This window comes from Pan troglodytes, chromosome 6 (assembly GCF_028858775.2).
Source record: "Pan troglodytes isolate AG18354 chromosome 6, NHGRI_mPanTro3-v2.0_pri, whole genome shotgun sequence".
Taxonomy (NCBI): domain Eukaryota; kingdom Metazoa; phylum Chordata; class Mammalia; order Primates; family Hominidae; genus Pan; species Pan troglodytes.
This window is the reverse complement of record NC_072404.2, coordinates 136201110-136324802: the sequence shown is the minus strand read 5'-3', so window position 1 is coordinate 136324802 and position 123693 is coordinate 136201110. Positions and strand designations below refer to the sequence as shown.

Sequence of the window (123693 nt, the reverse complement as noted above, 5' to 3'; positions counted from 1 at the left end):
GAAGTACCCTAAGCACCCTCCTTACACAAAAAATAGGGTAAAGTAAATTTATAGTTAGAGTAATGAATGTCTTCTCTTTCCTTTTCTCTTATGAGAGGAATGAGAACATGAGGCACTAGAGATAATTTTTCATAACACTTTTAATTAACTTGAATGTCGAATGAAATTGAAGCATTCTACCAGGAAAACTGAAGCAGCATTATTTCCTTTCCCATCACATCAGGTGACCATAGCTCCACAACAACAATCAAGTCTGGCATACATTTCAACCATTTGTCTTCTGAAGCTGGGTTTGGCAAGGCAAAGATCAGATCTTTGCGTTTCATAAAATTCCTGGTATGGTGTCTGTCTTCTATACAGCCATATTCAATACTTCAATAAATATGTTTCAGAAATACCTCCATGTAAATATTTTCTGTAAATAACCCAAGAAGATAGTAAACAAATAATTGCTACTTGAGACCCAGCTGACAAAGAGAAAATAAAGGTATTCCCTTTTATATCTTTTGATTTTCAGGTAATCCCTCTTCTTTCCTGTAAATTTACAGGTACAAATATTCTTTTTCCTGTATGTAAATGTGGGCTTTCCATTTATAGGGAGAAATGTGGTCACCTTAATCAGCGGGAATTGAAGAATGCAGCTTAGTATATAAGAAATCAATTTAGAATGATCTGCTTATATAAATCAGTAACCCATATAACTTGATAATTTATAGGATGGTTTGATGAGAGACTGTAATCCTGTGGTACAGGTACTGGGAATTGGTTAAGAGTATGGGCATTGCAGTTGAACTCCTTGGACAGTCATCTCTGCTTACTTCATTATGAGCTAGGGATGTTGAGTTTGTTTCTCAAACTCAACTTCATCATTCTTAGATGCAGTACGTATTTCATAGAATTGTGAAGAAGATTACATAAAGGGTGCTTGGAAAGTGCTTAGCACAGTGCCTGGCACACAGTCAGCGATCTATATATGTTAGCTCTTAATGCTATTATGTATGTTCAGGACCATTTCTTGCATTCACTGAACTGGAAAATTTGTACTATTTCTATATGCTTTCATTTTCTTTTTTTTTCATTTAAATGTTATTGCTAAAATATGCTCAGGTTTTGCACTGCACATGGGTAGCTCTACATGGTGCGAATGTAGTATGCTATATCAGAAGTCAGACAACTTAAATTCTAGTTGTAGTTCTGCTGCCAACACTGGGATCTGGCACAATCTTTTTCCTTTCCTGAGTCTTAATTTTTCAGCTTCTTTTTTATTTTTTTAAATTATACTTTAAGTTCTAGGGTGCATGTGCACAACGTGCAGGTTTGTTACATAGCTATAGATGTGCCATGTTGGTTTGCTGCACCTGTCAACTCGTCACTTAACATTAGATATTTCTCCTGATGCTATCCCTCCTCCAGCCACCCACCCCAAGACAGGCCCCAGTGTATGATGTTCCCTGACCTGTGTCCAGGTGTTCTCATTGTTTAGTTCCCACCTATGAGTGAGAACATGCAGTGTTTGGTTTTCTGTCCTTGTGATATTTGCTCAGAATGATGGTTCCAGCTTCATCCATGTCCCTGCAAAGAACATTAACTCATCCTTTTTATGGCTTCATAGTATTCCATGGTGTATGTGTGCCACATTTTCTTAATCCAGTCTATAATTGATAGACATTTGGATTGGTTCCAAGACTTTGCTATTGTGAGTAGTGCCGAAATAAACATACGTGTGCATGTGTCTTTATAGTAGCATGATTTATAATCCTTGGGGTATATATCCAGTAATGGGATTGCTGGGTCAAATGGTATTTCTAGTTCTAGATCCTTGAGGAATCGCAACAGTGTCTTCCACAATGGTTGAACTAGTTTACACTCCCACCAACTGTATAAAAGTGTTCCTATTTCTCCACCTCCTCTCCAGCATCTGTTGTTTCCTGACTTTTTAATGATCACCATTCTAACTGGTGTGAGATGGTATCTCATTGTGGTTTTGATTTGCATTTCTCTGATGACCAGTGCTGATGAGCATTTTTTCATGTGTCTGAGGCTGCATAAATGTCTTCTTTTGAGAAGTGTGTCTGTTCATATCCTTCGCCCACTTTTTGATGGGGTTGTTTGTTTTTTTCTTGTAAATTTTTAAAGTTCTTTGTAGATTCTGGATATTAGCCCTTTGTCAGATGAGTAGATTGCAAAACTTTTCTCCCATTCTGTAGGTTGCCTGTTCACTCTGATGGTAGTTTCTTTTGCTGTGCAGAGCTCTTTAGTTTAATTAGATCCCGTTTGTCAATTCTGGCTTTTGTTGCCATTGCTTTTGGTGTTTTAGTCTTGAAGCCCTTGCCCATGCCTATGTCCTGAATGGTATTGCCTAGGTTTTCTTCTAGGGTTTTTATGGTTTTAGGTCTAACATTTAAGTCTTTAATCCATCTTGAATTAATTTTTGTATAAGGTGTAAGGAAGGGATCCAGTTTCAGCTTTCTATATATGGATAGCCAGTTTTCCCAGCACCATTTATTAAATAGGGAATCCTTTCCCCATTTCTTCTTTTTGTCAGGATTGTCAAAGATCAGATGGTTGTAGATGTGTGTTGTTATTTCTGAGGCCTCTATTCTGTTCCATTGGTCTATATCTCTGTTGTGGTACCAGTACCATGCTGTTTTGGTTACTGTAGCCTTGTAGTATAGTTTGAACTCAGGTGGCATGATGCCTCCAGCTTTGTTCTTTTTGCTTAGGTATTGACTTGGCAATACAAGCTCTTTTTTGGTTCCATATGAAATTTAAAGTAGTTTTTTCCAATTCTGTTAAGAAATTCACTGGTAGCTTGATGGGGATGGCATTGAATCTATAAATTACCTTGGGAAGTATGGCCATTTTCATATTGATTCTCCCTATCCATGACCATGGAATATTCTTCCATTTGTTTGTGTCCTCCTTTATATCTTCGAGCAGTGGTTTGCAGTCTCCTTAAAGAGGTCATTCACATCCCTTGTAAGTTGGATTCCTAGGTATTTTATTCTCTTTGTAGCAATTCTGAATGGGGGTTTACTCATGATTTGGTTGTTTGTCTGTTATTGGTGTATAGGAATGCTTGTGATTTTTGCACATTGATTTCATATCCTGAGACTTTGCTGAAGTTGCTTATCAGCTTAAGGAGATTTTTGGGCTGAGATGATGGGGTTTTCTAAATATACAATCATGTCATCTGCAAACAGGGACAATTTGACTTCCTCTTTTCTTAATTGAATACCCTTTATTTCTTTCTCCTGCCTGATTGCCCTGGCCAGAACTTCCAACACTATGTTGAATAGGAGTGGTGACAGAGGGCATCCCTGTCTTGTGCCAGTTTTCAAAGGGAATTATTCCAGTTTTTGCCCATTCAGTATGATATTGGCTGTGGGTTTGTCATAAATAGCTCTTATTATTTTGAGATACGTTCCATCAGTACTTAGTTTATTGAAAGTTTTTAGCATGAAGGCTGTTGAATTTTGTCAAAGGCCTTTTCTGCATCTATTGAGATAATCATGTCGTTTCTGTCATTGATTCTGTTTATGTGATGGATTACGTTTATTGATTTGCATATGTTGAACCAGCCTTGCATCCCAGGGATGAAGCCTACTTGATCGTGGTGGATAAGCTTTTTGATGTGCTGCTGGATTCAGTTTGCTGGTATTTTATTGAGGATTTTTGCATCGATGTTCATGAGGGATATTGGTCTAAAATTCTCTTTCTTTGTTGTGTCTCTGCCAGGCTTTGGTATCAGGATGATGCTGGCCTCATAAAATGAGTTAGGGAGGATTCCCTCTTTTTCTATTGATTGGAATAGTTTCAGAAGGAATGGTACCAGTTCCTCCTTGTACCTCTGGTAGAATTCGGCTGTGAAGCCATCTGGTCCTGGACTTTTTTTGGTTGGTAAGCTATTGATTATTGCCTCAATTTCAGAACCTGTTTTTGGTCTATTCAGAGATTCAACTTCTTCCTGGTTTAGTCTTGGGATGGTGTATGTGTCCAGGAATTTATCCATTTCTTCTAGATTTTCTAGTTTATTTGCATAGAGGTGTTTATAGTATTCTCTAGTAGTAGTTTGTATTTTTGTGGGATCAGTGGTGATAGCCCCTTTATCATTTTTTAATTGCATCTATTTGATTCTTCTCTCTTTTCTTCTTTATTAGTCTTGCTAGCGGTCTATCAGTTTTGTTGATCTTTTCAAAAAAACAGCTCCTGGATTCATTGATTTTTTAAAAGGATTTGTCTCTATCTCCTTCAGTTCTTCTCTGATTTTAGTTATTTCTTGCCTTCTGCTGGCTTTTGAATTTATTTGCTCTTGCCTCTCTAGTTCTTTTAATTATGATGTTAGGGTGTCGATTTCAAATGTTTCCTGCTTTCTCTTGTGGGCATTTAGTGCTATAAATTTCCCTCTACACACTGCTTTAAATGTGTCCCAGAGATTGTGGGACACATTTGTGTCTTTGTTCTCATTGGTTTCGAAGAACATCTTTATTTCTGCCTTCATTTTGTTATTTACCCAGTAGTCATTCAGGAGCAGGTTGTTCAGTTTCCATGTAGTTGTGCAGTTTTGAGTGAGTTTCTTAATCCTAAGTTCTAATTTGATTGCCCTGTGGTCTGAGAGGCAGTTTGTTGTGATTTCTGTTCTTTTACATTTGCGAGGAGTGCTTTACTTCCAAATATGTGGTCAATTTTGGAATAAGTGTGATGTGGTGCTGAGAAGAATGTATATGCTGTTGACTTGGGGTGGAGAGTTCTCTAGATGTCTATTAGGTCCTCTTGGTGCAGAGCTGAGTTCAAGTCCTGGATATCCTTGTTAACCTTCTCTCTCATTGATCTGTCTAATATTGACATTGGGGTGTTAAAGTCTCCCATTATTATTGTGTGGGAGTCTGAGTCTCTTTGTAGGTCTCTAAGGACTTGCTTTATGAATCTGGGTGCTCCTGTTTTGAGTGCATATATATTTAGGATAGTTAGCTCTTCTTGTTGAATTGATCCCTTTACCATTATATAATGGCCTTCTTTGTCTCTTTTGATCTTTGTTGGTTTAAAGTCTATTTTATCAGAGACTAGGATTGCAACCCCTGCTTTTTTTTTTTTTTGCTTTCCATTTGCTTGATAGATCTTCCTCCATCCCTTTATTTTGAGCCTATGTGTGTTTCTGCACGTGAGGTGGGTCTCCTGAATACAGCACACTGATGGGTCTTGACTCTATCCAATTTGCCAGTCTGTGTCTTGTAATTGGGGCATTTAGCCCATTTACATTTAAGGTTAATATTTTTATGTGTGAATTTGATCCTGACATTATGATGTTAGCTGGTTATTTTGCCCATTAGTTGATGCAGTTTCTTCCTAGCATTGATGGTCTTTACAATTTGGCATGTTTTTGCAGTGACTGGTACCGGTTTTTCCTTTCCATGTTTAGTGCTTCCTTCAGGAGCTCTTGTAAGGCAGGCCTATTGGTGGTGAGAAAATCTCTCAGCATTTGCTTGTCTGTAAAGGATTTCATTTCTCCTTCACTTAGGAAGATTAGTTTGGTTGGATATGAAATTCTGGGTTGAAAATTCTTTTCTTTAAGAATGTTGAATATTGGCCCCCACTCTCTTCTGGCTTGTAGAGTTTCTGCAAAAGATCTGCTGTTAGTCTGATGGGCTTCCCTTTGTGGGTAACTTGACCTTTTCTCTGGCTGCCCTTAACATTTTTTCCTTCATTTCAACCTTGTTGAATCTGACAATTATGTCTTGGGGTTGCTCTTCTCGAGGAGTATCTTTGTGGTGTTCTCTGTATTTCCTGAATTTGAATGTTGGACTGCCTTGCTAGGTTGGGGAAGTTCTCCTGGGTAATATCCTGAAGAGTGTTTTCCAACTTGGTTCCATTCTCCGTCACTTTCAGATACACCAATCAAAAGTAGATTTGGTCTTTTCGCATAGTCCCATATTTCTTGGAGGCTTTGTTTGTTTCTTTTTACTCTTTTTTCTCTAAACTTTTCTTCTCAATTTATTTCATTCATTTGATCTTCAATCACTGATACCCTTTCTTCCGCTTGAACGAATCGGCTGCTGAAGTTTGTGCATGCGTCACGTAGTTCCCGTGCCATTCTCCATCAGGTCATTTAAGGTCTTCTCTACACTGTTTATTCTAGTTGGCCATTTATATAATCTTTTTTCAAGGTTTTTAGCTTCCTTGTGATGGGTTTGAACATCCTCCTATAGCTCAGAGAAGTTTGTTATTATCGACCTTCTGAAGGCTCCTTCTGTCAACTCGTCAAAGTCATTCTCCATCCAGCTTTGTTTCATTGCTGACGAAGAGCTGCAGTCCTTTGGAAGATAAGAGGCACTCTGGTTTTTAGAATTTTCAGCTTTTCTGCTCTGGTTTCTCCTTGTCTTTGTGGTTTTATCTACCTTTGGTCTTTGATGTCGGTGACCTACAGATGGGGTTTTGGTGTTGATGTCCTTTTTGTTGATGTTGATGGTATTCCTTTCAGGTCCCTCAGCTGCAGGTCTATTGGAGTTTGCTGGAGGTCCACTCCAGACCCTGTTTGCCTGGGTATCACCAGCGGAGGCTGCAGAACAGCAAATATTGCTGCCTGATCCTTCCTCTGGAAGCTTCGTTTCAGAGGGATACCTGCCTGTATGAGGTGTCAGTCAGCCCCTACTGGGAGGGGTCTCCCAGTTAGGCTACACGGGGTCAGGAGGAGGCAGTCTGCCCATTCTCAGAGCTCAAATGCCATGCTGGGAGAACCACTGCTCTCTTCAGAGCTGTCAGACAGGGACGTTTAATTCTGCAAAAGTTTCTGCTGCCTTTTGTTCAGCTATGCCCTGCCCTCAGAGGTGGAATCAACAGAGGTAGCAAGCCTTGCTGAGCTGTGGTGTCCTCCACCCAGTTTGGGCTTCCCTGGCTGCTTTGTTTACCTACTCAAGCCTCAGCAATGGCGGACACCCCTCCCCCTGCCAGGCTGCTGCCTCACAGGTTGATCTCAGACTGCTGTGCTAGCAGTGAGCAAGGCTCCGCGGGCATAGGACCCTCCGACTCAGACATGGGATATAATCTCCTGGTATGCCATTTGCTTAAACCATTGGAAAAGCAGTATTTAGGTGGGAATGTCCCGTTTTTCCAGGTACAGTATGTCACAGCTTCCCTTGGCTAGGAAAGGGAAATCCCCCGACCCCTTGCGCTTCCCAGGTGAGGTGATGCCCCCCCGCTTCAGCTTGCCCTCCATGGGCTGCACCCACTGTCCAACCGGTCCCAATGAGATGAACCATGTACCTCAGCTGGAAATGCAGAAATCACCTGTCTTCTGTGTCAATCATGCTGGGAGCTGGAGACCGGAGCTGTTCCTATCTGGCCATCTTGGAACGGACCACCTATGCTTTCATTTCCTGTGTCCTGCAAATAAATTTAAGAAAACTTATTTAAGACCAAAATAAGTTTAACAGATATATAGCTAATTCTCAGACTAATTAGACCAAGGGAAATTGTGACCCTGAAGTAAACATAATGGAAAACACTCTTCAGAAAATACTCTTCAGAACTGCTCTGGTTCTTGGGAAGTGGCCTATTTCTATGAAATAGGCACTGCATCTAAGAATGGTGAAGCTGAGTTTAGAGAAACTAACTTATCAACATCCCTAGCTCATAATGAAGTAAACAGAGACGAGTGTCCAAGGAGTTCAACTGCAATGCCCATACTCTTAACCAATTCCCAGTACCTGTACCACAGGATTACAGTCCCTCAACAAGTCATGGCATTGAAGGAAGATAATCCAGAGAGGGCTACCCTTGCAGCTTTGGGGGCCAAAAATGCAATTCCAGGTGATTTTAACCATCTGTAAGTTCTTGAGACTGCCACTAAGAGGAGTGAGGAAATGTTTATACAGTTTTATTTTATTTTATTTTATATTTACCTCTGGCTATAATAGCTGGTTTTTGTGAGCCAGGGGAAAAGGTAGGAGAGGTACCAAGGTCATAGGAAAGAATGGAGTGAGTGAGGGGAAAATTTTATGAAGTTTGTATTATTGTAAGCAGATTCACTTTTTTCTTTTAATGCACAAGATCTTAAAGAAGAAAACCAGCACCTATTAATCAGCATTACCAAGCAGTCAGCTATGTGCTTTATGTACCTTATTTCACTTAAAACTTGCATTAATCCTACAGCAATGTTCAGTCAGGATAAGGTAGGTTATCCTGTAGAAGCCAATCTCAGTAGCTTAAAATAGAAGATTTACAGATCCAGGTGATTCTCATAGGCACTTGTCCTTCACTGGTGGCACAGCCTTGCAAGTCTATATCATATCAACACATGCTTCCAAAATTGTTCGAGAAAAGAGACATTTCTGTAAAGTTTCACAATGCCAATTAATGCCTCTTTCCAGAAATGACATATTACTTCCACTTATACCTCATTGCCCAAAACAAGTTATGGCATCATGCATAAACTCAATGGGGAAGAGAATAACATTCCTTCGTTTTGGCTCAAGGCATGAGAGCCAGAAATACTGGTGAGCAGCACGATGTCTATCACAAAATGTGGCTTCCTACTTTGAAGGTGAAGAATATCAGATTGAGAGAAACATTTAACAATTTGGGCAAAATCACACTGCTCATTAATGCTATATTGGAATGCAAAGACCCCAAATTTATGTTCTTTCCATTGCATCATGTCACTTCACATATATTTTCTTTCATATTTGTATTAATGTAACACACAAAGCAGGTACATTCCCTGCTTCAATCAATGCAGAAGTGAGCATAATAGCTTATTTCATAGCCAGATAAACAGAAGTGTACCAGTTATTGTAAGAACCACTAATATTATAATTATCTACTTTGAAATGAGTCATTCTTATTCACTATTGATAGTGAGATAAGATACTTTCAATTTTGTTGTATTGGTTGTATTTTTTATTTTTTGTTTTCTAAAGGACTTTGCAGTCATGCCTCCTGAACCAACCTCTGTTGAGCACTTACAGCATAGTAAAACTCACGGCAGGCAGTTCAAAGGAAGTACCCCAATTAGGCTAAGAACATTTTCCAGAGTCAAGGAAGCCTGCACATTTAGAGCATGGTCTATGGATCAGTGAAGACAGTAGTTCAAAGGGACTAGTCAGTTTAGTAAAATAAGTACCCTGGTTACGCATTAAATTTGCCTCTGTAAATAAAGTACAGTGAGTTTCCCTTTGATCTTATGAAGATAGTTCAGTATGCTATACATAGCACAGAGATGAAAGTAGATGAGGCTGCTTAGAATGAAATACGCCACCAAGTGATACGAAGCTTTCAAACGCTTCTGAGCAGAAGCAGAAAATAATCTTACAAGTAATGTCCTTGCTTTGCAATATTTTCATTAGGCATTTGGCATTAATTTCAGTTTATTTTTTATCATGAGTAAACAATGTTTGCTGCAGGAAATGTTATAAAAATGAGGTGTAAATATGATCAATGATTTATGATAGGCTGCCTGTATCTGTTTTCATTTCTTTAAAATTCTATCTAGCTTTCATATTATTTCATCAAGAATCCCTTGTCAATCTCCTCTCTGGCCAAGACATTAATTTTTTTTAATTTAATAAAAATACCTCTATATCCATATATTTTCTCTTTCACTAGCCGGCTGGCATGACTTGTCTTACTATTGGTAGAGGGTGGTGCATTAAAAAATGGAAAATAAGGGGAAGTATGATTACTATATTTTCTATTTCAGTGGCCCACTGCTAGCTTCTGGTAGCTTTCTTCTGATGCATATCCTTCCTCAAATGTCAAGTGTTATCCTAGTTTTGAATAAATCCAGGCCAAGGTTTTTGCTAATAGTTAGCTTTTATTCTGGGGACTAGCATTTTAATAGAGGATTTGAATCCAAAGGAATGGATTCCTGTTGGAGGAACTTTTAACACAGATAATACGTGGAGGGTCAGAAGTAGGTGGGATAGTGTGCACCAACTGCCTCCCACTGCCATTCATTTCACCTGTTTGGAAAGCTGACCCTGGTTTAGGGATACAGATAGTATGTAAAATAATTCTTACTCCTCCTTTGTAGCAGTATAATTTTATAGTCTGTGTTAAAAGTTTATTGAAGAAAACCCCATTTTTTAAAAACCCCAAATTATTTACTTTTAGTATTTACATGATTGCATTTTTCTTTGACAAATCTTGAAAAGTACCTATTTTTTTTAATTGGATCATTATCATAGCAATGTTTTCCACTTTTTGTTTAGAACTTATTTTTAATAAATTATGTTCATACTTGACAATATGCTTCCTGAGGTTTAAAATACATTTATATGTTTTTAAAATCAGGAGAAAATTATACATGGATAAATGCAGAACTATATTTCTGTATCTGCAAGCCAGATATGGTAGGCAGAATGATGGCCACCCAAGTATCCCTGTTCTAATTCCTGGCATCTGTTACCATACATGAATAAAGGGACTTTGAAGATGGGAGTTAATCTTGAGGACCTTGAGATCCAGAGATTATTCTAGATTATCCAGGTAGGCCCAATCTAATTTCATGAATCCTTAAAAGAACCTTCTGGATAAAGAGAGAATCAAGGGAAGAATGGTCACAGAGATGGAAGAAGGCGCCACAATACAACACATAGAGACTGCCTCTACCAACTGAAAAAGACAAAACAATGGATCATCCCTAGAGTAGTCCTGCCGACATCTTTATTTTAAACCAGTGAGACCTGTTAGCTTTCTGACCTCCAGATTTTTAAGATGATGCATTTGTATTGTTTTAAGCCACTGAATTTGTGGTAGTTTGTTACAGCTACAACAGAAAAATAGTACATGGGCCTACCACCCCAAATGTACCTGATCTTGAAAGCTAAGCTGGGTCAGGCCTGGTTAGTATTTGGATGGAAGTCCAAAAAAGGCTCTTGAGACTCAGAAAAATAATACAGATTTTGATTACGAATGGGGTTTGAACTCATGCAGCACACAATATACTGGGTATTAACTTTAACTGGAAAAAAATAAATGTGTAGGAATACAATTTAATAACAATTTGGAAAAATAAAGCTACCTACATAATTTCATTTAATGACTTTTTGTGTATAGGAGTTTTTATTCAAAATGAAAAGAGCTTTATTGATTTTTCTAATTATATGCATATCATCTGAACACTGATTCACACAGAAAGAAACAGAGTTTGTTTTTGACTTTCTGTGTCAAAATCTTATTAAGCCATTTGAAACATTAGTATCTTGAGAGATCTGCCATTAACATTTTGATGACTTGATGGAAACTGAAAACATTCTGTTCTCATTCCCAGTTGATATTTCAGTGAGTTTAGACCACTAGATTGGTAATAATTTTCTGTCAGGATTTTGATATTATTGTTTCATTTTTCTTTTGGTTATACTGTCTCCCTTCCATGTTATAGTATTTTCTTGGATAATCTCTATGTAATGTTTCCAGATAAAATGGATACATTTTATATGGAAATAAAATGCCTGTTTGAATTTAAGTTTCAGATAAATATATACTTCTTTTTTAGAGTAAATAGGTCTCAAATAAGTATGACATCTACTTATACAAAAAAAATCATTGTTTATTCAAAATTCAAATTTGATCATCCTGTATTTTTATTTGCTAAATCTGGCAATGTTACCAGTATGATTTGGTTACCTTAAGACTGGGAGACTAAAAGTATAGTTGGAAACTCTGAGCACATACAGGTTTGCTGATATTGACCTCTACAGTAGAGTGTGCTGCACAAATTTTTCAGAAATCCTTCACAATACAATCTTCACAACAGAATCTTTAGTCTTCTCTCTTAAGCTGGACAGATTCTTCAGAGAAGAATCTCCTAGTGGCCTATGTGGGATTCTAGAGTCAGCATTCTGAGAGCCCAGTGAGGAAAGGATGCTGGAAGACTGGGGTGGGAGCCTCTATATTTGACACTTAGTTCCATCATAGGCTTTTAATCTTCCTGTTTTTGGTAGAGGACTTGCTTTTTCAACTGTGCCTCTCCAAAACAACTGTTCAGCTAGGATGTCAGAGTGGCAGCATCCCAGTGCTTGGGAATTGAGAAGGGAGTATGGATTGAACTAAGGACTAGGGCAGCTCTAATAGCTACTGTCCATTTATTCTTATTTTAGACACTTGAGCTTATTTTACTCCCAGTTCCAGAGGTACTTATTGTTGGAAGATCCTGTATTTTTAAGTACCCTGAAATGTAAATTGGGGTTTCGTAGCTTTTCTCATTGTCTGAGATTTGTAATTTCTTCAGTTTACTAACTCAGCCTCTACTCATCAATTTGCTTTTCTAATTGTTATTTTATTTCCAGGTGTGTATTTTTCTGTTCTTTCCCTTCCTGTGGATTTAATTTTTAAAAAATTTCTTTCCTTTAATTTTAGCAAAGTGTAAGGAGGGTAACAAAATTAAATACCTGTGTTATCTCATTTTAAATTGGAACCCAATAGTTTTTTAAATATTGACACTGAAATATTTTAAAAATAGGCTATAGATTATCATTAGCTTCCTTCCATAAACCTTCAGGCATGTATTAGAGATTCCAAACCATTTTTCTATATAAAAAGTTAGGAATCAATTTTTAACACTTATTTGATATATTTAAGGTATGTCCAGACACACTTTGGGTTGGTTGGCGGGAGGTAGCAGAGAAAGACTGGAGAGAAATACACCAAATCTTAATAGGAATTGTTTCTAGGTTTAGACTATGGGTGATTTTTCCTTCTACTTTTTCTGTACTTTGCAAATTTTTTATCATTGTTCTATTTATAGATGAAAGTACATTAGAGAAAGGCTTTTGTAAACTGCAAAACCCTCTACCAATATTTCTTGTAGTATCTTCTATGAAACATAACTCCATGCAAAAGTATTCAATGGTTAAATATACTTGGGAAATGCCTTAAATTCTATGAAGGTAAGGACTTTGGTTTGCTCATTATTGTGCTCCCCTATCATGCAGGACAATGCCTGGTAAAGAGTAGGTACTTAGTACACATCATATTTTATCAATTCTAGGACACATATTTTTTCATTTTTAGTGCCATTAAATTTTAATCGGTGGCATCATCTGATGTTGGCTGAGTGGCAGTAGGGTCTTATTTTTCATTACCTACACATACTTGAACCTGCTTCTTATTCCTGCTGGTGTTAGTGACAACTCAAACCCATGAGTGTGTCAGTCAACAAACGACTCAAAGACCATTTGGGAGAAGGAATATGACTCCTGATTGCTGTATGAAAACATGTCTTTGACATATTTGGTAAAATTAAAAATAGGCTGTATTAGTCTGTTTTCATGCTGCTGATAAGGACATACGTGAGACTGGACAATTTACAAAAGAAAGAAATTTAGTGGACTTACAGTTCCACAGGGCTGGGGAGGCCTCACAATCATGGCAGAAGGTGAAAGGCACATCTCACATGGCAGCAGACAAGAGAAGAGAGCTTATGCAGGGAAACCCCCCTTTTTAAAACCATCAGACCTCATGAGACATTCACTGTCACAAGAATGGCATGGGAGAGAACTGCCCCCATGATTCAATTACCTCCCACCAGGTCCCTCCCACAACACATGGGAATTCAAGGTGAGATTTGGGTGGGGACACAACCAAACCATATCATTTGTCCCTGGCCCTTCCCAAGTCTCATATCATCACATTTCAAAACCAATCCTGCCTTCCAAACAATCCCCCAAAGTCTTAATTCATTTGGCATTAACTCAAAAGTCCACAGTCCAAAGTCTTATCTGAGACAAGGCAAGTCCCTTCTGCCTATGAGCCTGTAAAATTAAAAGCAAGTTAGTTACTTCCTAGATACAACTAGGGTATAGGCATTGGGTAAATATAGCCATTAAAAATGGGAGAAATTGGCCAAAATGAAGGTGCTACAGGCCCCATACAAATCTGAAATCCAGTGAAGCAGTCAAATCTTAAAGCTCCAAAATGATCTCCTTTGACCTCATGTCTCACACCCAGGTCATGCTGATGCAAGAGGTGGGTTCCCATGGTCTTGAACAGCTACCCCTTGTGGCTTTGCAGGGTACAGCCACTTTCCCAGCTGCTTTCATGGGCTGGTGTTGAGTGTCTGCAGCTTTTCCAGGCACAAGGTACAAGCTTTCAGTGGGTCTACCATTCTGGGGTCTGGAGGACAGTGGCCCTCTTCTCACAGCTCCACTAAGAAGTGCCCCAATAGGGACTCTGTGTGGGGGCTCTGACCCCACATTTCCCTTCTGCATTGCCCTTGCAGAGGTTCTCCATGAGGGCCCCGCCTCTGCAGCAAACTTCTGCCTGCGAATCTAGGCATTTCCATACATCTTCTGAAATCTAGGCAGGGGTTCCCGAACCCCAGTTCTTGACTTCTGTGCACTGGCAGATACAGCACCATATAGAAGCTTCCAAGGCTTGGGGCTTGCACCCTCTGAAGCCACAGCCTGAACTCTATGTTGGCCTCGTTCACCCATGGCTGGAGCTGCTGGGACACAGGGCACCAAGTCACTAGGCTGTACACAGCATAGGAATGCTGGGCCTGGCCCACGAAACCATTTTGTCCTCCTAGGCCTCTGGACCGGTGATTGGAGGGGCTGCTGTGAAGACCTCTGACATGCCCTGGAGACATTTTCTCCATTGTCTTGGGGATTAACATTCGGCTCCTCATTACTTATGCAAATTTCTGCAGCTGGCTTGAATTTCTCCTCAGCAAATAGAATTCTTTTCTATTACATTTTCAGGCTGCAAATTTCCAAATTTTGTGCTCTGTTTCCCTTATAAAACTGAATGTCTTTAACAGCACCCAAGTCACATCTTGCATGCTTTGCTGCTTAGAAATTTTTTTCCGCCAGACACCCTAAATCATCTCTCTCAAATTCAAAGTTCCACAAATCTCTAGGGCAGGGACAAAATGCCAACAGTCTCTTCACAAAAATACAACAAGAGTCACCTTTGCTGTAGTTCCCAACAAGTTCCCCATTTCCATCCAAGACCACCTCAGCCTGGACTTTATTGTCCATATTGCTATCAGCATTTTGGGCAAAGCCATTCGACAAGTCCCTAGGAAGTTCCAAAATTTCCCACATTTTCCTTTCTTATTTTGAGCCCTCCAAACTGTTCCAGCCTCTGCTTGTTACTTAGTTCCAAAGTTGCTTCCACATTTTTGGGTATCTTTTCAACAGCACCCCATTCTCGGTACCAATTTACTGTATTAGTTCATTTTCATGCCGCTGATAAAGACATATCTGAGACTGGGCAATTTACAAAAGAAAGAGGTTTAATGGATTTAAAGTTCCACGTGGCTGAAGAGGCCTCACAACCATGGCGGAAGATGAAAGGCATGTCTCACATGGTGGCAGACAAGAGAAGAGAGCTTGTGCAGGGAAACTCTCCTTTTTAAAACCATCAGGTCATGTGAGACATTCACTATCATAAGAACAGCATGAGAAAGGCCTATCCATGATTCAATTATGTCCCATCGGGTATCTCCCACAACACGTGGGATTTCAAGATGAGATTTTGGTGGAGACACAGTGAAACCATATCATATGACATCATCAAAAGTAAGACAGAAATGTCATTGGCTTGGAAGAAAATCTTAGATCCTTCCTTAGAAACGTTTCAGCCTTGATGCTGTTGATGGAACAGAGGACATTATATGCAGAACAACATGAGTATCAATGACACTGGGCCAAAAAGTGACCTAGTATAGTTAAACTTTGAGTGTAAAATATTATAGTTGACCCTTGAACAACATTAATTTGAACTACATGGGTCTACTTATTTGTGTATTTTTTAAATAAACACATTGGAAAATTTTTGGAGATTTGTAACAATTTGTAAAAAAAAAAAAAAGCAAACTGTTTAGTCTAGAAATCTAGAAAATATTCAGAAAAAGTTATGTATGTCATAAATGCATCAAATACATGTAGACACAGGTCTATTTTTATCACTTACTCCCATAAAATATGCACAGCTCTATCATAAATAGTTAAAATTTATCAAAACTTACACACATGCCTTACAGATCATACATACATGGTACCATTTGCAGTCAAGAGAAATGAAAAAAAAAGTCAAGATGCAGTATTAAATCGTAACTTCATAAAATTAACTGTAGGCATACTGTAATGTTATAATAATTTCATAGCCATCTCCTGTTGCTATGGCAGTGATCTCCAGTTTTGGTAGTATCTGCTTAAAATGCCATGTGATGCTAATCATCTCCATGTGAGCCATTCATCTCTCCAGCAAACTGCACATCACATTAAAAAATTGTCCCTCACAGTTCTTGTGCATTTTTCATCATGTTTTGTGCAATATTATAAATCTTTAATGACACCATGGGACCCATATTAAGTGCTGCTAGTGATGCTGGAAGTGCTCCCAAGAAAAAGAGAAAAGGATGACATTACAAAAAACGTTGAATTGCTTGATATGTACTTTAGATTGAGGTCTGCAGATGCCATTTCTTGCTATTTCAAGATAAACAAATCCATTGTAAGGAATATTGTAAAAAAAAGAAACAGAAATTCATAAAGTGGTCACTGCAGCTATGTCAGCAGGCACAAAAATCATGCATTTTTTGCAAAATACCTTTTTATCTTGCATTGAAAATGCAGCTCTTATGTGGGTCCAGGATTTCTATAGGAAAGGCATACCTATAGACTCTAATATGATTCGAGAAAAAGCAAAGTCATTATATGACCACTTGAAGCAAAAAGAAGGTGAAAGATCTAAAGCTGGAGAATTTAGTGCCAGCAAAGGATGGTTTGATGCTCTTAATAAAAATGTCAAGATAACAGAAGCAGCTTCTGCTGACCAAGAGGCAATACATGAGTTTCCAGACACTATTAAGAAATGATTAAGGGGAAAATATATCTGCCTGAAGAGTTTTTAATGAAGATGAAAGTGTGCCCTATTCTAGAAAAAAACATGTCACTAAGGACGTTTATTAGTAAGCAAGTGAAGTGAGCACCAAGATTTAAGGCAGGAACAGGCTAATTCTACTGTTTTGCACAAAGGCAGTCAAGTTTATAATCCAGACTACTTTTATATATAAAGCTGCTAAGCCCTGAGCCTGGAAGGGAAAAGATAAACACCAGCTGCTAGTCTTTTGGTTGTACAACAAGAAGGCTTGGACAACGAGAACCTTTTTTTCTGGATTGGTTCCACCAATGCTTTGTCTCTGAAATCAGGAAGTACCTTGCCAGTGAGGGAGTGCCTTTTAAAGTTCTTATGATATTGGACAATAACCCTGGTGACCGAGAAATCCATGAGTTAAACACTGAAGGCATCAACGTGATATGCTTGTCCCCAAACACATATAATTTAGCCTTAGTCCAGATTAGAGAGTCATAAGGACCTTTAAGGGCCATTACAAGGACTATTCTATGGAAAGGATTGTCAGTGCTATGGAAGAGACCCCAATAAAGAGAACGTCTTGAACATCTGGAAGGATTACATCACTGAGGATGCCATCATCATTACAGAAAAAGCTGTGAAAGCCGTCAAGCCCCAAACCATAATTTCTTGCCAGAGGAAACTGTGTCTAGATGTTCTGCATGACTTCATAAGATTTATGACAGATCGAATTAAGGAAATCATGAAAGAGATTGTGGATATGGCCAAAAAAAAAAAAAAAGGTGAGAAGTGCAAGATTTTAAGATACAGATCCTGGAAAAATTCAAAAGCTAATAGACACCACACCATAGGAGTTAACAGAAGATGAATTGATGGAGATAAGTGTTTCTAAACCAGTGCCAGATGACGAGGAAGAAATTGTAGAAGAAACCATGCTAGAAAACAAGACAATCTGGGAGAAGTTCAGTGATTCAAGACAGCCTTGACTTCTTTCTAAGACATGGGCCCTTCTATGATATGGGCACTGAAACTAAAGCAAATGGTGGAGGAAGGATTGGTACCATATAGAAATATTTTTAAAGAAATGAAAAAGCAAAAAAGTCAAACAAGAATGAAAATGTATTTCCAAAAGTTATACTAACTTTGCCTGCCTCTCCTGTCTCTTTTCCACCTCCTCCATCTCTTCTGCCTCTGCCACTCCTGTCTGTGCAAGACCAAGTCTTCCTCTTCCTTCTCACCCTACTCAATGTGAAGATGATAAGGATGGAGACCTCTTGATGATCCACTTCCACTCAATGAATAAAAATATATGTTTTCTTCCTTATGATTTTCTTAACATTTTTTCTCTAGCTTACTGTATTGTAAGTACACATTATATAATACATATAACATACAAAATATGTGTTAATTTACTGTTCGTGTTATCAGTAAGGTCTCCAGTCAACAGTAGGCTATTAGAACTTAAGTTTTTGAGGAGTCAAAAGTTATATACAGATTTTTTGACTTTGCAAGATGTTGTTCAAAGGTCAATTGTATTGGGAATGTCTTATATGCTTTATTTTCCTTTTAATGTAAATACAAGAAAGACACGTATTCGAAATCTTTGCCTAAATAAGTCTAAGGAGGCGCTTTTAGTAAGCATAAAATAGAAATACTGAGACTTAAGAGACCTTCATCTTTAAGAAGGTCATTGCATAACAGTGTCAGTTTTATTTTAACAGATGGCACTGTCAGGCCTCTGAGCCTAAGCTAAGCCATCATACCCCTGTGACCTGCACGTACACATCCAGATGGCCAGTTTCTGCCATAACTGATGACATTCCACCACAAAAGAAGTGAAAATGGCCTGTTCCTGCCTTAACTGATGACATTGTCTTGTGAAATTCCTTCTCCTGGCTCATCCTGGCTCAAAAGCTCCCCTACTGAGCACCTTGTGACCCCGACTCTACCCGCCAGAGAAAAACCCCCCTTTGACAGTAATTTTCCTTTATCTACCCAAATCCTATAAAACAGCCCCACCCTTATCTCTGTTCACTGACTCTCTTTTCGGACTCATCCCGCCTGCACCCAGGTGATTAAAAGCTTTATTGCTCACACAAAGCCTGTTTGGTGGTCTCTTCACACGGACGCGCATGAAATTTGGTGGCGTGACTCGGATTAGGGGACCTCCCTTGGGAGATAATCCCCTGTCCTCCTGCTCTTTGCTCCGTGAGAAAGGTCCACCTACGACCTCAAGTCCTCAGACCGACCAGCCCAAGAAACATCTCACCAATTTCAAATCCAGTAAGCAGCCTCTTTTTACTCTCTTCTCCAGCCTCCCTCACTATCCCTCAGCCTCTTTCTCCTTTCAATCTTGGCACCACACTTCAATCTCTCCCTTCTCTTAATTTCAATTCCTTTCATTTTCTGGTAGAGACAAAGGAGACACATTTTATCTGTGGACCTAAAACTCCAGCACTGGTCACGGACTAGGGAAGGCAGCCTTCCCTTGGTGTTTAATCATTGCAGGGATGCCCCTCTGATTATTCGCCCAGGTTTCAGAGGTGTCAGACCACGCAGGGATGCCTGCCTTGGTCTTTCACCCTTAGCAGCAAGTCCCGCTTTTCTGGGGGAGGGGCAAGTACCCCAACCCCTTCTCTCCATGTCTCTACCCCTTCTCCACCTTTCTAGGGGGCAAGAAACCCCCAACCCCTTCTCCTTCACCCTTAGTGGCAAGTCCCGCTTTTCTGGGGGAGGGGCAAGTACCCAAACCTCGTATCTCTGCATCCCGATCCCTTATTTCCACACTCTGACCTCTTATATCTCTGCGCCCCGATCCCTTATTTCCGTGTCCCAACCTCTTATATCTCTTCACCCTGATCCCTTATTTCTGTGCCCTGACTTCTTATCTCTGCACTCTGACCCCTTTCCCGCTTTTCTGAAAAGTAAGAACCCCCGAACTGCTTCCCTCTGTGTCTCTACTCTCCCTTTTCTTTAAACTTCCCTCCTTCACTATAGGCAACCTTCCATCCTCCATTCCTCCTTCTTCTCCCTTAGCCTGTGTTCTTAAGAACATAAAACCTCTTCAACTCTCACCTGACCTAAAACCTAAATGACTTATTTTCTTCTACAATGCTGCTTGACCCCAATACAAACCCAACAGTAGTTCTAAATGGCCAGAAAATGGCACTTTTGATTTCTCCATCCTACAAGACCTACATAATTTCTGTCAAAAAATAGGCAAATGGTCTGAGGTGCCTGACATCCAGGCATTCTTTCACACATCGGTCCCTCCCTAGTCTCTGTGCCCAGTGCAACTCATCCCAAATCTTCCTTCTTTCCCTCCTGCCTGTCCCCTCAGACCCAATCCCAAGCGTCACTGAGTCTTTCCAATCTTCCTTTTCTACAGACCCATCTGACCTCTCCCCTCCTCCCCAGACTGCTCCTCGCCAAGCAGAGCTAGGTCCCAATTCTTCCTCAGCCTCCGCTCCTCCACCCTATAATCTTTTTATCACCTTCCCTCCTCACACCTGGTCCAGTTTACAGTTTCATTCTGTGAGTAGCCCTCCCCCACCTGCCCAGCAATTTCCTCCTAAAAAGGTGGCTGAAGCTAAAGGCATAGTCAATGTTAATGCTCCTTTTTCTTTATGAGACCTCTCCCAAATCAGTAAGCGTTTAGGCTCTTTCATCAAATATGAAAAACCCAGCCCAGTTCGTGGCTCGTTCGGCAGCAACCCTGAGACGCTTTACAGCCCTAGACCCTAAAAGGTCAAAAGGCCGTCTTATTCTCAATATACATTTTATTACCCAATCCGCTCCTGACATTAAATAAAACTCCAAAAATTAAATTCCAGCCCTCAAACCCCACAACAGGACTTAATTAACCTTGCCTTCAAGGTGTACAATAATAGAGTAGAGGCAGCCAAGTAGCAACGTATTTCTGAGTTGCAATTCTTTGCCTCCACTGTGAGACAAACCCCAGCCACATCTCCAGCACACAAGAACTCCAAACACCTGAACCGCAGCTGCCGAAGTTTCCTCCAGAGCCTCCTCCCCCAGGAGCTTGCTACAGGTGCTGGAAATCTGGCCACTAGGCCAAGGAATGCCCACAGCCCAGGATTCCTCCTAAGCCGTGTCCCATCTGTGCAGGACCCCACTGAAAACTGGACTGTTCAACTCACCTGGCAGCCACTTCCAGAGCCCCTAGAACTCTGACCCAAGGCTCTCCGACTGACTCCTTCCCAGATCTTCTCTGCTTAGCAACTGAAGACTGACACTGCCTGATCACCTCAGAAGCCTACAGGACCATCACAGACACTCTAAGTAACTCTCACAGTAGAAAGTAAGTCCATCCCCTTCTTAATATGGAGGCTACTCACTCCACATTACCTTATTTTCAAGGGCCTGTCTCCCTTGCTTCCATAACTGTTGTGCGTATTGACGGCCAGGCTTCTAAACCTCTTAAAACTCCCCAACTCTGGTGCCAACTTAGACAATACTCTTTTAAGCACTCCTTTTTAGTTATCCCCACCTGCCCAGTTCCCTTATTAGGCCGAGACACTTTAACTAAATTATCTGCTTCCCTGACTGTTCCTAGGCTACAGCCACACCTTGTTGCCGCCTTTTCCCCCAGTTCAAAGCTTCCTTCACATCCTCCCCTTGTATCTCCCCACCTCAACCCACAAGTATAAGACACCTCTACTCCCTCCTTAGCAACCGATCATGCACCCCTTACCATCCCATTAAAACCTAATCACTCTTAGCCCACTCAATGCCAATATCCCATCCCACAGCATGCTTTGAAAGGATTAAAGCCTGTTATCACTCGCCTGTTACAGCATGACCTTTTAAAGCCTATAAACTCTTCCTACCATTCCCCCATTTTACCTGTCCTAAAACCAGACAAGGCTTACAGGTTAGTTCAGAATCTGCGCTTTATCAACCAAATTGTTTTGCCTATCCACCCCGTAGTGCCAAATCCGTATACTCTCCTATCCTCAATACCTCCCTCTACAACCCATTATTCTGTTCTAGATCTCAAACATGCTTTCTTTATTGCACCCTTCATCCCAGCCTCTCTTCGCTTTCACTTAGACTAACCCTGACACCCATTAGGCTCAGCAAATTACCTAGGCTGTACTGCCACAAGGCTTCGCAGATAGCCCCCATTACTTCAGTCAAGCCCAAATTTCAGCCTCATCTGTTACGTATCTTGGCATAATTCTCATAAAAACACATGTGCTCTCCCTGCTGATCATGTCTGATTAATCTCCCAAACCTCAATCCCTTACAAAACAACAACTCCTTTCCTTCCTAAGCATAGTTAGTGTGGTCAGAATTGTTACACAAGAGCCAGGACAGCACCCTGTAGCCTTTCTCTCCAAACAACTTGACCTTACTGTTTTAGCCTAGCCCTCATGTCTGCGTGCAGCAGCTGCCGCTGCTTTAATATTTTAGAGGCCCTAAAAATCACAAACCATGCTCAACTCACTCGCTACATTTCTCATAACTTCCAAAATCTATTTTCTTCCTCATACCTGACGCATATACTTTCTGCTCCCCGGCTCCTTCAGCTGTACTCACTCTTTGTTAAGTCCCACAATTGCCATTGTTCCTGGTCCGGACTTCAATCTGGCCTCCCACATTATTCTAGATACCACACCTGACCCTTATGACTGTATCTGATCCACCTGACATTCACCCCATTTCCCCATATTTCTTTCTTTCCGGTTCTTGACCCTGATCACGCTTGATTTATTGATGGCAGTTCCACCAGGCCTAATTGCCACACAGCAGCAAAGGCAGGCTATGCTATAGTACAAGACACTAGCCTGCCTCTTAGAACCTCTCATTTCCTTTCCATCATGGAAATCTATCCTCAAGGAAATAACTTCTCAGTGTTCCATCTGCTATTCTACTACCCCTCAGGGATTATTCAGGCCCCCTCCCTTCCCTACACATCAAGCTCAAGGATTTGCCCCCACCCAGGACTGGCAAATTAGCTTTACTCAACATGCCCCGAGTCAGATAACTAAAATACCTCTTAGTCTAGGTAGACACTTTCACTGGATAGGTAGAGGCCTTTCCTACAGGGTCTGAGAAGGCCACCACAGTCTTTTCTTCCCTTCTGTCAGACATAATTCCTCAGTTTAGCCTTCCCACCTCTATACAATCTGATAACAGACCAGCCTTTATGAGTCAAATCAGCCAAGCAGTTTTTCAGGCTCTTAGTATTCAGTGAAACCTTTATATCCCTTATGGTCCTCCGTCTTCAAGAAAAGTCGAACGGACTAAAGGTCTTTTAAAAACACACCTCATCAAGCTCAGCCACCAATTTAAAAAGGACTGGACAATACTTTTACCACTTTCCCTTCTCAGAAGTCAGACCTGTCCTCAGAATGCTACAAGGTACAGCCCATTTGAGCTCCTGTATAGATGCTCCTTTTTATTAGGCCCCAGTCTCATTCCAGACACCAGACCAACTTAGACTGTGCCCCAAAAAACTTGTCATCCCTACTATCTTCTGTCTAGTCATACTCCTATTCACCGTTCTCAACTACTCATACATGCCCTGCTCTTGTTTACACTGCAAGTTTACACTGTTTCTCCAAGCCATCACAGCTGATATCTCCTGGTTCTATCCCCAAACTGCCACTCTAAACTCTTGAAGTAAAGAAATAATCTTTGCTGGCAGGACTATGCTGAATCTCCTTAGGCACTCTCTAATCAGATGTCCTAGGTCATCCCAATTCTTAGACCTTTTATACCTGTTTTTCTCCTTCTCTTATTCCATTTAGTTTTTCAATTTATACAGAACCGTATCCAGGCCATCACCAATAATTCTACACGACAAATGTTTCTTCTAACAACCCCACAACATCACCCCTTACCACAAAATCTTCCTTCAGCTTAATCTCTCCCACTCTAGGTTCCCACGCCGCCCCTAATCCCGCTCGAAGTAGTCCTGAGAAACATCGCCCATTATCTCTCCATACCACCCCCAAAAATTTTCACCGTCCCAACACTTTACCACTATTTTGTTTTATTTTTCTTATTAATATAAGAAGACAGGAATGTCAGGCCTCTGAGCCCAAGCTAAGCCATCATATCCCCTGTGACCTGCAAGTACACATCCAGATGGCTGGTTCCTGCCTTAACTGATGACATTCCACCACAAAAGAAGTGAAAATGGCCTGTTCCTGCCTTAACTGATGACATTGTCTTGTGAAATTCCTTCTCCTGGCTCATCCTGGCTCAAAAGCTCCCCTACTGAGCACCTTGTGACCCCCACTCTGCCCGCCAGAGGACAACCCCCCTTTGACTGTAATTTTCCTTTACTACCCAAATCCTATAAAACGGCCCCACCCTTATCTCTGTTCGCTGACTCTGTTTTTGGACTCAGCCCGCCTGCACCCAGGTGATTAAAAGCTTTATTGCTCACACAAAGCCTGTTTAGTGGTCTCTTCACATGGACGCGCATGAAAGGCACCTTGCTATGTTGCCCAGGTTGGCCTCAAACTACTGGGCTCATGTGATCCTCCTGCCTTTTCCTCCCAAGTGGCTGGGGCTACAGGTGCATGCCAAGGTACCTGACTCCAGTGCCATGTTTTAGTTAGCAGTATTTTTCATTTATTAATGGAACATAATTAATTCTTCATCATACAATTAAAAGGAAGTCAGGGTAAATGAAATACAGTATTGTTAATGGAACATTAAAGTTGCTGTTAAGTCTTGTAAAAATATAGTGTGTCTAATTACCCCTTCCTCAAACCTATTTGATCAAGAAATTGTTTTTATGTAACATAGTTTAATCCTTAGAACTAGTGTTCAGTGGAACTTCATTTGGGAGACACAATATTATATAAAACATTCATTTTTGTTATTATAACATTAGGATCTCATAGTGGGTTCAAATGTCATAAGTAAATTGTTGTTGAATGGAGATGAGAACACAGATCTCATCTCTTATTATCATCCAATTTTTAAATCTATTTTCCTTGTTTCCTTTTTCAAAGAATTGCTAGTAAAGCAACAGGTAGGAACCATTCAGGAATTAAACCCATGCTGTGGAATTCTATGTATCAACAGGAGTTCAATAAATACAACATTTGGAGTTTCTGCTATCAGGAACAGAAATAATATAGATAAATTATATGAAAGATACCTTTTAAAAGCCATTCTAGTAAGAAACATGTGAAATATTTCATGAATTCTCCTTCATGGTAGAAACACAGTCTAAAAATAACTGATTAAAATGTGCACAGAAGGAGGAGGTAGGAAAGAACTAAGATGCATGCTTAGAGTGCAAATGAGATAATTAGTTCTTAGATGATCAGTAGTTGATAATATTTTCACTCTATTCAGACATATTCCCTATATTATAACTTTCAATATTTATAATAGAAGTACTAAGTATGAGTTTTTTGGCGGAGTTATGGGGAGCGTCCTTCATGAATTTGGAATTGAAGGAATTTAGATTGATATATATATAATGGATCAAAGCAGAGACATGCAAAGACTGTTTAGAGAGGCCAGATAGCTTCCAGGCTCACAAAACTTGACACCAATCTGGATTAATGTATTAACAGAACTTAAAAAAACTGCAAATGAGGAAAGGGATTGGACTGCAATAGAAGCATGGAAAGTTGAGAATCACAGAGACGTAAAACAGCAGTCTCATCCTGACTCCATTGTGGGTAGAAGCACTTCTGATCCAGATGCACAACTCTTTTCTGACCCTTTGGCATATATATCCTTTATGTAAAGATGAATGTTGCTAGGACTTAGGAGGCATTTATCCTTCATTCCTTCTGTGAAAGGATTCCGTAAGAGAAATAGTCCTAACTCTTAATCCTTCCCACAAGAGAGTAAATGTCTTATCTAATAAGTGAAATTTGTGAAAGAAAAATGACATTCTTTGCTCTCTCTCTCTCATATTATGTTTCTCTCTTCTCTCCCTCTCTCTCTGTCTCACCACCCCCTTCCGGAAAGCAGTCTCTTAGCACAGGTGGGATGCTACATGCATTTTGGTCCTCTACTGCCCTGTGGTCAGAGGCATGGCTAGGGACATAACTGGGTTTGAAGAGTTGTATCATAACAAGGTTAGTAATCTAACCTATTGAAGAAATATTTTCAAGTTCATTTAGTTGCATTGTTAAAGCTGTGTCTCTAACCTAGCCTTAATCAGTAATAAAGCTGACACCTTCAGCGCCATCTGTTTAACTCCATATTTGCCTTTTAGTTGGTACCAAACTTGGCAGGGAAGGAAGGGCTGCTGTCTATTAGTGTCCTCCAAATTCTGGCAGATATATCAGATTATTTCATGCTGAGGTCATTAATTATCAAATAATATACATAACTCCTCTTATTCTGATTCCATACTCACCAGGCAGCTTTCAGATAATAACTTGCCACTTTTTGAGGCTTGTTTGTAGGAAAATTTTGTGTACATCAAAATATTTTTAAGTGCCTGTCCTCCTTAGCAGTTATATTTTTCCTTATAAATGAATACATTGGCATTTTGTTTTGATACTTTTCTTTTGTGAGTCTGGTTAATATGCATCTGCCCTTTAGAGATAGATCTATCACTTGAATGACCTTGAAATTTATGATCAAAATAGACAAAACTCCAAAAGAGTTCAGATTACAATCCAAAATGCATTTAATATTAGGAAGAGTTGTATGATTTGATTAAAGTGAGAAAAGGTAGGATTGCCTTACACTCAAATGTCTTTACCCCTAGGTGTGAATACATCTTCTTAAGAACTAAGGAAAACAAAATCCAATTAAGAGATATGGCCACCTAGGTGGAAGTTATAGATTCTAACCTGACTTGAAAATTAGATAATAATGTAACTCATTTTTAATGGATATGAGCCACATGAAATGTTTCTCTTTCATTTTTGAAGTCCTATTAACAGTGTGTTATAATTTATAGGAGCTGATATGTTCCATCCATATCAGAGACAGGATCCAGTCTTGTTGCTCAACTATCCTCTGATCATTGAAAAGCTGAGAAGGCAGCTCCAAAAATTATGTAGGGATATAACCCCCAAAATGTTGTGAGATGGTATGTTTCCTTTGTGGAAAAGCATTTTTTATATCTGGGGAGATTTAGAATTAATAGTAGATATGTTTAAGGCAACCACAATGTAATATTACTATTTTTACTTAATTAACATGCATGTATTTGCTATAATAAGCATCCATAATGATTAAAGACTTTGTTAGAATAACAGATCAAGCTTGTAACACCATTTTAAAATGTCTAATTGAGAGTTGATTGAGAAATGTGTGTGTAGACTGAATACAATTAAGTATAAATGTGATATTTGATTATTTAAGGAAAATTAAAAGAAACCATTTAAAAGTTTTATTTATTAATTTTATAAGTATTACTTAATACTTGAGAAAGTTTATTAGATAAATGTAAGTATGTGTAGAAAGAAATTGAGTATATAAAGGTATTAATGTAGTTTAAAATGTTAAAATGAGTTTAATTAACAAGGTTTATAACTGGTTCTAGATAGTTACTAAGGGCTTCCTTTAAAGAGATTGAAAATTTGCTAGCTTTGTAAATGGAGTAATAAGGCTTTTAAAATGAACTGAAACCCATAAAAAGAAGTAATCATTTTAAATTATGACATGAATAAATTGAATAAAGAAACTAACATAATCTGTTAATAATTTTTTATGACATAAAAATTAGTCTGGTAGAAACAAAACTCTCATTTAATAGGAATCACTTTTAGCATACAGACAAATCAAGTTTCTGATGTTAAAAAATTGAGGTAGGTTTCTATATCAGACCAATCAAGTTTCTGATGTTAAAAAATTGAGGTAGGTTTCTATATCAGACCATGGGAATTCATCAAGATAAAGCTAACCCAGGATGACTGGGGAGGCAGACAACTGACCTTTAACATACCACATTCTAATAGCATTATTAGCAATTCCTTCCATTTTAGAATTAATATAATTTGTGGCCGGGTGCGGTGGCTCACACCTATAACCCCAGCACTTTGGGAGGCTGAGGCTGGTGGATCCTCTGAAGTTGGGAGTTCAAGACAAGCCTGACCAACATGGAGAAACCCTGTCTCTACTAAAAATGCAAAATTAGCCGGGCGTGGTGGCACATGCCTGTAATCCCAGCTATTTGGGAGATAGAGAAAGGAGAATCGCTTGAATCCCGGAGGCGGAGGTTGCGGTGAGTGAGATCGCGCCACTGCACTCTAGCCTGGGCAACAAGAGCGAAACTCTGTCTCAAAAACAAAAAAATTAATATAACTTGTTTATTGCCTCATTAAAATACATTATCTTTTAAATAACTGAATATTTAAAAATACAACATATCATCAAGATTAAAGCACACAAATCCCAGCACTTCGGGAGGCCGAGGCGGGTGGATCACGAGGTCAGGAGATCAAGACCACAGTGAAACCCCGTCTCTACTAAAAATACAAAAAATCAGCCGGGCGCAGTGGCAGGCGCCTGTAGTCCCAGCTACTTGGGAGGCTGAGGCAGGAGAATGGCGTGAACCCAGAGAGCGGAGCTTGCAGTGAGCCGAGATCGCCCCACTGCACTCCAGCCTCGGCTACAGAGGGAGACTCCGTCTCAAAAAAAAAAAAAAAAAAAAGATTAAAGCACACACTTTAAGTGATAATCATAGGTTCTTATGATAAGCAAGTCAGTTCTACTAATAATGAAGACAGGATTGTAACTTTAATAATGTAATTTACTTAATGATTTTTTCATGAGTTTGCACTTCAAAATGGCTTTTGTCCGTTCTCCAGAATTTATTGTGATGACTGAATAGATCACTAGTTATCAGTGACAAGGGGGTTGGGGAACCAGACAGACTTTGGTTTGAATCCCAATTCAACCTTGTACTAGATTTTGAGAACTTGGGCAAGATATGTAACCTCTTACTTTTCTAATTGGGGATGATAATACTTATACTATAGGGTTGTGGTGAAGCTTAGAAGTATTATATGAAAAGAATTGTTACATAACGACCTATAAATAATAGATGTGATTCTTAATGGTAGTGTGAAAATAAGGTTGTTTGTGTTGTTAGGTGAGAAAGGGTTAGTTTCTGCAGAAGGGTCAGCATGGGTGTGTGGATGAAAGACTAGCTGCCTTGACAACATGCTGCTGCAGTGAATCATGGCTGGCAGCCAAATGGAGGCTCCAAAGACCCTTCTGCAAAGTTAGCCAATGGTCTACATAATGTAAATAATACCCTGCCAGAACTCTAAGTCATAGAGTTGGAGTTCTGGCCTCATGCAATCTCCCAGAGATTGCATACCCTACACCCCTAAGTGACACAATTGTCTATGTAGATTTTGGGCTGTCTGTTTAATTCCTTAGGATCTCCTTCTTTCACCAGCCATATTTTCAAGTGTTTCCTTTTTTCATATAGCCAGTGGATGCTTGTGCCCCCCAGTCCTTATGACTATTTGAGGCAAAGCATCAGACTTTGAATCTCCTCTCTGGAAACTCTAAAAACATTATCTTCTACTTACTGTCCTGGTTGATGAAATTCTGAAAGTGACATTTTATATCAGACCCCAACTCTAAACAACATTCAAAGAATCAAATAGGATGACCTGGAAGAGAGAGAGAGAGCAAAGATCAAAGATGCTGACAAGATCTGGATGCAAAAAGGGTGAGGTTTTTTTTTTTTTTTGAACTATATAAATGCGGAAAGATATCTCCTGCACTTACAGCCTTACTGAAATTCACTATTTTTGAATGAAGTCTTTGTACATCTAAACACACCTTTTAAATGGAATAACAGAGATAGAATCTAATGAATAAGAGAAGAAAACTGACACCAATTCCATACAGTAAAAGAACACTGAAATCAAATACTTGACCATCATCCCAAATACACTTTGTAGATATCTTCTGTTTGGTGTACCAGAAGTCAAAAATTTCCAGCTGATCAACTGTTCCATCGAACTTTTCCCAATCTGGCCTACAGTTAACTGAATCTTTTAGGGATAAAACATATGTTGATTGACTAACTTTATACTTCTTATGATGTAGATTTTGATTGAGGAAAGACTACTGGTTTTCATTATATTATTTTAAAGAAGTCAATTTTTTAAGTCCAACAATATGTTGAGAGAGTGCCTATAGGACATTGCTAGATACTAAGGAGATGAACAACAGGACTGCCTTTAAGCAGGTTATCATCTAGTGAGGACTATACAAATAAATAACTGTGATATACAATGTACATGCTGAAAGAAGTTCACATAGGATGTTATGGGAGCATCACTGAGGGGCACTTAATTTAGCTTGGGGCTGTAAAGAGTTTTCTTTTAGGCCTATTGTTGTAGAAATGCCAGTGAGTTGTCAGTAGGAAGCTGGATTTGTGGTGCAGCAATTTTAGACTGAGTAAAGGTTATTAATGGAACTCTAGGGAATAGTCACAACTACGGAAAAAATCAAATATCTCTGAGAAGCATTTGTCACTTGTGTAAATAATGTACCATTCCTTATAATTAATGTCAGGTATATATGAATATACAATTTAAATGTAAATATTACTTAGGGTGGCTTTAGAATTAATAAAAAAAAATGTTGATGATGAATTGGCTCAGGAAAATACACAGAGGAAGCAAAGTCTTAGAAGATTATAGTTTCTAATCTCAGTTGTATAGAGCCTTTGACTAATACAATCTATAAAATTAGTAAAAAAAATCCAATAAATTAATAAATCATATGAAAGCAATGAAAAACTAGTCATAAAATTAACATAAAAGGATCAGATGTTTCCACTTAACTTACTTTTTAAATTATGTTTTTTATATAATCAGACCTATTTAACATTTTATTGTGGTTTTCTAATTATGACAGGATATGTTTTTAGTAGTAAATTTTGAAAAGTGCAGAAAATTATGGATGAAACAATAAAATTACTTACCATATTACCTCTCTCCTGCTCTCCCCCTCCCATAGTCTCTTACCATTTTGATAGTGTCTACAATATATAGAAAACGTGTGTGTGTATGTGTGTGTGTGTGTGTGCGTGTCTGTGTGGGTGTGTTTTCTGGTCTGTTTTAAGTTGGGGGACATGAAAAGTATTTATCTAGCCACTATTCCTTTAGATATAGGGCAGCAGCATAGTTCAGTAAAAAGAACTCAAAACTCTTAACTAGAACTAGCCAGATCCATTTTCTAGTTATCTGAAATGAGGTAGATTTTTTAACTTCTGAGCTGGTTCAACTGGTTTAAATTTCCAGCTCTATTGTTTATTGGCATGCAACCTTGGGCAAATTTGTTTGCCATCAGGAACCTCAGTTTTCTTACCTGTCGAATGAGCTCAATAATATCTATTGCACATGGTACTTAGGAGAATTAAATGAGATAGTACATGTGAAATAAGTAAAAGTTGTTTACCGGAAAAAAATATAACAGCTAAGGTAAACAATAGCTGTGGAATGGGGCCTACTTTAGGTAAGGTCAGTGTGCATGATATCTTGAAGGAAGCTTTGAAAATTAGAAGGAAATAGTCATGAGAAGGTCAGCAGCTAGAGTATTTCAGGCAAAAAGCACAGCATATCAAAAACCCAGGGCAGAAAAGAGATTGATACAGTTGAGAAATCAAGAATAAACTAGTGAGGTTCTAGTACAGTGATTGAGGGGAAGATGTTAGAGGTATATATAGGGACAATTTCATGCAGGGTGAACCATAGTGAGCAGTTTGCAATTTATTCTAAATACAGTGAAAAGATGCTTCACTGTTTAAGTACATACATTATCTGATTTTATTTGTATTTTATAAATATTGCTATACTTTTTTTTATGGAGAATGAACTAATCAGAGGAGATATGGATGCAGCAAAGGCTGTGGAAGTAGTCCAGTGGTGGGGTGGCAGTTTTCTTGACTAGGCTGGTGGCAATGGAGACAGAGAATGAAATGGATTTGAAGCATGTTTTGTAGCAGAATTGATAGAATTTTCCATTAGCGTGAACACAGTATAGAAATAAGTAAAGAAGAATCAGGGATAAAATCTAGGTTTCTGGTTGAAAGAATGGTTTGAATGAAAGGAGATGCTGTTCCTGACTTACTGAAAAGTTGTGTGATATTCTAGCCAGGAAACCTTCATTTTGTGCACATTCAGCTTGAGATCTCCTATAGTTGGTTGGATACAGAGTCTCAAGTTCGCAGTAGAGGGATTCCAGGCTAGAGACGTGTGTTCAGGAATCATCAGGATATACAGTAAATGTATTTTAAAGCTTGGGAACTAATTGAGATTGTACAAGCGAAGGGAGAGACTGTGGAAAGTAAAGGAAGGGAAATAGCTAGAAGGGATAAAACGGCTCAGAAAATGCAGCTGCTCCCCATTCCATCATCTCCCAGTGCCCTACAGGGAGAAAGAGCTCTTGAAATTAATCCTGAGTTAATTTGGGGGAGTAGGGAGGGAACAGCAAAGACATATATGAAAGCCTTAAATAGAAGCAGCTGCTGACTCTTCTGGGTAGTAATTCGATAACTATTTAGCTTCAATTGCATAATTTTGTTGAGTACATGAAATAGTTTATAATATTCTTATGCTCAACTGTGTATACTTCTACGTCTTACCAATTTTTTAAAAAACTTCAAGGGTGGATTTACAGAAGGGTATTTTCAGGTAGAATTGAAATGTTTTTTGAGTATAAAAACTTGGATTTGCCATACGCTTCAGTTTGAGTTAGCGTAACGAGCAAATACTACTATTAAAATTTAAAAGCACTGTATATCTGTTAATGATGAATGATCATTTCTATTTGTTCTTTACACATTGCTGTTAAATAAAGTGAAATTATATTGGCAGTTTACATATATTATGTCTGTGATAGTGATTTTTGGTTGGTATTTATTGGAAAGCAATAATTTAATAAGCCAATGATAGTTTTAAATGGTCATTTTGTAAACTAACAATCTTTTCTTCATTCCACTTATTTAGCCTGTAAGCTTGGGAACTTTTTGTTCTTTCTTTTTTCCTAGGCATGAAAGAGATGAAAATCTAAAACATCCCTGTTTTGGTTCACACTGAAGTTAGTAAGTTAAAAAACAAGTTCAGCAAGTTTTAAAGAAACGACCTGTTCGTTAAGTAGAAGACAAATATTTTCCTCAGTGCTGAGTGGAAAAGGAAAAGTTTCATATGACACATCAATGTTCCATCACTTCTCACCTGAAGCCCTTTTAACTCAGAGAAGAGACAACAAAGTAACTAATATGAAATGAGGAGAATTTATGTCAGCAAAATATTTTTTCTTTTCACAAAATGCGGAAAGAAGAGACAGTGCTATTTTATTCAGCACCTGTGTATTTTTTAATGTAAAATATAAACTCATGCAATTATTTTGAATATGTTTTTGACTAGGATGAAACAGTTATGGATGATAACTAAACTGAAGATGCTAGATTTAATAAGAAAACCAGGAAAGGAGGTACGTGCTTGTAGCCAGCTCCATCGTGTGTCTGTGGTGGAGATGGAGTTGGTTTTTCATCTCCTGGGCATCATTTCAGGCCTAGGTGGTGGTTGGTGCACCCAAAGGTTTTATTTACCTCCTAGAAGATGTATGATGTCTGAGCACATTAAACTGAAATGAGGCTTTGGGATGAGGCTCTAGAGCAGTGTGATTTTTCTCAACAGTGGTCTTTGTTTCAGGGGATTCAATGTGAAAGGGGAGAGTAAAGCTATTCAATGTTAGAGCTGTGAAAGGAATTATTAGTGAGAAAGGTTGATCTCTGCTAGTTGCAGTACCTTCAACCAAGATCCAAAGGAAGTTTGCCCCAGGAAACTAAATGAATAATTTACATCCAAAATTTGTACAGGAAAATTCTGGGATCCTCAGCCTCTCTGCTCATTAACCTATTTAAAGAACTGCTGTGCTGGTTAGAGGAGGACAAGCTTACACATTATACATCCTTCTTCTTTTACTGAGGGAGGTGGAAAAGACCATGGAAGAAAGAAGACAAAATGCCCTGATTTGCCTACATCACCAGAGAAAAGGAGGCCAATGGAGGGAATGGAAGTTGAGTCACTATTTTTGCACCTGTGTCTGTAAAACAAACTTTAATGATGCCTAGAGACTGAATGAGATAGGCTGGGCCTTGCCAAAGAAAAGAAAGGTCTGAAAAAACTTGCATTTTAAAAACAACCAACAAATAATCAAAAACCCATAGTTATTCAATAACCCCATTCATCCCTGAAAACATATTCTCTCATGTTGGTGAAACTGAAATACATATTCTATTCAAGGGTTATATTAAAACATATTTGATACCATTATGGTCCAGGCACCAACAATTTTAGGTTGGATGTTCCAAGTTATTGGAACAGATACTGGAAGACACAGGGTGTCCCAACATTAATGCTTTATTTTCTAGATAGCACAAAGATTTTGAAAGAGTAGACAGAGTAACCAGGGAGTCAGTGGACCCAGAGCAGCAGCTATTTACCAAGAATTCAGAATTCAATATTTCAAAGACTTTTATGGCCAGATCAATCCTTCCCAGATGAATATAAGCTCTAGTAAAATTAGATAGCAGTTCCCAAATGTTTTCTCCTTCTTGAAAACTTGAATCAATGGTGTGCATGGTATTTTTTATGTTTTAGTTCAATCAATGTATCTCAGCATGCATCCTGGGTAATTTATCAGGTATTTATTTTACTAAACATTAATTTTGATAGTAGAAGAGATTTTAGAGCCACTATTTTCTTTACATCTCAGATCTATAATCAAAATTGACTTACTATCAAATGGATTTTAGAGGTACAAATCAAAATTCCATTTATGTATTGAAACAACATTTTAATGTAGATATGAATTTAAAATATCTCAGGATCCTTCTACATAAATATTTGGGAAGAACTCATTTAGCATAGCCTTTCCAAGCAGTTTTAAAAAAGACAATCAAAATAGCATATAAACTTAGCTGATAATAAATTTTTAAAAATTATTAATGAGGAAGATTGACCTTTTTTTCCATGTTGCAAACAAGTTGGAAGGAAATCCAGTTGGATGCTGATATGGTTTGGCTCTGTGTCCTCACCCAAATCTCATATCCAATTGTAATTCTCAATTTTCATCGAGGGATTTGGTGGGAGGTTCTTGGATAATGGAGGCAGATTTCCCCCTTGTTGTTCTCATGATAGTGAGTGAGTTCTTCCAAGATCTAATGGTTTAAAAGTATGTGGCACCTCCCCCTTTGCTCTTTCTCTCTCCTGCCACCATGTAAAAAAGGTGCTTGCCTCCCCTTTGCCCTTCTGCCATGATTGTAAGTTTCCTGAGGACTCCCAGTCATACTTCCTGTTAAGCCTGTGGGACTATGAGTCAATTAAACCTCTTTTCTTCATAAATTACCCAGTCTTAGGTAGTTCTTTATAGAAGTGTGAGAACAGACTAATACAGATGCATTGTTTCCTGAATTTATCTCATTTATCATTCTCTCCAGCATGTCCAGATGGAGCAGATGTCCCAACCATCCCAAATCAAGCGTACACATATGTTGCTTTTCAGCACCAAAGTGAAGTTTGTTTCTTCCCTCGTGCAACCCTCTTGGGGATCAAAGGCCACATTTTCCAGGGGGCAGCAAGAACTTCTGATCCTGGGATATAAGACTGAATCAGTCCAACTGGATAGCCCAAAGTTTTCTTGGTTACAGAAGGAAGAGAAAAAATTGTTAGGGAACTTGAAGAATTTTCTCTTTTGGAGAATTACAGGCAGAATTTAGTCCTCTCTCATGTGTTTTTTTCTCAGAGATAGGAAGATGATTTAACAAAACAACTTCCAATGCCAGATAGGTAGGTAGGTAAGTAAGTCAAGTAGCAAGATAGCTAGAGAGATAATTTTTTAAAATCAGGCTTGGACACCAATGAGTGATATGAATGCAAAATAATCTTTGTGTTCCTGATTCTCTTCCTTCCAGTCATCTCATTAACTCTTCTTTTTCTCATGCCTCCTTTCTTTATTTAAATCTCCTCTCCTTTCCTCCCTTCTCCTCCCTTACCTTCGCCTTTCCTCCACTCTCCTTTTCTTCTTTCTTTCCTTCTCAGTATCTGTTCTTCTCCCCACTCCTCTCTTCCTCCTTTCTCCTTTTCTTCTCCTTTCTTCCCCCCCCCCCTTTTATTCTCTAAATCCAGTCACACAATGTTTCCTTAATCCCCTCTCTCCTTGATAATGTTTCAATATATATAACCATGCACAGTGTTTGAATTTGTTTGGGATAGGAGGTAAGGGTGTGTAGGAAAGATTTTATGATGTGGGTATTGTGAAAGACTTAAACCATTAAAATATTCAGCTTTTCTATAGTTAAGATCCTTAGAAAAAAGTACATAAAAGGGTACAGATTAAACTAAATTTGTCTTAGTGTTGCTAACTAATTAAACTGAGTGAATACCCATGATTTGTTTTATCATTTTTACTTGAAGAAAATTTATCAAATGGAAGATAATTACAGCAGAAGCCTAATTAGACGCTAACAGACCATACTCTTCTGTTCTGATGCATTAATGATCTCTTTTGTGTTATAATTGTTATATTCATCAGGGCGTGTTAAGTGTTTCTTTTGCAGTATTCATGTGGAGAATGCAAAGTGCAAAGTGAGGAATGTGACTCTTAAGAATGAGCCAGCTATTTGAAATGAGTTTGGTATTTCTAGTTGAATTCATCGCAGTTTCATTATCTGCATTACAAAAATTTCTAAAACATTTGACACTACTGTTAGTTTTAGCAGAAAACATGTCTTTTGAAAAATCACACCTTTCACTCAGTCTTTTCAATTGAGAATTGCAATACTTGTATGGAGTTATTATTGATTTACTGACACAGTCATTGTTTTGTGATGACTATCAAGTCATATAAGTCATGAAATATTGTTATTTTTATTCTGCGAATGAGAGAATATAGGTTAAATGCATTGAGATTTATGGGCTTGAATCCACGCTAACAAAGGAAATTAGTAGCTACCAATTAGCACCTGCAATGAAGGTTCAATGTACAAAATAATTATATGACTACGTATGAATGTGGATTCATAATACAATTGTATGTTTTAATCACAACTGTCTTCAAACTTGAAAAACCAAAAAAATAAAAATAAAGAAAGCAAATCTAACACTTATTAATCTAGATACACCCAGAGGAAACTTGAGTATTTGATTTTTATAACACACGGACTATTTCCAAAGCTCTCTTAGAAACAGGAGTTTGATTTTATTATTATTTTTTGACCAAACAACATATATAAACTAATATTATAAACCTAACTTTGACCCCTAAAAATTGCGATGTACTTTGTCATTTTCAAAACACTGAACTACTGTTATCAATAAGATTAAAGGACATTCCCCATATTAGCACTTAGTGTTTAGATTTAAGAAAAGGCTATAAGGTCATGGATATTTTACCTCTGAAAAAATTACTATGATACTGTAAAATTACACAAAAAATTATCTTTCCCACCTAGAAGGGATAGAATTTTAAATATGTGATCTAATTTCTCAAAATTGAAACTATAATAATAAAATTAAATAAGTTAATAGAATGTTTGAAATGAAAAGCTCTTTATCCCTGTGGATGGAGAGCTATTAAACACTCTAGGTTTCCTGGCTCAGAAAAAACCCGATTAGAACCTTAGTTTTCTTCCCAGTTTACTGGTCATTTCGCTGACTATAGACTTGAAATAGCTCAGATACAAAATTAGACTTGGAAATAAAATGATCTGCTAAAAGTAAAACTTTCTTGAAATATTTTCTCAGTCTTTTTTCAAAAAGTTAGCTCAATAATTCTTTAATGACCGGAAGCCACTTATCTTAGAACCTTAAGTACACAAAACATAGATGACTAAACACACACCCACACAATATTTTTACTTTAAATCCTTATGCAAAAACAGACATCACAGAATCCTTACACTAAAGCTCATTAATTTTTCAAGACTCTCATTAGAGTGTATTTCTTCTGACTTTGAGTTCTATTCTATCATCTTGGTTCTCCTGATTTTCTGTCTAAGGTAGATTATAAAATCTGTTCCTTTGCTTTTGGCAAGAAAGAGAGCAGGGGATAGGGAAGGGGAGAGCTATGTAGCTTGCAGCAAGCACACCTATGATCAGCAAAAATAATAAATCAGCAAAATCTTGAGAGTGAGGATACAGAAAATTATATTATAAATTTACTTACTAGAGAAGCTGATAAGCCACTCACGTTCATCAGCTCTGAGATTAATGCTGAGAAAACAGTTTAATGTATTCACTGTTAAAATTCAGGCACATTTAGGCAAAACAAAAACAAAGTCACAAAACCATGCTAATCTCCACAGGTTCATGTAGGCAGGAGCTGGGAAAATACCCCAGCTCTAGGGCTTGAGGGACATGTCAGAAAGGTCAAAGCAGACCCTGGCTTGCTTCTTGCAGGTTTTAGCATCCAAAGTATCCAAGGAAATTCAACACTGAGTATGTGTGTGTGTGTGTGTGTGTGTGTGTGTGTTTGTGTGTGTGTGTGTTGAAGGGTGGTCATAGTTGTGGGGGCAGATGGTAGACAACATTCAAAAATTGTCACTAAGCAAGTGGTAACACTATAGCGGTTTAAAGCTCCCTTCTCAACAAGTCCCTGCAAAGTAAGAAGACAACTAAATTATAGGGAGCAAGGTCTACCCTCTAGAGGGACATATTAAGAATAGTAATGAGGCTTAGCCAAGCAGATGGAATTTGGGAAAGATTTTTGATTCCAAATAGGATTCTAAACTGCAGTGTTAGGCAGGGAAAGTAGAGGCAGGAACCCATAATTAGTGTTTGGCCGATAGTGTAGGGCAAATAGGGCAAGCCATAACTGGGAGACAAAGAGATTCTAGGAAGGCCTGGCAGCAAGTGGGCTTGTCCTTCCCTTTATACTGTCCACAGCATCAGGATTGTTTCAGGGGTTCAGCATGCAGAAGAGGGGCATCAGGAACTTAGCAAGTGTCTGCTAAGAAAGATAAGGGCTGGCATTATTAACTTAGATGAAGCAGGCATGGGCAATGTTTTTCCTTTATTTCTTCCCTTCCCTTCCCATCTCTTCCATTTCCCTTTCCCTCCCTCCCTCCCTTCCTTCCCTCTTCCTTCTTTTCTTTCTCTCTCTTTTTCTTTCTAGTTATTACTTTATCCTCTGTAGTCATTTCTTAGACCATTACAACTTTGCTCCCATTCACTTCTTTTGTACTGTTATTGGCAAATATATTTTACATGTATTATGTTTTTATACGTTATAAGCCTAACAATTTTCTCTCTTGCTCTCTCTTAGTATATAGATATAATTTTATGCAGTTGCTTTTAAATCAACTGAGAGAAGAAAAGAGAAAAATATGTATTGAAATTATCATTTATAATCACGCAATATTATGTTTATTGGTGCTCTTTGTGTGAATTTGAATTACTTTCTGTTATCATCTTCAGCCTGAAGAATTCCTTTTGTATTTCTTATAAGGAGGGACTGCTAGCAACAAATTCTTTCAATTTTTTGTTTGTCTGGGAAACTCTACTTTGCCTTCATTTTTGAAAGATAGCATTACTGGATATATAATTTTTGGTTCACTATTTTTTACTTTGAGCCCTTTGAATATATTATCCCACTGTCTTCTGGCCTCTCTTGTTTCTTCAGAGAAGTCAGTTGTTAAGCCTATTGGGGTTTCCTTGTAAAGAACATGCCATTTTCCTCTTTTGACTTTCAAGATTTCCTTCATGTTTAGACTTTTAGGATTTTTCTATGCTGTGTCTGTTTGTGAGTATCTTTGCACTTATCCTATGTGCTTTCTGGAAATGCACTAGGACATTCTGGACATGTATTTTATTATTTTCTAATAAATATAGGAAGTTTGCAGTCATCATGATTTCTAATATTTTTTCATCTTCTTTCTCTCTCTCCTGTCCTCCTGGTACTTTCGTTATGTGTATGATAGTGCACTTAATGGTGTTCCAATATTTTTCTGAGGTGCTGTTAGTTTTTCTTCATTCTTTTCTCCCCTCTGTTCTTCAGCTATATAATCTCAACTGATCTACCTTAAAGTTTGCTAATTCTTTTGCCAATTCAAATCTGCTGTTGAGTCTGTCCAGTGATTTTTTAATTTAATTTCTTGTACTTTTTTATTCCAGAATTTTGTTCTGTTTTGCAATGTTTAAATCTCTGTATAGAGATTTTCTATTTGATATGACATTGCCATCACACATTCCTTGACTTCTTTACTCATGCTTTCTTTTGACCTGTGAACATATTGATGAGGGCTACTTTGAAATGTTTTTCTGTTCGATCTAACAGCAGGTCACTGTCACAGGCAGTTTCTGTTGTCTGTTTTAGGTCTTTTATGAGTCATACTTTCTTATTTTTTGTCAGGCCTGGAAATTTTTTATTGGAAACTGCACATTTTAGATAATATATTTTTAGCAACTCTAGATATTGGTCCTCTTTTCCCCTTTGGGGCTAATTATTATTTGTTTATTTTTTATTTTTTTAGTAACTGGCCATATTATTTTTGTGAAATCTATTTTCTCCTATACTGTGAAGCCTCTGAGGTTGCTCTGTAGGGAAGCACAGCACTGTTTTTTTTCACAGTCACCCTGGGATGACAATGGTCCTAATAGGAGGCTCTTCTATTCTTTTCCTGACTACAGTCAGCTGTTAAACTCTACTAACTAACTTGGTGCTGTGGCATGCACCTGTAGTTTCAGCTACTAAGGAGGCCAGGATTTCAAGGCCTATGAAGTGCACTATGATTGTGCCTGTGAATAAATAAAAAATAAATGAAAGTTTCCTGCTGATTGTTGTATCATTTTCAACAATGCCTCTGACATATATTCCTCTACAAATTAATCCAATCAAAATGTAGCTTCTTCAAAGGAATAGTTTCTGAGGTCAGTGTTTGATATTTGTTCTGACTGCAGAATGACTCTGCCCAGCTGTCTAAAACCCCGATTCTGTCTTCATTCATGGATCTAATGAAGATACAGCCTAGACCATATGGTTTAGGCTGTACCTTCATTAGATTTAGGAGTGCCTTTTATCACAACCATCACTGTTTTTGAGAGCAGCCTTAGGCTCTAACTTCCTGTTTCCTGGTAAGCAGGTATATGCAAACCTACCCAGAAACGCCAAGGAAGTTGGAAAGCTGAAGAAAGGCTGACAAATCCAGTTTCTCAGCAAGAAATATTTAATAGGGACTTATGAACCAAAGAAATGTCTCGGGCAGCTTCAAGAAGATTGATCCTGTGTCCAGCCCTCTACAAAGTTGTTTTCTTTTTTTGTTTTTTGTTTTTTTTTTTTTTTGACATGGAGTTTCACTCTGTCACCCAAGCTGGAGTACAGTGGCATGATCTCGGCCCACTGCAACCTCCACCTCCTGGGTTCAAGCGATTCTCCTGCCTCAGCCTCCTGAGTAGCTGGGATTACAGGCACCCGCCATCACGCCTGGCTAATTTTTGTATTTTTAGTAGAGACGGGGTTTCACCATGTTGACCAGGCTGTTCTCGAACTCCCAACCTCAAAATGATCCTCTGGCCTTGGCCTCCCCAAGTGCTGGGATTACAGGAGTGAGCCACCGCGCCCTGCCTAGAAAGTATCCTGTATATAGCAAGCTTTTAGGGAAAAGGCATGTGCAGGGGTCACACTTCAGACTTTCTTGCTGAAACTTGTGACCACTGGGGAAATTAGAAAGCATCTCTATGAGGGGCTATCTATGCTACAAACATCGTTTAAACATTTTGCTGTAGAACACGTTGGTATACAGGAGTCAAATATCTGTCATCATTGTTGTTTAATTCAAGATGGTGTCACTCTTTCCATGCAACTGGCTGTTTTCCTATACTTGTCCATGCTTTGTTGCAAATAAAATCAGTTCCTCTGGAAAGAGATTAGAAGCTATCTGTTTTATGTCTTACTTCTACCCCCAGGCAAAATCTCTGAGACAGAGCTCTGGAGATGGGGATGAGGACAGTGGTAAACTTCTCTTAATGATACTCATACTCTAGTTGCTGAGATGAGTCAGGGAGGCAATAGCCTGAGGTCCTCTTGGCTTGCCTCTCTTAGCATGAATCCCTTGGTCAATCTCATGCACTGGGCAAGGGTGACTGGGGCAAAGGTGACTGGGCAAGGGTGACTAGGACCCAGTATTCACCCTGTACCACACTCAGGGACTGGATGAGTCTGAAAGAGGAAGAGAAAGGTGATAAGATGTCATTGGCATGACGTAAGAGAATATGGTACTGAGAAGAAAAAAAAAGTATGCTTTGTTTTGTTTTTTAATTACTTCTAGTTTGTGGTAGGTATCTAAGCCACTGGATATGTATCAAAGGAGGTTGCTTTTTAAAGAATAAATATTTTGGGGAAATGCAGCAGTTTAAGCACAGACAGTCTCAGGAATTCTCCTGCCCTCCCAAATCTTGTCTTTACACCTTCTGACATTTGTGAAACTACTTTTAAGCCCAGTGATGACAAGGCTTCTTATGAGCTTCTTATGAGATCTTTAGCCTTGCCAAAGTAGATGTAGTGTTTGCTATGTATATTTCTCTCTCAGTTAAATCTCTTTCTATAACCTATTATACTCTTAAAAATATAGTATAATTTCCTGAGTATGCAGTTTTGCTCTATGACTGTGTCACATGAGCTTCTAGGATGAGTCTGGAAGGACACTACTACTAGTGCTGGGAACTGCTGGGCTTGGAGGGTTCAGTTCTGGGGCTGGCCCAGACTAGGAAAGATGGTCACTTATGATGGCTTGGGGGAGTCAATAAATACTGTGACTAAAGACAGGAATAAAGCTTGTTGTTAAGGAAATGGCCTAGTGTCAAATCCAAAGATCAAATGAAGGTGAAAAAGAAGCAAATAACAATGATAGAGGCAGGGAAACAAGGATTTGAAAAATATTCAAGCATGAAGAACTGGTTGCAAAAGTGCTTCGGTGTTGTGGAGTGTCTGTTTTCTTCAAGTTTGTAATGGAGTGTGGAAGTGAGGACAGTGGCTTAAAATAGATGTATATTATACGGGCTTTGATAGTGATCTTTGGATCCTCCAAGTGAATGAACTGGACCTTGGGGTAGGGCACGGTAAACATGAGGAGGTACTTTAATGCTTGTGGTCAAATTTAAGTTCCTTATTGTATTAAGCCATTCTTGCCTTGCTATAAATAAATATCTGAGACTGCGTAATTTTTAAGAAAAGAGGTTTAATTTGCTCTCAGTTCTGCAGGCTATACAGGAAGCAAAACACCAGCATCTGTTTCTGGAGAGGCCTCAGGAAGCTTACAATCATGACAGAAGCCGAAGGAGTAGTAGGCATCTCACACGGTGAAAGCAGGAGCAAGGAGGTGGGGTGGCACCACATACTTTAAAATGACCAGATCTTGTGTGAACTCAGAGCAAGAGCTCCCTTATCACCAAGGGGATGGCCCAAGCCATTCTTGAGGGATCCGTCCCCATGATCCAAACACCTCCTACCAGAGCCCACCTCCAACACTGGGGATTACGGTTCAACATGAGACTTAACAGAAACATACATTCAAACTATATATCACTTATATTTCCCCTGTATTTCTATATCTTTGTGCCTCACATCTATTTAGCTGCTAGGTCCTTTGAAATAGCTCTGTATTTCTTTGTAGAAATTGATATTTCTCAAAATATGTGCAATTGAGTATTAGGTCTATTCACTATTAATAAGAACTCTCTTTTTTTCTGTCTCTCTGTCACACACAGGCACAAACACACACAGAGATACACAGAGATTACTTGATCGAATGTATTTAGGAAGTGCTGGGTTATACGAAGTGAAAGAAATTCCTTTCTTATAGGAGTTCTCAGAATCTCTACTACGCTAGAGTTTGCAAAAGTTCTAGGGGGCAAATATAATAGTTAGCATTTCCTAAATGCATTTGCCTATAGAATGCTCAAAAGTTTAGTGCTCCACAGAATCTTCTTTGTTAAATACTGCCAAATAATTGTCTCACTACTGTTATCCCTGTCTCAAGTTTACCCTACATATAGTTATCAGAATAATCTTCCTAATAATTGCACAACCATTTATTTCTAGGCACTTGTTTGGTGCTATCAGCTATCACAAGACTCTGGAGCCACAACACCCCGCACTGAATTTTGGCTTGACCTTTACTAACTGCATGATCTGTTTTGTTTTTCTCATATACAATGTGGGCTTTTTCGAGGATTAAATTATTAATATATGTATAGCTCTTAGAATACTTTCTGGCATATAGTAAGCACTGTAACAGTGGCTTTTTTCTTTCTTTCTTTCTTTTGTTGTTGTTTTAAGTAAAAAGCACCAGAATTTCTTGCAGGGAGAGAAGTATGTGAAAGATGAGATCTCTGAGGCCTAGACTGAAAGAAGACAGTAAAACAAAAAAGATAGCTATGTTGTCTGCCTGAGAAGTTACCAGGAATTTAGAATTGGGGTGTAAACAATGAGTGAGATCAGAGAAGAGGCAGCCAATCAACATGGGAACTGCAGGGAAAGACTACAAGGAAGAAATAAGTAGGACTAGAGAATTTCTGATATTTGGTTTTGAGTTGTATACAGTGCTGCTACAGCAATACTTTCAGATTCTTTGTGACTTCACTCAAAGGCAGCTATGAACATAGGCTTTTGGACAGGGAAGAAATCTTTTCTTGAAGACTGTTCACCCTTTAGAGAAAAGAACAGCATGTATGAGTTGGAAAGATGATCCATAAATGGATTCAGAACTGGAGAAAAAGTGTTTCCTCCTTCTTTCCCCATCTCTAGAATCCCCAGAGGGATTGCAAGGGGAAAACATTTTCACCCACTCCTTGTGGGAAAGAGGCTGGCCTATTCTATTTAAACCTTAAAGGGCAGTGTGACCCCAGCTAAATTTAGGCTCATAATTACATATTACTCATGACCACTTTCGGTGGTAGGTATACAGATAAGGAAACTGAGGCTTGTGGACATGAGATCATTTGCTCATAATCCCATTACTAACATTTGGTAAAGCCAGCATTTAAATCCAGGTCTGACTTCAAACTCCTGCTGTTGTTTGTTTATGTCATTTTTCTGCTCATATCAACATGTTTCAGGATTGTCATTGCCTCTGAATAAACTGCAAACTCCTCAGGACAGCCTTTAAGATCTTCCTTAATCTGGAAACCTCTAACTTTTAAAATCTTAACATTACCACTTTTAAAAGTAGGGTCTAGAGAAGTTTCTCTGGGATGGTGTTTTCTGCTTTTGAATCTTGCTTTTCTAGGGACCTAAGTTCATCTCCCTGGATCAACTTCACCGAGTGTTGGCAGAGACTGGCTAATTCGTCTTGACATGGACTGGGGTCTTTCCTTACTTGCGTGACACTTTTCATGTTTTTTGCTGACCGATTCCTGTGCCACTGAGTTTTCTTACCATTTGCTGGGATTCTGTGACATTGCCATCTGTCTTCCTGCCATAATTTCCACCTAGTGCTTGCCAACACATTCCCTTCATACTTGGTTCTGCTTGACTGCCTGAATTTACATTGCCTTTTGATGGGTCTTCACTCAAATTCCAGTCACACCCTAATTGATTGGTCTAGTTTTTAGGTTCTGGCCATCCATGCCTGTTCCCATAACTGAATAAGGCACGTTTGTAAAAACTTGGATGTCTAGCAAATGTGATAAATTCATGGGATAGTTGGGAACACTGGTCTGAATAGAAGGAAAGTTGTGGAGAAAAGGAAAAAGGGGAAATGATTTATGATGTCATTTGCATATGTGCAAGCTAGTGACAATAAAAGGAAGAAAAGATCAAGAAAGAGAGCCGACTTGAGCAACATGATTTTGGTAGCTATATTCTCAGTTTTTATGTCTCACCTGAGGAAGAGCTGTTGAGACCTAGTTAATTAAGTCAACATATGGTCAGCCTTGCAGCCCAAGCTGGCTGCTGCCATTTTTTAAGCCAAAGTGAGAACCAGCTCATCTCCATTTCGGCAGAATTGGTAAGATTCTTCTCTATGAACCAGTGACTCATAAAACACCACCAATATAAAACTCACAACAAAATGTATAATTTAATTTCTAGCAGTCATTTTGGAAAAATATGTATGTTTCTTAAATCAAACATACTATATCCCAAGTATTTTCTCTAGTCAGTTATAGGGAATAATATTGCTGATAAAGCCAAGAAATAGATGAAAATTAAAGAAATATGTATAGTCAATAAACTAACTGTATGAGTTATTTATGGGTGTCTTATGTTGCTGACATGATATATCTTCCTTTATTGCTGTGAGTAGTAATCAATCAGTTAACATTGCTTTCTACAAAAGAAAACTGACCATACAAAGATAATAGAACATAATGGCAATTGCTAGAAATAATAATTCTTTGCAGCGAAAACAAATGCACTGAGAAGAAATGCATTCTTCTAGAAGAAACCAAGGACACTAACTTTTTTTCTTTTTCATCAGTCAATCATTTCTACATTCAAACCATGAAATTTGAAATGAGAATTTACAACATCTCCAGTTTTCCATACATGGTTATTGCTAGTATACATACACACAAATAATAATAAAATGGTTGTTTTACACATGGTAGGATGAGGACACTTGTGAGTTCGGATTAGCCAGCTGGAAATAATTTTAAAAACAAAAGATTTTATCTAGTGTCACAAACAAGTGTTTTATTTAGTACAGCATTGGAGTAAGCTGGAAGTTTTAAAACACACCAAGAAAATGAAAACAGCAGCAGGCGAAGACAAATATCTAATATTCTTGGTAACTATTTGATTATCTTTCCCCAGTTGTATTGTGGGTGTGACAAAAAGCTGATGTAGTGGAATAACAGTATAATTCCTGAGGGATCTTTCTGAGAAAAGTAGAAATTGGCAGCTGTTTGTAAATAGACGTGTATTCCTTCCTTTTCCTTACATTTTGTTTCAAATAACTGAAAATTAAGAGAAGAGTTCTTTGTTATTGTTGATGTTGCTGTTTGAGAGAGAGAGAGAGAGAGAGAGAGAGAGGGTCTTGCTCTGTTGCTAAGGCTGGAGTGCAGCAATGCAATAATGACTCACTGCAGCCTCGACTTGCTGGGCTGAAGAGCTCCTCCCATCTCAGACTCTTGAGTAGCTGGGACTACAGGTGAGCACACAGCATCTGGATAATTGTTTTTATGTTTTGCAGAGACGGGATTTGCTATGTTTCCCAGGCTGGTCTCCAACTCCTGGCCCAGCCTCCCAAAGAGCTGGGGTTTCAGACATGAGCCACCAAGTCTGGACAAAAGATCTCTTATATTCTATAAATTTTGCTTTCTGAAGAGGAAGCATGCTAATGAAGTTATAAATTTTTGAGAGCCAAAATTATGGTAGAACTCTTGGTATCTCCTAGCACAGTTCTGAGTTTGTAGTAACAATTCAATAAATATTTATTAAATCTGTGGGTGAAGTGAGTCCAAATTTCTAAACTTTGCATGAAGGTCAGCTTTCAATAAAGTTTAAGAGAAAAGTTTTCTAGGATTTCATAGGAGGGTACTGATTTGGGCACTTCTTTAAAGAATTACCTGGTGTGTAAATGCAAATGACGATGCTGAAAGTAAGCTTACGGCATGGGATGGAAATGATGTGATACGAGTTTTCTCAGGGTCCTTTGCTATTGCCATGAGGTTCCTGCTTCAGTGGTTCTTTCAATAACTAAGAAACTTTGCTAAGTAGTGCCCCAAAATGGTTGGCTGAGAGCTGGGTTGTCCTAGCAGTGAACAGGAGAGAGGATGGTACTATGCCTTCCTTTCTCTATCCCTCAGTTCAAATAAAAATCTGACTGTGTTCAGTTATCTACCTTCCTCTCTTTGGCCCTGTGCTTTAAGAGAAGGGCTGTCCCAGGCACAGGTAATACATCTTGATTGGTTTAAAACCTGGCCAGTCATGGTGGCTCACACCTGTAATCCCAGCACTTTGGGAGGCTGAGGTGGGTGGATCACCTTAGGACAGGAGTTTGAGACCAGCCTGGGCAACATGGTGAAACTCCGTCTCTACAAAGACAAAATTAGCACGACGTGGTGGTGCATACCTGTAGTCCCAGCTTCTCGAGAGGCTAAGGCATGAGAATCACTTGAACTCGGGAGGCAGAGGTTAAGTGAGCAGAGATGGAGCCACTACACTCAAGCCTGGGTGACAGAGTGAGACTCTGTCTCAAACAAAACAAAACAAACCAGTTATGGTAGAACCATAGTTCTTGTGAATAATTGGTAGATATATGAGTATGTGACCAGGTTCTAGCCAATCAATCAAAGGGATAATCTGCTGCAGAACTCCTGGGAGAGGTTTGCTAGATCCTAAGAGAAACTCATAGGAGGAAATACCTTCTTCCTTTGGAAGTAATGGTAACTGAAAATGATGCTTGAATTTGCACAGCCATCTTGTGACCATAAGAGGAGGTGGCTGAGTATAGTATGATTACTCATTGTGTGTGTCAGGAGAGTAAGGAGGAAAAAGAACTGATTCCTTGATATCACTACTGGGCAGATGAATCGCTATTCCTGGACTCATTGTTATGTGAAACATATTTGTTTTTGTGGCTCTTTGAGTGCATTTGCTAGTTTGCATAGGGAGGCCAGATTCAACTAATACAAATGTAGGGTTTGCAATTAAATTTGAATTTCAGGTAGACATTGAATAATTTTTTAGTATATGTATGTCCAATGCAATATTTGTCCCATGCAACATTTGGGATATGCCTATACCAAAAAACAAAAAATTGTTGTTTATCTGAAATTTAAATCTAATGAGGTGTCTTGTATTTTATCTGGCAACCCTAAGCTTACAGTAGAAAGCAGTCTACTTAATTCAGTAATGAAAGGATTTTCTCAGGTCTTATTAGGTCTGTATACTCTTTTAGAAGTGAGGTGAAAGTAGATTTACCAGTCATAGTTTAAGTACACATATTTGAAATTCAGCTTCATATTCTCAAAAACTAACTTTAAAAAGCTCGAAAATTTTCCTCTTAAGTCTTGTCCAACCAGATTTGAAATTTTATTGTAATGCAGATAAACAGTGGAAAGAATCAGACAGATCTTAGAATCTCAGCTTCTTTATTTACTACCTGTGTGGGTCTGGCAAAAATCAGCTATCTGAATTGATTTCAAGTATCTCAACATATGGTTATGAGGAATTAATAAGATAAATTGTGAGAAGCACCTATTATGTCAGACACATATAATTTGTTCAAAACACATTAGGTGTCTATCCCATATTAATTGTAAAGTACTGGCTTAGGAGTACTTGTGAGGGTCTTGTACTAAGAAGGAATAGCAACTCATACATCCAAACTCCTGTGTTATCCTTTTTCTCTCCACAACTTGAGCAGAATGAATAGAATAAGATATGAACAAACAAGCTGCCGTATGGAGTGAGGAACTTGTATTCTCTTACATATAGCTGAGTTTTACTCCTGACACTGGGACTGTCATGTATGTGATTCCTTGTAAATGCTTATTTTATTACTTTTTGATGTCATTATTATTGTTATTATTATTATATAATAAGAAAGGATAGTTTTGCCTTTTCTTGGAGGGTAAGAACTTGTCTTAGTATCTTCAGCATGAGGCACAGTAGGTACCACCACTGAAATGATACTTATTGGAGAACACCTGGCCACAGAATTGGGTTCCTGACTAATGGGTAGTAAACAGACCATACAATTTTCCTAATATGTTATTACATATTCAAATTTTTATGTGCATATTATGATATTTCTATCCTCCTTTTGTTCACACACACAAAAAAACAGATCTCACAGAGAAAAATATAGAACCCTCAGAATGACAGCTGCGATGTCAAGTCTTACTGTGCTTCCACAGTTCTGGGGAAGAGAAGAATTGGAGAGGGAGGGAAGAACAGCTGCCTTCAAGTAGTTGAAGGGCTGTCATATGGGAGGAAGGCTTGCTCATGCCATGGACTCCAAGGGCGGAACTAAGGTTGAAGGGTAGAAGTTAAAAGGTGGTATGGTCAAGTTTAAGCAATAAAAACTGCCCATTACTGCAATGTCTCAAATGTGGTGAGGTCTCCTCTACTGAAATGTTGATTCACTGTCTCTGATGACCATTTATCAGGAATATTAGAGCAGTAACTACAGCTCTGTTTTCTTCTTAACTTGTAAAATGGGGATAATAATCCCAATTTATCGACTCACAGGAGAGGGATTTGATCCAACGAAATCTAAAGAGACCCTTTTGCTAGTTTTTAGGTAGCTGTAAAGCCCTCGTTGCAGGGTTTTCAAATTTTGCTGCAAACTAGAATTACCTTGGGAGCTTGGAAAAACCTGTGTGTCTAGGCCTCACCTGCAGAGACTCCGATTTAAGTGGTATCGGGCATGCCAGAGAATTAGGGTTGTTTCAAAGCTCTCCAAGTGATTCTTGTGTACAACAATTTCGAGAACCATTAGAGTACTAAGAGCCATTATTCTGGATTTTACTTTGGAATCTAGGTTGGACTACAGATGTGACGTTGAGCAACTACTTTCTCTTGGATCTGTATTTCTTGTTTACCAGGAAGAAGAGGACATGCATACTTCTAAAGTAACTTCCTCTAGTATTTTATTACTTTAAGGCAGTTGACCCTTAAAGGTATATGAATTAAGGAAAGGGCACTTAACTACCTTCTAGGAGTAGAAGAGGATCTCTGCTTTGACACATGGGAATTGTTGGCACTCTTTTTCTCAGTTTTAATAGCAGTCATGGACTCCTTTCAATGCGGGGATGTTTATACCTCTCCGGGGAATGTGTGGCACCAACAGCATTTGGATGGCTGGTTGTTTCAGCAGTCCTTTGCTTAAAATAGGCATGCACCCTAATTTGAGAAGAAACTGGCAGAGGATAAAAGTGGGTTTCTTTGCTCTTCCCCAATATTCTAGAAGCTGCTTCATTATCAGAGTTGGAGTCATCTGATGGATAACTGGACATTTTTCTTGGTGTTTTTTTTTTGTGTATGGCTATACTTCTTTATACTCTTTTGGGTTGCTGTCTTACATACTGCTTAGTGACTTGCTTACCAATAATTTTCCTAGCCTAACCCAGGACAACCATGTTGTCTTTTGGTCTTGACTTTTCCATATGAGACTGCATGTCTTATTGTCACTCCAGTCATGCAGCAATTGACTCTAGACAGGCAGTCATGGACATAGGATTCCATTTTTTTTTTTTTTTTTTTTTTCTGCAAGGAAATCCAAGGACTCCAGTTATTAGGTCAAAGATGTTGCTCGTATTCCAGGTAATTCATATTTGTTGGTGAAGTTTTATTTGCCATGCAATGCCCACAAAAGTAATCCTAGAAATGAGCAGTACTGTGAGGCATAGCACAACACATCCACATTTTATGTGGAGGATATGATCCAGTGGCATTTTATTTAGTGTGAAACTTCTGTCTTCTAAAAGGGAAGATTCTTTTGGAAGGATGGTCTCCTGCTGTGTAATACTTCATGAATTTCTAGTTTAAAAAAATTAGATTTTCCAAAGATCCACTACTATGTACACATTTCAAAATAAATCACCCAGTTAACTCAAAACAATCTTATCGTGAGAAATTTTGGAAAGCTTGAGTTACTTCTAAGAGTTAAAAATGTTCTTTCCTCCTCTTCTGCATGTCAGACTGGACATGATTACTCTGATGTTTCCGTAAATGCTATTAGTGCACTATGAAAGTGGGAAAGAACTTAAAAAAAATAAAATCCGGGAGGGCAACAAAGCAATAAGAAGGATCATAGGGCACCATGTTAATAACAAATCACAGGAGGTGGCTCCATAAAGGTTGTGAAAACTAGTTTCTCATTGCAGGAATTGGGTTGGGCCACCCCTTCACCCCCCTTCTCAAACACAAATATTATCATATAATAAAAGCCTGCTTCTCTATGCTTATAACCCAGCCTCCATTCCTTCGACACCACCATTTTAAAGGGATTTACTGCACGGACTTCTCCCAAGTTCCTAGGCATTATCTTCTGGACCCTATCCTGCAGAGGTGAAGCGTCCCTTTGGGGACTCTCGCTGGGTGAGAGGGACAAGAAACACCCACTAGGACCCAACCCCGGCAGCCAGCGGCTCGAGCATGCGCTGAGAGTTTGTGCAGCTGGCCCTGGCTGCCGCCGCTGCCTCGTCCGGACTCGGAGAGGACTTGGGAGGGACAGCGGCGCTGGGAGGTGGCTTAGCAGAGACTTTCCAGCAACTGCTGCCCAGGACTTTTTTTTTTTTTCTTTTTCCCAGGAGGCGGCGACGGCGGCGGCGGGGGGAGAGGAAGAGAAAGAAGCGTCTCCAGCTGAAGCCAATGCAGCCCTCCGGCTCTCCGCGAAGAAGTTCCCTGCCCCGATGAGCCCCCGCCGTGCGTCCCCGACTATCCCCAGGCGGGCGTGGGGCACCGGGCCCAGCGCCGACGGTAAGTGGCCGCGCGTCTGTCGCCTTTCCTGCCCGGTGTCCCGCCAGCCCGCCGGGGGCTGCCCTCCGCGCTGTGTGCTAAACTACTTAAGGGCTGGCTCCGGGGCTCCCTGCCGCCGGCGCTTCCCCTCGCGCCCTGCCGGGGGCGCGCGGACGCGATGGCTGGGTCGGTGGCCGCGCTCGCTTTGTGCTCCGCGGGCGGCTTTGAGCGAAGGGTCGCGGGAGCGGCCGGGGCGGGGGAAGCGGGGTTTGAATGACTAACCCGGCGTCTGCACAGCTGCATCGGCCCTAATTCCCCGGCGCCCCCCGCCCCCCGCCCACTGTCCCAGGCTAATCCATCATTCTGGGGCCGAAAACATCATTTCTCACATTCTCCCAGAGAAACCCTAGTAGCCGGGCGGAATCTCAACTCCGCGCTGCCCCCCCGCCCCCGCCCCCGCCCCCGCCCCCGCCCCGCCGCCCCAGTCCCTTGCATTCACACCCGAGCTGCGGGACAGGGTAGAGGGGTGCGTTGGAGTGCCCAGAAACTGTCCTAACTAGAAGGGCGCTCATTCTCTCGGGCTTGCCGGTGGCGCCTCTGACGTGTCCGGGGTAGGGGGCAGTGTGGTTTCTCACCTTCAGGACAGTGCCGAGCACAGCTGTCCTCGAGGAGGGGCGTGGAGTGAGGGAGGTTTTCAAGAGCGTCTCATCAGAATGCACAGGGCTCCGCCGCGTGTCCCCTGAGAACGCGAGTTTACTGTGCGACTTCATTCATCCGGATAGTTGCTCTTTTCTTTTCCCAGCAGGTGTTGTCTGAAACCGGTTTGGAACTTTTGGGAGTTTAGTTACCATTATGATTTTAACAAATGATTTTTGATGAGGCGATGTCTCGAATGCACTGGGCTTCGGGACCCTCTGGACCCTGCTGAGGGCGGGTAGAGGAGGGACGGGCAGGCTGTGGGAAGCGTGATGGTGAGATGTCCCGTGTTCTCTCTCCCCCGCCCCCTGCAGATCGCTGCCGTTTTGCCCTTGGGAGTAGGATGTGGTGAAAGGATGGGGCTTCTCCCTTACAGGGCTCACAATGGCCAGAGAAGATTCCGTGAAGTGTCTGCGCTGCCTGCTCTACGCCCTCAATCTGCTCTTTTGGGTAAGTAAGTTTCACTGCACCAACAGGTGGGGACGGCTGGCTCTGGTTTTCTGCAGCCACCGGATAATGCGCCAAAGGGCATGGCTAAGCATTAATTAGTTACATGGGATAACACCCTTTATTTTTCAGAGAAGTAAAATTTGACCTTCTTAAAATGCCTTTGATCTAGCTCAAGTTCCATTTGTAATTAGAACAAAGAAATCCACCCCTGGATACTACTGGCAGTAAAATTAGACTTGAAGTTAATCTAGGGATATAAATAAATGCACGTGCTTCTACTCATAGATAAGAAAATTATGACATACTACTTAGGGAACCGCTTGTTTGCGGGAATTTTAGATAATTGTGCAAGCCATAAATTGTTTCTTTACATCTCTGTCGCCTGTAAAATCTGGTTGGGCCAAGTCTTAATATATTTTTTGTGGGCGGGGGCGGGGGGGGGGTGGAATTCACACCCAGATAACCTATCATAGAAAGGCTGAGTAGATTTGTCTAGGGGATTCCATACGGTCTGAAGGGTGATTTTTATGTAACTAATTCTAAGTTGGCAAAGTTTAAGGAATTGTGTGTATGCTTTTGGAAAATCCCATAACCATTTAAGGAAATAAAATACATAAAATGTAACAAGCTCACGGAAATCTTTATGCCCTATGAGTTAATGACTTTTTATGCTTTAAATCTTAATAAAGTATGATTAATAATCGTATTATTACTTATAAAACTTAGGAAAATGTAACAATTTAAACAGTAAATGTTGCTTCAGGAGGCTGCCATTCTTAAGCAAATTGTTCTTTCCATTTTTTTGTGTTCTATTAATAATTTTATTCAAAATTTTCTGTTACAAATTTTATTGTGCAATTTATTTATGTGGCTGACTGGCTGGCGTGCTGACTGGCTGGCATTGCCCAGCCTTTTTTTCATAGGGCTATTACATGTGGTCTCTAGAAGATGACATTTAGGTTGAACTGCACCTTATAGATGGTTCCATTTTAAAGGATAAATTAAGTCTTACTTCAGTGAGTAATCTGAAAATATCTAAAATGGCAGCATTCCTTTTCTCAACATTAAAGCATTAATTTCTCAAAATTAAAGCATTGGGTAGTTAAATTCACCATTTGGAAATGTAAAATCACAAGTTGATCTTATTGTAGTTTATACTTCTTAAAAGTTTGATTTTTAAGTGAATCATTAAATTACCTGGATCATTGAAAGTTATTAAGAGTTTAAACTCCATTTCTTTAAAATGTATGATAATTATCACTCCTGTTTACTAGTTTTTCACTTTTCTACATTGTGCTTTTTAATTATAGAATCATCACATTCCACTTCTAAAAGGAGCTTTAAAGATGGCCTGGTTGAACTTCCTTCCTTTGTGAGTGAGGAAATTAAGTGCAGATTAAGTGACTTGCCAAAGATCAAATAGTCCAATGATGGCAGTGCCAGGAACAGAATTCAGCTTTCTTGCCCCTAGACAGTGTCTTTCACTTGACCCTTACTGAGTTTTGAACCTTAGAATTACTAAGATTGTTGTTGTTGTTGTTTGGTAAAGAATAAAGCTTTGAAAAATTTGTTAATACTTTACATTGTGTGGGAAAAAAGAACCAAATCATTCAACAAAAATATCACTCCTCTTGGAAATGAAATTTGCATAAAAGCACCTATTCCTGAAACTCTTCCAGGGCTCTTTGTGTCCCCAGAGAATGTAAACGTTATTTCTTTGTTGTTACCCTGTACTTAAACCTTCTAACTTTCTATGTTTGTGTGTGGTGTGTGTGTGTGAGTGTGTTCTGATTTATTGACTTATTTAGATTGCTTCCCTATTTCTCCAGCCCTCCTCTTCTCCCAATATCACCTACGCTTCAACAAAATAATCCAGGTTAAGCATCTTGTATACATTTTTCTGTATTTTGTTTCATACAAAGATAGATTTACTCATACCTGTCCACAACAGATACACAATGCTATACATGTAAATTCTTGATTTTTTTGCTGTTAAATTAGTTTCTCATTTGGGTTAGAGTCATAGGAGTGGAATTGCTATGTAAAAAAGTATGTGATAACAACAACAAAAACAAAAGTAGCCAACCTATCTAACTAACATACAGAATAGCTAACGCTTCTTACTGTGTTTGCCAGGCACATTTAGTGTCTGTTTCCTAGCCTGTAAAATAGGAATCATAGTTCCCTATCTTTTAGAGTTGTTGTGAGGAGGATTAGAGTTAACATATATACAGCGCTGAGAACAGTGGCACATAATAAGTGCTATCTCTGCAATAGCAGTATTGCAGTTATTACTATAACTACTACAATGATGATGATGTTCTAGCAGATTACCAGGAGGTGGATTGCTACTATCATTATGGTACTAATCATAGTAATTGTTATTGTTATGATTAATACTGCTACTATTGCTACCACTACTGCAATTCCTTTGACCCAGCAATCTTGTTCTGGGTATCTGTTCCCTAGAAATAAAAGCAGTAATTACCCCATTATATGTACAAAAATATTTGTTGCCATCTTGTTGGTAATATGGCACTTCTAAATCTTTGCCATCTGAAACATTTAAAGTATTATCTCATTGTTACTTTATTTTGTACCTACCCTACTACCAGTGAGCAGGAGCATCATTTTATGTATATTTTTCATATACATTATTTCATTTCATATTCATTAACTATTTCATATTTATCATTTAGGTTTGCCCTATATTTTAAGTGTTAATTTCATTTATGTTATCTGTTTCTATACAATAGTTAAACAAACTTTTCTATATTCTGTGTAATATAACTTTCTTTTCTTTTCTTTTCTTTTTTTTTTTTTGGGACGGAGTCTCACTCTGTCCCCAGGCTGCAGTCCAGTGGCGCAATCTCAGCTCACTGCAACCTCCACCTCCCGGGTTCAGGCGATTCTCCTGCCTCAGCCTCCTGAGTAGCTGGGACTACAGGTGTGCACCACCATGCCCAGCTAATTTTTGTATTTTTTAGTAGAGATGGGGTTTCATCATATTGGCCAGGCTAGTCTCGAACTCCTGACCTCATGATCCACCCACCTTGGCCTCTCAAAGTGCTGGGATTACAGGTGTGAGCCACTGTGCCCGGCCTGTAATATAGTTTTCTACAGGATTTTATATGTATAAATATGAATATATTATGTATAAAAATAAATATAAATATATGTCTAAATATAAATATGTGTGTGTATATATATATATATATATATATATATCTGCATTTCTTGACTTGGTTAAGGTTTGTTTTTAAAAATGTTCTTTAAGATTATTTTATCCAATTAAAAATATCTGTTGGGGCTGGGTGCAGTGGCTCACACCTGTAATCCAAGCACTTTGGGAGGCCAAGGCAGGCAGTTAACGAGGTCAAGAGATTGAGACCATCCTGGCCAACATGGTGAAACCCTGTCTCTACTAAAAATACAAAAATTAGCCGGGTGTCGTGGCGTGCACCTGTAATTCCAGCTGCTCAGGAGGTTGAGGTAGGTGAATCACTTGAACCTGGGAGGCAGAGGTTGCAGTTAGCCGAGATTGCCCCACTGCACTACAGGCTGGTGACAGAGTGAGACTCTGTCTCAAATTAAAAAAAAAAAAAAAAATCTACTGGGATTTTTGTTAGAATAGTATGAAATGTATAATAGGCTAATTTTAGGGAAACTGATTTTACTTCTTCAGTGTTAAGGCAGTGTTTGCAGATCCTATCATTACCAAGTCAGAAGTTGTTTTCAGCCTGTGCTGGAGACATTCCTGGCCATTGTTAACATTACTCTCATCTAGTTCTCATAATAGACCCATAAAATAGTTTTCTTTCTTAGTCTCTCTCTCTCTTTTTTTTAGGTAAAGAAACTGGTACTCAGTAGTTCAATAACTTGCTAGTAAGTAGCAGAACAGGAATTGAAAGTCCAGTTTTGTTTTTTATCCAAGTGTAGTAGAAGTTAAATTGCTGGAAACAGTGGTGGATTTATTTGCATGAGAGAAGTCAAGTAAACATCCTCAGAAGGAAGGGATTAGCTGTCCACCTGCTCATTCCAAGTTCTCTAGAACAGTGCTTCTAAAACCTCAGAGTGCATGCACACCTGGAGATCTTGTTAAAATGCAGATTTGGATTTAGTATGTTGTGAGTTCTATCTGAGAGTGCATTTCTAACAAGCTCCTCTGTGATGCCAATGTTGCTGGTCTGAGCGTCACACCCTGAGGAGCAAGGCTTTAATACTAGCTTTTAGTTCTCATGGGAATTACAAGTAGAACAAACCAGTGTGGCATATGAACCCCACTTCTTAAACCAGACTTTACATCCTGACTATGGAGAGGGAGATTGTTCCTCCCTCTGGGTCTGCAAGATTGACAACCTTGTCCCCATTACCCATGAGGTGAAAAGCTATAGGCTTTTACTCTCCACTGGCATTTTAAGTAGTCTTAGTTTTTTTAAATCTATTTTTACTATATTGGTACCTTCTTACCTTTTCTACCCCACTAGGATTTTAGGGAAAAAAAAAATAAATCTTAATCACAAAAACATTGGGAACCCATTCAATTTTGTTTTCCTGTTCTGAGAGTCAAAAATCAAACTGAGAGTTTTTTTTTTAAGTTAAAAAGTATATCTTGAGTACTTTTTTAAAAATGTAAGGCATAGATGTGTTTTTAAGTGTAAGCTATAAATGTGTCTAAGAAGAAACAATCCATAGCACATTCAAGATCACACATGCTCTGCATTCTCTTTATTGTATGGATCCAGTCGCCTTGATTTGCCATCTGTCGAGTGTCTTTTCCACATCATGAAGAAGCCAGATTCTAGTACTATTGTACTGGGGTCGGCACAAAAGTATTGGGCCTTCTAGGTTTGTCATGAGTATTGTGGGTCTGTGATGGGAAGGAGCACATAGGAGATGGTGTGGGTAGGTGAACTGCCTGAGGGTTCTTTTGAGACCATGATTCACCTTCTCTCCATGGTGGAGTAAGGACGTGGGTTACCTTTCCTTCAAATTTATACGCTTTTATTACTAGTAAAATTTAAATGGCATATTATTTAAAGAAATGAGAGCTTTCTACCATTTTAAAGACAGTTTCTGTAGCTTTTTGGTCATTTGTATTTCTTAGATGGTAATTTTCTATTATTGCAAATATAGATAAATATGGTTCCCCTTGAAAATTTCTGACATTGGTGAACATTTAAAATTCATCAAATATGTGTTTGTTTCTAATTTTCTAAATGTATAATATAAACTCCCATATCTCACCATTATATAAGAACCATTGTTTTTTACTTACCGTTACTAAAGATAATAGCAATAGAGAAGAACTACCCTGATTAAATATGAAAAGTAACTTATAAAAGAAAGTCTAAAAAAGTAGACAGGAAATTTAGTTTATGCTTTTGAGATATATGCGTGGCAGATGAAATGACAGGAGGCTCAATGCTCTCTTTCTTTTTCTCTGGCCATCCGTAGTGAACCTTAGGTGTTTGATCCACACAGAATCTGAAGAGTTAGATCCTTGGCAAGTAGAAGTTTGAATTCACAGGAAGGACATTTATGAATCATATTAAAATACTACATTTTAAATTGGTGTCCCCAACTTTACGCTATGAATGGTATTCAAGTATTTTTGAACTCTTCCTAAGGAATAGTGGAAAGCCCTCCAACAAATATTTGTGGTCTTTTAAAATAAATTTTCACCATAAAAAATTCCTTTAGTCAGCCGGACGCGGTGTCTCATGCCTGTAATCCCAGCACTTTGGGAGGCCCAGGCAGGTGGATCACCTGAGGTCAGGAGTTCGAGACCAGCCTGACCAAAATGGCGAAACCCTGTCTCTACTAAAAATACAAAAATAAGCTGGGTGTGGTGGCATGCATCTGTAATCCTAGCTACTAGGGGGACTGAGGCAGGAGAACTGCTTGAACCTGGGAGGGGGAGATTGCAGTGAGCCAAGATCGTGTCACTGCACTCCAGTCTGGGCAACAAAGTGAGACTCTATTTCAAAAAAAAAAAAAATCTTTTAGTCTCAGAGCAAAGCTGATCGACCTTTTTATATATACATTGTGGCTCAGCTGAGCAAAGACTTGAGCCACTGCATGCTTCTTAAGGAATGTTTTTTGAGAAGTACATGGAAGATTCTTCATAGCACATTCTGCTGCATACTGAACAATAGGCTCCTCCCTCATTGACTCCACTCGGAATAATCCTGAGCTGGGACGTTGGGGAAGTGGAGTTTACTGCAGTTAGACTGCACAGAAACTATCATGTAGAATGAGGCATTTTACTCTTCTTCTACTTATGGTGACTTTAGGGTGATCATATACTTTATCATGGCAACTAGGACAATGTGGAGACTGAAGAAAAGGGGATGTTTCTGCTAAGAATTATGCCCAAACAACAGAGGCTTATAGTGGGTCTCTTCTGGTCAGATCAGGATGCATGGTCACCCTATCTATAGGAAAACATGGTGGTCTAGAAAAACTATCAGTCAGAACAGCTCCAGGGTGATACTGATTTATTCAGCTCTAATTAATTGATGTTCATTCTGAAATGATACCCACCAGTAATCTCCAGACTGTATTTCAGCCATCATTTACATTGCCTATTCTTTCACAGCTTTAGCAAATAGTGTTACCTGTTTGCTCTCTTTCCTTCGGCCCATCCCCTGGTAGAGGGAAGCTGAGAAGGCACAGACTCACAAAAAGGCAAAAGGGAGCAGGCCTGGCAACATGAAACACACGTGTGACTCACCTCATGTGACCAGCCTCCAAATAATCAAGGCTTGATCTTACTTTTACATTTTAACAAATAGCAATTTAAAGGCTAAGTATGGTGGCTCATGCCTGTAACCTCAGCACTTGGGAGGCCAAGGCAGGAGGATCAGTTGAGCCCAGGAGTTCCAGGTGCAATGAGCTATGATCATGCCTAGGAGACAGAAGAAAACACCAGGAAAATTTAAATTCTTTTTTAAAAGAAGGAAAGCTTCTGGTCCAATTTTTCCATTTTCAAGATTAGCCAATAAAAATTATGAAAGTTTGAATTATTTGTCGAAGTCCTTTTCTATACAGACAAAGCTGTAACTAAGATTCAGGTCTCTCTTTTATGTTCCTCTCTTTGCTAGCAGGTTTGACATGAAAAGTTTAGGTATGTGGTTTTAGACAGCTGTCATCCTTGAACAGAAATTATTTGTGTCACTGTCATCTTATGTGGGACTATATGTTACAGATGGCAGACAGTTTAAAGATAGAAAGGACTGTTTCTTGACTGTGACCTTACTATTTTATGGAAATTATAGGTACACATTTCATAATACACTTAGGAAATGCGCATACACATACAATTCTGATTCAGAAAACAATTTGATTCAAGACTTGTTTTTATATAATTAGATGCAAGCAAAAGCAGACCATGTCCTCAACACTGCAAATTTTATGTTTCTAAATATTTGTTGAAAGCTAGCATTTTCTAAGTATTTTGCAAGAGACATTGTGACAAATGTCCTGCCAAATAATATATTAAATGTATTTCTATCAAGTAACACTTTGTTTAGTTTTAAAATATCTCCTTGAGCTTCAGGTAACATGTTGCAATACTGGAGAAAGCAAAAGGAGCTATAAAACCTAGCTGCCTGTGATAACTATAATGTTCCTAATAATTTAGCCAATGTGAGTGGCATTTGAAGGATTATTTTCATAGTTACTTTGGAAAATTAGCAGAAAATAACATGTTTAGCAAGGAGTCCTGAATTCCTCACATAAGTTGTGCTTCTAGGTTTAATATCAGGTTTAGTTATTGAGTTGACCTAGTCTCATTTTAGTTCAGTTTCTTGCTATAGGCATGCACTATATTTGTTTTTATTGTTATCATTTTCTCAAGCCCAGTGAGTAAAGCCTCACTTGTTGAGGATGAAACTGTTCTCAGACATTTAATGTTGCTGGAATCAATTCCTTGAGAAAAAGCCATTTTATTCCCAGGGTTGCTTGTTTACTATAGAGTAAGGCTTGGTGTTATTATTTATTTTGACTAATGTTCTGTGCACAGCTGCAATGTTTGGGTATACTCCTGTGAAAAAAAACATTGGGACAGAGTATAGTGCAAAGTTTTAGTTTAAAGTACTTTTGAGAACACTTTAGCCAGCTTCTAATCTGATATATAAATCTTTGACTTTGTTTTTCAGAAACCATCTTTCTGCTGGAAAACTTCCAGTGATAGAAAGCTCAGTTCTTATTAAAACATCTTCTAATTTGTTTAAAAATCTCTAACAGCTTATCTAGCAGGATGAAACCATCTCCCTTTAATGTAATTATTTTCTCATTCACTCACCTAACCTATATTAGGCACCACTACTGAGCCTGGTACTTTTCTGTGTGATGGGGAGATAGGCCATGTTCTGTGCCCTCTACTGGGATGAGATGGAGGGACAGAAACAAGAACAATAGGATAACTGCTTTATGAGGTATTTGCAAAGAGCATTAAGAGGGAAAAGATCTGTAGGTAAGGCGGGAGTTGGGAGAGAATCTTTACACTGGACTTGATGTTCAAGCTGGGCTTGAAGGAGAAGTAGATGTTGCTCAGCACATGAGAACAGGAAAGCTGGGGCAGGATGGTATTCCAGGCAGAAGGCACTGCAGGAGTGAAGATGTATAAACACTGGGAGGTGTGCATGGTGCATTTTGGAGATGTGCAAGCAGTTTTGTTGTTTTCCATGTATAGAATGTGTCTAGGAAAGAGCTGGCAGGAAGCACGGTTTAAGAAAAAGTTTAAGGGGTAGCTGAAGAGGGCCTGTTGTGCCCTGCTCAAGAGTTTAAACTTTGTTCTCTCAGAGGCAGTTGAGGGAAGATGAAATAAATGGTAGTTGAAGAAGAACCATAAAGGGTAGCTATAAGCAGAAGAACTTGATCTATGTTCTATAAAAGTAACCGAAGGGTGAATTGGAGGTGAAATCTGTGAGCTGAAGAGTTCTATTATAAAGTAATTATAATTGGATAGCAAAAGAGGATGAAGGCCTGAACTAGCCAGTGGTGGCAGAAAAGGGGGAGGATTTCACCCGACGCCTTGCCAGAACAATTTGAAGGACTTGAGACTAATTAGATATAGAGCTGAGGAAAAGGGAGAGGTTCAGCTTCCCTGCCAAGTCTCTAGTTTACATGATTGAAGGATTGATTATACCATTTACAGGAAAAACAGTGGGAGGGACATGCAGATTTTGGAGGAATGGAGGTAAGTTTAGTGTTAGAGATGTTGAAATTAACCGTGATAGTATAATAGATAGTTATATCCCAGAGTTTCCTCTCTTGTCCATCTGGTAGACCTTCAAACAGCTGAAGATTCCATTTCTGAATTGATTTAGGAATAGTCTAATCTTTCAGACTGACTGAGAAAGATTAAGAGAAAACCCTTAAGTCTAAAGTGACTTGTAGTAATTATAGGTTATGTATATGAGAGTCTCACTCTGTTGTTGTTGTTTTTTTTTTTTTGTCATATAGCTCTTCTATGAAGTAGGACTTATTTTTATATCATTTTACAGGTGAGAAAACTGAGGCATAGGAAAGTTCAAGCTGAATGTCATATAGCTAAAAGGCAGTAGAGCTGTAATTCCTAGCTGAAATTCAAAATTCAGTGGCTTCTCATTGTCATGATGGCGAAGCTGATATACCTTGAAATGGCTTCCAAGACTCCATGCAGTCTCACCCCTGCCTGCTTTTTCCTTCTCACCATGTGCCAATTTTGCTTACCATGTCATGTTGCCTTCCCTCGTGGGGCCTTTGTTCTTTCTGACCAGAAGGTTATTTTCAACCCTCCTTTTCCTGAGTAACTTGATAATTATCCTTTAGATCTTAGCTCTCTTAGAGAAGTTCCTTTGACCCCGTGGAATGGGTCAGGCCCTCCAAAAGGAATTTGTACAGAAACTTGTACTATGTCTTCTCAGAGCTTGTTACAGTTCTGTTACATATTTATATCTCTGATGAGTTGATTAACCTGTGTCCTCTTCACTTAGTTAATTGCACCACAGAGGCAGTGTCTGTTACTGTTCCTCAGTGTATCCCTAACACATAGCACAGTGCCTGGCAAAGAGTGGGTGACCAATATATGATTTTTGAATGGAAGAGTGACTTCAAAGCCCAGGCTTTTAATCATCCTGCCATATAAGAAATGTCTTGGAATACACCATTTAAAAGATATACACTTTTTTTTTTGTTAAAAATGGAAGACCTATATGTAGTAACTACACTGATAATGAATTGTACACTACGAAGAATGAAATAATGTGTTGACACGACTAAAAGCTGTGTTCCTGAAAACTGGCTAAACAGCCTATAAAGCCAGTATAGAACAGAGAAACCAACAGCAGTCATTACTTTGAAGAGTGATAAAGAGAGGAGTTTTTTATAACTGTAAAATAATTTTAGATAATGAAATAAAATACCACATGATATGGTTTGGATTTGTGTGCCTGCCAAATCTCATGTTGAATGTTGGCTGAGAGGCCTTGTGTGAGGTGACTGGATCATGGGGACGGATTTCCCCCTTGCTGTTCTCATGGTAGAGAGTGAGTTCTCAAGAGATCTGGTTATTTAAAAGTGTGTAGCACCTCCCCCTTCTCTCTCTTACTCCTCCGCTGGCCAGGTAAGATGTGCCTGCTTCCCCTTCCACCATGTTTGAAAGTTTCCTGAGGCCTCCCCAGCCATGCTTCCTGTACATCCTGTGGAACCATAAGCCAATTAAACCTCTGCTCTTTATAAATTACCCAGTTTCAGGTATTACTTTATGGCAGTGCTAGAATGGGCTAATACAGAAAATTGGTATCAGGAATGGAGCATTGCTATAAACATACCTGAATATGTGAAAGTGGCTTTGTAACTCAGTAACAGGCAGAAATTTGAACAGTTTGAAAGGCTCAGAAGACAGAAAGATGAGGGAAAGTTTGGAACTTTCTAGAGACTAGTTAAATTGTTGTGATAAAAATGCTGATAGTAATATCGACAAATGAAGTCCAGACTGATGTGGTCTGAGATGAAGATGAGGAACTTACTGAGAACTGGAATAAAGGTCACTCTTGCTATGCTTTAGCAAAGAGACTTGTGGCATTGTTCCCCTGCTTTAGGTATCTGTGGAACTTTGAACTTGAGAGTGATGATTTAGGGTAATCTGGCAGAACAAATTTCTAAGCAGGAAAGTGTTTAAGATTTGGCCTGGTTGATTCTAAAATGTATGGTCATATATGTAAGTAAAGAGATGTTCTAAAACTGGAACTTATATTTAGAAGGAAAGCAGATCATAAAAGTTTAGAAAATTTGCAGCTTGACCATGTGGTAGAAAAGATAAACTAATTTTCGGGAAAGGAATTCAAACTGGCTGCAGAAATTTGCATAAGCAAAGGGGAGCTGAATATTAATATTCAAGACAATGAGGAAAATGCCTCAAAGGCATTTCAGAGACCTTCATAGCAGACCCTCCCATCACAGGCCCGAAGGCCTAGGAGGAAAGAATGGTTTCATGGACTGGGCCCAGGGCCCTGCTGCCCTGCAGAACCTTGGGACACTACTCCCTATGATCCAGCTGCTTCAGCTCCAGCTGTGGCTTAAAGGGGCCCAGGTACATCTCAGGCCACTTTTCCAGAAGATGCAAGCCATTAGCCTAGGCAGCTTCCATGTGGTGTTAAGCCTGTGGGTGCACAGAGGGCAACAGTTAAGACTTGGGAGCCTCTGACTCAATTTCAGAGGATGTATGCAAATGCCTGGATATCCAGGCAAAAGTCTGCTGCAGGGACAGAGCCCTCATGGAGAATCTCTACTAGAGCAGTGCCGAAGGGAAATGTGGGGATTGAGCCCCCACAAAGAGTCCCCACTAAGGCACTGCCTAGTGGAGCAGTGTGAAGAGGGCCACTCTCCTCCAGACCACAGAATGATAGACCCACTGACGACTTGCATCATGTGCCTGGAGAAGCTGCAGGCACTCAATGGCAGCTTGTGAAAGAAAGCAACCACAGGGACTGTACCCTGCGGAACCACAGGGATAGAGCTGCCCAAAGCCCTGGGGGCCCACCCCTTGCATCAGTTTTGCCTGGATGTGAGACATGGCGTTAAAGGAGATTATTTTGGAGCTTTAAGATTTAATGACTGCCCTGCTGGGTTTGGGACTTGCATGGGGCCTGTAGCCCCTTTGTTTTGGCCAGTTTCTTCCTTTTGGAATGGTACTGTTTAGTGAATGCCTGTACCTCCATTGTATATTGGAAGTAACTAACTGGTTTTGATTTTACAGTCTCATAGGCAGAAGGGACTTGACTTGTCTCAAGTGGGACTTTGGACTGTGGACTTTTGAGTTAATGCTGGAATCAAGTAAGACTTTGGGGGACTGTTGGAAAGGCATGATTGTATTTTGGAATGTGAAAAGGACATGAGATTTGGGAGGGGCCAGGGGTTGAATGATATGGTTTGGATTAGTGTCCCCACCGAAATCTCATGTCGAATTGTGATCCTCAGTGTTGTGGAAGTGACCTGGTGGGAGGTGATTGGATCATGGAGATGGACTTTCCCCTTGCTGTTCTTCTGGTAGTGAGTGAGTTCTCAAGAGGTCTGGTTGTTTGAAAATGTGTAGCACCTTCCTCTGCTCTCTCTTTCTCCTGCTCTGGCCATGTAAGATGTGCCTGCTTCCCCTCCCACCATGATTGAAAGTTTCCTGAGGCCTCCCCAGCCATATTTCCTGTACAGCCTGAGGAACCATGAGCCAACTAAACCTCTTTTCTTCATAAATTACCCAGTTTCAGGTATTTATAACAGTGTGAGAATGGACTAATACACCACATTAATAGACTTTTCTGTCCCGGAGATACTTACAAGGTTTTAAGGACCCACATATAGCCAAGTAGAGGGAGAACATGTGCCCACAGATTTCATCAAAGAGCCAACAGTCTTCTGCTAGCTCTGTGTGTTTTAATATGTTCTGCTGTCAATTAGGTATGCCAAGGCCAACAGACCAGGAGATGGCTGCCATTGAGAAGACAGTTTGTTATATTCGTAAATCCCAAGACATGGAGTACACATCTCATTGTGGGGGGCCAAGAGGGGAAACACTAGGGTCAGTCACAAGGCACAAAGAGAGATGGGAACTGTGGGCAAGTGCTTATACCATGGTTCCTATGGGAAGGTATAGGTGAGGCAGGTAAGTGGGTTTAGGATTGGCCAGTTTGAACAATTGGCCTTGGGGTGATTAGGGCAGGTGTGTAGTGGCCCCTAAGTGGGAGAGCCCCATAAGGGAGGTACTTAGGAGTGTGGATTCTGGATTGCATGGTTTGTATTTGAAAAGTGCACCCCTGGGAGAACATCTCCTCTTGAGGATGGAACAAGCAACGAGGGAGGCAGCAGGCCAAGGCAAGGTGACTCAGGCACATTTTTAGGTTCTCCAGAGCAGGATGTGTCTGGCATATGTATGCAGAACAGATGTTAATGCATCAAAAGAAGCTAGAAACATGGCTAATTCACTGCGACTGACTCACTTATAACTTTTATGAGGTTTACAATCTGTTCACTTCTAACAGACATGAGAATAATAATAACTGGCCTAATTCTACTCTTGAATGTGGTCCCAGGGTTCTTAACCTAACTTATAGGCCATTGACTCCTTTGACAGTCTTATAATTTTCAGAATATTAAACTGTATTCTAATTTGTGGATTAAAATACAGATTAATAGTAATATTAATTAACAGTGATTAATTACTAATAGTAATTAATTACTATAATCTGAATTTTATTTCAGATCCATTATTTCAGAAAGGGTTTTTAAATGGTGATGCTCTAGAATGTGTCCTACAAATATTAGCAGAAATTCTTCTATAAAAGATTAATATAATTAATATAATATTACTATTAATCTGTATTTTAATCCACAAAACAAAATGTATTGGCTTACAAAAGAAATTAATTATATCGAAATACATTTGTATTTACAGGTCAAGAACCACTGAGCTCCCATTCACCAAAGAAAATAGTTCAGACATTTAAACTGAACCTGACTTCTGCAGGAGACCCACTGCCCATCTTTCTAAAAAGGAATTCTACATGCTGTGTAGGGTAGTGTTTTTACCCTCTGTGAAACATACCATGCCTGTTTCTCAACTTGGGAGACAGTGACTAACCCTGGCACGTCGAAGCCCAACAGCTTGAATTTGAATCCCAGCTCTTACCTCTCAGGATCTGAGAGACCTTCAGCAGGGTATTTCCCTTTTCTGTGCTTCAGGGCACTTTTTTTTTTTTTTTTTTTTTTTAACAGTTTGTAATTGTCTTCTTTGTGTAATTATTGCCTGTGTTCCCCAAGAGGTTCCAAGAAGGCCTGGATCTTATTTCTCTTATTTATTGTCAGTCTCTGAATCTTGCCCAGTCCAAGGCACATAGTAATTGTTGGGTAAATATTTGTAATGAATGATGGAAGTGTGAATTCACTAGCTGATTTTCCAAGCAGATAGCCATAATTTACTGTTCAAAGCTGTAGAGCTCTACACAGTCTGTTTACCTTGGAGCTTTCATGCAGAAAGCACGTTTCATGGCCACCAGCTGAGTTAGCGCAGACTCATTTCTACCTTCTGTATATTCGTTGTATCAGCATTTAAAGCTAAAGCTGTAGCAAGTAATGGTAAGTGATGTTCATTACAATGCCAGAAATTATTAAAAATCAGGGTAAGTCGAATTTCCCTACATTGTACTTAAGAAGATAAATACACATTTCAAAAAGATTTCCATCAAAATAGGAAAGACATTCAGAACTTAGGGGTTAATAATATGCAGCTTTTAGGAAAGCTTCCCAGGAAGACTTCTTCTTAATAATGAAAAAATTTAAAACATGTACCAAAGTAGAAAAACACAGTGTAATTAATCCCCAATTATTCATTACCCAGTTTCAACAATTATCAACATGCCCTTCTCTACTTCCCACCTAACTTCTACCGGTCATGATTAATTATTAAACCATATCCCAGTCATCATTATGTTTCTTTTTTTTCTTACAAATATAGATATCAATATATTTCATTTAAAATTACTTCAGTATATAAGTCTAGAAAATAAAGAGCTTTTAAAAAATAAACTTAATATATTCTCATACCTAAAATAAAGTAGTTTCTTAATATTTCCAAACATTCATTCAGGGTTAAACTTTCCTCAGTTGTATCATAAATGTTTCTATGTAGTTGATTTGTTTGAATCGGGATCCAAACCAGGTCAATGTATTGCACTGGGTCATCTCTTAAATCTATTTTAACCTATAAGAGTTTCTCCTTCTCTCCTTTTTGTTTTAACTTTCCAGTTTTTTTTTTCAATTCAAGAAAGCAGGTCATTTGTCCTGTAAAATTTCTCATATGCTTGATTTTGCTAATTGCTTCCCGTGGTGGCATTTAACATGTTTAAATCTATTTCATGTATTTTTGTATTGACTGATAGTGCAGGATTGATTTGATTCAAGTTTGACCTTCTGGTAAAAATACTTCATAGGAATTTCTGTGTGCTTCTGACCGTACCATGTTGGGAGACACATTATGTGTAATTGTCCCTTTTTGTGACACTAGGAGTGACCAGTGTGGTCTGGATCATCTGCCTACTCTCTCCATTCTGACTTCCCACCAGCCTTTCATTTAATGCAGTGGTTCTCAGCCCTGTCTACCTGTTAGAATCTGTGAAGTTGCTACACATTTCTGATGCCCAAGCCCTACTCCCTAGAATTAGTCCAGGATAAACCTGTGTTCAGTAATTTTTTTGAGCCTTAAATGATTCAACTGTACAGACAGGATTGAGAACCAATGACCTGATAAAATTGCAGCCATTGAGGATCTTTTTTCTAGAGATCCATTATTTGAGAAAAGGTTGTTAAATGGTGATGCTCTAGAATGCTTCCTGCAAATATTACAGAAATTCTTCCATAAAAAGTTTAATCAAGTCCTTTGTTCTTCCTTTAGTTTGTACAGGAAAAGTAGGATAAATAGAAATGATAGATTCTTGTCAGTTTTCTGAATAATGAGTTGAGTATTCAACTTTCTACAAAGACCAGAGAATTTTGTTCATTATGAGTTTATATACTTTAGCACATATATGTGTGAGTATGAGTTTGTATACTTTAGCGCTTTATGAATCAAAGGATTACATTTAATGTTATTACTATTACTATCATTTTAATGCTTAAATTATTTGAATTTTAGCCAATAGAAGTCGTTTTAAATTAACTCTGTGACTTTTTTTGACAATATTTAATTGTTCAGTAATAGTATTTAATTGCTTCCTTGCCTTTAAGAATGACAATGTGTTTTAGACACATCTTATATGTTTGATAATTTCTTTGTTCTGTGGCCTCCTTATCTTGTGCAGTTTCTGTCCTGAACCTGGGATCAGCCACTTAATAGTTTTGTTTTCTGTATCCCATTTGGGTGGTATTCCATTTGGTGCCTAGGACATGATTACAAAATGGAATGGCAGTTATTTATAGTAATAGTAAATTTCAAGATGCAGCAAATGGTAATTGGGAAAGATATTATGTAACAAAATCCTTGATTTTCCTATTATTAATCCTGCAGTGAATGTTACGTAAATCTTTGGTAACCGGTTTGTACTTTTTTCTCCCCAGTTAATGTCCATCAGTGTGTTGGCAGTTTCTGCTTGGATGAGGGACTACCTAAATAATGTCCTCACTTTAACTGCAGAAACGAGGTATACTTTATAATTATTGATTGAATTCTTTCTTGCTGATTTTAAGTAACTTTGCCCTCAGCTATTTATATGGTAGTGCTCTTCCTTGATCTTTTGGAAAAGTTTTTCCTGCCCATAGCAACCTTTGTCACAGACACTTGCATCCTCCAGAATTCTCCTTAAGGTGCGCCTCTGGTCCTAGCAGGGGATCAGGTGGCAGCATGTTTATACAGACATTTCTGGGTATGGTAATAGCAGTTGCCTGCCCTCCTGATTGTGCGTCAGCCATGTCATAAGTGCGTGTAAAGAACCAGCATAGTTACTTTTCCCTAAGAAAATTACCGTCAGCTTCCTCTTACCTTCATATTCTTGGGTTAATGAAAACCATACACCACAATGATTTTTTTTTCTCAAATTTCAAGGGTTAATCTACTAACATCACAGAGGACAAATTACTTTTTACTCCATCATCTCTGAATGGAGATTGTATTATATGACATCTGAATTGTGGTAAGGATTAAATGAAAACCATTTTTTTCAAGTCCTTAACACAGGGAAACTTAGCTTAATAATGGTTAATTTTTATCATTAATACTGGTTTCGGTTAATGAATTTTTCATCGTGTTCTAGCAAAAATCATTTCTACCTATTCCTTTCTTTAAATGTAGATTGATTTTCCTTTGCATAGCAGTCTTTTACATTTTGGGGGAGGATCAATTGTCAGGGAGAAGAAACGTAGTGCACATGGGGTCAAAAATTAGAGAAGAGGAAGGAGATTCCTCCCAGCTGGGAAATAGCAAAGGCTCCCATGTGATTTACTTAGGCTAAGGCTTCGGAGATAATAATAGATGGACCTTTTATCAAGGTCCTGTATATTATATATTAAATGAGTTGGGGTAGGAAAGCTACCACTTGTATTAAAAAAAACAAACACTGCAAAACCAAAAATAAAGCAACCGAGCAAATAAACATAAAAACAATAGCACAGTGATTTTGAAAATAACAATGCAGTCACTAGTTTTGAGGCATCATGATTGAAAGAATTATTAACACAAATCACAGTTGTGTCTTCTGCTATGTCTTGGGTGCATTTTGATTATATTTTCTTTCTAATACATTATTTTTCTTCTTTCAGGGTAGAGGAAGCAGTCATTTTGACTTACTTTCCTGTGGTTCATCCGGTCATGATTGCTGTTTGCTGTTTCCTTATCATTGTGGGGATGTTAGGATATTGTGGAACGGTGAAAAGAAATCTGTTGCTTCTTGCATGGGTATGATGTTATATTTTCTCTTTATTATAGTTAAAAAGATTAACCAGTAATGTATTATTTTTTAATCAGTTCACAAGATTAGGGAGCAGTGATAGCAGTAACAACATCCTGTAAGAAGGGAAGCTTTCGTTTCACAAGAGATTATTTGAATACACATATTTGCTGTACCGGATGAGGTATGGAAATATATATAAGCAATTTAATTATTTCACTCCAGCTACGTGTTGACATTTTCATTTGAAAGTATGAGTTCTTTCTAGTGTCCTCGTAGTTATTAGCACTCAAAAAGTCCCCTTGGGACTGGAACTGAGAAGCCATAAAGGAACTGTTTCTTTCTCTTCTATTTTTAAACAAATCCACCCTGTAAGCTCCTGTGGAAATTCAGGTTGTGAGGTAGCAGACGTAGGTAATAGTCCTGTTCACTGCCTTTATATAGTTTAGAGAACATAAGCGAGTCTCAGTTTCTATAATCTTAGTTGTTGTTTTTTTAACTCTGAGAGTTGCACTAGGTACTTTTTAAATTAGTTTCACCATTCAAATTCTGTGACTAGTCTTTTAATTCAAAAGTAGGCAAACATTTTTAACATTAAAAAATTGAGTTGATTAAAATACTGTTTATATAGATATTTTTAGAAGAGCACTTAATGTGCAAAATATATACTAGTGGCACCAGGTAATGAGATTACTAACATATAGTTGCAGACATATAAGGCTGAAAAACTAATTCATTGAGTATACGCTTTTTTTATAGTAGGTCTCAGCCCTGGCTGTGCATTAATTTCATATAAAGAACTTAAACAATTTGAGTGGTGTGCTGGTAAGTTGGATCACTGGGCAGAAAAAAAAAGCTCAGATTTGTAGCATTTGGGGATTTCCGTGGGGTAAATTCTCCCAGCATGGTCAATTTTAAGTTACCAACATGAAATCACTGAATGTGGAACTGGGGACAGATGAGTACAAATTGGCTCCAGGAGGCAGCTCCCACAGACTCGTGCTTGACTGGCTCCCATGCCAAGTCAATTAAAACAGAATCTTAGTGTGAAGTTGAACTAAAGCTTTAAATTTCACAGTATAACCTGTGTTAATGTATTACTTAGCTTCTTGGAGGGTAACTGTTCAGGTCGAATATTGAAAAACACAAAATGCTATAGAAAATAAAGCACACTCAGGCCGGGCACGGTGGCTCATGCCTGTAATCCCAGCACTTTGGGAGGCCGAGGCGGGCAGATCACGAGGTCAAGAGATCAAGACCATCCTGGCTAACACGGTGAAACCCTGTCTCTACTAAAAATACAAAAAAATTAGCCGGACATGTTGGCGGGCACCTGTAGTCCCAGCTACTCGGGAGGCTGAGGCAGGAGAATGGTGTGAACCCGGGAGGCGGAGGTTGCAGTGAGCCAAGATCACGCCACTGCACTCCAGCCTGGGTGACAGAGCAAGACTCCATCTCAAAAAATAAATAAATAAATGAATGAATAAAATAAACGACACTCAGAGATGGGGAAACATGCCTACTGCTTTATTTCTCTTCATATAGGTATATAGTGAAAGGGAGAATGGTGGAAATTTGAGATCTTATTTTGCAATTTTAGATATTTGGGCAATAATTTAAACATAAACAAAAGGACTTACTTTACATGAACCTTCTATAATTTGAGTAGAGTATAACATATTTCAAGTTTTAGATAAAGAGTCTCAGAATTCTTTTTTAAAACGCAGTCTTACAATGATGTCTCTCTTGCATAACCAATTAAGTTCTGACTGCCATTTCCTCCCTCCTCCCAACTTTTACTCTGCACAGTCCCTATGCAGTGGGATGCTGGAGGGAGGCAGGGCAAGTAGGGTCAGGTATTTCATGGAACCACAAAGGCTTTGGAAACACATTTTGAAAACTCTTTATGCATTCCCTTAGGCTGCTTAGATGCTAGTAGTGCAAATTGACAAACAACAAAGTAATGTGGCCTGCTACTTGAAGTAGAGCAAATCTTAAACTTGTGAATGAGAGTCTAGTTGGTAATACTGGCAAGAGCATTATAATGCAAAAGTGGCAGGGATGACTGAGGTTCTAAAGGCCACTAATTTACTCATTCATTCATTCTCCAAATACTTACTGATCATGTATACCACCAATTTTTGCTATCAGACCTGTCTTTATGAGATAAGACCTCTAATAGGGTTTGCACTGGGTGCTATTGAGGCCAGAGAGGAAGAACTCTGAGCTCAGCCCGAAGGGTTCAGTGCCACCCTCTGGGAATATGATGAGCATAGATTGATTTTGCCTTTTTCCATCTCTACTTTGCTTTTTGGATGTACTCTTTTTTACAAAGCATCTTTTTATGCATTGCTGTTCCATGTGTCCCTAGGTGACATCTACATCTTGGTTCCTCCTTCCTGTTGATTGCCTTTGGCTGTTCGTTCTCCATTCCCTTTGGGGTGCCTCTCCTCTCATGGCAGGCTTCTAGTCCTTACTCTGTCTAGGCCTAACACAGCTTCCTTCTTGCTAAAGAATGATCTGTGGTCTCAACTCCCATGTATCTATCACTCGCAACCAATTTGCATCTGGTCTGTTTCTCAGGCTTTCCTCTCTGGCTTCCTCCCCACATCCCCCTCCTCTAAATAGCTGCCTATTCCTCTCAGTTCAGATTCTACAGTCATGGGAAGTTGTCCTCTCTTTTCTATCCTCCTCTGGGATGCCCAAGTTCAGGCTTTCCTAACTTCCTGCTCAGACAGGTGCAGAGACTCCCTATTGGGTAATGAAGTATGTACCAACACCTCAAATGTGCACCAAGCCCTTCTACAATGGAGACTTTATCTGCCATTTTTTGCTTTTTTATCTACTTCATTATTCTCTGGTTCTGTATTTTCTGACCCCTGAACAAACTTTCTTGCTCCGTTCTTCTCTACATTTATTCTTGCTGTCTTCTTAGCCAGAAATTTCTTCTCAGTACTTTCATTTAAATATTACTAGCCCATGAAGACTTATCTGAAATGCTACCTCTTTAAATGATAATTATGACACTGATGATAATTGAAGTAGTTAACATTTCTTGAGTACTTACAGTGCCAGACACTGTAGAGTTTTACCTGAATTTTTTTTTAAATGAAGAGTTCTTGTACATGAGTTAATCAATTTTATCCTCTCTGCTGAGTATAAAATTGGACTAAAACTTTGAATTACCCTTATTATTCACTTAATATAGATGAGGAAATGAGGCATAGAGAGATTAAGTGAGTTGCCTAAGTCTACACAGCTAGTAAAGAGAGGATCTAATATTCAGGCCATGGCAGTCTAGTTCCAATATTTGTAACAATTTTGCCATTTCACTCTATAATAGCTGATTTTTTTCCTAAGTGTTTACAAATGTGTCCTGTAATGTATAAAACATTTTCATTTTAAACCTGATGACAATTATCTGAGATAGGTAATTATTAAATGAGGTTCAGAGAGGTCAGTAATATGCCACAAGTCATTCGGCAATAAGGCTGGGAGCTTGGATTCAGACCTCGGCGTTCCTGATTGCAAAGCCCATTCTCACTGGGCCTTTACTGATGTCTCTAATAGACTTTTCCCAACTTTTGAAGCCTAGTGTATTTCCCTTATTATAAACTTCCTTTTCTTTTTAATAATCAGCCCAGACTACCAGACTACAAACAACTTCAGTAATATGAACCATTCACCTTGCTCATTGCTTTAATAAGTGTTTATTAAATCATTGAATAACAGACAGTGAATTAGAATAGTGAAAGTAGGAATGACCAGCACATCAGATTAAAGATGTTGCCTGGAAGGCAGTGATGAGAGTGAGATTTTTAACAGAGGAATGTGGCTGTTAGAAAAGGTTAGATTACAAGGGGAATGGCTCATTGTGGGGTGGGCGGTAAAATAGTGCAGAATGCGACATGATGTAAGGTCTTTGGCAAATATTTGCAAAGTAACTTACAGTATTTTTTGTGTGCCCTTTAACCTTTTATCCTAATTAAAAACAATTTTTTAAGGAAGTTTCTTACTTTTATTTTGGAAGTAAATATTTAAACAAGCAGAATACATTCATCCAACTTGTCCATTTCCCTGTATTCAAAGTCTTGTTTTACTTTTAAGAGCTGTAAAACAGGTTAGTGTGAGAAAGCTATTTTTCAAAAGACAATTGGTATCTCAGAGAGCTGCCATATCTCTTGAATGATTATATATATAAAGAAAAGAGCTGGCAACTGGGCTGTTGTGCTGTTCAAGCAAAAGTAAAAATGCCATTATTCAACAGACTGATCAAGAAAAAGTAAATGAGCCTTCCTCAAAACAGGTCTTTATAACCAGCCTCCCTGCAGCCCTCATCAAAAAGCAACAGAAAACCTCTACAAGCTAAGAGGCCACCTATTGGAAAACATTTCTGAGAAACCTTGGTCGTGAATTTCATCCTTCTTTTGAATGATAGATTTATAGATGTAAGTTGTTAAAGCACCCTAATTTAAGGTTCCCAAATAAATTAGAAGATGCCCAATTAAATTTGATTTCAGATAAACAATGAATAATGTTTTAGTATGAGTATATCCCATGCAATGTTTAGAATATACATATACTAAAACATTATTCATTGAAATTTAAATTTAAATGGACATAGGTATTTTTATTTGCTTTATCTGGCAAACGTACTCATTAGATTTGTTCTTAGTAAGTGTGAAACTGTCATAGAACAGAAATTTTTATGTATTTATATGAGGGGTTTAAGAATAATTAAATTCTAATTATAATGGGAAAACAAGCCAAAAATGACTAAGAAAAGAAACTGGAATATGCCATGCCTTTCACGGTAATTTCAGTAGTAGAAATTCCTTCTCCCGTTAACAGAGAAATTGAAGCTAAATTGAAATTGGTTTTAAGCCTTAGATGGTTACTTCCCAAGGCTTTAGCTGTAGACGAAATGAAATTCATTTGTTATTGCAGTTCTACCTTGCTATTAACATAGGCATTAGGAAAGCAGTGCCAGCTCAGGGGGAATGTAAACAGATTGAACAGACATGTTTATGATGTTGACAACAGCTGAATGTCACCATCAGGAGATCATCATTTGTCAGGATGTGATGCAAATATATGCTCAACTGCCAGCAAACCACAAGCAGTCAAGTGCTTGTCAGAAATTAAGTTGGATGTACCTTACGTATTTAATACAAATGAATCATTTTTAAAGGAGAAGTGCTTTTTTTTCCATTTTATTTTTCCAGAGACTTTGAATATAACTATTGATTGTGTGCTTGCACTTTTAAAACTTTCTTTAAATATAGAGTGATTGAACCAGATCTGAATGCTTTCCTTAGTGGAAATCAAATGAAATTTTAATGGCCTTGGAGAAATTTCCCCTTGTTTTTTTTTGTTTGTTTGTTTGTTTGTTGTTTAAAATCATAATGCAAATCAGAATATATTTAAGTAGTAATTGATTTTCTAAAGAGTCTCTGTTTAAGGCCTTCTCTTACATAGTCATGAATTTTATAATTATATAGCTAGTCATAAGTCCTTAAGTTAAAATTAACCTATTAAGTTGTATGTCTTTATTATTTTGTTTATATTTTTGGTTGATAGCCTAAACTTTATTTCTAAATGAAGATTCATCATATTATTTACCGTATGTTCAGTATCTGCCCAATATTTTACCTTTGTTTTCTCAAAATATACTCACAGCAACTCTATTAGACTAATTTTACAAATAAGGAAAAGTAGAATCCCCAAAGATACACAGCTGGTAGTTGTTAGCATTCAAATGCAGCCTGTGCTCAAAGACCATGCAGGTTTCACTACACCACAGTACTGTTATAAGGCATTTAACTAATTACTGGCATTTGTTTCTAGAAGACTTTAACTATGCTTCATTTATTACTCCAAGGCATTCGGTAGTCATTTAATTTCTAAAAATATGGTCTTTTGGTATGCTTATTATAAAATGAACTTTAAAATTTCTACTGTAGTTATCATTTTTGCTTATCTTGTCAAAGAATCAAGCAGTTTCTCCTTTCCTATTTACCTTCCTCACCTCTCATTCCTCTTTCCTTTCCTTTTGCCCTCCTTAATTGTGTATTGAGTACCCATCCATGATAGTTACTTGAGAGAACAAAGATGAAAGGGGTGAATAGAAAGAAAATTACAAAGCAAAATATAACATTAAATTTATAAATAATTGCTGTGGGAACCCAGAATCAGGAGCAAATGGAGATTTCCAGAATGTTTCACAGGAGAGTCTTTATTTGAACTGGATGTTGAAAAATACATAAGGGTTTGCCGGTGGAGATGAGGAAGGAAGAAGATTTACAGCAACATGAAGAGTGTGTATAAACACTGAGGAGTGAAGGGACAGGGTAAGCTTAGGCAAAACTTAGAAAGTCAGAGTGGCTGTGGTGTTGGTGCACAGTGAGAAGAAAATGAAGTTAAGTCCAGTTGTGAAGGTCTTTATCAAAAAGTTAGATGTTATTCTTTGGGCTGTAAAGAACCAATGCGTGTTTCCAGCTTGTGATGAAATGATAATTCACATTTAAGCGGGAAACAATAGAAAGCCCTGTTAGTGATTACATTATCATCCCCAGAAGCCATGGATAAGGGTATGAACTAAGTAAGACTTAGGGACTGGAGGAAGGTGGCTGAAATCAGTAAACCTTGCTGAGGTAGAATTATGGATAAAGCATTACATGATAGTAATGTTTGTATTGCTTGACATCAGGAAATGAAAAATTATTCAGCATTTATACTTTTTTATATAATAGAAACATATCTACTCAATACATGTACTTTATTTGACTTGTTAGCTAGAATTCTTTAGAAGTTATAATTTAATTTTTTTATTTGTAATTATCAATAATAATTGTATATATGTATGGGGTACAATTTGATGTTTCAATAATGTATGTATACACGGTGGGATTCTTAGATGAAGCTAATTAACATATCCACTGCATCCACTTATTTTTTGTGGTGGGAACATTTGAAGTTTACTATTTTAGCAATTTTGAAATATACAACTTATCATTATTAAATATACACTTATACATCACTCTGTAGTCACCATGCTATGCAATAGGTCACTAAAAGTTATTTCTACTATCTAACTGAAACTTTGTACCCATTAATCATCCTTTCACCCTCCTCCTCTTCACCCTACCAGCCTCTAGTAACCACCATTCTACTCTCTATTCCTCTGAGATCAACACTTTTTAGGTTCCACATATAACTGAGATCATGTGGTATCTGTCTTTCTGTGCTGGCTTATTTCACTTAACATAATGTCCTCCAGGTTCAACCATGTTACCACAAGTAACAGAATTTCCTTGTTTTTTTAGGTCTGTATAGTATTCTGTTGTATATATGGACTACATTTTCTTTATCCATTCATCTATTGATGGACACTTAGGTTGCTTTTATGTCTTGACTATTGTGAATAATGCTGGAATGAACATGAGAATACAGATATCTCTGTGGCATTCCTATTCATTTCGTTTGGATGTACACTCAGAAGTGAGATTGCTGGATCATATGGTAATTCAATTTATGATTTTTTGAAAACCTCCATACTGCTCTCCATAATGGCTGTACTAATTTATATTTACTCAAACAGTGTACCAGGATTTTTTTACCCCACAGCCTTGCCAACATTTGTTATCTTTTGTCTTTTTGATAGTAAACATTCTAAGAGCTACGAGTTGATATTTCATTGTGGTTTGAATTTGTGTTTTCCTAACAGTGATGTTGAGCATTTTTTTTTCATCTCTTTGTCTTCTGTTGGGTATTTGCATGTCATCTTTTAAGAAATGTCTGTTCAGGTCCTTTGCTTATTTTTTAATTGGGTTATTTACTTTCTTGCTATTGAGTTGTTTGAGTCCATTTTATGTTTTGGATATTAGTCCCTTAACAGATACATGGTTTGCAAATATTTTCTCCTAATCAATGGGTTTCACTCTTCTAATTGTTTCTTTTGCTATGCAGAAGCTTGGTAGTTTAATATTTTCTCATGTGTCTATTTCTGCTTTTTTTCTGTCTGTGACTTTGGGGTCATATTAAAAAATCGTTGCTCAGATCAGTGTCCTGGAGTTCTTCTCATGCATTGTCTTCTACTAATTTTACAGTTTCAGGTCTTACATTTAAATCTTTAAAACATTTTTGTTGTTTTTTTGCTTATGCTGTGAAATAAGAGTAATTTTATTCTTCTGCATATGGATATCCAGTTGTTCCCCTTTATTGAAGATACTTTCCATTTCCCATTGTGTGTTATTGGCATCTTTGTCAAAAAATCAATTGGCTGTAAATGTGTCAGTTTACTTCTTTCTGGGCTTTTTGTCCTTTTCCATTGGTTGATGTCTGTTTTTAGGCTAATACCATGCTGTTTTGATTACTATAACTTTATAATATATTTTGAAATCAGGTAGTGTGATACCTGCAGCTTTGTTGTTTTTGCTCAGGGTTACTTTCGCTATTTGGGGAATTTGTAGTACCATAGGAATTTTAGGATTTTTTTTCCTGTTTCTGTAAAAAAATGACATTGGAGTTTTGATTGGGATTGCATTGAATTTGTAGGTCACTTTGGATAGTATGGACATTTTAACAATATTAATTCTTCTAATCCATGAACATGGGATATCTTTCTATTTGTTTGTGTCATCTTCAATTTCTTTCATCAGTATTTTATAATTTTCAGCATATCGATCTTTTAACTCCTCAGTTAAATTTACTTGTAAGTATTTTATGGCTTCTGATGCCCCATGAAAGTATGTCAGCAGATGTCTTCAAAAGTAAATGTTGTGTCAGAGACAGGGGCCAGGACAACTGTGTGATATTCATGGCCTTAGTGTTGGGTCTTTATGAGAGGATTTTGGCTGTTCATTGGAACTTTGTCTTTCTTCAGGGTTTGAAATATGAATGATTCAAGTTTTTGTATGGTGTACTATGTCACAGTAAGCATTTTAAACCTTATTATAGATTGTTTTTAGATATATACATTTGAGATAATTTTAGTTAAATATAAGCCAAATATTTCCATATCCATTGATTTGGTGACTGTCCTGAGTTTGTGCAAAGTTCAAAGTCAGGTATTTTTCTGGCAGCACATGCTATTGAAATGTTCATTCCACCTGTGAATACTGGTCACCAATTCAGCGAATGCTTCCTTGAGGTGAGTTCAGCAATTGTGCTGTGTTTTCACTTTCTCATTTACTTCCACATGTCTGTCTACTAACTTCCTTTGGCAAACATAAACCAGAAAACATTCATTTAAAAGGAGATGACTGAGGAAACAGTATCCTAAATGTAAAGAGAGTTAAAACAAGAGGGCGGATAATGTTTGTAAAAGATGAGAGAATTAAGTCATTTAAGCCAGTGAGGAAAGCAGCTTTTAGATGGAATATTTAGAAAAAAAAAAAAAATCATGGTTAGTATTTGCTTTATGTGCAATGTCTAATGAAGTTGTTGGCTAAATAAGATTATGAATTAAAGAAAGCTTTTTCTTGAAACTATATAAATTTTAAAAACTCACATTTTTAGAATTGTAATCCATGTGTCTTTTCCTTTTTTCAGAGAAAAGGTAATAGGCTCAGGTTACATGCTCAGGCTAAGATAAATCTTCTCAGCTTAGATGACAGAAACAATAACTTAAATTGTATTTAAAATGTTTTAACACTGTAGTTGTATCACTTTGTATTTCTGTTAAGCAGCACATTTGAATTATTCTAAAATAAGTGGTTATTCCTGAATTTTCTTTATACAGCCATTATTTTAGTTATAAAACTTTAAACTTTAGAAACAACAAATTTCCTTAAAATAATGACATTTTAGAAACATAATATTTAAGAAGAATATTAATACAATTCTAAAGATTTAATAAAATAGCAGAATTTTATTAGATGATAGCAACTTAAAAATAATTTCTAATTAAGTAGAATATGAATCATTGCAGTGTCTTTTCCAGTAAACAAGCATTTAAAATATTTTACAGTTTCACATTCTGTATAGGGCTTGCACAGTTGAGTTGAAGCACAGACTGAGAACTTCTAATGAGACAATTAGGGTTTTTTTACCTTTTATTATGAAAATACTTTCATTCCGAAAGTTCTCTCTTTGTGTTTTTAAAGGTACTGTAAAAAAGAAAAAAAAAAAAAAAAAAAAAGAAGAAAGAAAAAATCACTAAGGAACAATCGTTGTCTTCTATTAAGAACATTTAACAAAGGGACCTGAGGAAGTATTTGAGCTGAGATGTGATGGAGAAGGGCAAGGGGCAGTGAGTGGTTGGTGGACAGTGGGCCAGGGGAGAAAGGCGCTTTGGAGGACCCAAAGGCTGGTGGAAGGAACAATTGTGATAACACTGGAAAGCTCACAGTGGGCTTGGAGAAGGGCACATGTATGTCTTAGGGTATATGTGTATCAGATATGGCTGAGACTTGGCTGTGTGAGCTGGTGCCAAATTGAATGTCATGCATACTCTGTGATCTGAAGTTTTGTGAGCAGAAGCACAATCTGTTCTATCTTTTGCTATGTATCCCTGGTAGGAGTGTCTATTCCCTAATCCTGGACCTTCTGCTCATTCACCTGGGAGAAATGGATACCTGGTCTTGTTACTCTTGGCTAAGTAAGGGAGAATCACGTTTTGATAACCTTTTTTAATGATAGAAGAGAGAATGGAGGACATGCTTTAATTCTGACAATATGCCTTTATTGATGAGCGAATAAAGGTACTCATGTGGGGAAGTCCATCTAATGTTTTAGATTTTTTCCAGATGTCATTATAAGTAAAATTCTATTAATCTAGATGTCTTTAGTTCAGATTTGATACTAAAAATATACTGACTAAGCTAAATTAGGCATCTAGACACTGGGTGCTGGGCTAAGGTGAGTTTAGGGAAACAAGCCAGCACAAAGAGGACCTTGCTGAGGGTTACAACATTAGTTCTTTGGAACGCTGCAGCGATTTTTCAGCCTCAGGGAAAAGACTTTTCTTAAACAACTAGTGTCAGAGGACTGTGGTAGAACTGCTTAGACAAACTTGGAGAACAAATTTTTACGAATAAACTTTTCAAGAATGTTAAAAACATTTACTTAGAGATAATGGATATGCTTTCCTCACATCATCATTGGTTTGTTTATAAAAGCAGGTCTTTACTTTTCAACATCGTTATATTCAAATATTCATTGTAACAAAAGTGCATTTCTTTACAATTATTCTGTAATTTGTAGTTAATTCAAACTTCTGTCATTTAGACTGAATTACTGATGTTTTGGCAACTTCGCTGATTTAATAATTTTATCGTTGTTTATACATCGTTTTTCTTCTCTGAACATTGAGCATGACTGTGAATCAGAGTGTAACATTCACAAACAATTATGTTCTTATGCTTTTTTTCTGTGGGAATAAAAATATTTATGGTTTAGGAACAAAGTGTATGTGCATGAATATATTTATCAATGAAAAGAACAAGCTGTTTACTTGTAATACATATTTATATATGTGGATTTGTAAAATTTAAAGGAAACTATTTCCTTTAATACCCTTTTTTAACAAATAGGGTTTGTGGTCATTCTGGAGAATATACAAAAATAAAGTATTTATCTTGTTTGAAAGCAAAAAAAATGTGATTTAGAAGGAGATACTTTTGCAGACATAGAGTTATAGATAAGCTAAAAAGTTGTTGACAGCTATTATAGTACGAATTTTCTTTCGCCTAATCTAACGTCTTTTAAAACTTCTCATTTCCTAACCTGTTGTCTTATGAAAGTGTTTTCATAAAGATGCTGACTATTGGTGGGGCGTAATGGCTCACGCCTATAATCCCAGCATTTTGGGAGGCCGAGGCAGGTGGATCACTTGAGGTCAAGAGTTCGAGACCAGCCTGGCCAACGTGGTGAAACCTCATCTCTACTAAAAATATAAAAATTAGCCGGGCATGGTGGTGCATGTCTGTAGTCCCAGCCACTTGGGAGGCTGAGGCAGGAGAATCACTTGAACCTGGGATGGGGAGGTTGCAGTGAGCCGAGATCATGCCACAGCACTGCAGCCTGGGTGAAAGAATGAGACTCTGTCTCCAAAAAAAATTTAATAAAAATAAAGATGCTGACTATAGTGAACTCATTCCCCTCTTTTGTTTGGGAAGTATCTGGACACATTTGGTTAGGTCTGAGGGAGAGGCACGATAAGGGTCAGAATCGTGTGTGGTATTATTTTGGCTGTGTTGCTTGAGATATTGCTAAGGCTCCTTCCTGTTTGCATGTTCATGTATGGGTTTTGGTAGTGGGGACCCCTGTCTCACATTCTTAGGAATGGCCCAATAATCTGTATAGATACCCTCTTCAGAAACCAGTAACAGCCTGTAAATCTTTTGAGATAGGGCTGAGCTTGCACACTTTAGCTGACTTAGCTTACCAGGCAATAGACACCATGTACATGGTGACTTCTCTAGTGTGCTCCGATGTTTTATTGACTGACCCTTAATGCCTTGATGTACATCATTGACCCTGGGAACTTGTAGCCTTCTGCTAGACTGGCACATCCTGGCATAACACATTTCTCTGTCTAGTAGTTTGAACATCACATGAAGCAAACCCTTACTAATTTGAACTTCACCAACATCTTTAATAAGAAATTAGCTCAGCAATTATTAATGTAAATGAAACTGAAAAGGGGAGTAAATTAAGATACAATCTTAGAAAAAATATTCGATATTTATTCAAGTACAAGCATGCACAAAGGACCATAAATTTTTAATCTGAGCTTAAATTTCTGCATGTCCTGAGTAGTTATTGATACTGGCGGGCTTGGGACGGTCTCTAAGACAAGACTATTTCTTTAACCATTGGTCTATAGTTCTAATTTATTTTTCCTAAATCAGGCTGACCTGATTCTTTGACTTTTTAAAAAAAGTTGTAGAGCGATATTGACGTGGTGAATGATTGACCTTCAGAAATTACCAAGTGTGTGTCTGCTATAGCTAAAACAGAGGCTCTGTGTGTATATGTGTTTTCAGCAGCAAGTACTCTTGAGGTTGTTAGTATTTTAGTCCCCATGGATTCTTAATAGAAGGACGGCTGTTCCATTATCTTGTACAAATATTTGGCAATGGAATTCCCTTATTTACTAACTGTAAGTAACATAATATTTTTAAACCTCCAATCACCGGGAAAGGAAAAATAAACAACTGCCATAAAGATACTTAGCACAGAAAGTTTGCAGAGTTTAGTATTTGACAGGATAGAGACTGGAGTTTATCATTTATCATTTAGTGAATGTAGGCCTTTCATCAAACTTTTTGTTTATTAAAAGTGTTGGCTATGTAGCATGTAGATAGGAGTCAAAAGGCACCATGTTTTAAAAATATTAAAATGTCCAGTAAAGTATGTTATATTTTGAAATAACTTTTAGTTGGGGGGAGATGAATCACAGGTTGTATCAATTTTACAAGATAAGCAAATCTGACTTTTGTGGTTTTAAATCATGTTGAATGTTACTTATGAAAAAACTGTCTGAGTTTTTAGTTATAAATTCAGAGAACAGTAAGTTAAAATAACTTTTATGTTGTTTATACTCTTTTCTTTCAGTGTAGCAGATTCTTATTGAGGGGGATTCTGTGATACTTGGTTAATTATCTGCTTGCTTGCACACACAAAAAAACATGTAAAAGTGTTCAAGGAAAACATTACAATTCTTTTAATGTAAAAATTCTTTTGCAGTGGCATTTATATAGAAAAACAGTTTGGAAAACAATTGCCTTTTCTATTTGTGGTGAGGTAGATACAGGGTTTTTTGTTTTCTTTAGATAATGTATATCATAGAGTCCTCTCTTTGTAAAGTTGAAAGGAATGAGGGTGTTAAGTTTTACATGTAGAGAGTATATTTTCTCTAAACATGCTCTTAGTAATTGAAAGTATCTTTTCCTATGTTTTTCAACTGCTTTTACCAAGTTTAATACTTTCCAAAATATAGGCACTCAATAAATTGATTGACTTTGTTAGAGAAGATTGCTTTTTTGTCTTCATTAGATGAATAAAAGTTAGAAATGAAAATTTTAAAAAGTCAAGTTTCCCCAAAGTGAAAATCATTGGAAATATTTAATACAAAAGCACATATTGTCTTTTTAGAAAGTTTGTTAATACCCATTATTAACAGTAAAGAAGTAAAGACGTAAAAAGAAAAAAATTACTTTTTCATTCATTGAGAGGCAATAGAATACAAATAAACAAAATTCAGACTATCATTGAATGAAATTGACAATAACAGAATTCTAGGTTCTATGATTTTGTGATTGAAATGAACGAACATGGAAAATAATTCAACTCACACTGATTTGAGCAAACAGTATAGATAGTTTTTTTTGGTTTTTTTTTTTTTTTTTTTTTTTTTTGAGATGGAGTCTCGCTCTATCACCAGGCTGGAGTGCAATGGCACCATCTTGGCTCACTGCAACCTCCGCCTCCCAGGTTCAATCGATTCTCCTGCCTCAGCCTCTTGAGTTGCTGGGACTATAGGGGTATGCCATCATGCCCAGCTAATTTTTTTTTTTTTTTTTTTTTGCATTTTTAGTAGAGATGGGGTTTCACCATGTTGGCCAGGATGGTCTTGATCTCTTGACCTTGTGATCTGCCCACTTTGGCCTCCCAAATGTATAGTTTTAATGGGCAATATTGCAGAAGAAATTCATATTTCAAAGCAGGGTCTAGCCTGGGTATACATTTTTTATATTTTTGTTATACCATTTCTATTTTGAATTACTGAGGATACATTTAGGGAAAGGAAGACTGTACCTGAGCAATTAGAATATTTCCAATCTCCACTCACCTCCTTTACCTCCCATAACCCTGAAGTATAATTGCAGCACTTACAATTTTCTATGTAAAACATATTTAAAGTCCTTCAGCTACCAAGACTTTTCTCTTTGGTGTCAAGGCCTCCAGAGGGCTATTGTTTGTTTTAATTTTGTTTTTACTTTTATCAGTGTGCTCCAAGCACATAATTTAGAGAGCTAATTTAGTTCCAAAAAGCTTATGATGAAACATTGCAGTCATTTATCCTGGCATTTTCCACACCCATGAGGCAATTGCTTTCAATTTTGTTTGAGCAGATTCCTTTGGAATTTACTTCTGTATCTCTAAATCATATATTTATGTAACTCTTCTTTTAGTTTTCAGTTTTGGACACTATCCATTGGCTTCCCCTTATGGAAGATGAAGAACTGGCACCCTTTCCTGCTGTGCCTCACCCACCATACTTCCTATCTCACCTCAACCCAGACATTTCATAATTTTGGTTAGATTGGTGTTTACATGATTATGACCATGTAAATGCTGTTTACAGCTGGGTCTGATAAAGTACTAGGTTTACATTTTCTTTCTGGTATGATCTGTTGTTTTTCTTGAAATTCATCAATTTCTTTGTTTTGTTGTTTTGTGTATTTATGTTTAATTCAACTCTGAATTACTTCCTTCTGGTGTAAGTTTTTTCTTTATATAGTCAAATATATTGGGCATTTCATCGAATATATATATGATATATATATATATATATCAGAACATTCTAGACCTGCTCCAGCCTAGGCCTCCTGAAGCTATTGCTTCAGGTAGTAAAAGGATATCGTGGGATATCCTTTTACTACCGTTCTGGAATTTCCTTTGCCTCCCTTTTATTTTAGACCCTCTGTTTCCTGGATTCCAAGTCATTGTCCTTCTCTGTTTAGTCTCTCATTTTAGGAAGCATGTCTTCCAGTAATTTCCGGAAAAAGCATTCATAGGAAAATTTTTAAAGCCTATATGCCTGGAAATGGCTTTATAAACCCTCATGCATTAATTCTGATGGCTATACAATTCCAGATTGGAAATAACTTTTTTCCTCAGAATTTTGAAGACACTCGTTTGCTGTCCTTTAGAAGTCCACTGCTATTTTGGTTTGATTTGAGTCTTGAACCTTTGTAGGAAAGGTATGTAAATTTGACCTTCAATTCTGTGTTTCTAGTACTGTACTTTGTCATCTACTATACCTGCTGTCCCCAATCCTGACTCTCTATTTTAGTGTCTCCACTTCCTCAAGCATCTCTGTTGGTGAAGGTAGGGTAGTCACCCTGCTGCATAGGATGAGAGAGGGGCCTGTGTTTGGGGGAGGTCTAACTTCTTCCTAAGTGGGGTTTTCAACAAGTCCTTCTCTCTTTATCCCCACCTCAGGGCTGCCAATACCTGAGTATTTTGGGGACTCTGTGATGTGAATCAGGTTTTCCCACTATTGCTTTAGCATTCAGCTTTTGGGGGACTGCTGAGAAATTTGCCACTCTGCTCTCTGCTTTGCACTTTTCCAAAATATACTTGCTGTTGTCTCTTTTTCCTTTTTTCAGTTTTCCCTGGGATTATGCCTTTTAAAATATCCCTTTACTATTGTCTTAGTGAAGTTTCAAGGGGAAGAAGGGATAAGGCCAAGTGTTGAATCTGCTTTCTTTAGGGGGAAATCCTAGGGGGTGGTGGTATCAGGGAAGCAGATCATTTTTATAAATAAATGTTTCTTTAAGAAAAGGGCCTTCCTTGAGATTTAACTATTTTGTCTGTGTACATATAGTGATGTTAAATAACTTTAAAAGTGGGGGGAATTAATCCTCTTTGTTTCTACGAGGGGATGCATTTACCCACACATCCCCAAGGGCTTAAATAGGAAGGTGGGTGTCAAGCCCTTCCTTTCCTCCTCAGATACTTCCAGTGGACAAAGGGACTAGTAACATGTCATTCTGGTCATTCTGTGACCAACCTCAGTTTGTTTAAGATAACAGACAAATTGATTTCACTACTTTTAAAAAAGAAGTTGTGTTCCCCACCCTCCACACCCATCCTGCTTTAGTTTTGTAATAAAGATGTTTTGGAAAATACCAAATACAGTCTCACTGGACAGGGATTTTACTAAAAGTTCATGTAATAGCCTTTGGGATTAGACACCCTTTTGTGGGGGTGACACTGATAGTCTCAGGAGGATGAGCAATTTTATACACCGTCATTCCCATCCTCTAATCCTAATTACCTCTACTCAAGAAACATATATTAAGTGTCTGCTATGTGCCAGGTAGAGTGGTAAGTATTTAAAACACACTGATACCTCTTGTTCATGTGGAGTTTGTGTTCTAGTAGAAATTATGATATGGTTAATAATGGCTACTTTTTAGGAAGTGCTTACGAGGAAGCAGCACTTTACCTTATGGAATCTTTTGCACAGCATTGCAAGGTAATTTTAACATTCTCACTTTACAAATGAAGAAACTGAGGTGTAGTGGTTTGCCCAAGACTAGCCAATGGATATGTCAAGTAGCCAAAATCTGAAGCCAGGTCTATTTTATTTCAAAGCCTATGTTCTTCCATTTTTACAGCTTTTTTTTTTTTTAAGTCAACAAGACAATTTCACGTACATTGTTTTATTTAATCTTCTATTACCTAAAACATGAAGGCACTCATCTTTGAACCGAAAGTTATTTATTCTCAGCTTCAGTGACTTGGTGATAAAAATCTCTGATTGATTACATCATTTAGGGGGTGTATCCTATTATCAGAATGCTGTGTTAGATGCAATTTTTTTTCATGAATGTAGGTTTAGGAATAAAACTTATTTGTGGAAAACAAGTTTTAGTTGGTCTATAGTAGGGGAAATTAGATATTTTCAGGAACTCTGTATTGAACAATTTTTCAAAGCAAGTAAAATACTTTATAATGGAAATAATGACATTCTAATTTCCCATATAGACACACATTTATTCATTCTGCATTCGTTTAAAATGTTTAGATGGTAGTAACTTGAGATGGGGAGAGTCTGCACGTTATTCCCTTTCTTTCACTTGTAAATTGTGTTAAATGTTTAAAGGCATACTGGATTATTATAGCATAATCTACAGAAAAGACACTGGTAAAAGAGAGGCAATATTTAAAATAGAAATGTGTAGGCAGAAATCAAGGGGAGTCAAATGTTAATAAGACACTCAAGGTTCAAATTAGAGAAACCCAAGGGAATACTGAAATTGGTCTTAGTTGGTAAACTGCTCATTATTTCCACTGACATTCCACCCAATACCTGCTGTGTGACAGGTGCTGCTTGGGCACTGGGGATAAAATAATGTTTAAGAACAAGATCCTTGCCAGCCAGAACTGATGATCTGGCAGTGGAGGGAGCACTGTGACTTATGAGTAGGACAGCCAAGTGGTTTATAAGCCAAAGTCTCTGAGACCTGAAATACAGCAGACAAGGAAACCCCGACACACAGAGGGAGGGAGAAAAGTGAAAAAATAAAGAATAGGAGGTAAAATACTGGAAAACAATGATGAGGAAGACACTGTGGCACACTGCAGAGAATGAAGGCTACGTACGGAAAGAGAGGACAAGTCATTATGGATGGTGTTTCACAAACTAGTACAGAATAGCATTTTTTATAACGCTTTCCATTTTCCAAAGCATTTTCCCATGTATCAAATCTACCTTGATGGCAACTGTAAAAGGGGCTTCTTTTTTTTATCTTTATCAGGCAGATAAGCAAACTGACACAAGGACAGTTAAATGGTTTGCTAAAGGTCACACAATATGTTTCAGAGCTGGTTTTGAACTTAAATCTAACTCCAAATTCAGAGCACTTTTCATCATTCCAGAAAGAAAACCCACTAGGAGAAGAGAGGGTGAGTTGCTTTGCAAACTAGACTGGTACAGACCATCTCATCAAACCATATGCATTGGGAAAGCAAGAAACACGAGGAACACTTGCTGCCACCATCAGGGGAGATACATACCTGTTCCCAGTAATGTTGAAGACAATAGGTGTTTGTGTAGTGACATTGATAGGGATGTACACTTCATACCACAACACAGCTCAGCAGGAACTGTTGTTTAATTCTGGGCTAATTTTGTTTTATTGAAATTAAGATTAGCATCATGCTTTATAGATGCTTCAAATCTAGCTCTTAAACTAAATAGCAGCTGAGTGATTCTCAGTGCAATAATCAGTATGAGAATGACTTTATCAAGGACTCAGATCTCACTACAAAAGAAAATTTAGGGGTAGATGCAGATGGTCTCTTTATCCTGTATTAAGGATGAATTTGACATTTAATGTTTTCCGTGGAATTAGAAGACTAGATGTTTCAGGCTACAGCAATAACAACAAAGAAAAGACAGCTGACCATGAAGCTGCAACATCATTTTAAAAATATTTTATTTGAATCAAATTTTAAATTTAATTTATTCCAAGAAAGTGTTATAATGTTGGTGAAACTTGTCTTTTCAACCTCAAAGTCAAACAAATCAGTGTTCCTGAGTGTTAGTGGAATAAAGAAAAAAAATTATTTTGTATGGGAGAACTGGCATCATGTGAAACCATTGGAAATCTGAAAGATACAGTCATTTTGGAGTATTCCCAGAGTTAAGGGTGTCTAGCTCATAGGAAACTTAGCCCCTCCCCACCAATCATGGGCTACATTTGCAAACTGATTAATGACTTCAGGAGGCAGAAAATGAGAGAATATTCAAGTACGATTTAAAAGGTTATAAAACCGGTCAAGAAATTTACATGGTTATCCTCAAGGCAAAGTCAGGGCATTTCCTGTTTTCTTTATAATCATCATCCATGTCCATGTTTTATTGATAAACATATCTTGCCTTTTCAGGGATGCTTTGGTTTTCATTGTAGCCAGATATCAAATATGAAACAAATTTAGGTTAAGAATCTGAGAGAGCAAAAAATGTCTCATAGTTTAATTTTTCTGTGGAGTCTCACTGTCTCTAAGGGTCTTTTCTTATCAAAGATTAGAAAAGTGATCCAGTATGTAGTTACTGAACATTTGGTCTCTTTGTAACATAAGATGCAAATATAATATTTTTTATGTCTGGAAATCTCTTAAGTAAAGCATTAAAGAAAGGTCGGATAAAAATTGGCTTGAAGTACTATGCTCACGAAATTTCTTCTAATCATACTTTTAAGGCTGAAATCTTTAAAGTAAGGCCTAGAAATAACAATACTTTGAAATGATATCTGAGTATATTAAAGCTGACCATGAATACTATGTATGCCAAAAATAAAAGTAGCTTACAAAATGAGAGCCCCTTAACAAAATACTACTTTATCCTTTGAACCAACACTTATTTTGAAGCTGTGTTATTGTCTGAGAGATTATGCAGTTATATATTCTTTATTTTTTATATGAAAGAAATATGAAGGAAGCAGATTAAAACTAACAGTAATGATTTATATTTTTAAATCATAGGAGGTATGTTATGGTAGTAAAAATCAGCCCCATCTTCTATATCTTATACTCCACTCCCCCTTTAATTAGCAAATATTATGAACAAAGAAACTTTAAGTTTGAATGCTAATGGCTCACAATTCTAATTCAGTCCACTTTTTCCATTTTCTTGCCTTCATTCTACTTCTGCAATCTTTTATTAGATTCATCACACCTTGCTTTTCTACAGGTCATTTTTTCACAAAATTGCCAGAATTATGTTTTTATAATGTACATTAGATCACGCCACCTGCTAATGGATTTGCATTACCCATAGAATAAAATCCAAAATCCTTTCCATGGCTCAGTATGATCTGTTTCTTGGCACATCATAACGTCTACTTGCATACCCTGTACCCCTCCCACTCTTTCTGTGTGCCAGTTACCATTGAGTTTTTAACTAGCTAGCTCACCATGTAAGGCCACATCACACTTGGTATTTCCTCTTCCTGGATTGCTTTTTTCTGAAGTCTTAACAGCATTGCTTCTTTCTTGTCTGTGCTGACTCATTTTAAAGATCACCTTTATCAAAAGACCTTCCCTGATCACCCAGTCCAAGGTAGCTCCCAGTCCTACTCACTATCATACCTTTCTGCTTTGTTTGCATTTATTCTTTTACTTAACAAATACTCGTTGAACACCTATTATGTGATGAGGAATGCAAGAATGTACCTGCCCTTAGTGGAGCTTTCAGTCCAGTGAAGGAGGATATTCGCAAATCGTCACTACCTGGTACTCCCACCCTGACCTCCCACTGTAAATAGAATGGAATATTCATAATTGCAATGAAGTTTTATTCCTGCTAAAATTAGTAGGATGATTTTCAGAGAGCTCATTCTTTCTCATATTTTTGCTGCTTGCCTCTGTAAAATTGCCACCACAACTGGGCAAGGTATGACACAGGAACACAGCTACAGTGATCCAGTCCTCTCAAATTCATTATGCACATTCTTGTGGAAGTCACATTATCTGCTGTTTGTGTTAATTTTCTTGTTTGTAAAATGAGGTAGCCTTATCTGTTTCACAGGATTCTTGAGTGAATTAATTGTGAAAGTACTTGATAAACAGCACTATCCAAAAGTTGCTGTTTTTTTCTAATCATAATAATGGTTTTCAATTCCACCCTCGGCTATGTGGGCTTCAAATCTACACTTTTTTTTTGAGACAGGTTCTCTCTCTGTCCCCGAGGCTGAAGTGCTGTGGCATGATCATTGCTCACTACAGCCTCAATCTCCTGGGCTCAAGTGATCCTCCCACCTCAGCCTCCCAAAGTGTTAGGATTACAAACACATACCACCATGCCTGGCTAATTTTCTTTTCTTCTTCTTTTTTTCTTTTTGTAGATATGGGGTCTCATTATATTTTCCAGGCTGGTCTCGAATTCCTGGACTCAAGTGACCCTCCCACCTCCCAAAACCCAAACGTTGAGATTACAGGCCTGAGCCACCACGCTTAGCCGAATCTACATTTCTGATACTTAGATAAACATTTTTATGTTAATCAAATAAAATTAGATTTTTTATCTTCCCACAGAGCTGTTTACCCCTGACAATTTATCTGCTTTGGTGAAATACATCATTCTCCTCCATTCTAAATTCAATGAATCTAATGCCTTGTCAATTTTCTTTTCCTATGCCTTTTAAAATGATTCTTTTCTGCCTATTTTCAAGGCTACCATCTAAGTTCAGCTGCTCACTTCATGCCTCCTCTTGTGCTGCCTTCTAAGGCATCTTCACCATCCCCCTCAGCCTTCCTTTTTCCAAATCATTGAGAACTTTGCCTTTATTTTATCAGTTCATAATGTCATTCCCCTATTCAGAACCTTTGAAAGATGCTACCTTAATGCCTACATGATGGATTTAAAATTCACTAGTGTATTATTTAAAGTTCACCATAATCTGGCTTCAGTCCATCTTTCACTTTTGATCTCTTCTCATTCCTCTTTCTGACCACCCCACTCCAGCTAGATGGATCTGTTTCCTGTTCCCCGATTCTTTGCTTGACTTTGCAGCTGACTCTGCACACTTGTTCATGGCTTTTATTTGCCTGGTATTCTCTCTTCTCTTCTTTGTTCCAATCCTCTTCACCTTTTGGAACACTGCATATTTCTCTATTTCATAGGAATCTTGAATTTTTATCTCCATTTCTGTTTTTGACACCATATTCAACTTTGTGTTATTTTTTTGCCTGCGCATGCCTTATCAGAATTTTGATATTCTTTTATATATCCCAAGTGCCTTCCCCATAATAGAAACTTACTATAGAAAGTGTCAACAGTAGTTGAGATTTTGTTCTATGTTGTGCTTTTTCCAAGAATGCAAAGGAAACCCCCCAACCCCCATTGCCTAGAAGAATGAGTTAAAATCTGCTCATGGTGCAGAGCATTGAACTTGTTGACTTCACCTCGTCCACTTTGAAAGGAATTAGGTCCCCTTTCTTGGAGAACTTGATTAAAGTTTATCAAACTAGAACATGTAAATTCTTATTTATCCTAATGAAACTAGTGGCATTTATAAAAGATTTTTCTCAGGAGACGGCTAATAAATTAGGGCTCACTGAGATGAATATTAAATGTTATCTGCAGATATTTCTAAATTTGCTGATAATTTCCCCATCTGCTTCTGAGAGGCTTCATGAAAACTTGCCTCTGTTTTCTTGTTCACTAGGTAAACATAATACCAAGTCTGTCTTTGAGGAGACTATTTTATTCTGATACTATAACAGCATACTTTTCTGTTTTTCTACAGTACTTTGGAAGTTTGCTTGTCATTTTCTGTGTAGAACTGGCTTGTGGCGTTTGGACATATGAACAGGAACTTATGGTGAGTTCAAAATAGATATAATCACAATCTAAAACAACAGTTCAGCCTTTTAAATTAGATACTTGTATTAGTTCATTTTCACTCCGCTATGAAAGAACTGCCCAAGACTGGGTAATTTGTAAATTAACTCACAGTTCAGCATGGCTGGGGAGGCCTCAGGAAACTTACAATCATGGCAGAAGGTGAAGAGGAAGCAAGACACCTTCTTCACATGGCGGGAGGAAGGAGAAGTGTTGATCGAAGGGGGAAGAGCCCCTTATAAAACCATCAGATCTCTTGGGAACTCACCCACTATCAAAAGAACAGCATGAGGGAAACCGCCCCATGATTCAATTACCTCCACCTAGTCTGTCCCTTGATATGTGGGGATAGGGGGATTATGACTCAAGATGAGATTTGGGTGGGGACACAAAGCCTAACCATATCAATACTTTAGAGTAATTTAGGTACATGATTATTAATTTGAATGTTTATGCTACATGATAACAGTTAATAATCCCAATACTTCTGAAAACTAGCATTTTCTTTTCTGTGTCTAAAGCACATTTCCAAACCATAATTTGTAAAATTTTATTTGGTATACTCTGTATATGTCTTTAATTCCACAGGCTGCTTAAACATGGGTATCATAGACTAAATATAGTATATGTTCTAAAATAATTTTACCAATTTTGAAGTTAATAATAGAAAAGATTCACATTCACAAATGATTGGTTTGAAAATTCTTGAACACCTACATAAAGTCTTATAAAATGCTGACTGCAATAGTGAACAGATGACTAGGAAGCCTACATCTCCTGTTTGCGACAGGCAGAATCATTTTCCACCTTAAGTAAGAGGTGTATTTGAAGAGTTGCTGTGTGTTTGGCACGATCTAGAAACACTCTCACAGTTCCACACTTGGCTACTTGAAAATAGCTATTCATCATTTTTTTATCTTTTATTTCAGCAGTTGAAATGGTTGGGACAACTTTTATAGCTAGCATAAACGAGCATAACTTTTATCAGTCTTAAGATTTTTACTAGTCATGTTTGGCTTACCACTTGCACTTCACCCTTGCACTCACTGGGTATTATTACTCATTAACATTTGCTTACTTCATTGAGGGAAATTAGTGCATTTACTGCTAGTGATGTGATGTCGAACGCTTTTGCATATCTGTAAATGCTGGTTGTTTTCATGGAGGGAGGCCAGACTTTTTCCCCACAAACTTTGTAGAGTAATTCTGTTTTAGTAAAATGGTTATTTTCCATATGTAGTTCTTGGGCCATCTGCAGTAGGAGCCACCCAGGATGATTCTTAAAAATATGCGTTATTGGGCTCCAGCCCAGATGTGCTCAATCAGAATGGAGGGGAAGGCAGGGAGGAACGGGCAAGGACTGGGCATTTGCATCTGTGACAAGTTCCCTGGTGCATCTTCAACATTTTAAAGTGTAGTAACTCTCCAGAAGAGAGAAAGATTATATTGTCTTTGTTTCAGAGCGAAGAGAGTCATTTGGCAATTGAACAGTAAAATAGAAGTCATTTCTGGTGCTGATGTAGTCTTCAAAGATTCTTTGGTGAATCTACTATTGTGCTTCAAGACTGTTTTGAATACTAAGTAGTAACCACAGACTAGTGGCTACTCTGCACACTCCAGTTTACATGTCAGTGGTGCTTTGGCACACTCACACATATGTATCTCTGTGAAGACACTCATGCTTCCAATGTACAACGGCACTAAGTAAGTAGAGAGAGTTCCTGAAAAGGTGAAAAGTTAGCTCAGATTCTAACTAGTTTAATACAAAGTTAAGAGCTTTTAACAACATGAAATCTCCCATTAATATAGGAATTTGTTTGCTGTCTTTGAAAAACATATTTTCTCCCTGTCTCTGGAAACTTTATTAGGGGAGTGAAAAAGTACTTGACTCCAGGGAATCGGTTTCTGTGGTTTACTGGTCAAGAGATTGTCTCTCTTATTTTTTTCTGTTTTCAAATGATAAATGTGTCTCCTTGACATTTAAGCCATAGAGAGTACATCTTATCATTAGTTCTGGATCCTGTTACGTCAGCTTTTTATTGTGTTCTGTTTGGTAATTAAAAGGGTTTTAGCAATTGGTTTACTTTCTTGTGGATTTTAAACATGGGCATTAGAGTATATATGCCATACCAATATTTGGTAAATCTTCTAAGATACAGCAAGTTCAAAATGAATTAACTTAACATGTTTGAAATGAAATGTTTTGATTTTAAAGTAATTCTAAGAAATATGAGGAAATTGAAATGAATGTATTCTTGTTTAGACACTTTCTTCTATTCTGTTAAGAGGCCATCTGCAAATAGCTCCTGAGTCCTGCAGTGTTAAATAGGTGCCCACTGCCATTCCAGTTGAGGGCACACATCACTGTTTTGCTTTCATAAATCTTTCCCATTACATCACCAGGATGGAGCAAGGGCTGTTTAAAAGTGAAGTGTAAAAGCAGTTCTTTAAAAAAAGTTTGTCAGGTTTTTTATTGCTTTTGCACTAATTGCAGTATGAATGAAAAGTACCATTAAAGTTTATTATCTGCCAAATTTTGCAGAACCCAGCCTTTACATAGAATGGGCTTTGTGCTTTTAGCTGTTCCATGCAAGGAACCAATCAACCTGTGTGTTACTTTATGACCAGACCTCAGTATTTGTGCCAGAACCTCAGTGGTCTCCTCTGTTTTCTTCCACATTTGGTCTCAGATTGATAGTGGTCACAATAAGGAAACAACCTGTATTTATTTTAGAAGGTAAAGTTTAAAAAAATTGATATATTAACTAAATCAAGTAACTTGACATCAGATAATGTGTTTTCTCATTATTTCTGGTTTTTTTTGTACTGCTCATCTTCTATTCATTATTCCTTCTCTAGATAAAATCTGTCAGTGATAGAGTTTCAGATTGTACATTTCTAGATAATTTATTTCACTTCCATTTATTTTATGCCCAAAAGGTTATGAGATAATACTAATTTATGGTGAGTAGCTTGAACTTTGACTAGTTCCCTGAACCTTGTTGAAGGCATATGAACACAAAGTACACCCGTTTAGCCCATTATTTGGGGGAAAAAAAGGTGTGCCCAAGTGTTTGGATGTTTTATTGTGTATTTCCAAGTAATCAAAAAAAAAGTTAACAAAGAAAAAAACGAAGATTTTCTGTGGTCAGGAATTTTGAAACTGCTTCTATCGATATGACTATCTTAAAAAATAAGATTTCATAATAATCCTAATCTCTAGTTCTGTTGGAGCCTTATTTGCTCATGTCTCCCTTTTTTCCTTTTTGGTTCTCTATCTTTGTGTTATTTGTTGAATGTCAAGCTTGCTTTACTAAGCCCAGTCTATATTACTTCATAGATCAGATGGGAATGTCCATCCAGTTTCCCAGAGTTGCCTTAATACTGTGTGTGTAATGAGATTTGCATTTGTATACCTCAATTTCTCATGGCCCTGCAGTAAAATCATAGCTTGATATACTGACCAGATTTCTGGCCAGTAATGACTGTTGTATTGTATTGTATTACAACAATGACTGTGGTACTGTATACCTAAAGCTCTGTCATGATTAAATACTCTGTAATAGACATGGTGCTAGGTGATTGGAGAATAGAAGCACAAAAATGCTTTACTTTAAGAACCGTTCTTTCTTTTTAAATTATTTTTAATTTTTTTATTTCAATAGGTTTTTGGGGAACAGGTGGTATTTGATTACATTAATAAGTTCTTTAGTGGTGATTTCTGAGATTTTCGTGCATCCATCACCTGAGCAGTGTACACTGTACCCAATGTGTAGTCTTTTATCCCTCGTCCCCCTCCCATCCTTCCTCCCGAGTCCCCAAAGTCCATTGTATTATTCTTATGGCTTTGTGTCTTACAGCTTAGCTCCCACATACGAGTGAGAACATATGATGCTTAGTTTTCCATTCCTGAGTTACTTCACTTAGAATATTGGTCTGCAATTCCATCCAGGTTGCTGTGAATGCCATTATTTTTTTCCTTTTTATGGCTGAATAGTATTCCATGGTATATATTTTTTCTTTTCTTTTCTTTCTTTTTTTTTTTTTTGAGACCGAGTCTCGCTCTGTCACCCAGGCTGGAGTGCAGTGGCGTGATCTCGGCTCACTGCAACCTTCGCCCTCCGGGTTCACACCATTCTCCTGCCTCAGCCTCCCAAGTAGCTGGGACTACAGGCACCCGCCACTACACTGGCTAATTTTTTTTTGTATTTTTAGTAGAGACGGGGTTTCACTGTGTTAGCCAGGATGGTCTCGATCTCCTGACCTCGTGATCTGCCCGTCTTGGCCTCCCAAAGTGCTGGGATTACAGGTGTGAGCCACCGTGCCCAGCTGATATATATATTTTCTTTATCCACTCATTGATTGATGGGCTTGGGCTGGTTCCACATTTTTACAATTGCGAAATGTGCTGCTATAAACATGAGTGTGCAAGTATCTTTTTCATATAATGACTTCTTTTCCTCTGGGTAGATAACTAGTAGTGGGATTGCTGGATCAAATGGTAGATCCACTTTTAGTTCTTTAAGGAATCTCCACACTGTTTTCCATAGTGGTTGTGCTAGTTTACATTCCCACCAACAGTGTAAAAGTGGAGAACTGTTCTTTCTAAAATTCTAACATACCTCTTAATTACAACTTTTGAAAAAGTGTTGATAAAATTATCCCAGAGTGAGGCTTGAGTTGAGCCAAATTCTTTCCCTTCTTAATTCTTTCCTCTTTGTTTTAGTACTATTATCTGCAGTTGCTTCAAAGAGCAACAACTTCATAGCATTTTAAAATCAAATGAAGGACATTTCTCTGCAGAGGTTATTTGTTATGTGAAAGTCTTCAGTATGTCTGTGGGATGTACAGTTAATTACTTGTTTGTGATTTCCTTGAGCATTAAAGTGATTTCTCATTTTTTTCCTTAGTACAAAATACCTCTTCATTTATCACAAAAATCTATACATTGAGATTGTCCAATAACTACATTGAATACTCTGAGCTAAATTTAGGCCATGAGCAAATATAAATTTAAAATAGTATTTGTCAATTATAAGACATTCCGAGTATGTGTGTGTACGTGTGTGTGTGTGTGTGTGTGTGAATCTGTGTCTGTGTGTGAGTTACAGCTGTTGATATTTTGCTTTTTATCACCAGGTTCCAGTACAATGGTCAGATATGGTCACTTTGAAAGCCAGGATGACAAATTATGGATTACCTAGATATCGGTGGCTTACTCATGCTTGGAATTTTTTTCAGAGAGAGGTAAGTGCTACAATTTCTGAGGTAGAGAGAGTGAAGTAAGTGGTGCACCTTCAAACCAGATGTTTAAAGCTTTAGCTTTGGTAATTTCCTCTGTGCTGAAAAATTAAGCCTGTGATTCAGTAACCTCTGGTGCAATTATTTCTTGAAAAATATCTTAGGTAACTTCATGGCCTGCTTTTCTTCCCATGTATACCATTTCCCCTTTATTTCACATGGTTCACATATATTTAAGAACATCTGAAAAGCCATTTTGCTAAATTATTGTGAAGTTTTCTTTTTATGAGAGTTAACTTGATAAATATCCAAGTTCCAGACAAATAGATTTTTTCATGACTTTTAGAGCTCTCAATATTTAAAACATAATTTTAGTTTTAAAAAAAATGATTGTTCTCATTTGGGACTTTGAAGTCGGTATATCATTAATGGCATGATCTGTTCAGAAAGACCTTGGTTAAAATCATAGCTGTGCTGCTTGCTATTAAGTGAGCTTCTATAATTTACATAACTCCCTTAAGTCCTGGTTTTCTCACCTTTAAAATAGTGATAATAAAAATACCTCTCTCTTCAGGTTGTTAAGAAGATTAAATGAGGCGATTTCATTTAGCCTATGGTTATTAACAATAACATTACAAAGTATAGGTGCGTTGAGCATTTCTTACCTAACCGCCATGTAGCACTGCACCCAACCATCTTCTCAAGTGGGGACTGTATTCAGATGTTTAAAATTTGGTGACTTGGAGTTAACCATTGATCTTGCTTCAAACCAAGCTCTTCTTCCAAGCAGTTTCCTTGTGATTGAAGTGACATTCCCAGATGGATAAGTATTTCAGTTTCCTTTAATTTATCTTAGTGCTAGGCCGCAAAGCATTTGAGAATTAGTGTCTTACGTGATAGATAGCAAGATCTCTGCTCACTTACTTTGTCCTGGATATGGGCAGAGGTTCAAGTCCAGGACAATCTCCAAATCTGGCTGTGTACAACTGTTGAGATGGTAAAAATTATCATTGTAACACAGATTTCCTGTTTATTTAAGTGCTTCCTAACTTTGTTTATTTATTGTATATTTGTGCTAAAAACAACACAAAGAGAAAATAAGCATTAGGAAATTTATAGTAAGTTATGTCAGCTACTGTCCTGAGTAGATGCTGCCCAGAGCTCGTTATTTTCTGGAATTTGTGATGTAGACAGTGATAATCCAGGTTAAAAAGCAAAGTGAGTTTTTTTCTGATGGAAGCTGCACCTAGATGGACAATGTACAAGTACTGCAAATGATAGCACACTTATTTTTAGATTTGTTACATGGTAAGTTTCCTCCTCCATTATCATAAGACTATTTTATGTAAATGGAGATGGTGAAGACCTCTGAGAACCTGAAGTTTTTAAAATCCCTTATATCCCTTATATTAGTTTGCAATGACTGCTTGCAGATGGCCATCTTCTCCCTGTGTCTTCACTATGTCTTCCATATATATATATATATGGAAGACATATATATATTAAATATATATATATATATTTAAATACCCTCTCCTAATAAGTACATCAGTCATACTGGATTAGGGCCCACCCTAATGACCTTATTTTAACTCAACAATCTCTATAAACTCTATCTCCAAATACAGTCACATTCTAAGGTACTGGGAGTTAGAATTTCAACATATGCATTTGGGTGGGGGACCCAATTCTAGAATAACCTGTATTGCAGAAATCAACTTTATCGGGTGCCAGTCTCCTTTGCTCCTCATTCAATGCAATTCTATGCACATACCTCAACTTAGCGGACTCTCACTTAAGCCCCAGTGACGTTTGTTTAATACATTTTTAGAATACTAACTTTAAAAAATGTGTTTATTTATTTATTTTAACACAGTAGTTGGAGCATAGGCTTTGGAATAGACTGTGCCACACTCTGGCCTGTAACTTTAGCAAGCTACTTGACTGTCAAAGGCCTCAGTTTACTCATATGTAAAATGGATGGTATTTTCTAGAGCTTGACACATTAGCAAGAGTAGTACTGTCTCACAATATGATATTAAAGTAGACAGGAAAATGACAAGGAGATGTAGACCACAGTAATATGTTGATATGATGTTGGGCTTACTTAAAGGAGTTTTCAGAAAAAGTTTCAGAATAAATTCATTATCTTCTGTTGAAGAAGGACAATTATATACAAATGCTTTCTAAAATAAAAGTAAGTTCAGCACTGAGCATCGTATACTTATAATGAGAAAGAACATTATATACTTATATTTGAGAAAGTCATTTATGTAGAATATCTTATTTCCTGACAAAGCCATATAAATAGGCTGTTCCTTGCTGGATGGAGTTAGAGAGTTCCAAGAACTGTTCTGTCATCAACACAGAAAGGACTCATGTCATTAGCAAAGGAGACAAATGGATTTTCTTTGAGTGCAAGAATTTAAAAAGATGGACTTGGAAAGTTAACCTTTCCTTGTTTATGATTTTTATGAAGTGAAGTCTTTATACTACATATATTATTTAAGGATATTTAATGTCTTATGTAAAATATGTGACGTCAAATTATTGACTAAATTTGTGATGTTTATAGTATACTCATGACTTTGAGAGCAAGTTTAAAAAGGAAAAACATATATTAAGTATTTTTTAAGTTTCTCAAAATTTCAGTATTACCCATAGCTTTCAGTAATTCGTCATTTATAATACTCTTAAGATGATTTTTTTTTCTGTTTAAAAATCAGACATTTAGGCCAGTGTAACAATGCAAAATACTTTGTGGTATTTTCATTGTTTCCTTTTGCATGAGAAGTTCGGAATTCTTCAAAATTAATTTTAGTTAAATTTTGAAATGGTGGGGGATTGTGATATTTTATGATGTAATGTCAAACCTGGACATAGATTGATCTGTTGGACTGCATAATTTGCATAGCCAGTCACTCTTGGCAAAGTTCTCAGTGACTGCCCATAGTCCTTGTTTCTGGCTAGAGGGGAAAGAGCAACCTCCTTCTCCACTCAAGGACAGAAAATTATTCATCATAGTTAATTGTTCTGAATCTAATCTATAGAGGTCCTTAAGCAGTGTTTCCAAACCTTGATCAGAGAAAGTTTTTGCTAATCTTTGGAGAAATAAGATAAAAAAGTAAAAATGTCAGTATAGTTTTTCTTAAATCCAATTTTATTCAAGCTAAAGGCACACACACCATTTCTTCTGAGATTATGGTAATAGAATATGAACATTTATTTCAAGAATCTTACTCAGTCGAATAAACATCAGTTGGCCAGACCTATGTTTATTTCTTAAAGTTTTTGGATATTTTACTAGCCGAGGAATCGATGTCTGCTAACTTTTTGTGATGTGGGCTTTGGTCAACACCTGTTTTTACAAAGATTACAGAAACTTTTAATATAATATTTGAATATGTTGGGCAATAGAAAAATTTGATTAACTGGCCTTTGGTGGTTAGAGGTTTAATGATTAAAGTGTCACCTACTTGGGTTTGTTAGTGTGTATGTTCAATCTGTTGCTATGTATAGTCACTTGTAGATGAGCTTACAGTTAGGGAGTGAGTCTCAGTCATGCCTGATTTGTTTTTATGTGTTATGGGCATTATTACTCAGAATACTTCCATTATGCAATCGTTAGCCATGGTGTTCATTTACTACATTTCTATCATCAACATAGACTGTACATATATCATTAGGTGATGACAGATATAGCTCTGGGTACAAAAATTTTAAAAAACTGATGTTTAATCTCCTATAAGTTAAGAAAATATTTTTGTGGTTTCTGAGGCTGACTAGTGATTTTTTTTTGCAGTTTAAGTGCTGTGGAGTGGTATATTTCACTGACTGGTTGGAAATGACAGAGATGGACTGGCCCCCAGATTCCTGCTGTGTTAGAGAATTCCCAGGATGTTCCAAACAAGCCCACCAGGAAGATCTCAGTGACCTTTATCAAGAGGTGAGGCCATATATGGTTAATTTATTATGGATAAATGTTTTCTTAGGAATAACTTTAAAGAGTCAACAATATGCCAATGAAATTTTCCTTCTCTGTCTAAATGTAAAAGGCCTTAAAATTTTTCTCTAATATGGGGAGAAGCAGAAGAAAGCTAAAAAACAATATAAAAATCTAAACATTAATCACATTTTAATAAAGGGAATTGAGAAAGACCAGGTTTTGTAATTAATTGGATTTTGAACTGTTTTGTTTTGAATCAAGTTCCTACTGCTTGGGGATCCTTTGAAACAGACACAGGCAGAGTATGTAGTTAACACTGGATGTGCAAGAAGCAGAGGGTTTGGAGTTCCTGGACAGAATACGTATTTTAAGAGCCTCCACATAGACCACCAACACATAGAAGGGGAAAAAAAAGAACCTCTCCAAAGAAAATGCTACCATGCTACTCTCCAGCTCCCCCTGCTGGCTAATGATTAGTGATGTCAGTTTTAGTTCACTGATTAAGTTTTATGCTCAGTGGCGGTAAAGTCAATCCTCATGTGGCCAGGAAATTTACATACTTGTGTTTTCTGGGAGAATTGATCAGAATAATCAATTACTGCATTTTAGCAGAAGTTTTCCTATTCATTCATTTTTACTGATTATTTTCAGACTTTGTTAGCAGTAAAATTCTATTTTCAGATTAAAATCTAAGACTGCACTGTCCTCTACAGTAGCCAAATAGCTACATGTGGCCATTTGAATTAAAATTAATTAAAATTAAAATGTCTGTTCCTCTGTTGCACTAGCTACATCTCAAGTGCTCAACTGCCACTTGTGACTAGTGGCCCCTGTCCTGGACAATGCAGATATAAGACATTTCTATCATCACAGAAAGTTTTGTTAGGCAGTCTTTATCTAGAATGGAAATGCAAAATGTGAATCAGATAGAAAGGAAACTGCTTAGGCTAAGGGGTTGGGATCATTCCCCACATACACCTCTAGTCAAGTACCTGGTATCACAAGGCACTGCTCACACTATTCATAATATAACTCATGTATACATAGTAGGGCTATAAAGAATGAAAATTTAAAACAAAACACAACAGGATTTATAACACCTGCATTTTGATATATTTCAAGGTGGTTATCTTAGGAGGTTATACTTTTTATTCCTAAGAATACTACCATTCAAAACATCTTTTAGACTCTCTGCCAAAGGCAGTTGTTGAGATGGGCAGTCAATTTATATTGTAAATTAATTAATTTGGATGTTGTAATTAATTAAAAGAATGCTGTACTACCTATACAAGTGATCCATTATATTCATAGATATGAGTAACTCTGGGCTGTTACTCATATCTCAGAAGACAAGAATATGTCACCATTTAAGGATATCCAAAATAAAGTGCTTTGGGCCCTGAAGGCATGCCCCAAAGGAGAGTGCCAAGTATTTTTTAGGAGTTTAAAAATTGTTATAATTTCCTAGAGCTGCCATAACAAAGTCCCACAAACTGAGTGGCTCTGACAACGTAAATTTATTGTCACAGTGTTCTGGAGGCTAACTCCAAGATTAAGGTGTCAGCAGGGTTGATTCCTTCTGAGGGCCATGAGGAGAAATCTATTTCATGCTTCTCCCCTAGCTTCTGGTGGTGTGCTGACAATTTTCCTGGTTCCTCGTCTTTTAGAAACATCACCCTGATCTGTTTCATCTTCACGTGGTGTTTTCCTTGTCTGTGTGTCTCCAAATTTTCCCATTTTATAAGAACAACAGTCATATTGGACAAGGGGCCCACTGTCCTCCGGTCGGACCTCATCTTAGTCACATCTGCAACAATCCTATGTTCCAATAAGATCACATTCTGAGGTACTAAGCTCTTTAACATACGAATTTTGGGAGGACATAATCCAACCAATCACAAGAATTATTCAAACAGTTGAATAATTCAGGCTTTTTATTTTAAAAGATGATCAGAATACTTTTTGTCATGCTCACACTGCTGAGAAGCATTATGTTTGGATGTTATTGTTTTATACATACTTTGTTTAGAAACATTTGGCTTTGAATGAAAAGGAATATACAAAATATAGTTTATTGAACAGAAAGTTGTTGTAGGTTAGTGTCTGTAGGTTCTTCAGTGATTATGACACTGAACCTAGTTCTTTTGTTTTGGGTGAAAGCTGAATATTGGCTAGTGTCTGTAGTAGGAATCATCAACTAATAAATGCAGCAAACTCCTGCTTATTCCATAAAATGGAAAACAGTACTAATATTTCTGAGGTAGTATTACATATAAACATATTATGGATATTCAAATATACTATAACTTACTATTAGACATTAAAAGAACAGATGGCTACAGTATAGCTAGAAGTATAGATGTGTAAATTGAAACCTACCAAATTTCCTAGTGTGAATTGTCCATTTGTTAGTTTTTACTGGTAGCGAGTCAATATGGACAATTATTGGGCCACAACATTATGGTATAATTTGTATCTGCTTTAGTGATTAATACTGATGATATGATTATAACTACTATTGATCACGAGATCAACTTACCGGATCTTCCCATAAAGTCTGAATATGGACTAATTCTCTTCAGTTTTGCTTTATTTAGCTGAAGACTGTTCCACATTAAACATTTAATATAATTTTATTGTTGTAAAACTGCAATTCATCCTCACTGCTTTTCTTAGATTGTTTTCACTAATAATACTACTTTATAAAGGGATGCTTTACTTTTAGGATATCTATAATTGCTTGCTCCATGAATTTTGAAATTGAAACAAGCCATACTATTGTGCATGTGCAAGTTGATAGCCCAGATTATTTTGAAATTTGTTCATATTTTTATCTGAAGAATTTTAATAGCAAGCTGGCATTGTCAGCCATGAGATGTTCTTTAGACACAGACTTCCAGCTAAGATGGGGGCTTATTATATCAGAGTAACCTGCTTTTGCATTTTACAACTTATAACATATGCTGATATTGGTAATTATACAGTATGCAATTATATGCATAGTTGATTTACAAAAGAGGATCATTTAGTAGTTTTATGGCATAAGTACAATTAAATCCATAATTAAAAATAAGACATAATTCTACTTTGCCCTGGAGAACATATGTTTCCTAATTACGGTGTGTCCAGAGATCATTCAGTAGGAAGATGAGGGTTCCAAAAGGAGAAATAAGTGAGGAACAGCTGGAGGTATTTGGGATGTTTATTCAGAAGTTGAGAGCACTGAAGGGAGATAGTTGAGATGTGTTCAAATATTTCAAAGTTCATAATTCAGAACAGGAACTAGACTTACATATTGTTGCTCCAAGGGCCAGAAGTTACAGGAAGGAAATTTTGAATCAATAGAAGGAAGACCTTGCTCATCAAAATCCATCCAATTGTGAGACAGATTATCTTGTAAAATAATGAGTGTCTCATCACTAAAAATATTGAAGTCAAGGTCAGATAACCATGTCATTGGTAGTGTAGAATGGGTTTTTAAATTAAGAATGAATCCAGACTAGATGAACCGCAAGGTCTCTCTTATCTTTCATATTCTGTAAGCTCAGAGATAAAAACTGGCTTTTTTCCTGCAATCATTCTTCAGTAGTCTGAAGTCAAGGAAATAAATCATTCTCAACCATCTGGTAGCCCGCATGGTCCCTGACCCAATAATATTTTATGACGCATTTGGAAACCTGTGAAAAATGACAGCAGAAATATAGCGACAATTGCACATTTAGAAACATTCAGGAGCCTTGTTAGGTTTGGCACACGGCTCTTCAAATATCCATAATAAGCTACAAACTTGTATTAAAGTATAGGTTTAAAAATCTATAATGAAAATACCTCTGACCCTCAGTTTGGATCTATCACATTCACTCATTCAAAATGATGATACGATAACCAACATTCATTCAGAATATTTTGTGATTGCCTACTGGGTTCCATTTGCTCTTCTAAATGCTAGGGATATAGTAGAGAGTGTTGCAGACAAAAATCTCTTCTCCTATGTAATTTATATTCTAGTTACGGATACATACGTTTAACAAGAAAAAAAACAGCAATAGAAAATAATTTCAGGTGGTGGTAAGCACTTTGAAGACTCTGAACAGGGTAATGTGCTGGAGCTTTGTTGGTGAGGGAGTTACTTAAGATAGATTGTTAGGAATAGGCCCTCTTAGGAGGTGATATGTGAACTGAGACCAGTTGACAAAAAGTAAGCACCCATGCTGGGGAACAGTGTTTTGGGCCGAGGAAACTGCAAGTATAAAGGCCCACCCTTGGGTGGTCTGGGCCCGTGATTACTGACAGCCCACTCCCCTGTTCTTTGGAATCACCTGTGTAACCACATTCTAAATGCGAGGTGTAAGACTTGGCCTTGGCAAAATATCAGACTCAGAGTTTAAGTTGGCAAAGCACAAGCCTATGGTATCTCTTGTCTTCTCTCACCTGCTGAGTTTTTCATCATATCAGTTACTGAAGTGCAGTGTCTTGACTTGACCTGGAGAAGAGAAGCATAAATAAAAGACATAAAAGACAGCAGTTAGAAAATAAGTCTTTATAGAGCAGGGACACTCAACCTCTTGCCCATGGACCAGGGCTCTTCTTGGATGGACTTCAAGGAAAAAATGATACTGCAAAAATTGTTTTCAATATTTTATATCCATTTTTTTTCCAGGAAATAAGAGCCATAGCTTTCCTCAACTCTTCTTGGGGTTCCATATGTAAGAGAATAAGAAAACACAGTTGTAAAGAATAGTTGCAGCACTTACTGTCTCAGATAGGAAACTTAGCATAAGCAGCCCCTCAAAAAGGCTGAAATGCCATTTTACTCCTCTGTGTGCTACCTCAAGAAAAATAAATGGAAGTAAACAGGCTCACAATAGGCCCTGCTTCAAATGGACTGACTCAAAATGTAAAACAAAGAGGGACAGAACATCAACTAAAATATACCTCCAGAGACACATTTCTTTGTCTAGTAGTTAGAAGAAAGACTACTGTTCAAATATATTGGCTGCTTCTTCAGAAAAGTAGTATTCCCACAGATTTATGTAAGGGCTGGACACAGACATGTCCTCCACACTTGTGTGCCTTTGGGACACTTTTCCTTTAGACCCTCAGACTTTGTGTGTTCCATGTGTTGGGTTAGAGTTTTAAATATTCTTAATAATTTCCACTTTGACAAACCCATTTATGCCTCTTTAGAAGTTTATTTATTTCTTCTCCCAATGCTAGAAAACATTGACAAATAGAGGAAATTGGGAACAACAGGGGGTGTGATTTTGAAGGGATGTGACGTTTTTCTCCGAGTCCTGGCTTACAGGAAAAAGAACCTCATGATGACAAATGTGTATGGGTTACCAGTGCTCACAGAAGGTAGACTTGTAGAGGTGCTCCTCCAGGTTAAAAGTGAGAGTAGCTCATGTTGCTAAAGAAAAAAAAATCATTTAATGACACTTGTTAAAGACAAGATAAGGAGCCGGTTACGGTGATTCACACCTGTATTCCCAACACTTTGGGAGGCTGGGGCGGGTGGATCACTTGTGGTCAGGAGTTCTAGACCAGCCCAACATGATGAAACCCTAACTCTACTAAAAATACAAAAATTAGCTGGACGCTGTGGTGCATGTGTGTAGTCCCAGCTACTTGGGAGGCTGAGGCAGGAGAATCACTTAAACCTGGGAGGTGAAGGAGAATCACTTAAACCTGGGAGGTTAACCTAGGCGGTGAAGGTTGCAGTGAGCCTAGATTGTGCCACTGCACTCCAGCCTGGGCGACAGAGTGAGACTCTGTCTCAAAAAAAAAAAAAAAAACGATAAGGAAAACTTTATTTCAGCAGGGATTATTGGGATAGGAATAAGGCCACTGCAGTGTGGTCTTGCAGTGGGGGAGACAGATTAGGCTCAATTCAGAATACAACACGGGCAAGTGGGAATTTATAGTCAAGGAACAGGTTGGGGGTCAGAGAATGGAAAATCATTCAGAGGAAACATAGTGGTGAGGGATGGGATTCTATCAAACCCTACCTAACAAGATTCGTACTGAAGGCAGGCCAGGGTGATCAGACATCAGCTGGACAATGGATGGATAAGGAAGAAGCCAGTTAGGTATCAAGGATGATCAAGTATGAAGAATGGGGAATCTCACCATTCTTACCAGCTTACCAAGATTCTTGCTAAAATTGGACAATGCAGAGACAAACACCAAGTCCAAACGTCAAGGTTCGGTTGAAAAAGAACTCAGTGGAGCCTGAACAGAGTTTGGTCATGGAGAGAAACTGTATCAGTGGTGAACCATGTGGGATGGGCTGTTTGAGGGTTTTATTCTCTCCGTTGAGTGTTGTATGATGTTTGAGTTCATGAATTCACACTCTGAGCCCTCATCCTGATTAGAAATACTGCTCTCACCTGTCTCCTCTATACTCTGCTGTCCTTGGCAAATGATATTTGTTTTATAACCAATATTATTTTTTCTGGGCGATATTTTAGTTCTCAACACTTTTTGTTAACACTCCTTTCCTGCTAACATCTTTGACCAATTAGAAAGATGAGCCAATACAGTATGTCTGTTTGTTTTGACTGATAGAAATAACTTTTGCTTTGTAATTTTCATATACAACATTCTATTATAATAAATATTTAATATAATAAATATATTAAATATTTATTAATATTTAATTAATATTAATATATTATATTAATTATTAAATTATTAAATATTAATATAATTAATATTATATTAAATAAATATAATAAATATTTATTTAATATATGTATTATATATAATTAAATTATATGTATAAATTAAATTATATATAAATAAATTAAATATTATAATAAATATTTAATATAATAATATAATAATTATATAATTAAATTATGTATATTTAATTATATATTTTGATATATTTAATTATATATAATTATATATAATAATTATATTTAATTGTATATAATTATATATAATTATATTTAATTATATATAGAATTATATATAATTTTATATTTAATTAAAAATATAATTATTATATTTAATTATATATAGAATTATATATAATTCTATATATAATTCTATATATAATTCTATATATAATTAAATATAATAATTATATTTAATTAACTATATAATTAAATATATAATTAATTAAAAATAATTATATATAATTATAAAAATAATTATATAATTAAATTATATATAAATTAAATTATATACATAAATAAATAAAATATTGTAATCAATATTTAATATAATAAATATATTAAAAATAAATGTTTCCTCATCACTCCTGAGCCGTAAGTGGAGATCTGACAGAGTGTTGTGGGAATAAAAGGCCATGGTTCGGAGTGGACTTGGCCTTCTGGCAAGCTCCACCTAGTTATAAGGTCAACTGTTTTTTTTCCCAGACAACCCAGCTCTCTGGTTATTAGTAGGATTCTACTTCAGACCAAGTAAATTGCCACACTTGAAACAAAAAATTAGGGGCAAGTATTAAAAGAGAAGGCTAAGGCAGGGAGTGAGAAGTCATAGCTTAGACCTCCAGCTAGGTACTGGCTAGTTACACCAACATAGAAGTTGGTCAGGTCTGCATAGAACAGATTCCCCACATCATGAGTCGCTAAAAGAAAAGGTAGGAATTAGAAAATATTTAAGTGGGGCACCAAAAAAAGGAGGCTGATACAGAGCAGGCAATCCTTAATTGCTATTGTCTTTATGATTGAGATACCCAGTGGGAACACATAGTAGTGGTAGTAACTCTTTGGGCTTCTAATCTTAAAGAATAAGTAGCTGTAAGCCACGTGCAGAAAATATTATGGTGGCACAGGGTCGAAAAAGGGCATTCCCAGCCAAGAAATAATGGGGCAAAGTTAGAGCTGGAAGCAAGAGAGCACAGCTGGAGCACAGGGTGTGAGAAGGGCCACATTTACAGGGATACCGAAGGCAGGGATTGGATTCTGAAGACTCCTGTATGTCCTGATAATATGTGGGCATTTTATACTGAAGTCTGCGAATAGTTGCCAAATAAAAAGGGAAACATATTCACAAATTTGAGGCATTACTATAAAAAGACGGTTTAGGACAATGTAGTCATAGGATTCTGATTTTTTAATAATGAAACTTTGTTCTCAGATAAACATCCATAAAGCCTCCTGCTCAGATAGTCAACGGTAGGCAGTTTGCAGTTTGCAGGTTCAGTGGTTATTTAGATGGAATATCCCCAAGAATTTCCATTCTCAGGGTTCTTTTATATAAAGTCAAAGATGCTCCCTCCTGTCTCTCTACTGACTTCATTATCTCCTCTGCAAGTAGCTGCTGATGAGATCTGGTTGACTGTGACTTGCGGTGGTATCTGTTTTATCATTCAAAGCCCTGCAGGATCAATTTGGGCTTGGTAGGGGGGAAGATCCCTTTTTATCTTCAGGCTTTGCTTGATCGAATCAGGACTTGAACTATTTTGCCAGTTTCGTTTCAGGTATACAAATGCATTCTTCTTTTCTTTCACTCTGTTTCTCGACATCATTCAATTGTGAGTTTCCTGTTCTCTATTCCGTCTATTCAATCAAACAATGTTTCCTTTTGGACTCTATTAGTAGAGACTTGCAAATTTTGCCCTTAAAATTTATGGATGTGAAAGCCATGATAATATTTTGACCTGAAAAAGTACCTTACGAAATAACAATTTTAGATTTAAGCTTAAACATCATGCTATTGGCATTGTAGAGAATGAGTTGAGGTGGGGAAATTAAGCTGAAGATTGGGTCTTAAGGCAGGGAAATTAAGGTAGGAAACTGTAACAGATAAATCATGTGATGGTAGGGGCTGGAATTCAGGTTGTGGCATTTAATATGGAGAGGAAGGAATGAATGTGAAAGATATGTCAGAGGCAGAATGAACAGGACTGGGTTATAAATTGGCTGTGGGGAGTGAACGACAGGGAAGTTGCAAGCATTCTTGACTCTGATTTGGACTCTGACAGTGAGGAAGCCATTTACTGAAGGGAGTGGTTAGAGTTGAGTAGTTCCATTTTGGAAATACTGGATTTAAGGTTCTTGTCAGGTATTCCATGTGCAGAAACCCAGGAGGCAATATGAGCTTCGGAGACAGAACTCAGCTAGAGATATGGATTTTGTGTGTGTACTAATTAAAGAAAGTGCTAACTCAAAATACAATGGCTTGGATAAGCTGGGAGTTTATCTCTCTTTCATAGACCAATGACCTAGTCTATGCTGCCAGGCAGCTCTGCTGCACAAGTTCATCCAAGGGCCAGAATGATGAGACAACTTTGCCTTTTAAATATCTTGTCTTCCAAAGTTGGTCCTGTTTTTCTCCAGTTCCAGTCATGGAGAGAAAGAGAATGAGAAAGAGAACTCCCAATGCATGAAGGCCTACACTTAACACCACTGTTCAGATTTTATTGGCAGGAACTCACATGGCTTTGCTTAGCTGCAAGGGAGGCTGGGAAATGTGGTCAGGCTAGGAAGCTATATTCTTTTTTTTTGAGATGAAGTCTCACTCTGTCGCCCAGGCTGGAGTGCAGGGGCACCATCTCGGCTCACTGCAAGCTCCGCCTCTCAGGTTCACGCCATTCTCCTGCCTCAGCCTCCTGAGTAGCTGGGACTACAGGCACCTGCCACCACACCTGGCTAATTTTTTTTGTATTTTTAGTAGAGACGGGGTTTCACCATGTTAGCCAGGATGGTCTCTGTCTCCTGACCTCGTGATCCGCCTGCCTCGGCCTCCCAAAGTGCTGGGATTACAGGCATGAGCTACCGTGCCCAGCCAGAAGCTATGTTCTTATATAAACACTAATTACTGTGGATCAAGTGGAGGACAGACTGGGTGGGTGAGTGGGTGGATGGACTAAGTTTACACGGGTGTCATCAGTGTACATGAGGCAATGAAGGTGTGGAGGGAAATAAGACCACACAAGGAAATGATGCAATGTATGCAGCCAGGGACAGAACTCTGTGACCTGCCAACACTTAAGGGCAGAGATACTAAAATTTTGAGATGGTGACTACATGGTAAAGAGCAAGCTGAGTGTAGAGATTTTTTTCTTCTACATCCCAATTCCCTTATCTCTACTAAGATATTAATAGTACCCACATCACTGTAATATACAAAGATAAATTGAGATACGACATGAGAAACTGTTAGTATACCACTTACCACAGTGGTAGCCGATGACAACAATAACAACAATTTTTTAAGGTATTTATTGAAGTAAGTAGAAAATTTATTGATCTATGATTAGATTTTTAACTAACTAAATTGTCCTTAGTTTTGCTTGAAATGACAGTGAAGTGTGTATTTTCTGGTTATGTGCGTTTGTGCTGCTGAAGGTAGATTTTCAGGTCAAAGTTTTTGGGACTTGGTCCAGTTTTTCACTTTGCTTGTTTTAACACCCTCTAACTTCTTATAGATGCAAATTTAAGGTGCCCAAATGGGCCCCCAAGAGAGAAAATATTTGCAGGAGGGGTTTGTGAATAAACTCTGCTCCTTCAGGCTGCTGGAACTGGCCTCACTAGTGAGCAAGAAGCCTTCCAGGTTTTCTGACTCTAGCCTCTTTGTAAATACATTTTTTTGGTAAAAATGAAAAATGATCAGTAAATGCAGTCTTTTACATTTCGTTATTCTACCTATGTAATAGGGATATTGCGAGGGTTAAATGAGATATGAGGACCTTTCGTATATCAAGAAATAATAAGATGACTTTTTTCTACTGCATTTTCTATGTACAGATTTAGTTATCTTTCTGTTCTCCTAAGAGAGAGCTAAAGAACAGAAAGTCTTGTAGTGAATTTTATTGCTTGCTGCTTTTTTTAAAGGAAGCATTATTTCCCTGCAGAGCTTAAGATTATCAGTGGAGAACTTTTGGTCTAACCTGTTTAAATCTTGTGAGCTCATTAACTGCTGTCATTTACTTCAATTCTAGAAGAAAGAGGGTTGAAGACTGTATATTTTCATCTGATAATCAATATAGCTATTTCAAATGAGAGTTATGTTTATTTACAAAAATATTAATATTGGCATGTATTGGCACCTAGATTTTATTTACACTTTATCTTCATAAGCACATTAAAAGGCTGCCCAACTTTTTGATGTGGCCTGTGAATATTGAGTACTGAAAAGCCATGGGTGTTCTTCCAATTTTAGAAACTCATTTTGGAGATAGATCAGAGAATAATTTCAAGTGTATAATTTCCTCAAGTGAAATGAGGCATCCTGACATGGCTTCAAATAGATTCCAGGAAATGTAGGGGATTTGTGATTTTTCTCTGATAAAGGTAGCGTTATTATTTACAACTAATAGTTGACCAGAATTTTAATATTGTAGCAAGTAAAGTAGGTTAGCCAACATGTCTTATTCATACCTTTGCATTATCTGAAGTTATTAACATGGGGCTAACCTAGCTTTATTTAGGAAGAAAACATTTTCAAGTAAAATTAATTCAGTGCTTTATTTTGAGAAAAGCAAATAAGTACACTTCAGTTCTTTCCTATTCTGAATAAAATACTCTTTATGAAATGAAATGCAGTTTTGAATTTTATCATTTGTCTCCTCTTTTTACTCTACAGAAATGTTTGTTTATGCAGCTAGATATCTATAAATAGTATAATAAATACATATAAACACATCTATGTTTTTTATCTAGACTTAATGTCTTACTTTTCAAGACAAGTTTACACTGAAAAATGTAAACCTTATGCATAATTATTTGACTGGCTCAAAATATGCTCAGGGTTATGTTCAGGTTGAATTACTTCAATAAGAGTGATTCAGAACAGACAGAAAACCCTGGAGCTATTTCAATGAAGAATTTACAGAGTGACTGAGGAGGTCAATCATCTTATACAGACAAATCTGGAAAAATACTGACTGTCCTCTCAAGAAGAGAGCTATTCTTTGGAAAGTTGGTTCTTAAATTTAAGTACTTGTGAAAATGATTCACTGATATTCAGCATGACACCTGTGTTAGGCAATTCTTCCATTGCTAGAAATAAATACTTGAGACTGGGTAATTTATAAGAAAATAAGTTTAATTGGCTTATGGTTCTGCAGGCTGTACAGGAAAGGCAAGTGATAATGGTATCTGCCCCTGGGAAGGCCTCAAGGAGCTTTGACACATGGCAAAATGCAAAGCGGCAGCAGGCACATCACATGGCCAAAGCAGGAACCGGAGAGAGAGATGGGGGGTGGTGCTACACACTTTTAAAGAAACAGATCTTGGGAGAACTCCGTTATCACCAAGAGGATGGCCATTCATGAGGAAACTACCCCCATGATCTAAACACCTCCCACCAGGCCTTACTTCCAACACTGTGGATTACATTTCAACATGAGACTTGGGTGGGGACAAATGTACTAATTATATCAATGCCTGTCTGCTGCAAGTTTCTACATGCCTAATGAGTCAGCAAAGAAATATTTAATTGCATGTACTATAGAGAAATTTGTGCTTTTACTTAAATAATTATACTCTGTATCTTTTAAAATTGAATTTATTAAAGGATATAGGGCAGCATACAACAAAAATACAGTAAATTAATAATAAAATATAAACAGAATTGGAAAGTCAAGGTTAAAGGAAAGAGTAAGCAGAGGTGCTTAACATGAAGACAGACAGTTACTGTGGTTGAGTGTCCTGTTTGCCTCTCAGCTTTCTGACAGCTCAGGTGAAAAGGAGGTACAATCATCACCATAATTCTAATGTTAGGAGAGCAAACATTCTAACCTCAAAGGGAGCAAAATTCTAAATATTTTATCAAGTGGGATTTTATATCTACTACTTTATCAAGAAAAAATATCTTCAATATCATTTTTCACAAATTTTATAGAGCAGTTTCTTATGGTGTTTTCCAATACATATCATTAAATACACCTTGGTGGAAAATAATATGCAAGGGCATAAGTTAATATATTGCAAGTTGGCACATTTTGGTGACCTGGTTTGACGGATGGACATACAGTACTGAGATGTCAACTGATTTCATTTCTTTTAGACAACTTGTAGTTGACACCTCTTTTGGAGAGACTCTTGATAGAGAAGCATAAAATATAGTTTAATGAATTCTGATGACAAATTTAAGGACTGAAGTTCTGCCTTGTTTGAGGAGTTACCTGTATGCTTTTTAAACAAAATGAGGAAATGATCACCTGATATTTTGCTATATAAATGGAGGAGTCTAACTAGGTAGGACCTTTGCTTGGAACAAAGCATACTTGCCTACCTGAGTGTGAAGATAATCTTAAGGGACCAGTGATCTGGAAGGACACCAAGTCCCAACTATGTGATGTGTCAGTACAATTGCATGTCTACATTTCTGGGCAACCAAAAAAGCTGTTTTGTCATTGGAATCCAAAGTCATTTTCACCTTGATTGTCTTAATATGTCATTGCATTTTATAGTTTTTTAAAGTTACAAATCAATGTCATTTTCAAAGAAACATTGACAGAATCAACACAGTCTAGAAAAGGATCAACAGAAAGATTAAGTGTACATATTTGGAAAACTTGAAAACTAGGACTGTTTAGCCTGGAGAGGAGAATAATTAAAGAGAAAGGGATAATTGATTCTTCAGCTATGACTGTCTACCTTATGGAAAAGGGAAGGGTTGAGAGCGGAGTTAGAACCAGTGCATCCTTACAAAGAAGGCAGGTTCCAACAAGGGAGTGCTTGTTAAAAATTAGTGTTGTTCCGGTGTGGACAGGGCTGTCTAGTGAGGCGAGGAGTCCCTCTCATTAGAACTGCAATTTCATTCATTGTTTTTTTATTCCCCTGTGAGTCATACTTTGTTTCTTTGCATGTCTTATAACTGTTTTTCTTTAAGAGAACAGGACATTTTAAATAATATAATGTGACAGCTCTGAAAATCAGATTTTTCCACCTCTCCAGCGTTTGCTCTGTTTAGTTGTTGGTTCGATGGCATTTTCTAAACTAATTCTGTAAAGGCTGTATTCTTTGTCACATGTGGTCATTGAAGTTTCTACTCAGTTAGCTTAGTGGTCAGTTAATGAATGAACAGAGATTTCCTTAGATGCCTAGAACCAGTGAGTCTCCCGGCCTTTACCAAGGGTGCACAGAGCTTCAAGGTCAGCCAGAGGAGAGATCTTAGGATTTTGCAGGTCTTTCCTGGGACTATGCACAGCCCCTGAACCTAAGCACAGCCCTATTCATGTGTGTAATTTTCGAGATCTCCACGAATATGTCAGAGCTTGTCAAGCCCCCATGTGCACAACTGTTACCAACTGCCTCAGGCAGCCTCAGAGATCAATAGTTACCTCTAACTGTCGTTGGTAACCTCCTGGAGAGGGAGGGACCGGAGGCTGTTCCCTAGTCGAGCTTCAAGTTCAGGTCAAATAAAGACATCCTCCTGAGTGGGGTCTTCCAGGCCAGACCAGCCATACAGTAGCAATCCTCCGGGAGAGGCGCCTTGAAGGAGCTGCAACCCCATTCTGCGCCCTCTGGTGGCGGCTAGGCTGCCAGTTCTCACCAGGATTGCAGGCTCTTGGCTTTCTAGGCTGCTGAGGGGAGCAGGGATGGGAATAGGGCAAATGGTAATTCCATAGCACTTGCTGTTCCTAAGAGATTCAGCAGCTTTTCGTGAATAAACGCTCCTCAGATTGCCGCAAGACTTTGGTTAATTTCCAGAATTCTAGAAAAATTGAGGTTAACAGGTTTTTTGCCAGTGTTTTCATTGATTACATGAGTAGAGATTCTTTGGAGGTCCTTCCCATGCCAGTTTTGCTATGTCACTCTACAAGTGCTTTTTTGCCATGTTTTTAAAAGATAATAAGTTGAATTCATGACTTCCAAGGACCCCTCCCATTCTAAAGTGTTCAGTATTAATAGGTCTCATTCCCCAACCATCCTAGGTGATAGAATTTACTGTACCATTTTAAAAATAAATGTGATTGTTTCAGATAAACTGAAATAGACTTTAAACAGTGCCAAGATATGAAACATGATATACTGTACTTAATTATCAACCTCTGCCTTGTTTTATTCACAGATTTGAAAAGGAAACATTACTTTTCTGGCACAGTTTCTTAGCTTAAAATGAATTAGTCTAAAGAGGTAGGAGATCTTAAGCCAATATAGATACAATTTAAGCCCCAGAGACTATTGAAAGGGTAAAAATCAAGTAATTGACTGACAGCATTTCACAGAGTTGAATCATCGGCATATATATTTATTGAATGGCTTACTTTTTTGAATAACTAATACATTGTTATTAACTATAGTCACCACGTTGTATTGTAAACCTCTTGAACTTATTCCTCCTAACTGAAATTTTGTATCCTTGAATGGTTTACCTCTAAATCTTTTTTTTTTTTTTTTTTTTTTGAGACAAGGTCTCCCTCTGTTGCCCAGGCTGGAGTCCAGTGGGGCGATCTCAGCTCACTGCAACCTCTGCCTCCTGGGTTCAAGCAATTCTCATGTCTCAGCCTCCCAAGTAGCTGGGATTTCAGGCATGCACCACCATGCCCAGCTAATTTTTGTATTTTTAGTAGAGACAGTGTTTCACCGTGATGGCCAGACTGGTCTCAAACTCTAAACCTCAAGTGATCTGCCCGCCTTGGCCTCCCAACGTGCTGGGATTACAGGCGTGAGCCCCCACGCCCAGCCAGTTTAGCTCTAATTCTGAAATCTATTATAATTATTATTACTAAAATATGAATATATTCATGCTAATTATTCACTAAAAGTCCATTTTTGTACTAAATACTGAGCACATAGGTAAGGAATCAGCTAAACATGATCCAAGGCTGTTTTATATCAATTTCTTCAAAGATAGATGTGAGAAAATAGTGCCACATTATTTGGTAATGATGTTAAATGAAGTTGCCGTGCAAATTAATTTTCCAGATGTCTGAAGCCAAACCTTTTTAACTTAACAAATTTTGAGGTGACTCTTCCCAAGCTATGTAAAATATTTCTCTGCTTCATCAGGAAGCTAATGATCTAATGTCTCAGGAGCAAGTAATCATTTTGGACAGTTATCTCATTGTCCTGTAAAACAGTAGCAGCCACCTTGCTCTGTGCAGAAGTACTCACTGGTGACATAATGCTGTGCTTCTGGTGTTTTCATACTCTTTCATGAAGTGTTGTGCCTCATACTTTTCCATTAATATCTGCTAATCATAGATTTTCCATCTATTTTTAATTTGATCTTTCTACTTTCTAATCTGTGAACTGACACATCAGACAAGAGATTGTACCTACTGGGTTCTTAACATGTATGAGGCACTATTCTAAGTGTTAAAATGTGTCTGTGCGTTTAATCCTCCCAACATCTCAGACAGGTAAGCACTATTACCATCTATGTTTTTAGACAAGAAAACTGAAGCACAGAGAGATTAAGTAACTTGCCCCAAATGACATAGCAGTTCATGATCTTAACCATTATACTATACCGTTGAAGTGGCATTGTTCATCTGGGGTAATACCCAAGGTTAGTTGTCTTGGGCCAAGGAAATCAAGGATGCGAACACACAAGGAGTGAGGTTAAGAGTGGAGGTTTAATAGGCACAAGAAAGAGAAGAAGTCTCTCCTGCAGAGAGGGTTCCCGAGTGGGTTTTCCGGTCCACAGCAAAATGCAATAGGTTTTAAAGATGAGCTTGAGGAGGCGGAGTCTGATTTACACAGGGCACGAAAGATTGGTCAGATCAGGTGTACCATTCGCATAGTGCATGAAAATCTGGCCACCCCCCACCCTAATCTTTTATTGTGCAGATGGTCCTCTACTTGGCTGGCACCATATTACCTGTTTCTTTACTGTATACACAAAGACAAGGGACGATGGACCCTCCATGTTGAACATATGTGGCCCCCAGGTAGCCCTTTTCTGTTGGCACAGCTGCTGGCATTCACCTGTGCAAGCTTCCAGCTTGCTTGTCTATGTCTACAGCTCGATTTTTCAGGCAGTTCTATTAATGATTTTGGAGCTGCTTTTTGTTAAAAGGGAAATTCCACTGAGGACTCTTTTACCCTCACTATCTGCCTAAATAATTTCTATCTCCTGTATCACTGTGTCATATAAAGATGCTTATTAAAACAACACATAAATCTAAGAGTGAATGAGCTCTTATAGAATACTTGAGTGGAACTCTTTGTAAAATACTTAAATTTTGGTGAGTTGTCTTTGTGATGTCTATGTTAGTTTCCCACAGAATGTATGTGTGTGTCTGTGTTTGTGCAAATTTCTTGTGTTTGTATCAAATAGGTTAAGGCGGCCAGAGAAGCGACTTTACCAAACCGGTGTTAAGTATTATTAAATCATAAGCATTGTGTGCCAGATCTGGCCTAATGCCTTTTTATGTGTTTGAAGTTTCACTGAAACCCAGCCACATTCATTCATTCACTTACCATCTATGGCTGCTTTCTTGTGACAGTGGCAGGGATGAGTAGTTGCCATAGAGACCATATGGCCCACAGAGCCCAAAATATTTACTATCTGTCTCTCTAAAAAAAGAAAACAAGTTTGTCAACCCCTGCTTTAGATGTTGGGTTTTATGTCAGTGGGTCTCAATTTCAGGTTTTGAGAGAGACAAAAGAAGGGGTTGGCTCATCGGAATCAGCTGGACAGGCTTTTCAAAAGCTACACACCTCCCTCTCTCCTTCTCATCAGCTTTCCCTGAGAACCACTGTCTTAAACTTTATGATCCAAGTAGTCTGATTTCATTAACTGATACAGATTGTTTGCTTTCATTAACTATTTTTGGCCTTCTGTAACATATCTAAAGTAATGTTGACCATGTATTTCTTTTACAGGGTTGTGGGAAGAAAATGTATTCCTTTTTGAGAGGAACCAAACAACTGCAGGTGCTGAGGTTTCTGGGAATCTCCATTGGGGTGACACAAATCCTGGCCATGATTCTCACCATTACTCTGCTCTGGGCTCTGTATTATGATAGAAGGGAGCCTGGGACAGACCAAATGATGTCCTTGAAGAATGACAACTCTCAGCACCTGTCATGTCCCTCAGTAGAACTGTTGAAACCAAGCCTGTCAAGAATCTTTGAACACACATCCATGGCAAACAGCTTTAATACACACTTTGAGATGGAGGAATTATAAAAAGAAATGTCACAGAAGAAAACCACAAACTTGTTTTATTGGACTTGTGAATTTTTGAGTACATACTATGTGTTTCAGAAATATGTAGAAATAAAAATGTTGCCATAAAATAACACCTAAGCATATACTATTCTATGCTTTAAAATAAGGATGGAAAAGTTTCATGTCATAAGTCACCACCTGGACAATAATTGATGCCCTTAAAATGCTGAAGACAGATGTCATACCCACTTTGTAGCCTGTGTATGAATTTTACTGAACACAGTTATGTTTTGAAGCAGCATGGTTTGATTAGCATTTCCTCATCCATGCAAACGAGTCACATATGGTGGGACTGGAGCCATAGTAAAGGTTGATTTACTTCTACCAACTAGTATATAAAGTACTAATTAAATGCTAACATAGGAAGTTAGAAAATACTAATAACTTTTATTACTCAGCGATCTATTCTTCTGATGCTAAATAAATTATATATCAGAAAACTTTCAATATTGGTGACTACCTAAATGTGATTTTTGCTGGTTACTAAAATATTCTTACCACTTAAAAGAGCAAGCTAACACATTGTCTTAAGCTGATCAGGGATCTTTTTGTATATAAGTCTGTGTTAAATCTGTATAATTCAGTCGATTTCATTCTGATAATGTTAAGAATAACCATTATGAAAAGGAAAATTTGTCCTGTATAGCATCATTATTTTTAGCCTTTCCTGTTAATAGAGCTTACTGTTCTGTCCTGGGCTTATATTACACATATAACTGTTATTTAAATACTTAACCACTAATTTTGAAAATTACCAGTGTGATACATAGGAATCATTATTCAGAATGTAGTCTGGTCTTTAGGAAGTATTAACAAGAAAATTTGCACATAACTTAGTTGATTCAGAAAGGACTTGTATGCTGTTTTTCTCCCAAATGAAGACTCTTTTTGACACTAAACACTTTTTAAAAAGCTTATCTTTGCCTTCTCCAAACAAGAAGCAGTAGTCTCCAAGTCAATATAAATTCTACAGAAAATAGTGTTCTTTTTCTCCAGAAAAATGCTTGTGAGAATCATTAAAACATGACAATTTAGAGATTCTTTGTTTTATTTCACTGATTAATATACTGTGGCAAATTACACAGATTATTAAATTTTTTTACAAGAGTATAGTATATTTATTTGAAATGGGAAAAGTGCATTTTACTGTATTTTGTGTATTTTGTTTATTTCTCAGAATATGGAAAGAAAATTAAAATGTGTCAATAAATATTTTCTAGAGAGTAATGATTTGTCTCTGCCTACTTTTTAATACATTACAAGCTTATGCCACTTGAGAAGATTATCAAGGGGAGAAAAACATGAGAAAGAATGATTGCATAAAGTATTAATATTGATTTCCAAACTCCGGAATGGACCTATAAGAATATGTATTTTCACTGAGAAGAGTCAAAAAGATGCCCATTTTTCACTTTTGCTTTTTACCTAAATGTTAAATAATATACTTGTTTGAGATAATATAAAAATATGCCCATTTGTGTTCATTTATCTTTTCAATGTTTGCATATCACAGTTTTATAACTTATTAATTTTTAAGAGACTATGAGTCTCTTAGTTAATTTCAAATTCTCTTCAAATGAGTTAAGGAATACAATCCTTGAAATTGACTGCCATGTTTAAAATCTTCCATAGATTTTAATGAAAACCGAGTACATTACTTGTTCAATCAGAGCCAAAAGCATCCCTTTTAATAACTTCCTCAATACCCCAAATCCCTGTAATTTCACCTAAAATACCCACGTAACTGAGATAGCTATATATGAGTTTTGTTTGAATTATTTGTATAATGGTCAAATTTAGCTGCTGCTTTTTTTGATATGTCTTACAGTCACAGCAAGAGCAAGCATATAATATGTTGGGCTCAGTAAAATAAAAAGTCCTCAAATTATAAAAGTTGCTTTCTACATTTTTAGACCTCAGATATTTTGATGTATTACCTGATATACTACCCTCTAGAATGGTCAACATAAATTTAGACAATTGTTTTGTATATGATACACTTGCTTGATGGGAATGAATGACATTTATAGCAGTAGCCCACAAAGCCTCTTATGGTAGCAGTGCACCTGGAATAATAAAACTGCAAGGGAGTTA

The 123693-nt window shown here is 37.7% G+C and overlaps 1 protein-coding gene across 9 annotated transcripts; it reads left to right on the top strand.

The window, feature by feature from the left end:
• The first annotated feature begins 51666 nt into the window (after positions 1-51666).
• On the top strand, positions 51667-122826 carry TSPAN12 (tetraspanin 12). Of its 9 annotated transcripts, none has more exons than XM_063815547.1 (9): positions 51667-51798; positions 52011-52179; positions 53169-53304; positions 69898-69980; positions 71095-71230; positions 94214-94288; positions 99448-99555; positions 103352-103495; positions 121252-122826. In XM_063815547.1, exons 3-9 carry the CDS (start codon positions 53239-53241, stop codon positions 121555-121557), a joined length of 918 nt encoding a protein of 305 aa, XP_063671617.1. In that variant the 5' UTR covers positions 51667-51798; positions 52011-52179; positions 53169-53238; the 3' UTR covers positions 121558-122826. The 9 variants fall into 9 exon arrangements, with proteins under 9 accessions (XP_063671617.1, XP_063671616.1, XP_063671615.1 ...); XM_063815546.1 differs by having other exon boundaries at positions 51679-51768; XM_063815545.1 differs by having other exon boundaries at positions 51776-51798; positions 53231-53304.
• Positions 122827-123693: the final 867 nt, after the last annotated feature.

What these genes read in the sequence shown, in the direction of transcription:
- TSPAN12 (XM_063815545.1), top strand. Translation starts at nt 52,113, where the DNA reads ATGAGCCCCCGCCGTGCGTCCCCGACTATCCCCAGGCGGGCGTGGGGC. An exon ending in CACCGGGCCCAGCGCCGACG is followed by an intron (nt 52,180 to 53,230) that starts GTAAGTGGCCGC and finishes TCTCCCTTACAG; the next exon opens with GGCTCACAATGGCCAGAGAA. An exon ending in ATCTGTTGCTTCTTGCATGG is followed by an intron (nt 71,231 to 94,213) that starts GTATGATGTTAT and finishes GTTTTTCTACAG; the next exon opens with TACTTTGGAAGTTTGCTTGT.